This window comes from Pseudopodoces humilis, chromosome 4 (genome assembly GCF_049639895.1).
Source record: "Pseudopodoces humilis isolate 2021_Gansu_Grassland_sample_001 chromosome 4, ASM4963989v1, whole genome shotgun sequence".
In the NCBI taxonomy this organism is placed as follows: Eukaryota; Metazoa; Chordata; class Aves; order Passeriformes; family Paridae; genus Pseudopodoces; species Pseudopodoces humilis.
In genome coordinates, this window is record NC_142203.1 from 8812607 (window position 1) to 8956785 (window position 144179).

Here is a 144179-nt window from a genome sequence, read left to right on the forward strand (position 1 = left end):
TCGAGACCCGAGACACAGCCCCCCGGCTCCATGTCACCAGGGGAGAGGGAAAGCCCCGCCCCGCTCTCACTGCCGGAGCTGGAGCCAGAGCCAGACCTCTCATCCAGGGCAGAGGAAGCAGCTCTCGATCTGGCAGAAGAGGACGAGCGACTACCCAGAACGCGGACGCACCGTCGCCAGATCCCCAGCAGCCGGGCCAGACGGGGGTCCCAATCTACCACCACAGCCTTGACCAGGGAATCACGTAATGCATCCCAAGCTGGCTTCAAAAGAAGTGCCCCAACCACAGGGAAAAAACCTTTAGCTTTTCTATAAGTATACAACTGCTGAAAGTCAACATTTGAAACATCAGTCTTGCCCAATCCAAAGCAGCACACCACAGCCCTACAACCAGGGCCTCTGCAGGAGAGAACCCAAAAGTGGCCATAGCCACAGGCCAGACAGAGAATGCCTCGCAACATCACCTTCAACACACGTCAGGGGAACATCACCAGATGTTGCCGCTGGCGCTGAATAGATCACACGGACACAGCTCGAGGTGTGGTGAAAGGAAGCGACAGTTTATTTCTTCTCCCAGGATCCTGACCTGTGGTTCCTGACCACAGCCAGGGATTGGATGGTCAGGATAACACTTTCCCAACTGTACTGGCCGTGAGAGATGTCTATTACAAGACGTGTATCAGAAGGAATGCATACATATCTCTATGTTTACAGTTACTGTCCTGGGAAAGTCTTAGAAAACTATGTCAGCAAGCTCAGAAGCTGAGTTTTCAGGGCGACAACCAGACCTCTCCTGTATGAGAATTAAAATCTACATCTAATTTCAATAATTATAAAAACTGATATTAGTAATTAAATAACCTGATGCTTAATTATCTGCTAAGCAATGAGCTGTAACTAGCCCATTACCCTCAACACCAAGAAATGTAACTGAACAGATGGCTCAGCAGTAGATTTTCCTTGTGCAGCTGATAGCACAACAGCTTTTTTTCAATGAAAGGAAATAAAACTTGATTTTTGGAAATTCAACTCATCAGAGACAGTGTTTACATATTTTATAGAAGTCTGTACTCTCTACACAGCTTGGAAAAATTAACTAACATCTTCTCGTATTTCTTAAGTTTTCCTTTTGGTGCTAATTTTGTTTTGTTTTCTTTCAAAATAAGAGACTTTATGTCAAAAGGAATAGCATGACAAGCATATTTTGTTTTAAAAAAAGAAAAAAAATTCCTCTATTTGACCATCTCCTCCTTTTTTTTTTTTTTTCTTCATTTTTTCACTAAATGCTACTAATTTGATTCTCAAAATTTAAAATATTGAATTTTTAGTAAGTCGGGTGTCTTGCTTAAATTATATTGCTGTCTTTTGGTACAAATTCTGGTGCTGAAGGCTCAAGGACAGACATGCCATGGATTAGCTGGAGTCAGACTGCTATAAGGACAGAATTACATCATTCTGACCAGTAAATGTTGAAAATCATCAAAAGGAACAATTATTTAGAAGAGAAAGAAAAGAAAAAAATAAAGAAAATATTAATATACATTGCTGTTATCAAATATAACTGGTTGAATTGAGCTTCATATTATTTTCCAATAATCAATGCAAAATAAATAATTAACATTCTTCCATAGACCACTAATGAAATTTTTATCAACCTTGATTTTTTTTGAGCCCACAAGGTGTGATTCTGTTGATTGTTCTGCAGGGCTGGCTCCCTTCGAGCTCAGAGTATTCTATGATTTTATGATTCCATGCTTTAAAAATCTTAGTGTATGGTGTGAAAAAATGCAAATATGTGAACGAAAAATCTCCATTTTAACTTCAGTAAACAGATCTGAAGAGGCTCCAGCTCAGTATGAATTAACCAAGGTTTTGGATGTGCTGCTGAATCTGATGTGGGAAGACCCAAATTCTTTCCTTTTGGACAGCATCCTGACAAACGCTGCTGACAGCAGTCCCATGAAGATCTTTGGCAGCCTTGGGCTCACTAGCTTGGTTAGGGTTAGGTTTGGGATCTTCTCTTTCCCCTTCTTTTCCATGAAATTGTTGAAATCCTACTACAGACAAGTTTGACCTCCTGAGAAGTCCTGGACATACAGGGATGGAAAGCCAGGATTTTCCAGGAGGGTGGAAAACATTAGAAAAACATTAAGAACTTATAAAATTACTAATCATGTTTTCCAACAGAGGCTTTCCAAAAGTTACAAATTTTCAAAAATTTCACTCCAAAAAGTGTGAAAATTTACCCAGACATGAGCTACTGCCTGGAACATGAGGCGTCAGGTGGCTGGTGAGTGAAGCAGTGGTGGAGTTACTCCACGAGCATTCTTAAGCATAAGAAAACTGATGGAAAGGATTGAAGGATTTCAGAATTTATTGTTCAGAATCTAGAAGTCAATTAAGGTTTTATTTTCTGCCTTCAGCACAGACAATCCAAATTTATCACCACATCAGCCAAGTGCTGTGTCATGTGGGACCTTCCCACTGGCTTCTTAAATTCACAATTCCTTAACTGCACATGACGGACTTGCTATCCTTTGGGGAAGGCTCTGCTCCAGGATGGCATCCTGCTGAGGATGCAAGTGGATTTTGTGCTGCTTTGTGGCATGCAGATGGATGATAAAGCCTGAGCCAGCCCTCATCACCCCGTGTAACAGGATGGGGGAAATCTGGGAGCAGCCCTAGCCCTGCTCCTCATTCTGGCTGGGCATGCAGCTGCTAGGACATGGGTGTGTCCTGATGCCCCTGTGGACAAGATTTGGGGCACTTTGAAGCCATTTTAGGGGTAAATTAGGCCAGTTCATGGAAGGCAAAAGGGAAATTTGGGGGACTTTATGGGGTATCACTGTATGCCTCCCCACCCCAAATCTCCCCCCTCTATTTGTACTCCCTGTCCCACCCCTACTGGTCCCTTCTGTGCCCCACAAAACCCCCTGCAAAAGGGGAGGTACCCCTGTGTTGTGGTTTGACACTGGCCCATCACCAGGCACCCACCAGAGTCACCCACCCTTGCCACAGCTGAGCAAAGGAAGGAAGAGGCAAAAAAAGAGTTAACGAAGGTTTCAAGAGTGAGATAAGGACCGGGAGAAATATTTCACGGGAAAAACATGTTCAACTTAAGTTGCAAAGTGAATTTATTGCTAACAGAATCAGAGAAGAATAATAAGCACTAAAATAAGCCCTTAAAACACCTTCTCCCCCCCAGCCCCTCCCCCCTTCCCACCGACAGTGCAGGGAGACAGGGCACAGGGATTTTGTTCAGTTCATCACCGAGATTTTTTTCCACTGCTCTGGGAGAGAAGTCCTTCCCCTGTGAGGCTGTGGGGTCCCTCCCAGGGGAGACAGTTCCCCATGAACTTCTCTGGTGTGGGTCCACTCTCACAGGCAGCAGTCCTACAGCACCTGCTGCAAACGTGAGTCCCTCCCACAGGCACATAGTCCTTCCAAAACTGCTGTGGCATGGGTCACTCTTCCCACAGGGTGCAGTCCTCCAAGGACAGGCTGCTCCAGCCTGGAAGCAAGGACCCTTGCTCTCCACTGGGTCTTCCACCGTATCACAGCCTCCTCCAGGCATCCACCCACTCTGGCATGGGCACCTCCCCCATGGACTGACCTTGCGTCTCGGTTTTAGAAGACAGGTGTCTGCTTGGGAGGGCAGGAGCCTCGCCTGGAATGAAAACGTAGATCCCCCTCCCTCCGAATTATTATAATTCTGAAATCAACGGCTCTCAGGCAGAGATCTGGGGATAGGAATAACAGTTCTTTACTAGTATTTATAACAAGGCAAACAAACAATAACTACAGCATTAGCAAGAAAACAGAACCAGGGATCCCGTGACAGCCTTCTCGACTGAGACGGGAAGGGATGGAGGAGAGGCTTTGTTTCACAAACCCCCTTGGACAGGCAGTCCCGGTGCTCCTGCAGGGCTCTGAGGAACAGTCGGCTGGAAAAGCAGGGATGAGCTGAGATCCTGGGCTGGTGACTGGTGTATCAGCAGCTCCTCGGCAGTGGCTGCCACTGCCACACATCTTGGCATGACAGGGGGTGCGAGGCCACCAATGAAGAGGGAAGGAGTAGAAGCATCAGCTCCGTCTGGGTAATGGCGAAATTCCCTTCTCCCCACCGCAACAGCTCCGTGCCCAAAGTGTCCTTCTCCAAAGCTGAAGAAGCTGGCCAAACTATCCCCGCCCTCCCCTTTTCTTGCCCCCTTCACCCCCTGGGCCCGACCGAACTCTTTGTGTTTTCTCAAGCACCCACCAAGTACCCACAGTTAGGTTTTCCCCACAACTAATGGGTAAAAATTCCACAGGTGAGCCAGAACTAAAAGGAGGACACCTAACCCCCAACATCGTGGATCTCTGCATCCCCCGTGGATCCATGGGCTGCAGGGACATGGCTGCTTCACCGTGGTAAGGGGAACCTCAGCTCCAGTGCCTGGAGCACCTCCTGCCCATCCTTCTCCATTGACCTTGGTGTCTCCATGTTGTTTTCCTCCACATGTTCTCCCCTCCTCCTCTCCTCTGACTGGAAGCATAACCCACGACTATGTTCCAATTTTCTTCTTAAATGTGTCTTGCATTACCAACCCTTCTCACTGGCCCAGTTTTGGCCAGCAGCATGTCCATCTTCAGAGCCATCAGCCATTGGCTCTGTCAGACACGGTGGAAGCTTCCAGCAGCTTCTCACAGGAGCCACTGTTGTAGTCCCCCTGACACTTAAAACCTGGCTGTGCCAAATCAATACACCCTCTTAAAAACGAGATTCACTTAATAAATTATAAAAAGAATTTAATATAAATAAAAAGACAATTAGGAGACAAAAGAAATAAAGCAAAGGGTTAAAACGGCCGGGTGCCCTGGCACCTTGCCAGGAACACCCCTGGTAGCTCGGGAACACTCCTTTTATCCCCCCCTACTGTGAGGATTTGATGCATATTCAAACTTTTTCAAGAAGTATTTAACATGTCCCCTCCCTGGTTCCACCTATTTAGAACATTTTTATTTTCTGCTGGTCAGCACTATTTTTGCTGGTCATCATTATTCTTGCTGATGAGCATTATTTTGGAGTTTGGTTTCCTTTCTTTTGCAAATGGTCACTTGCTGATAACCATTCGGGCCCGTCATCCTTCCCCTGAGGACAGCTGGGCTTCATATCTTCTGCTGATAACAGTTTGGCCTCTATTGTTCTCTTGATAAGAGCTTGGGCCCCACTGTCTTTGCCCTCTGGGGTTTCCTTGCCTTGTACCTAGGAAATTCTTTTAAACTTAAGACTTGTTAGCAAGAAAAAAAGTACATACATAGCTAAAAAGTATTTAATATATAATATTCATCTGCGAAAGCCAATATCACAATACAAATTTATAACAACCCCAAAATCTGCGGTCCAGGGTGTATAGAAAGGACCCCCACCCCAGAACTCCAGATCTGCTTTTGGGATGGCAGTGAATGTGGGAAAGGGGAACCCCCACAACTGGACATTTCTGGGTCAGCTCTAGACAGAAATGTGAGGGGAAAGGGTTTTACACTGAAGGTATGTTCACCTCTCACAACTACTGCACACAAATGGCCTGCCCAGTTGAGCATCTTCATTTATAATTGTCCCTTTCTCTTCTCATCTGCATCTCACATCTGCATGTCCTATTTAGTTTCCATTTAAGTAGTAAATACAGAGAAGAAAATGCTCTTCTGTGGGAATGGAGCTGACCAGGATGCATAGTGGGACAACCCCCTCTTCTTACACAAAAGGCATCAACTTAAGGCCATGGGATTTGGGCCTGCAGGCATAGGGACTAATGTAAAATTAGGGTGAGCAAAGTTAGAGAAGCAAGGACCTATGGGAGTGTGTATGTTAGCAAGGCTGTCAATATAAGGTTGTGCTTCTAGAATGTTCTTAGTTCTCTCACCTAATTTGTTGTCGTTTGTCACATTATTTTGCATATTGCTATTCCTGGTTTGTGATTGGATCCCTACCCTTGGATCAACCCCCAGATCTACCATATATATACTGCTGTACCTACCCATTCTGTGCCTTTTGTGGTTGATCCTATACTGTGTTTGCTTTCAGCTGTTTGTTGTTTTGCCATTAAAACTGTTTTACTTTTCAGGTAACCCAGTCATCTTTTTTAATTGAGGCCTGTCCTTTTTATTTGCCACACCACTCCTGGCTGGTCGGGTCCTGGGGTCATGGGAGCCAAACCATGACACTGTTCCTATTTACTAGTTCTTGTTTTCATTTCCCATTTTGTTATTTTCAGTTGGAAATCAATTCTGAATCTTTACTATGCAATGTTTGAGCATTAAAAAGATTAAATATTTGACAGAATAGAAATTATTCTTTCTCTTGTCATTGCTGTAATGTACTTCCACTGCCTCTTTAATTATATTTCTACTCAAGGGATTAGAACAGGTATCTAATTTGACTGTGTGGCCTCAAAGACTTATTAACAGGTGAAACACAGGATTCTCTGCCTCAAAATATCTGGTAGTCTCCAATGCTATATACTTCTATTAAAGAATCTAAGGAAACAAGAAGCTGTGTGTGTGGTTAAAAAACTTGAAAACATGTCTTTCCCAAAGCACTTCTGTAAATGTGCCCCAAAGCAAAGGGAAGATATTCACCATGCAAGAAAATTTGTTGGCTAAACATTTCACTGGCTTCTGATGGGAGTGATTCAGTGTTTTGTGAAAATTGTGATCACAGTATGTCATTCACCTTTTTTTTCCCTCTGCAAGTAGAAATTACAAAGGCAGGCTCTGTCTCACAAGACATAGTCTTTTTGTTGTTGTTATTTTGTTTTGTTTTGTTTTGTTTTGGACTCAAAGGCAAAGTGTTTGTTAATGTGTATGAAGCAGCCAGTTGTAATAAAGAAAAATCAGTCCTCAGATAATTGAATACTCAAGAACCTGGAATATTTACTTACCTTGCAGAACATTTGACACAAGAATAAACAGCACCAACTGCTGACCAACTACTCTGTGATTGCTGCATTCAGAAAACAATTGCACTGCACTATCACAATTGTATGAATAGCACCGGATCTGTGCAGAAACCAGTGCTGCCTTACATAACTCCCCATAGTTAAAGTTACCTTTGTGAGGTGTGGTTTTGCTGAAACTCGTTAACATTTTACCAGGGAAGAAGGAAGGAGGAAATAGGGAATCAGGTTTTCAAGAGTAAATCTACATAAAACAGGTCACATTATCCCACAGACTGTATGGCAGAAGCCTGGTGTGACCAAAACCCAGCAGTTTTCAGTGGAAAATTTTATGGTCAGGGTATTGAACTGAAACTGCTTTCTTCACTCAGTTTTTCTTCATATGTTACTGCTTATTTCACACTCACAACATGATCCCAGAGTGTAATATCTTTTTCCTTGCCTCCTTTGGGCTGAATTCTCTGTGGATATAACTTTTCTCTAGCCTCTCAGCCTCCTTTGGGCTGAATTCTCCTGGGATCCTCCCTCGTGGGGAGTTCCACTTATCTCAGTCCTCATGATTCGAAGAAAACTCCCGAGCTCGTTAGAATCTTGTTTCTTGTGTTTGTTGAAGGATCCTTACAAAACTTAACAGGTCTCTCCAGGCTGGTTACAAGGTTAATCTTTGCAATTTGGCACATTTCTTTCTTCTGATGGTACAAACAAGGCCTTGTGGCACACTTCGTGTCTGATGCACAAAATGGCCTCGAACTACGCAGTTCTTTTATCTTTATACCTATTTTTACCCAATTAACAATAGACACATATATTATTTTTCTTAATGACCCAATGACCCATCACCTCTGTGATGCACTGCGGCATTTTCTATCCAATCACTTACGATTACCCAAAAACCTCTCGGAGAAGAACATGAAGAAGAAAGAAGAAGGGACAAGGGACAACACCCTAAATCCTCCATCTTGTCTCCTGTTCTCTAAACTAACTTTTTCACCCCGTGATTAAAAAAAACTTTCTATCTACACTTACACTTTTAGCTTTTTCTATCTAACTTTAACATTTGTTTTCATGTATCACCATGAAAACATGCTCATGAATTTCATATTATATGAAATTCAGTGGTTTTTTTAATCCTATAACTAAGTATCAGAAACAAGGACACTCACTCTGTATTCCAGACTCCAACACAGAGGAATATATAAAAACACTGCAGAGTTTTAGGGCTACATTATTACTGAAGTACATCAGCTTGCTCTTGAAAGAAAGAATCCTAAGTACCATCAATTTTGTGAATAACTCTAGGAAAAAAAAAAAATCAGACAAATGTTTCTGTATTTGAAAAAAAAACAAAAAAACAAAAAAACAAAAAAAACCCAGGAAAGATAAATGCCAAAATGCTGCCAAATAGAATGCTTTTGCAGAAATAGGCTTTTCCTAAAACTACTCCAATGAAATTTAAAGCCTGAAATTTAAAGCCTTCTAAAGTTGGTGGCTTTCATTATGCAAAGCCACTGATAACTATTTTATCAGCTAATTCCTTAGCTTGTAAAATGCACTTTCACTGAAAAGCAGTGCATGACCCATTTGTCAGCCTGCAAAAATCCATCACTAGCTTGTAAAAGCTGTCCACTCCCTGGTGATTGATGGACTCAAAGATGTTCTTTACAGAAAAGCCAAGTAGATGTTCATGTTAGGGCGGAACGGCCAAGTGATAAATATACAATTTTAAAGCACCTGTCAAGGGACATCCTCCAGCTCCCTTTTGCTATCACTTCATTGTTATTCAGTGACTATTTTATGGCCCATCTCAATATGTACATTATCCAGGTTTTGTATTTTGCTATGCAAAAATTGGAAAGAAATTAACTTCAAAAGTTTGAAAAATGGAGATACTTTTTGAAAATGGGACACTGTTGAAGTGATGCACTTGGTCCTGTCTTTCCTTGTAATGCCCAACTCATTTGGTTATTAAACAGTAAAAAATACTGAATTGTAATGTGTGTGCCAAATTCAGTATTTCAGAATTATAAGTTTCATGGGTGACACAAGTTACCTCTTTGAATCTTGATCTGTTTGTGCTTGTCTAAAAGAGGGGAAATTCTTGTCCAATCTTCTCCTTCTTTATGTGTCCCACTCAACTTATTGTGTACGCTCTCTGGATAAATTACATATAAACCCTAATTCTGCAGTAGCTTTATCCTGTAGAGAAGGAGAAATCAAAATACTGTTTTTTAATAAATCCTGTACTGCTACCACTTCTGGGAAAATATTTTTGGAGTTTTCTATAAAATGATTGTAAGACCAATTGTGTTGACTCCAAGAAAAATAAAATATAAAATATAATATAAAATAAAAAAATAAAAATTTAATTTTAAATTGAAAAGTGAATGTCCTAAAATGCATAGGCACTATATTTTAAATCACATAACATACAGTTTCACTCTCCCAACTTCTCTTGGTGACACAAAGCATATCAGACTGACAGGAAGAAACAGCTTTTACAGCTGGTTGCCCTTTCATGAAAAAGGAGTGCAAGTGTCACCTGGTTGCCCTCTCAGGAGGAAAAAACCATAATTTTAAATACCTCTAAAAGTTCAGGAAATGCTGTGAAATGCTGCTTGAAACTTTCTGAGTGTGTAGGAGTAACCTTGATCTGCCAGACCACATGGAAGGAATGCCTGCAGGACACTGAACAAAGTGAGCTGCAGAAAACTCAAAACTAATCTAAAAGAGATTTTTGTGACATACATGAAACTAATTGGATTTAGTCCTCTCAGCCTCTGCATAACCACATCTTTATGGTTTTGCTTCCATTTTTGCAGTGTTCTTGACTTCATATCTCTTATTTTCTTAAGAAGCAATCTGCAAAGTAAATTGCTTTTGAAGGTTTTGAAGCTTGAACCTTTGCTCTCTGGGTAGCAATTAGGAAGAAGAACATAGATATTGAAATTATTATCTCTTTGGTTTTCAGTAATGTCTTAGTCCAACAAAGACATAACATTTTCATAACAGCCTGACCTTGCTGATTCAAAATGTGGGCAATAATTTTATGCTGGTGCCATTTCACTGGACTTCTCAAATTCTAAATTATCTATAATGATTTACATCAGAAAAGAAGAACCTTCTAACATGGTGCTGGGGGAGACTGAGGAGCTCCAAAGGATTTTTATTCATCCCGAGGCACAGACCATAGGATGCACAAACACAAAAATTAAGTGCATTGACTCCCTCTTATAGCACAGCAGGTTAACAATGCTGTTTCAGGAGGTTTCTCTCTCTCTCCAGCTGAGGACTCTCAGGCTGTGCTCCACTGGGGGATCTGCATGATTTTGCTCCACATCCAAGACAGAGTTACCAGGTGCCTAAAGCCATTAGTTGACATTGTTTTGATGCAGTACGGTGTCTATGCACATTTTGCAAGTCAGACAATTTTTATTATATTTCTTAATATTCAGAGACAGAACATAGAAGATTTTGGAAACAGAACTGATCATGGTTTGTTCTGAGGAGTTTACTTACCCTTTAGCTCAAATACTCCTGGGTACTTATCCTAGCAGATTACAAAAAGCCTCGACTAACAAAGTAAAAAGGTGGCAGAATTGCCCAATTTTCTGTTTTGCCAATGGTCAACTGAAGGGTTGTTCCCCATGCAGTGGGCTGCAAGGCAGCAGGGCTATAAAAAGATATATCCCTCATGCCCGAGGAACAAGTTTATGTCCAGTATCAGCAGAAATAAAGGCAGGGAACATGAGCAGGGAACATGAATGGCAGCGATGAGAGTGAGCACAAGCATTTGTTCTTTCTTGTTTCACTAAGTGTACCTAACCCAGGCTGCCACAGGCTTCAGAAAATTAGGTACATGTCAACAGGAACATGTTCAGTAACATCTTGTACAAATATTTTTCCAAGGTGATCACACTGCAGAAAAGCACACTGAATGCTTTTTGTTCACCGAACACTGAATGTTCTGGTGAGTCATGTTGAAGCACAAGTTTCTGCTTTATCAGACCAGCTGCAAAACTGTGCTTCTGTGCTAATAAAGTCTCTTTACCTCTCTCTCCCTCAAACTCTCTATAAAACTTTCCCATGATTTTATTAAGAGTAGGAAAGATATTTCTTGATTCATGGTGTAAGTATAGAGTGCCTAAAGAGAGCCCGGGGTTTGATTTAGAATGACTTCAAATGAAAGGCCGGAAATCATCAGGATTAAAACATAGGGGAAAAAAAAAAGAAAAGAGAGAAATAATGAGAAAAAAGAAAGTAAGTAGAAATTTGTAAGAAGCCTGCCAGGGTTCACTGCGTCTTGGTTATAATTAAAGCACTCTGTGGTTACCCAAGAGACTGAGGAAAATTGACTGTGCACATATATATATTCCCTGTGCTCCCCCATAGCTTCCTGAAGCTGAGGAAATTCAGCCATGTGAGAGTAAAGAAGAATCCCTTGCCTTCAGCAAGATCTATAATCAGTACAGATAAGGCACTTTAAACAGACCCTGGTTTTCCCTGACTGCTGTCACTGCCCACTCCTCAGTGCTGAGCACAAACTCAGTTTGGCTCTTCCATTCCTTCCCACTGTGGTCTCAGCGTGGGATGCTGGTGTCTAGTGCCCAAATATTGCACAGAGCAGCTGAGAGGCTACAGAACATCTTGATTTTCCATCACTCTTGTCATCACCTGCAAAGATAGTAGTCTCTGGACAGACCTTTTTCTCAGTTTCTGTTACATTCACATTAACGTGACTGAACAGGGACACCCACCCATGAGTGCCCAAGTGCTTTTGACAAAGATGTTGTAGCTATGGAGGTGGAAATGAGTAATAAACTGGCAGGAACTCCTTGGGTCAAGAAATAAAATCCTATAATCCCAGTCATAAATTACATCAAGTTCTGTCCAACAGCAAGTCTTCTGTTCTCACCCCTATTAGAAGAGCTATTTTATAACCTCCTTTCTCTGACAATTAGAAATCATCTTCTAAATTGCATCCTAGGCTTTTTAATAGCCATTTTATACCCATTTGTTCTTGTGCCAATGCTGCTCTCCAGTTTGAATCACTCTCCTGTTCCCCCTCCCTCCCTCTTTGTTGGAACAAGTGACTAATTAATATGTTGAGAGAAAATGCTGAGAATGTGCCAAGTCTCTTAGTGCTGAACTTAAGATTTCCCTGTTTTCTTTTATTTTCTCCTCAGACTCAGCATGTCCTGGAAACAATCATTTAATTGTGTACTGATGTCTTGCCCTTTATCATCAATAATGCTCCCTTGGGTCTTTTGTCTGTTTAGAGTTGTGATGATGTTTGCCGGTGAGTTGGAAGATGTGTGAACTCTGGCAACTTCAAAAATGCACAAGGACTTAAGGCCAATGCTTAAGGAACAGCATTTCCCTTTTGAGGTGTTCTTCTTTTCCTAATTCTGTGAAGCTTCTTGGGGATGTTTGTGCTCATCCAGAGTCTGCAGCCTTCAGTATTTTCAAAATCTTTTCCCTAATTGAAAGCTTGCTCGCTCTTGGAAGGGTAGTGGCAGTGGGATAGACATAATTATCTCACCTCATTAGCTGTGGTATTTTTTGCTAGGGACAGGCAGGCTGTCATTTACAGGACAGCTGACAGCTCTCCATCTGCACTGAGTCCGAGTCAGACAAAATCTGTGCTGATACAGAAGTCAAAGAGAAAGGAAACAGCACGTGACTTGAAAATTCAGAGAAAATAGTGACTGAGCATGCAAATCTCCATCATTTTGTTTGTGTTTAGGTCCAAATAAGTTATTGTTCCTGACATGGGCATCCTTTTATGATGTTCAACAAGTGAATGCATTGTGCCAGTTTCCATGGATGTTGGTTGGGAGCATCTGCCTCTTTTCTCTGGCACATTTCAGAGGAAGCCAAGGAGCTCAAGTTACAACTGGGGGATGCCATTAGAGAGCTTTATCTTCATTACAACACATTTTGGGGAATAAGGCTCAATATTCCCTGTGCTAATGCTCAAAGCAGAAATCACAGTCTACTTCTATCCCTTACTCCATTAGCCCTTGGTAGCTGTAGCACCTCTTACACCATGCCAAGTGCTGGTGTGGGATTTTTTTTGCTGTTGTTTTTCTTATTTGAGTATATTTTTAGATTGATCTGTGAGCTGAGCAAGCTGAACATACCCACAGTAGCACTTGGCATCTGTTCAAGAAAAGCAGGAGATGGAGATGGAAGAGGGCTGGAAGGAGACACATTTGGGCAGTATCTCAGTTTTAAGCTAAGTCATGGCATCTGTGAAACTGTGTGCCTGGGTTCTGAATTCAATTTAGAAGTGGCCCTGCCTTGCTTTCTGTTTAATTTCTTACTTACAGAAAAAGTGACAAGCACTTTCCATCTCCAAAGGAATGTGGAGAGAATCAGGGAGTATTTCCTGGTTGGATGGGATGAAGATGGATGTCGAGTGTCCATGTGAAGAGGAGAACACAGAGCTCTTATCTCTATGTGGAGTAAGAGCTGCTTTAGCCTGGTACAAGGAATTCAGAGAGGCAGACTGTGGAGGAAGAAGGAGAAAGCTTCCAAAACCATGCATAATGTCTTTGCCCCTTTCAGGGATGTTTGCAGCAGGACACAATACACCAGGAGCAGGTGCTGCTGCACTGTGCTTACACAACAGCTGCTGTGATTTTTCTTCAGAAGGAGTTGTTTAACCCATCAAGAATGCAGAGTTATGGTGACTCTTCTTCCCAGAACACTGAGTTAAATCTACAGGTGAAAAAAAACCCACCAAGTCTTTTTCTGGCATGAGTTATTTCAAAACAGTGGTTTTGACTTTTGTATGATTGTCAGTGACTCACATGTAAAGGTTTCCTGTGTACTCTGCATTGAAATTAATAGTCCTAATGAATCATTCAAATCACAAAAAACAGGAAGATGCAATGGGGCATAAATGCAAAAAAATGCTTTGAAATTAAAAAAAAAAAAAAAAAAAAAGGAAAAAACATGCAAAAAACACCCTAAACTGAAAGCAGACTGTCGTGTGATTAAGTCAGTGTGGGATTCAGCATACACACAATGAAAAGGCAGCACATTTAGGTCCATTACAGTGTACTCAGAGAGTGGTGCTGGCACCTGTCAAGGGTTCTGATTTAAATCAGTAATGATTTAAGTTCATTTAGGAACAACCTCTGCACAGTGACTTGTCCTTCTTTCCACAGACACTCAAGTTTGACATACTTAAAACTTGTCACTACGCTGCAAGAAACATACATTTCCAGACACAAAGCAGTATTAGATCCTCTCTGGATAAGGCAAACACAAATCATGCAAACACTCTCAGATGTATCCCCAGGACCCATTCCACAGCTAGGTCACCTACCTCTTACACAACCCCTTCCCTCTGTAGGAAGTGTTTTATCATGCAAGCACACACCAATGGAATCATTTTACTTCTGAGGAAACAGAATTCCAGAGAGGTCCCTTTGCCAGCTAATGGGGGTGGTCCTTTAGAGTACAGGTCTCAGTCTGGTGCTTTAACCTCAAGACTTCAGTGCTTCGTCATTGCTGACACACAACTGAGCTGCCTCTGCTGCACAGCTTTCAGCCCCTCTGTTAATGTGCTGAGAGCACCCAAAGAGCTTTCTCCTTCCCACACATCAGACTGTTAGTGAAATAGGATAGTGCAAACACACCTCATACAAACTGCAGTAGTCCTGTGGCTCTTTTTGTTGATACATGAATAAAATAGATGGGGTGTGTTGCCCTCAGCCAAACATACTGAGTAATGGGGGGAGAGGCAGAAAAAAGGGCACAAAAGGATCAAGAACATAGCGGGGAAAATTGAAGAGTTTGAAATATTGCCTATTGACAAAGGAGCTGGAAAAATTGAAAAGGACAGAGTTCCAGTCCCTCTTGTGGGAGCTTGAACAGTTTTGTCATGGGTGACATCAACACCAGGCAGGACAGTTTATATTATTATAATATATATTATATATTCCTAAAGGAAGACTTTCCTCAACACTCTGCACATGTCCACCATCCCCTTGCAGCCTGCACTGCCTCTTCAGAGCAGGTTGCAATCTCTCAGTCACCTTCTTGTCCTTCTTATATTAATGGTATAGAGCACAGGCCACACTGAACAGCACCCAGCCCTTGGTTTCTGAGGTGGTTTTCTTCTCTTCATCAACACAGCCCACAGTTTGTTATATTTTCAGAGTCTGAGTTTGAGTTCTTAACTGAGAAGGCTGAGCGCAAAAAAGAAAAGGGTTAAAAACTACCCAGGAAAACATTTGAGGTCTTTCTTTTCCATAAACCAGAAGAGAAAAAAATGAGTCAGAGGAAAACCCCAATTCAGAACAGATTTATATACTGTAAGATTGCCTTTCATGAAGCAAGTTTTAAAGGGTAATTCAGTATATGAGCTTTTCCCAAGATCTGTAAAAAATAATGTTGAAGTAGGAAAATACCATGAGAAGATACGAGCTCAGATTTTTCCACTGAGTCAAACACTGGAAAAGGCTGCCCAGGGCAGTGGTGTAGTCACCATCCCTGGAGGGATTTAAAATACATGCAGATGTGGCACTTAGAGACATGGTGTCCTGGTGGACTTGGCAGTGCTTGGATAAAAATTTGGCTTTATACCTCAAGGATTTTTTTCAACCTAAACAATTCTGTGATGCTGTTATTCTAAACATATATGGGAAAACCTTATCCAGCAAAGCTTTCAGAATGTTTGACTGATCATGACAACGTGTATTAGTAATCACTCGAGACTTCCTATAGAAAGGACATTTGTTGAAAAAGTAAGAAAACTGAGGAAGAAGGTAACAGTTAATGACATTCAGTCATATTTCGGGAGAGACAATCTATAAATATGCCACTGGTTTTTGCCAGTTGGCAATTTACACTGCTTTGAAGAAAGAAGGGAAGATTGTGTACAAGTTAAAAACAAGATTGTTATAAGAGGTTTGACTTAAATGCAGTCAGTCCAAAATTGTGCCCTTTTATCCCCCTTTTTAGGAAATCAGTAGAAAATAGAAGTTCTTTTCATTTCCTGTGGATGTTTTCTGGTTTAGAATTGTTTTGTATGTGTTTGTTTGTACTTAGTCATTCATACCTTTCCTAACACAAGATGTTATGGTCCAGCATTGAAGCTGTATAAAGCAACCTGGATGAGAAAAAAAATCCAAGAATGTACCATCCTCCTTGTTCTCTGTACTTTGTTCTGTTTAGAAAGGAAGAGAAAAATAATGGTTGGGGTAAAGTGGAAAGGCTCCAAGAGAGTAGGACAGCCAAGTACAAGTGACAGTCAAGTGACAAGACACCAGAAGCAAAGAGAATTGCCATAGCCTCCTGCAAACTGCTCGGTTTTACAAACCTGGAAGTTGTGCCAAGGAAAATGAAGTGCAATGTTGCATCACACAACTACGTGGCCTGAGAATGACCAGCACTTCTTCAGCCCAGAGTGCACAGTAAATCATTAAGCAGATGAAAGATGGGGGATGGGTCTTTATTTGGTGCCCCAGGAAGGATTTATTCACTGAAGAGGGTCCAGGGACAAAGACAAAGCTGGGTGGAGGGTCCAGGAATATATATGGGAAAGAGGGATGTGGTGGTTTCACATTGATTGACATTTGGGAAAAAAAGTAAGAAATCACCCACAGAAGTGATTTATTTAGGAGAAGCTGCTGAGAGCTTCCTCTGTGCCTGAGACAGGCCAACACCTGGCTAGTTCTGAAAAATGACAACATTTGCACCATTTAGAAATTAGATTTGCCTCTGTGAATCCCACATTTTAAAAACCACAAGCCCAGGAAGCCTCTTTTCTTCCAGACCCAGAAGGTACCGAAGCTCTGGTGAGGCCAGCCCTGCTCACCCACAGCCTGTGCGGCCTGGGGGACGCCAGGCCGGACCCCAACAGCTCCCAGGCAGGAGATGGAGGCTGTGGGACCGACCCCAGGCTGGGCCTGGCCACAGCTGCTGACATCTTGCCGACACTAAACCCTCTCCCTGGCACGCACCAATGGCTCCAGGCTGAGCCTCCCCTCCCAGCGACTGCCAACTGCTGGGCAGAGAGAGGGGCCCAGCACAGCCTGAAATCCAACACCATGACTGCTGTGACCAGGGAAAGTTATTAACCCTTTCACTACATAGATGAGACCTGCAGACCTTGATCCTCTCCCAAGGGAGAGAAGAAAAAGTGATGACACATAGAAAGACAACATGAAAACACCAAAGTCAGTAAAAGAAGGAGTCAAGCCTCGGATAGAAGGAGGAGATGCCCTAATGGGGCTAAAAATTCTTTTGGTAGTACCATGGAGATGGACAGTGATATACTGAAATATCTCCTTTAATTCATGAGAAAAGTATGGGGGGGATGAAGTATTCAAACTGCAGATCTGAGCAGAGGCATCCATTGATGAAGCCAAGCAGATGTTGGGGTAGCTGTGATCCCATGAGAAGCTTGAACAGGGAGAGAGTGATGAAGAACCTTTGCCCCCAGGGAGAGCAGAAGAAAATCTCTGTTCCCAGAGATGATCACAGAGACAGACAAAAAGAACCTTTGCCTTTGAACAACTCATCCTTAAAATAATACCCCATGAGTTCATGGCCCATGGACACACCTCTTAGAGGGCTGGGAAAATGGGAGGAATGTCATGATGTATAAATTTTGCCTGGGTGGCTGCTATTTGTGGAAATGAAAAGCCATGAGAGAACTGTTTCTTGTGGAGAAGTCTCCTTGGCATGACAAGAGAAAACTCCTCTCCCTACAAGAACTGATGAAAGACTATTGTATAGCTGGTACTCATTTAACATCCCAAGTTTTGTCTCTACACTGTCAGTTGGGAAAGGAAAAGAAGTTGGGCAGCAGGAGGAAAGGTGTTCTGGAAGTTTTATTCTGATACTTCTTATTCTTGGAGTCCTGCTAATAAAGTTTCTTTATACCTTTTAAGTTTTAAGCCTGTTTTGCCCTTCTCCTAATCCATAGCAGCAAGACAGCAAGAAATGAGTAAGTGCACTGGTGATTTTAGCCAGTGCTAAAAGCCACCACGAGGGGCAGATCTGAGGGTCAGGGGCCAATGGGAAGAGGAAAAAACTGGTGCAGAAGTAGGGTTGGGGACACAATCAATAGGAAAACAGGGGTGGAGGACTGCAGCAAACTGGGGCCAATGGGGATTGAGGAAAGGGAGAACATTCTAGAGAATTTACAAATAAGGTGAACAGGGGCTGAACAGGGTGATATAAACTTGGTAAACCAATAAAATACCAGAACCCAGAAGGTATTAACATGTGGCTGCAAATGCCCATGGGAGGAAGGTTTTCCTCACCTTGATCTAAGGGGTTCTCCTTGCCTGCTTCGGCCCCTCCAGGATTGAAGTATTTTGTTAATAGGCCCCTGGGCCTCCACAGCACAGTAATCTGTTTATAGAACTATCAGAAGCACGTTAAGGTACTAATAACATTAATTGCACTGCTGTATGGGTACCAGTGCTAGGTTATAGGGGCACAGCCAGTCTGCCAGAATCTCCTGGGGTGTCCCACATGTTTGGAGTCCCACAGGGAGCCCAAGTCCCATAGACACAGAGACACACCAAATAGACCGTGCTGTTAGAAGGGTTCAGGGTCATCTGTCTGCAACAGTATGTGAGGAATACAGGAAACAAAGAATGACAGAATGACAGAGTATGAATCTTTGAGAAATGACTGGATGTGGTACTCAGTGCCATGGTGTGGTTGACCATGTAGTTGAACAGGTGGTGTTTGGTCACATGTAGGACTTGATAATCTCAAATGTCTCTTCCAAGTCTATAATTCTGTGATTCTGTAATAGGCTAAGTTGGAATGGACCTGTCAGGATTACCAAAGTTCATCTCCTGGCTCTGCAGAAGATACCTCAAAACCCATAGCATGTGCCTGAGACTATTGTCCAAATACTTCCTGAACTCTGGCAGGCTTGGTGCTCTGCCCACTCAACTGGGGAAAAGTAACTGCCATCACTTCTTTTATTGAAGGGTTAGGGTCTTTCCCTTCCTCTTTTATTTCTCCTATTCCTAAATTTGTGGGTTAACGGCAATATGTGGAACCTTTCAAGTCATTGTTTCAAACTCAGTCTGTTAAATTCAGAAACTGAATGGAAGTGGAAGGAAGACAAATATAAACAATTTATTTTGCATTTCATCAGAGAACCAAGCTAAAAAGAGGAGTATCAAATGGGAAGGGTTAAAATCCTGGAATATTCCCCCTTATCCCAAGCCCTTTTTTTTCTTTTCATTGAATTCTAACTAATACTTTGCCACTGGAGGCACCAGGCTGCCTGACATGATTTCTTTTTTATTTTGTAAATAGATTAATGTTACAGGTCATGGCTTCCAACAAGAAGTAAGGAAATAGAAAATAACAGTCCTGAAGAAGGACAGGGCTCTGCAGAGGTCCAGGGGATGCTCAGCAGGCTTAGCAGGGACCATCAGACTCATGACTGCGAGACCTGGTAAGGTTCAATCAGTGTAGCTCTAAGTTTCTTTGTTTAGGCTGCACTAATGACATCCAATTTAACTTTCCATTTCAGCCTATTTTAATTTTTAAATTAGGGCAGCATTGCTGTGCTTGTCATCCAGTTGCATTCATTTACATAACTATCCTTGTGTGCATATTTTGAGAGGGAGAAAAGTTAATTTAGGAAAACCCATTAGAAACTGGCTATGCCTATTCACTTTATTTCTCAGGTTGCAATTTTTTGAGATTCTCAGTTGCATCTGCTGTTCTGGGGACAGTCAGATTACATCTCTCTCAACAGCAGTTAAGACGGGTTAAATAAAATCTACATAACTCTGCCTTGGGGCTGCTTTGGGAAAAGGAACAAAATACAAAGATTTCAAATCAGTGTCTGGTACTTCTGTATGCATGAAAACAAAGGCACTAGGGCAGGAAGAACTGGCTGTGGAAGGGGTTAGGGCTGAGGTCAAAGTTTGAATTTTAAGATTTACACATCCTCAGGGATCTGGTCCTCCTTCTGGCATGTGTATCTGAAGGAAAATCCCACCAAAATAATTGTTTTTCAGGCTACTGAAAATGCCACAGCCTTTATTGGCTGCCCCAGGAAAGGGCTTTTATACCCCTTTATTACCTGCCCTTAAACCATAGCTATAGACAGCGTGTTCATGGTCTTCCTCCAGATCTCCCTAACACCAGAGAAAAGCTTTCTGCCTCATGGTGACCTGTGGTGTTATTTCAGTGTTTCTGCAGCAAGTAGAGCAGAGGTATCTGTGTAGTTCTCTAAATCTGTGGCAACGCATGATGCTTTAATTTGCTTTTCTTTGTTCCAAACCAAGCTTTTTAAAATGTTTTAGTCATTAGGAGGTTTAGTGGATTGAACACCAATTACTCACATGCCTGAAGACTCAGGCAGAGCTACCCAAATAAACCACCTTACCTGGCTGTAAGAGCTGTTTGGCAGCAAAAGCCAAGTGGTTTATCAGAACATTAGGGTAATGCAAACGAGCAACTAGATCCATCTAATTTCACTAGGCAGGCAGATGCAGCCAGCACAGACTCAGTGTAAGGATATTGATGGGAAAACCATGTTATTTCAGTTATTTAAAGCTAGCATTATGCACCATAATTGCAAGACACTTCTACTGCACCTTTTATTCTGTTTTTCTGCTGGTGGAGAGAAAACAGCACAATGATTTCAATAAATGATCAGGCTAGATGTACCATCAGCAATTTAGTTATCAAACAGTTCTAAATACCTCTCAGCTTATGAAAGTTGTTGATGGCACACTGATTGCATTCATTCTGCACAGAGGTATAAAGGGTTCTTTCTGAATTTTTACTGGAGCTTGGGGCTTTTTAAAGAAAAAAAGTGTTGCCATGGAAGAAGGTAAACAAAACTGCAGTTTTCTGGACCTCCATCTATGCACAGTGAACACATCTGCTCTGAAGGCAGGGGAATGACCTGGATTTGGGACAAACTTGCCACCAAATATTAAAAAAAAGAATAAATTGTGCAGTCAGGTTTGTTTCACCTGCTGACATTTCTACTAATTAGAAAATAAAGACAATAAATGAGATACTTACCCACCAGTCAGTCACAAACAGTAATGCAGAGATCACATATGGGCTTTCAGTAATGTTGTTATTTAGTTCTTTTTGTTTCCTTTGGGTGCTTCAGGTCCCTAACCAGTGACCAAGGAAGGCCCAATTCTCTGGACAACTCTCTCAGTTGTGGAGAAATCATTTTAACCAGGGGAGGGGGATCCCAGGGAGCTGCATGCCCTCTTCCTGGATGGCACATGCTCAGGATTCCCCAGGCTTGTGGTCCCGCCCCACCCTGCAGTTCCCCTGGCCCCATCTCTGTGGATGGTAGGAGGGCTTTACTCAGGAATGGAGAAAGGGAGTGAAGCTGGACTCTTCCTAGGAGTGCTACACTGAGGAGCTGCTTGGTCAGAGACACAGAAAATGAGAACTGTTCTTAAAGAAAGTCTTGATTTTGGAAGCAGAGAAATGAGCTATGGCTGAAGCAGGCAAGCCAAGATGGCATTTACACAGCATGTTCTATCTGAGGGCTTCAACATTTTGCACTCATAAAAAATCAGAAATGAACAAAAACCCTTTGACTTCTACATCTACCAATTAATGGACATAATAGTTAATACCCCAATTCCAAACCAAATCTAACGTTTGGCGTTGGATCTAACGCCACATTTAAAAAAATACTAATGTACTTAAGTGTATCATCAGCATTTACTTTAGCAACTCACAAAGGTGTAGACAAATAACTGCAGATAAGAGCAACTTCAGTCATTGTTTGGAGAAATTTCCAAGTAATTAGATTGACAATGGTCCCTAGAGGTGTACCTATTTCTTCTCAGTGTATATATACATATAAAACCAAAGTGATTTTGCCATTATTTCCAATGAGATTTTTCAGCATGGCCTAAGGGACTTAGCAGCGTCTTATTAATAGTTTCTAGGAAATTAGTACCTAATAAAGACCACTGGGAGCTATTAGCCAAAAAGCATTGATAAGCAATATAGTGCCATTAAAAGAGAAATTCCCCAAGCAAAATTGTTAATTTCACTGGGGAAGCATTTTCATTGGTCAGATTGATCTGAACTGAAACATTTTGTTGAGAAGTTTTTTTGGGATTTTTACTTTTGCCTTTGCCTGAGATTTTTCTTTTCAGTAATTTACACAGTGTATGTCCCTTTTAAAGCAAGCATCTTGAACACCTGACAGTGGGGTTGTCTCTACATTTGTCTCCTTTTTTCAGTGCCAGTGACTTTGTCCAGCTTTGTGTCCACTTCTGCTGCACCTGACATAGGTGTGTAGTGCTGCATGGGAGTGCAGTCCCTGTGTCAGGGAAAAAGTGAGTTATTCAGGGAGCTCAGCCCACAGGAGACAGTGAAGAGATAAAGCAAATGAACTCTTATTTCCGCATCCCTCACCACATTTTAGATGCGTAGTTTGAGGTGTGCTGAAAAACAAAAGAGTGCAGATCTCAGAACTGGTGGTGTGGTTGTGTTTTTTGTTTAAAAGTTGGCTTTTCCTCTGAAGACTTGGCTTTTGCAGTGATGCTACCAACATGCTGGAATTTCTGCCTCATGAAAAAGCATCTGTTCTTATGCTGAGGCCCTGCACCAATGCACCCTGTCTTGTACACCCCCCTGCCCCCCTACTTTAGTTTTACTTCAGCATATGCCGAAGTTTCCTTCTTTCCTAAAGTCTGGGGCATACCCTCTGCTGCTCCCAGATCCTCACTCTCCCTGGATCCTGATGTGCACTGCCTCATGGTCACTGTAGTCAGTGACAGTCACCTCCCCAGCAACCCCTCCTCACTGCCCACCAGTAGGTCCAGCTCTGCTTTCCCTCCTTGGTTCAGGAACTGAACACACTCCATTCCTGACACACTCAAAAAATCCCCTGATGGCTCCTGTCCTGCTTTATTTCCCTCCCAACCAATGCCAGAGAGGTTAAAGTCCCACAGGAGAAGCAGGGACAGTGGCCAGAGGCTGGAGGTCAGTAGCAGCCCCCACAGTGTCATCTGTCCCCTGCCTTCTTCTCCAGCTCTGCCTCAGCCGTGTGCCACTAAAACAACTCAGAGAAGTGGCTGTCATGAAGCAGCACATCTGTATTGCAGGAAAAAAAACCAACATTATTCTGCTTCGATGCTCTTTGGGCTTTTGTGCAGGCTGATGCTGTTTCCACCAGAGCCTGCATTGCTGCCACCTTCACACCTCACAGACCAAAACCCTCACAGGAAAACATCCCAGGTTTGACACAACACACATCCTTGCTTCCCCTGATCCATCATAAGCCACTCAATACATAGAAGGCAAAAAATGAATTCTGCTCTGGCAAAAAGATTTTGAATCCTCCCAGAGCCACACTCCACTGGGTTCATCAATTCTAATAGGATTACAAGGTAGTTTGGGGCTTTCCCTGGCATACGGTGGGGTGCCTGTGCCATATCTGATGACAAGGCAAGGACAGCTATCCTTCCTTTTGAAATAGTTATCTCAAAGCCCTTGGAAATACTGTTCATAATTATTGAGACACAGATAAAAATAGAGAAAAATTACCATAATTAGTTAAAAGCCAGTGTTTCTCACCAATTATTTGACCAAAAAAAAAGCAAATTAACTAATTGACATATCCCAAATTCTTATTATCAGACACTATTTGTAGTAATTCTCATTTATATATCATTCAAATTATCATTTAAAAATTAATTTTAAAATGTTACAAGTTTACTGCATAGATGATGAATTTGAAGCCTTCATTCTCCTGAAGGGAGAATGTCAGGGCTTTTCCTTGTAAACAAGGCTGTGATATTTTCTTGGGTGTCCCTGTTGACCTAATGAAAGTGTATTGAACTGTTTCTTTTTGGACATATAAAGCAGGAACAAAGAACACAACAGGAACAAAGCTGTGAATGCTCCTCTGCTGCCCCATTCAGGCTCTTTGCTGGGCCCAGGTAGAATTTTCTTTTTAGCAAAACTCCACAACTTTTCATGAATTCCCTGAATTTTCAGTCATAATGACTTTGCTCCAGTATGTAACTGCCTTACACCTTTCCTTCAGCAGCTGGCATGCATTGCTCCTGGACCCCATGAACCTTCTGTTTCTGTGCCTAAGGATGACACAATCTCTCTTCCCAATGTAGGGCCCTGTTTGGGGGGGCAGTTAAGTGATGACCCATAAGAACTTGTGTCCTGTACCAGACAGTGACTGTCAGAAGAGACCTTTGGAGGTAGCTGGTAAAACTCCTGTGTCACAGCCAGGCCAACAGGAGCAGGCATTTGCCCAGGATGAGGCTCCCACAGCCTTTCCAAGCAACCTTCCCAGCTGTGGGGGACAGATGTGGCCTCTCTGCCCTGCTGCTGTGTCCCTCCTGCCATGATGTGTCCCTACAATGAGTTGGGAAGAAGTCCAGGTCCCTCATCCTTCTCCTCACCCTGTTAACAGCCACTGCCTTCCCCATGTGCCCACCTCTGACACCCCCCCAGACGCTGTCCCCACAGGGCACTGGGCATAGTCCAGGCTGGCTCCTGGCACTCAAAATCCCCTGCACTGGGGAAGCCCCAGCTGGACTGCCAGAGTCATCAGAGATGTGCCAGGAGCAGGCAAGGACCCCTCCAGGAGAGGGGGACTCCAGGAGTGCGTGCCTCAGGCTGTATTCCTGGTCCCACAGCCAGCTGCCAGGCTACCAGGCATTTGGTCACCCTTGCTACAAGGCCACAGCCACCCCCTTGTTCTCGTCCTGGTCCAGAGCCTCTCCAGCACTTCTGCCTTTCCCAGGCTGGCTGCCTACACCCAAGGCTACAAGCACTGCCCATGCTGGGTTTCTGCCCATCTCCACCTCCGGGCTCTCAAAGCCCGTGAGGGAATGATGGGCCCCATAGGAACCATCCACCTGCTGCTGAGGTGCCTCTGTTCCATCAGCACTGTGTTTCAGCAATGCTGCTCCAGCACAGACCAGTGACAGCTTCCCAGAGGGCTTTATGCCTGTGTTGCATTCACAGCACCTCCCTGGTGACTGCCACCCCTGTGACTGTCACACATCCCACAGGATTTTCTAGCTGCTGAGTGACTTGCAATATTTTCTTACCCAGATTTTCCACCAGTTCCCCTCTTGCAAAGCCTGTGACACTGATAGCAGCACACCAAGTGCCAAATTTTGCTCTTGCTGTTTGTTCCCAGATATCCTCAATGTAACTCCACCCATCCAGACATGTTCAAGGAGGTCATCCCAAAGTCTTCCTTCAACTTGCACTGTGAGGTTACTACAAAGGAGAGAAAATCCTGCCTGGTAGAAATGCCAAATCATTTCTTTCAGAAGAACAGCAGAATCTCTGGGTTATTTAGAGACTTTGACCAAGTGGAGAAAATCAGCCCTTGATTTGTCTTGGCTTCATTGTCCAGCCATGGCCATTCCAGAAGGAGAATTACTGTTTAGTGAAAAAAACTCCAAACACATAACTTTGTCCCTGCAATGGCATTTGGGGCAGTTTCCTAATTTTTATTTGTCTACAGTATATACCACTGCAAGTAAAAACTTGTAAATACTCAAAAGTATCAGGCTGGCAGTGCTGCCTTGCCTCCTTTTGACAGGATAAAAGTTGTGTCAGTCATAACTTGCTCTAGTCATAGACTGCTGCGTTCCACACCACAGGATCAAGTCCAGGGAGGTTATGGATTCTAGCAACTGACATGGGACTCAACAAGACGGTCTTTGCTTGGTTAATCTCAAGAAACCATTTATTCAACACAGGAACAAACTCAGCTTAGGCCCAGAGACAGAGAGCCCCGAACAGAGGCAGGGTGGTGACTTTAATGGGACCGAACCAGGGTGGAGTTCAAGGTCAGGGTCTAATAGGAACAAGCAAGGTTTGAGCCCCAGTCAGAACTCCCTGGGCTGCCATCCCAGGAGGCTCTGGGGTGGGGCAATTCTTCTTGGGCTCACAGGGCCCCTTCCCGGAGGGAGAGGGATGGAATCCACTCTTCCCAGGCTTTAAATCCACGCCTCTCACTTTAACAATGCTTATCTAAAATCTAACCCTAGCCTCTTTGGGCAGGGGGCACTCCACAATAGACAGTGAGACATAGTATTTCAAGTTTTAAATATATCCTGGACTACACAGTTTGGTAGACTGATATCCAAGAACACTAATGGCTTCAAAAAAATAAAAGAACCAACATTTCTGACAAACTTTACTCCTCTTCCAGTGTTCCACACAAAAGTCAAAAAGCTGTTTGTTTATAAAGATCTGATTCCCTGAAAACCATCCACATCAAAAAACAAACAGCTGTGGAGATTAGTGAAAACATGTTTAGATATGAGCTGTTTGTTATAAACACAGGGTATTGTAATAAGCATACCTTGGAAATATATAAAAAGTGGAGAAAAACTCTAGTTCTGCCTCTGTGAAGCAGCAATTACTACAGAGTAATGCTCCAGAGCCCCAGGCACAATGTTGCTATGTTGGGAACCTGAAACAAAAAATTCTGTCTACATTTTCTGTGACGTTTGCTATACAGGCACAGTAAACAGGATGAATGGTCTGGCACATGAGTTCCTCTCTGTGGTTTAATAGCCTGAGGTATATCAGCTGTGTAATCTAAGTTCATAAAACACCCAAGAATTATGAAAGATCCAGTCTGTAGTTGTGGAAACTGGTGTGAAGAAATTTAGGCAGCTGAGGCTGGCCTGTCTGTATTAAGTATAGTTATATGCACTACTGCACTGCAATACCTTTTTCTTTTTCCATGTCTACCAGCAATAATAACAAAATATTTCCATTTACAGTACCCTGGATCAAATACATTTCATGCTTACTTGGTTCTGATTTGCTTAGGAACTCTACAGGTTTTATTTAGAATCTGCTTCAGTCAAAATGAGATTCTCCCTTAAGGTAACGAATCTTGGATCACACCTCACCCCCTGAATTCTGGGAACATTGTCTGAAAAATTTTAAAGAAAAATTTACATGCTTGCTTAGAACTCATTTTAGACATAAACAGGTTAATTAAAAAAAAAACCTAAAACAAACTCCAAAAGAATCAAGTAATTTTAACATTTTTATGATTATCACCTCAAAAGTGATTTTTCCAAAATTGTCCAAAATAAATGCTATATCCACACCAGTACCAAGAATTCAAAGACAGTGACAGTCTAGTCCAAAAAAAATTACAAATTATTCCACCTGTTTTCAAAACTTGCCACAAATTCTCTGGTCTGTTAAAACAAAACAAAAAAAAAAGAGTTATTTAGGGAGGGATTACAATTTCATCCCATTTGTCGAACTGCTTAGGTGGTATCTAGGAAACAGAGGTGGCAGCTCTCTGGCCCACAAGGTGCTGTTGGCAGAGCTGGCTGCTGCCTACTCAAGGCTCAGGTAGGCACCTGAGCTGCCTTGCTGCACGGCCAAAGCCATCTCGATGCTGCAGCACAGGCCAGAGGTGCTGCTCAGCTGGAAGATGCAGGACTTGCGGGAAGGCAGTGCTGTGAGCTGGCAGTGGCACGAGTGGGGCAAACGCAGCCAGGCCGATGCCACCAACATTTGGACCCAGCAGGTGACTTTCTCAGTGTCCAAGTAGGAGCCTGTGCAAAGGGTGTCCAGCAGGTACCACTCCTGATCCCTGGGCAGCTGGCCACCAGAGGTGTGGAGAAAGCACATCTGCCCCAGCAGCTGCTCCCCCGAGCACAGGCACTCCAGCGCCACACGGATGCGCCTGGCTGGCGGCTGCTCTGTGCTCTCCGGGCTGAAGGAGTGACCGGGGGGTGGCCGCAGGATGACCAGAGGGCAGTAGGTGCTGCTGTTCTCTTGGTGTGGTGCCAGGCAGGCAGCCAGTGCATATACATGTTTCTGGCACCTCTGTTTTCTCTGCATTGGCCTGCAGAAAAAAGTGCCAGATTTTACTTTTTTTAACAGATCCAGGTTTACATCCCACAGTGTCAACAAAGGTAAGATTTAATCATATCCAGAAACTATCAACTGAAAGAAACAAGTGCTAAATCTCAGTCAGGGAGCCACATCTACCTACTTTTTTTTTTAATTCTTCAATAAAATTTTCTGGCTTATAGTAGGTTCTTATATGACATTTTCTACTCCATTAACTTCCTACTCTATTAATTTCACCACTTCTGTTTTCTTCTTTAGAGAAGAATTCACTCAATTCTTCAAAATTACCACCGACAATGCTCATCAACAGAACTGCTCTGAAAACACTTTATATGTTCAAATTATAAACTGACTCTCAGGAAATGGACCATGTTTAATATTCCGTTCTTTCCACCATAACTTTGATCGCTGAACTGCACTATGACTGACACTACTCTTTTCCAAGGGGAAGTGTTAGAAGACTGACACTCAGAACCAAATTTTGAAGCACCTCTCTCAGTCTCCTTTGGGGGATGTTTTTGTAGTTCACATTTAAAAGAAGTGAACTCAAATGACAGGCACTCACAATAGCAGATATATACAACATATATACTCACATACAGATATAACAGGTATTGAGATATTCCCCACCCCGGTAGTAGTCATTCCCACTTCAATGGAATTAATTGAATTACAAATTACAAAGGATATCTTACGAAAATTCAACAGCGGTATAACAGAAAGAAAGAAGAAAGAAAAAAAGAGAGGGGAAAGGAGGATGGGGAAGGGGAAGCTGTACTGCCTTCTCAGCAAGGTGAAAACAACCAAAGCTGAAGTGGTTTTCATGCCTTCCAACCCATGTGCCAAAGACTACTGGAAAACTTCTACTTTTATCCACATGATTCCTTTCAGAAACTTTTCAGATCCATTTTTTCTAGTTTAATTCTGTGCAATAAAATGAACCCTAGATGTTGCCAAGCAGTGTAATTGATGCCTGTGCAGGATGGTGGGACAGAAGGGCTGGATCATGGAAAGATTCTGTGACATCCTTGTTAAACTTAAGGTTTTCAGGCCTCAAGCATCAAATGCTGCAAATTTAAAGAGGATTCACACTCCACAAAGGGACTACAGAGATAACAGCTACTCTAGTTCCTCCCTTGCAGTGTGCACACACAAGCACAGAGCACATCTTGTCTCTGGCAGTACTAGTGAAAACCTGCCATTCATACAGGCAACTCCAAGGGAAAATGATCACAATAACGGACGCACTTGCTGGCTTTGTATCGTGCCTGGTATTGATCCATGCCTGTAACACTGCACAAAATGCAAGACTGCTTCTCATATTTTCATCTTTTCTAATGGGGAAAATTGCATCATATATTATTCATTCTTGTAGACCTCAGGGTTTTGGTATTGTTTTGTTGTTGCTGTTCAGTAAGGACTGTATATTTCTTTACCTCTTGAGATAAAAGGTTTTGCTCCAATCTCTCTGAAAAACAAAGAAAAGTGTATGGAGGAGGAAATGGAGTAAAGGGGGGGGCAGAGCAGGAGGGGAACTTTTGTATTTTTCACACAGATAAAGACAATAGATTTTAAATTAATTTTAGATTTAGCAGAACTCTGGCTGTTCAGGGAAATTTGTCTAAAATGACCTGTAAGTTTGCAGAGACAACTACCTAGCTGGTTTCCTGAATATAGTGCAAACGGACCAGCACAGAGTGATACTGCAAATCCAAAGGCATTTGTTTTTTTATTCAGGCCTACTCTTTTGATTGTAGATGCAGATGTAGAATTTGGATTTTTTTCACATACTTATTTTGAAGGTGGAGTCCATCACACTTAAAAATAAAAAAAAACTGGGAAGAGAAGAATTCCTGATTTTAGTTCAAGATTATATTGCCAGGAAGAGTATTACTGCAACCATTTTGCAGTCTGTGTGTTGTCTGTTAAAAGGATTGCAGAGCTCTTTAAAGTGATATATGAGATACTTTTCCTATCTGGATATGACAGTCATTTATTATTTTAATCATCCTACATGTTAAATGACATTTTTTGTTTTCCTGTATTGGTAGACAGAAGGATAAAATGTGACAACAGTCAGCAAGGCAGGATCCTGACGTCAGTGATCCGTTTCCTAACTGCACAGGGCGGAATGAGACCTTGTGAGATACCTCAAGTTCCTCTTCTACCCTGCTCCCCTTCTACTGTTAAATTTCAGTTTGACACAATTTTAGCTAGTAATCGTGAACCAGCTGATGGAAATACAGAACACAGATTGCTCTGCAAAATGCAGCTTCTGATGGAGGGATGAAGGAGCAGCAGTAGTTTTGTGTAGAGAGAGAATACACAGGAGGTAGTTTCTCATGAGAGAGTAATAAATTTCCTTGAAGAGTATTGGCAAAGAAATCAGGAGCTAAAACTGGAGTAAGGAAGGTCTAGGAGAGAAATCAAGGAGAAATGTAAGACATAATTACTCAGAGAGTCTGTGGGATTGCTGTTTGTGGAGGAAAGTGAGGAACCTCATTGGATGATGTCTTAAAATACCCTCCAACCTTCTCTGTCACAATTGCAGTTTGTGAAGATGCTATTATTTCTCTAGAATCAGGAAAATAACTAGCTACATAAATGGCTCAACAAGCAGCTGTCTGGGTGGTTTTTTTCTGCAGAAACTTGATAGTTTTGCTTATCAAGAAAAAACAAAGTAAAACTTCAGTCCCACTTCACCACTTCACTGCAGGCCAAAGAAGAGTCAGCAAATAAACAGACAAGCCTGTAGACATTCCAGTCCATAGCCATGGGCCCAGTGTTGCTTCATCTGTTTCACACAACTAAAGACCCAAAAGTCCAGAGAAGCAGAGTGATAACTGGATATATTAAAAGAGATCTCTGGAGATTATCTGTTCTGCTCCTCGGGAGACTTCATTAACTAGAGTGTGCCTCCTACCTTTGGGTTCTGTTCCTCTTTCCACACAGATGGAAATAAATCTGGGATGGGATACAGATAAAGTGAGTGACAAAGCCAGACTCATTTCAAATGCCTGCATTGAATTCTGGCCAAGGGGTCAGAACATCACCTCCTGGGAGAGACTGACAAAGTAATATTGCCTCTCCCTCATCCTGTAAACTCCAGAGCAGCTTAGAGATCTACATGAAACAGAACCCTCCCAGGAGAAACCAGCACCCTGTCAACATGGCATTCCTCCACTGAGAAAAAAAAAATCTGTTAATTTAGAGCTTTACCTCAAAACTAGTCCAACAGGAAAAAAAATGCAAGTCTGGTAAGCCTGTAAGCCTAAATTTATAGCTTGTTTCTAAATCTAAGAGTGTATGCCCACCAACATTCCAGTCTGGGATTTGTGCCTGGATTTCTTTTGCATGGAGACAGAAATCTGGAAGAATCACACAGTTAGAAGAGAGCCACAGCGACCATCCAGTCCAAATCTTGGCCCTCCACAGGACACCTCAACACTCCCAGCCCGTGCCTGGAAGTGGTGTGTGAATACTCCTGGAGCTCAGTCAGCCTTGGGGCTGTGACCATTCCCTGGGGAGCCTGTTCAGTGCCCACCACTCTCTGGGGGAAGAACCTCTTCCTTATATCCAGCCTAAACCTCTCCTAACACAGCTCCAGCCATGCCCATTCCTGTCACTGGTCACCACAGAGAAGAGATCAGTGCCGATAAAAGCTCAGGTCTTCCCTGATGCTCTCGCATCTACAGAACACATCTTTGATGAAGGAAAAACCCTAGCATCCTATCCTACAGCCATGACTGTGTTTAGTCCAGAGCTAAATTACATTAGATGCACTTGAAAACAAATGAATTTAAATACCCTGTGACCTAAGCTGTGTAGCTGGTTTTGGTAGATACACTCTCAAGTTTATTTTATAACCCTTTTCTCCTGGTACAAACTCTGGGTGGCACACCACCACTGAGTGTATATAAATAAAACATTTGTCCAGGGTGAGTCACTTCAGGGAAAGTTCTTCTTCAGAAACCACAGCACTGCTCTCATTGTGCACCCTCGTCATGCACCCCAAAAAGAATGATACAGAAATCATGGAAGGAGAGTGTGTGTTATCAACACATTGATAGGAGGGAACAAAAAAGAGCCATTTAGCTGCACAGTTGATTTTCTGGCCCAACAAAAGACCATGAATTTCTGTTAACTTCTACTCCCAATTCTAGTGCATTCTACCACTGTTCATTTATTGATTGAAGGCCCTCATAAGAGACAGAGATGGCAGAATTGCAATGAATCTGTGACAGTCTTGAGAAGATCCATCCATCATTGTCACTGACCTCGATGAGGTTATTCACTTTGCTCAGCTCAGAAATCACAAGTAACATGTTCATTTGTGCCTGTCATCATATGCCTGAGACACTTGCCATGCTATAAAAACAGTACTTTTAAGCAGAAATCTCCTGTGCAACTTCATCAGATCTGTTCTTGGTGCATATACGCCTTTCTCCTTTCTTTCTCTCCAAATGTTTTGAAACGAGCACTAACTACAAATACAGTGAAACTGGCAGTTCAAAAAAAGGTTACTGTTCTCAAAACATAAAGCAGATGATGACATTTCAGTAAACACTATATTTTGTAGCTTAGAGCATCAGTTAGAAGTAATTCCTCCATAACATCTCATGTCAGGAAATCAGTTCAGCAAAAGCTATTTTCAGCTGATAACTCTGAAATAAGACATCAGAAATTACACTCTAAGTTCAAAAGCCCAATAATAGTAAAAAGAGATTCATGTGGAGCTGGTCCAAACATTTTGGCTGTATGTGTGGTTTTTGTTGTTGAAAAATGGCCCTGAGGAGCAAAAGCTTTATTTTTTATTACACCAAATCACTTCAAAGATAAATAAATAAATAAACAGGTTGATTTTTTCTTTTTCTGCCAGACTAGAGCAGGCTAACTGGGCATGCAATCTTGCTTTTTTCAAGCCAGCAGCATTGACCCTTTAGAAAGACATTTTTTTATTTCAAGATTTTTGTCTCTTGAAACCATCTTAGCTTTGCAACCCTATGTCCTCCTTCACAAAGCATCAAATGGAAAATCTCCATGGATTAAATTATCTATTTTCTCTCCACATCAGTATGTCATAAGTGAATTACACTGACCATGTTCCACTTCTCCTGCTTATTGTGCACAGACAGACAAGCATGAGCAGTACTCATCCCCCATGATGATGTGCACCAAGTAACACTGACATTACCTGGACCTTGCAAGCCCAAAATGATATTATTCCTCACTTGTTACCTATTATTCTTGGCCTTCCCACTCTCCCCACTTAGCATGTAACACTAAAGAAGTGCAGCTTTTTGGAACCGTGGGGTTTCCAGCAGCATATTTTGAGCAGTTGGCATTTAACATCAAAAGCACTAAAATAGCCATCTCTTTCACTGCACTTTTCTCTGGAAATGACAAAGTCCTCAAGGACACCTTACTTTCCACAGTTTTCAGATGGGGAGAATGAGGCACCAGTGGAAGTGAGATTCAGCAGCTCCAGGAAGCAATAAAGTTGAAGGACAAGTGCAGCACCCCCAGCTCCTGCCCCAGCACTTTCTGCTGTGTCTTGGCTCCTCATGGCCCAGCAAAGGTGACTCTTGCTTCCTGAGGTGGAGCTCCACTGGAATATTTAGTGTTGTCGTGGTTTTAAACCAATAACTAAGAAAATTACTTATTTCTTGCTGTGAGATATGGATTAGAACAAGAGCAAAACAGGCATAAAACTTAAAAGGGAAAAAGAAAGGAAGTTTATTGACAAACTACAATAAGAACACCAGAATAAACTTCCAGAAAAACCTTTTCATCCCCTGTCTACCCACTATTCCCTTGTTCACATGACAAAAGAGACAAAACCTTTGGAACTTTGATGGTTAAAACAGTCCCAATTCTTGCTACAGTCTTTTCACCAGTCTTTATAGAGAAACAGAAGTTTCTTCCTGTTAATTTATGGAGTTTCTCACAAGAAAAACTATTTTTCTTATAGTTTTCCATTGCTCTAATGTTAGCTGCCCAGAGCTGCTGTTATTAGAGCCCACTCCTCCCATTTTCACATCCCAAGTGTGTATGGGCCATGAGTCTAGGGATGGGATTTTTAAGGATAAGTTATTCAAAGGCAAAAAGTCTTCTTCATCTGTTTCTGTGAGCTTCACCAGAAAACAGTTTTCTCATTGCCTCTCAAGGCTTCAAATCTTCCAGCACTTCACTGTACCATAATTACTCTACTTTTTACTCAAAATTTACACTTTGAACACTCTATTCCTCCCTATATACTGTCATGAATTAAAGGAGCGTTTTCAAGACCTTATTGTCCATTTCCATAGTTTTAACAGAAAGATATTTCAGCTTAATTAAAGCATCTTCTTAATTCTCTACCTTTTCTTTTCTTTCCTGTCACTAGTAGTTTATAAAGTCTCTTTTCATGTTGATCACTCTCTTTTCTCTGTCTGGATAAAAAGATTAATCCGCAAGTCTCATCTGGGAAATGAAAGAGTTAAAATCTTGCCCAGGCTGTTGTAGGTAGTTCTGTGGCTTCGGCCGGTGCAGGAGCTGGAGCCGTCTGCGATGGAAAGCTCCTCATGGCTGCTCTGGAGAGTGCAGTCGCCGCGCCCAGCCCGCTGCAGGCCCAGAGCCCTCTCTCCTTCTTCACTCAGCAGTCTCCAGTGAATCCAGCCACAGCAAAAAACCTGCAGCCGAGCCAGAGATCGGCTCGGCCCGGCCCGGCCGGAGCCCGGAGAAAACCCCCTCCACAGGGCCTGCATCCCCCGGTCGGGAGACGCTGGGCCCAGCCCAGTCCCCGCCCGGCCGCATGGCCTGGGCAGGGAACGGGAAGCCTGGGGCTCTGCCGCCCTTCCCAGCCAGGAAACAAAGAGAACCAAGAGAGCTCTGGTTTTACACTTTAAGGTAGGGTTCACAAGTTGATCCCACTTTTCAATGGCCTAAACTGCTGTCAATTCTCAGCAATGACCGATAATTGGTCAGGAGAAAAGACGCCAGGCAGATCCCAGCAACTTAAACTTTCTTAAAGGTAAAGTAACTCCATGACAAGTGTACAAATGATGAAGAGACCTGAGCACCAGCCTTATTTGGAAGAAGCAGAAATGGTCCTTTCTTCAAACTAGCAGTTTGGGGAAAATCAGATGAGACTGAGACCACCTTCCTGAAGACACTCCCTGCCTACCATAGGCAAAAAACCCATCAGGATTCCCCAGTGTTTTCCCCCTTCTGTTCTGTCTCACTTTGCCAAGCAAGGAGACTCTCTCCTGGGATCTCAGGGTCTCATGCAAAGAGATCTTGTTCTTTCTCATCAAACACAGCCATTCTACTTTTCTTTCTAAAGAAAAGGAACTACCTTTCCTCTGCTCTTTTCCACTCTGGCACTGTCCAAATGTTCAGGCAGACAGGAATGTCAGACACTGTCAGATGCTACTCATTAACAGAAATACCAGCAGTGACGACAGCCACTCATAGAACATCTTCAGTGGAAAAAATTCAGAAAGTTTTACTAATAGTCACCCTACATGTTCTCTGCTTGGGAGAAAGTTTCACATGCATAGCCCAAAGTCTACTGACCTAAAAAAGGACACCCCTTGAACCAAGAAAGCTCTTAGCCACCACCATGTTCCAACCATTGACTGAAACAGTCTCCACATGCAGATTAGTATTAGATTATGCATATTTGTTTCATCAAACCTGGAAAAATGTCAGTTGTTACAATGAAGAACTGCTTCTTGCTGGGAAAAGAAGGCAGTCTCCTTGTAAAGGTGTGCTATTCCTAAGGCACTCTCTAATGCACTCTGCCCTGGTGCAGGAGCTTGTGCCACCAGCTTCCACAGCATCAGCTACCGAGAGGTTCAGTGCTGGACAGCCTGGATAGTGCAGCTGCCCAATTCATCCCAAAAAAGCAATGGTTCGGATGACACTGAAATACCTGTCCTGGTTCGGGGCAAATTTGGGAGAAAACCTCTGGATGGGGTCCCTCCAGAAAGCAAATTTCTGGGTCCCTCCAGAAAGCAAATTGAAACAGCCTTTCCCCCAACTGGTTTGGGAAAGTATTTCCTTGGAGAAAAGTGAAAAAAACTGTTTATTCAACAAGCAAAGTATCCACAAGCATAAAAAATGAGTAATATTAATCAATAAACCTCTCACTGTTCGATGAGATGGCAAATCCAGAAAAGTCCTTGTCATGGGGTGTAGCTCAGCTCACTCAGGTTCTTATCAGTCCCTCTGACACTGGAAAGTGCCAAGGCCCAGGACCCGGTGGGCCACAGTTGTGAGCTCCCAGGGTTTGTCTGGGTGTTTTTCAGTTCAGAGCAGGTTTGAACAGATGCAAGAAAAAGGGAAAATAACAGTCCAGGGAACTTCTCTACCTCAACTAGCTAAAAACTAACTAGAAGCAAAGGAGATATCTGTCCCTCTGTCTGTACTGCAGACAACACAGTCCAGGAGCAGGACGTGGGGCAGTGAGGGCTTTCTGACACAAAACTGCAGCTTCTTCTTCCCCCGCTTTGCTCTCTGAGCCAGTCTTAGAGGTGCAGAACTTAATATGTAACATAAACAAGGTGAGTTGGGATACAAGCACCATAAAGTCACCCCAGGACAGTACCCAAACACATCCATTGAAGTATCTGCTGTAAATTGGAGGTGTGATGAAACAATTTTTATGTGGCAGTGTTGTCATTAGTTGGCTTAAGTTCTGTTAAAAGTCTCAACTCTTTATAGCCATAGATGTGGCAAGCTTGACAGAGTTGCAGAAATTACAAAAAAAAACCCACAAAAAACCCAACTAAACCCCTCCCCCCAAAAATACACACACTCACACAAAAAAAATAAAAAAAACCAAAACAAAACAAAGAATCAGCTCTGAGAAATGCAAAGTCACTTGTCAAAGTCTGGACTGTCCAGTGAACTCCAGGTGTTTCACTGAAGGTGACAGACTGAAGGTGTTGCAAAGCTACCTCTTGGGTGTACAGCGACTGCTGCCTATGAAAAACCTAAGATTATCTCTGTGAAACAACTTATGAAAAAGGAAATAAACCACCAAAGGCGACCTAATCAAACACATGGTATGAATCAATTACATGATCCACGCATGGTTAAGAACAAGCAGGGATACTGATGAGCATCTGAGGGCAATTGTGGAAAGATACACACTTTCCTGCAGATATTTACATGGCATCTGAGTAAGATTTGTCAGTGCAAAAGATGTCACATGGAAATGGTACTACTTTATGGAGCAAACACAGAAATCTCTGAAGAACTACATATAACCTAATGCTTAAAGGTATGAAAAACACTTCTAGCACCATGACCTAAGCCAAAGCTGCAGGTCAGATAACAGAAGTGCTCAGTTTCAGGGATAAGGAAAAAGCAAAGAGAAGCTCTAACACACAGCTGGTAAAAATACACTCACACACACTCAAGTAAAATATTGTGAAATATTCTGTATGTAACTCAACCAAATTTTAAACTGCGGATTTTAAGACATTCATGTTTTCCAGAATGACATCTTTATTGCAGCTGTCACTGAACCATAAGGTCTGGTCTTAAAGGTAACAGTTGGTGTCAGATCAAAGTAGCTGCCTTTGAGCAGAGCACAAATGTTCCCCTCCTTCTGTAACTTCTCCACAGTCTGTCTTTAAAGCAGAAATCACATGTATTTTCTAACAATCCCATGAATATGCACAAAACTGATTACTCAAATCAAATTATCTTTCTCCCCCTTCTGCAGGCTGGGGAACAGCTCTCAAGACAAGCTATTTTACTCCAGGATTGTTTCATTTCTTTGTCATGACTCCTCTTGTGGGACTTTGATCCCTGAACCCTTGGCTGCATTTGGTATCGATATAACCATCTATGTAACTTCACTGCAATTACCAGGATGCTGATTAATACCATGAGTCCACATCCACACACTAAGGGTTGGATTTGCCATTTAATCCAGCAAAATGCATCAGATTTTTTTTTTTCCTGGTGCTTTGCAAAGGTGCCTAATTAGCTTTCAATACTGTGAATTGTAAAACAGAGCAAGATATTTTGGTCTGTATTTTGTGTTAATGGTTTAACCTCAATAGCATATCTTTTCCGCAAAAGCTCTGAAAAGCATACAAATTAATGGCAGGATATGTACCACAAAACCCATCACAACTTCAGCATCTAATTAGCACTATGTGGCAACATTCACACTGATATCCTGTTCACCACAATCTTTGCAAGACTTTATTTTCCGCTTCCAAAGTAGCATTAAGGAGGACAGCTGCTCTCACATTCCACACATCAAGCCATAAACATTTATCAAGGTGCCAACAGAAACCATCACTTCTGGGTTGTCAATATTTAATCTGCAGTAAAATTAAATCATGGGTCATTAGACCCAGTTCATCAAGTCAGCAGTTCAGGGCAGATGTTGAGCTGGATGTCAGGAAGCTTCTGCAAAAAGCACATGGAATCTTCTGCCATGCTTGATCATGGAAACCTCACAGAGTATCTGTATATGGATCCTACAGATGCACAGCCCACAGCACTGAGTTTTCAGGAATGGGCTGCATCAGCACCATCACTCCTGAGGAACCACCACACTGCAATTGTAGACAGGCAGTCTTGACGCCTTCACTGATGAACTTCACTGAAGTTCACCAGGGAACTTCAGGTAATCTGATAGTAAAAACCAGACCTGTTAACCAAGAAGCTCTGCCCCTTGTTACCCTTTCTCATTTGAAGGCCACCAGAAGGCAAAAATGAAAGGATTTATGATTCTCTGTTAGAAACCTGATGTAGTAGCCCTCCTCTTCATTGAATGACTGAAAATGGCACATCACTTTGCAACCCTGTTTTTCCTGCACCTTTTTCCTTTCCAAAGGAGGACCACAACAATTTCTAGCTTATTATAAAGTCTCAGCAATCAGCAGTGAAGAATAACAACACTCATTTGTCAGGCTATTAGAACTTCTTCCATTTCAAAGACTACACCATGCTCTCTAAAGTTTAACAAACTTGGCTTGATGGAAGCTCAGATCGCTGTGGGAGAAGCACATGAAGAGAAAACCTGTCCTTAGGCTGACTATCAGCAGCCATGCTTTCACAACTTTTGTGCAGCTCAAAGATGAGGGAAGGGAAGTGGTGAATGATGAAGCAACTTGTCTGACCAGGTCTAAGGAGAGGACAAAGGCCCCTCTGCCTTACAGTTGTAGCCTTGCCACACAACTTCTCTTTACTCATTTAACCAGTAATAGGCAAAACACAAATTACTTTCTCTAATGGAAAATTTCCCAATCTACAGATAAGCAAATCCTTTTGTTTACTCCACACTTTCTTTGCAAATAAGAAAAAGAGCACTGCAGTTTTTGTACTAGCACAGACCTGAAGGCAGAACGTAACTGCATATGGCCTGTTCCTCATATTTCCCATTGGTTAATGTTTGAGCCAGTTCTCTCTTTAATTGACTCCATCTTCTTGAGTGTGGCCCGGCTAGCTCAGTGATGAGGTTTCTCTTCACTCGAGTTTCGAGCCAGCATATGTTTGTGGGGTTCACTGATTTTCTTCAAGAATCCAAGTCTATAGAGCGAGTAAAGAAATCAGGGGGGGACTCTCTCTCTGGTTTGCATTCCACAGTTTATTTCTGTGAAGGGGAATCCAAAGGACAAGAGACAAAGGATTTGGGGTCTGGGGGGGGTCTCTTTTAACAGGGTTTCTCGGAGGGAGGGAACATCAGAGAGAGAACCAATTATTTTTCTCAGTTAGTACATCTTACAAACTTTCTACAAATCAAGGCTACACACACCAAGATAAGAAATAACAGACACCAACTTCTTCAAATGCCCACAAAGATGTAGGAGTATTCTCCACAGAGGGGCAGAGGAGGAGAGAGGGGGGGCTTGGTTTCCTGGCAACACAGGGGGGAAAGAAAGGGAAGGCAAGGTAAGCATGCCCTCTCAGCTTCCATAGTTTAGAGGCATTCTGGGACAGGAAAAAGTTACAAACTTCCGTGTTGGAAAGAAGGGTTCTCTTCTCCCAACCCCGTGCTTTCCTGGGCTAAAGAAACTTCAAGCAGCTGGAAATGCCAGCGGGGTCCTCTCTTTACTCTATCCGGCCTCTCGCCGTGGGGCTGAGGAGAGAAACTTCAGTAACCATGGTAACTTGACGCCAGGTAAACAATTAGGAGAAAGAGAAGCTGGGGGTGGGGGGAGAATCACAACTAAAAGATGGGAAAAGATAGATTTCAGGCTATCAACTACAACATTTAATGGGTAATTTTCTTGAAAAATTTTATCCTTCACAGCACATTACTGTTCTTAATTAGAACATTCCCGAACAATTCCCATTCAAACTTCTGATCACCACAGATAACTCACAGGCAGGTATCATCCACCACTGCCACCATTGGAAAGGCGCTGGGGAGCTATTATAGTCTTTGGAAAGCCCCCTTGTCAGAATATTAGAATCAACTCTGTCCTTCAACTCTATGCCATTTCTTCTTTCCTGAAAGGTCGAAAGTCTTCAAAGTAGTGTCATCAAAACAAAGTTTCTAAAACATAATTTGGTGACTTAATTATTTGTGGGTATATTTCTCTTCGGCAGTATACATGTGGTTGTATTGTAATTGTCACCCGCTATCACATGCAACATGTGCCTTCCAATTTGATTTCTTTTTTTCACCACATCAAAAAAGGAAAGCCAGACCTGCTTTCTCTGCCTGTTCTGTTAATCTGCCCCGCCCTACTTACTGCTCATGTGTCTACTCTGGCATAAGGTGACACACGTCCCTGACACAGACATCTACATTTTTGCATTACTGTGGCTTGGGAGATTATTTTTTTACTTCAGTGTCCTTCCTCTATAAGCTAATGGAGGAAGTTAACTAATTTCACCAATCTTTTATCTTATGAACCTCAGTATGTTATAATTTGCTGGAACCATTTCTGCCATCTCACGCCTTGTATCAGGCGTGTCCTCTCTGGAAGTGTTCTGCTTCTGAAACTTACTTTATTCTAATTAATCTCTTTGAAACAGCCTCACATTTGTTATCAAGACTTCCACACAACTCCCAGCACTCAGAATAGGTAGAAGAAATATAATTGCTTGTGAATTGTGTAACTACTTGGTGTGAGTAAGGCAGGAAGACAGCAGAAAGCACAGTTTGAGGAATTTAGATCTAATAGTGTTAAGCATAATCCTGCACTATCTTGTAATTTCAGAAAAAAAATTTATATAATAAATACACCATTTAAAGAACCTTAAAATTATTGAGAACACTAATAGCACAAAGTGAACCTCACATAAGCACCCCAAGTATCATCATCATCAAGGGCAATACATGGGTTATTCACTATAGTAGTTCTCAAAGCCTGGAAAATTCCACTGAAAATCAATAAGGGAGAAGCAGACAGTGCTTTCCACTCTTATTCAGCCAATGAGATCCACAGAGTTTTTCACTTTTCAGAGACAAGTAAATCTGTTAAATGCTATATTCCTTAGCAGGAGGAGAGAATGGAAACTGATAAATGGAATGGAATGAATGGAAACTAATAAAACTTCAAACAGATATTCAAAGTATCTAGAAGGGGAAATGGGAATTTATACAGAAATCCAGTTTTATTACAAGTGCTCTGTTAGTGCTACCATTTAGGTGTGCTAGTGCAAAATGTATTTATTAAAGAAAGACCCAATTAAGAAAATTGTTCAAGTAACTCTCAGTAGTGCAAGCAACACAACTGTGAATGATGCTGCAGTGCTAACATACAAAAAAAAAATTAGTATGAAAGTTTAAATATGAACTTGTAGGAAAAGACAAAGAGCAGAAATGAAACTACTAATAAAACATTACTACTGAAATTCTTTATGGGTATTTTTTTACTTTAATGCTAGGGATCTGTGAACACTTCTGTGACTTCTTAGTTTTGTCCAAGAGAATGATTTCACTAACTGTGGGTGCAGTCTTCCAGTGTTGAGGAGCTGGGAATTTTGCCTCTGATTTGAGCAGACTGAGGCTGACACATACAAGCTGCAGCCACTGAAAGCTGGGAGGCGGACACTCCTTCAGGTAAAAAAGGCAGAGAGGTACAGCTTTGATCATTTCATATATAGGCAAATCAAGGCTCAAAACCTTTTTTTTTCCAGAATTATTGCTGTTTTATTGAATAAAATCTCAGTTTCAAACATTTGTCACAGAGACTTCTACTTTAAGTAAGAAAAACCATTAAAGATCTCTTGCTGAATTATTATCAGTACATTCATCTCTTGATAGAAATAACTAAGTCTTCACACTCACAGGATGCCTACAAGGAAGAATTCACATAAAATATTTGAAAGGAGATAAGTCTAAATACATTTAGACTTAAATACATTTTAAAATACATTTAAATGTCTTGATCACTACCTCAAAAAAGATCACCAAACACAGCTGAAGTTAAAGTCAAACAGCAGTAAAACGGAGAATTCTGTTTGTCTAGAATTCATCGATTTGCTAACAGACACACACACTGGAATAAGACTTGAGACAGCAATATTACAATCTCTTGAAGAAACCGTGAGAAATACATTCTGACAGATGGATTTGGGCTTCAACCTTTGGCAGGCAACGTGGAAGTTGCAGGACACATACACAAGGGGCAAGGTGTGCACAACACCAGGAGAAGGCATCTGGGTGACAGCACTGGCAATGCCACATGCAAGGCTTGTAGTAACAGACTAAGGCTTCCACGCGGTTTTCTAAGTTGCTCTGGGGGTTTTTTGGCTATTTTGTTTTGCTTTGACTTTTTTACAAAATTTCTCTACTTTTAAGTCAATCCCCATTGCTATCCCGGCCCCGTTTCTCCTGCTGCTGCCACAGCACCCTAGTTCTGCCGGCGGCACGACTTCTTGTGGGCTGCTCCGGTGCCCTTCGGGCGGCCGCCGCCTCTGCGCCTCCCGGACGGGCAGGAGGCCCCGGGGCGGCAGCCGCCGCTCTGCCCGGCGCCCGAGGGCTCGGCCTCGGTCTCGGCCTCGGTCTCGGTCTCGGCCTCGGTCTCGGTCTCGGCCTGCCCCTGCCCCTCACGGCGCTCCTCCTGGGCCCCGCTGGTGCCAGGCAAGGCGACAGGGACGGGGCTGGCCTGCTGGGGAGCCGTGCCCATGTGGCGCCACGCCAGCTCGCTGCACTGGTCACAAGCCACCTGGATGAGCTGCCTCACGAAGGTGGGCGTCTGCTCCTGCAGGAAGGGCTGCAGCTCCCGCTCCAAGGCCTCCTCGTGCAGCCCGTAGCGACACAGGCTGGCCACGATCCTACCCTGCGCGAAAGCCACGTCCCACCAGCAGGCCCCGCACAGCACCTCGTTCAGCCACTGCTCCAGAGGCCGCAGGATCTCGGCGTAGTTGCGGAACAAAAGCGCCCAGGTCTCGGGAGGGAACCCCGCCACGAGGCCCCCGGGCTGCGGCCCCGCGGTGCCCGGCTCCTCCCGCGGGCCGCCTCTCCAGGGCACCGAGGGGTGCGGCACAGCCATCTCCACGAAGCCCTGGTCGGGCGGCGCCGGGTAGATGATAGTGTGAACAGCCTGCCTGCACAGGGGGCACGACGGGTTCTTCCTGGCCCAGCGCACGATGCAGCCCCGGCAGAACTGGTGCAGGCAGGAGCCCACGAAGGCGATGTTGCCCGAGGCTTCGCGGCAGATGGGGCAGCTCCACTCTGCCCTCGTGGCCATGCTGACGGTGGTGGCAGGCTAGAGACAGCTTCGGAACGGGAGCTGGTTGCCCTCGCTGTGTCGCAAGCTGCGGGGAGGGAGACACCGTGGTCAGTAGCTGTCCCAGCGAGAGGAGGAAAGAATGGCCAATGCCCTGGAGAAACCACCCTCCCAGCTGAGTCCAGAGGGCACCGAGAGGCACAGCTCACCTTCAATTGCTTGCCCAAAGAAGGCAGGGTGGAGAAACAGGGAGAGGTGGCCCCGGGACTGGCACTGGGAGTTCCCAGTGGTAACCGCCCAGTACGGGAGGAAGCCTCACCTTCTCTCCTTTTTCACTCCATTTTAGTTCCAAATAACCAGCGTGAAGGTGGGGGGAGTGAGCATAACATTTTACCAGGGGGAGGGATATATGTCTAGCGTGTTGAGAGTCTGAGATTAGTGTTTTTTTGATTTGGCAGTCTACTGAAGCATACCAGAAAGCTTTTGCAGATGAATGGAAGTAATGGCAAGTCCACTCTTCAAAACAGGAATAATTTTAAAGTTTCAGGCTGAACCGCAGGCCTGCAACATGAAACAATGGTATTTTACTGGTTTTGCTATGGAGGTGTGCTTTTGAGTCAAGAGCCTTAGGGACAGGTGAAGTTTTGTGCATAGTGGTTTACAAAAGTGGCTAGTCCTAAAATAGGAGTTACACGATATGTATCTAGATATTGAAGGAGAGTTGTGTTTGATTAATTGCCAGAATTAGCTAATTCTACACTAACTTTGTTTCCTAAGCAGATGTATTCATCAAAGGAATGATTCCTACTTATTTTTGTGACCAAGCTGGTAATTCTATGATTTCTAGTACATCAATTAGCCCTAATAACATATGAGTTAGAATTTAAGGATATGCTTGAGGCACAGTGAGGATTCTTCTGGGATCAGGGAAGTAATTTCACCAGCATTAAAACAACTGTCAAACTGCCAAATCAGAGCCTGTTCAAAGTTTTGTTTGGGAAACAGTTTTCTCTTGGGAAGTAGCTGTAGATATTTTGTGCTTGGAAGTCTTAAATCAAATGAACCTCATCCTGCACTGAAACTCCTGTTTTAACTTCCTGAAGCAATCAGATTACCTAGGGTAGACCCAAGCCCTCTGGGTGGAAGCCCTGAGAAGATACCAATTTAACTTCTGTCCTATGCTGTATCTGTAAACCTGGGAGACATGTTTGCTTCTGTAAGCCCCTATGAAACACAGAATATAATTATATTCCTCTTAAGCAAGGCAGCAAGCAAGCCATGCAATGATAGCAAGCAAGCAAGCAAGATAGCAATGGCAATCTTGAAGTAATAATCAGCTCTGTTCAACTAGAATCAAGAATTCAATGTTAAATTAGGATTTTGAATTTAATGTAAAATGCTTCTGTGGCTGGCTTTCAGCAGTGAGACACATTTCCTAGAGAGAGACAAGGACCTTCTGCTCCTGCAGTCATTGGCTTAGTGGAAACTAATGGAAATACTGCAAATCCCCTGACAGATCTCAGACAACTTATCATTATTGTAATAAATAATAAATGTCAAAGGTGTGTCTTTCATGAAGGGCTTCTACCTATTACAGGAGTAACTCTCCATGTTCTGCCTAAAAATAAAATAAAAAAACCAAAATGCATTGAAATTACATAAAAATAGAAATACACATCCAGTACACCCATAGGCACAGTTGATATGTGCTGGGTGGATGCGTTGGTGTGATGACCAATCTGTAAGGGGAAGAAAGCACCTAAGAAAGGAAGCAAAAAGCTACACAGCATCAACTGCAGAAACAGCATACAAAGAACTAACCATAATGCCCTTTTCCCATCCCCATGTGACTGCTGGAGGTGATGAAGATAGAGAAATTGTGAATAAAATGAAACCTGGGAAGAAGGCAAGACGTGGTGGGAGGCCCTTTTAAGAGTTGGTTCTAATTCTAATTAACATACTCTGATTTCATTGTTAATACTTAAGCAAATTCCCCAAGCTGAGTGTTTGGCCCATGAGGTAATTGGTGAGTGATCTCTCCTTGCCCTGATCTTGACCCACAAGCCACTTCTGATATTTTCTTTCCCCCGTCCAGCTGAGGAGGGAACTTGATAGAGTGGTTCTGGTGGGCATCTCTGATCCAGCCATTGTCAGCCCACCACAGGTTTTCACCAGTGAGCAGCATTTTGTCATTCCACGTGGTATCATACTGCACTCAGCTGTAAGCACACTCACCACAATTGAAATGTTATTTTTGCACCAGTCCATAGCTTTTCTCTTCCCATGTGTCTTGATCATTTCTGCTAGACACTGAAATGTAAGTGGTTTCTTCATGCCGTAAGGCAGCAAAGGCATTTAAGGAAACTGAAAAGACTGGAAATAGTTTTAAACTCAGAAACTTCTTAAGTTTCTTAAGCTTTATTACTCATTGAGCTGTCCTGCAGAAGCAGCAAAAGTCCACAGAAATATGACAAACTAGCTCCCTGACACTAAAGATTGTGTCAAGGACCAGCTTTCTCAATCCCTGTGGTCCTGACACAAATTTCACCGGGGTGCACCACGGCTCTCATAGCACCAGTGCCAAAACCTGCTGTTCTGCAAAAAATAGGGTGATTAAGAAATCCCTGTTGGAGAAAGACTGTGAGTAAAATACTTCTTATTTAACATTTTCAGCATGTTTTCTCTTGAGGGCTTTTTAATACACTCTAAAGTAAGATTGTCAATAAAAACTTACTGTTGTCTTTGTAAGGGATTCAAGAGAATAAATTCTACCCTGCAGATCAATCATACATACTTTTGTAGTCCCTATGAAAGCAAGAGAGAAATGGTTAACACAGGAATTGATTTGTCACTAGATAGTCTTTTGAAGGGATGTGTTAATATAAAGACCAAGACATCTCTGAAAATTCCCTACATTTTGAAAAAGGTGATAAATATAAAATGAACAGACAAAGCACAATCAATATGAAAAAGGTTTTGCAAATAAGAATCTGTTGAAATCCCCTGAAATACAAATGTGAACAGGAAATACAGATGTTAGCAAGGACTGAAGGAAAAAAAGAGTCTAAGCACTGCAAAATTTATGCTGGACTCACAAACTCAGTTTAAGAGAAATTCAACATTTTCCCATGGAACTGAGAAGTAACATAAGATTACTTAAGAAGTAAGATTATATTATTAATGAAAATAAATATGTTCCTTAAAATTTTTCATTTGAAGAGCAATAGCAACTATTTCTAGAATAAAAATGCCATTTAGTCTGCAAAAACAAAATCACTACATCTTTTCTTCTAATATCCCAAATAAATAAAGTCAAAGCTCATTTAAACTGACCAGATTTGAGTTGTTTTCTTTTATCAAGCACAATGTCCCAGCAGGACAAGAAAGATTCAATTTCCCGTCCTTCCCCTCCCAAAATCAGTCAGCTGAGCAGAGTGTGGAGATTGGGACTGGTGTTTTGCTGGTTTATGTCAGGGAGGAGGCAGGGGGATGTTGCTAGCAATCTCCACCTAGGATAAGCCTGGGGCTGAGAAGAAGCCCTTTCCAAATAAAATCTCATTGAAACCACTTGTAAAACACACTGTTTTAAATGAAGAAAGAAAAAAGAAGAAAAAGAAATAGAAAAAAAGATTTTTTAAAAAATGGCCATTTTCATAAGGATTGTTTCTGAGGACTCCCAGTCAGTTTTAATTTCAAATCAGCTTTAATAACAGGCTGGTGAATTGCAGTATCCTCCAGGACTTGAGGCTGCAGTACTGCAGCAGAAGGGAAAACAGGACTACTAAAGATACAATTCAAAGAGAACCCCCCATACTCTCTCTCTTAGTCTGTTTTATAAGTGTTTCATCTCTACAGCAGAACTATCGAGGATCCCTTTCATTATTTTCAAAATACATTTGTCATTCAGTTCACTCAACATTTCCACACTGGACACTACTCGTTTGGTGTGTAGTCTTTGAAACAGAAGTGTGTGATATTATGGGGACTGAAAGCTGACCTTTAATTTAATTTCTATGGACCATTCACTTAAGAGTTGCACTCAGTGACCCTTGCCCCTTCCAACTCAGAACATTCAGTGATTCTTTAAAGTATTGGTAGACCTTTAAGAAGGTGCCCCTAATGATGAGATGAGTATCAAGTAACTATAAAGGGATCAGTGTTACTATCTTTGGAACTGGTCCTTCTTTGACCAGGTTAGGAGAGCTCCAGAGGTGCCATTCAGCCTCAAGGATTTTATGATTCTATGATAGATTTCAAACAAGCAATAATTACACTGTCCTATTAGCATATAACTGCAGGTTCTGTAATGTGCGTTAGCAGTTTTCAAAACCAAGTTTTCCTTGGTAAAATGCCTTAAGCACTTGCTCAACTGCTAGCAAAACCAGAAGAGAAACATTTGCTGAAAAGTAATTCTTAAATTAAATAAATGAGAGGTAGGTCTGAGGCTTCTCTGCCTAAAGCTGCCCTGTTGCTGGTGTTAAATCTGAGTCCTCAGCATGACCACTCACTGAAGCCCAAGGCTAAATCCTACCCATAAATCCAAAACCAGAGCACAGAAATATCTTCTCAGGCTTGAACACAGATTACATTTGATCAAGGGTACTCAGTTCAAGGCAGCATAGATTCAAACTGTTTCTGAAAAAATGAAAATACCAGGAATTTTTTGTACATCTCTTCTTCTTCTTCTTCTTTTCATTGCACCAATATTTGTCCAGCTGATCTGCTAGAACAGGGTTAATTTTTTTTTCTTCTTTTTTAAAATAAAGTTCATTTTTAGGCCGGAGGATATCTCTGACCTAGCTCAGCATGGGGTCATGAAAGGTGTATGGAAGGAAGATGGAATCTGTAGGAATGTTTCCCTGAGTCAAACCGGGAACAGAACTCCTACCTACTGTATAGTTCCAGCACCAGGCAGGTGTCCTGTCTGGGTCCTCTCCCTCCACTGTTTTGTGCCTCTGCCTGGAAGATGAGCAGATGACACTAACTCCTCTACCTCACTCCAGTTTAAAATTCCCACCTGGAGTTTTAATTTTTGTGTTGGCACTTAATTGAAAATAAGCAATAAAGAGCCTTATAAGTGAAAGTGGGAATTAATATGTACCAATGAATTCTGGGTTTAAGTTACCCCTTTTACCTTTCTTGAACCCATCCAAGGTAATTTGCTGACCCTGTAAACTCCATGTCCAGCCTGCTCAGGTAGCAATTAAATAAAGAACAGGTGATGGAAGAATAATAAATTAGCTGTGTCTAGAGTCATCCTTTTCCACTCCCTTTTTTGATTATTCCTTCCTTTTGCTTCTGTGGTAGTTACAGAGCTGATCAGTGACCTCAGGATTGCTTGAACTGCTTATAGGTCCCTAGAAAAGCCACTGTGGGAGGGGTGGCCTCACCTTCACCTCAGACAATCATTTTTTTGAAAAATAAATAGAACTACAAAACTGGTGTTTTTCCTCCAGAAGTCAGACACTTGTCCTGCTCTCTGTGCCATCTCTTCCTGGACATCATGTTGCCTCCCTCCCCGTTTTCTGCTGCAACTGCATTGCAGATACCTCTGTAAAGATCAGTTGTGGTATAACTAATTACATAGTGGTATTAGTTGTGCTCATTTTCAGATTTTGCTAATTTAATATCGTTGTTGTAGGCATAGCAACCAGACTGAGAAATACATTAGAAAGCCTGTTAGAAAAGTTCACCTAAAGTGTGGCTAAAAGACTCAATGGTACACATCAAAGAAAATCTTCCGACTAAAGGCTCAGAACAAGAAATTAAATCAGTCTGTTGGTTTTCGCAGCTGAGGGAAATAACTGGCTAATTGCAAGTTTCTGTTGGCATTTCAAAATGAAAATACCAGGAATGACCAGGAGGAAGGATAATGAGAGTTTTGTTTGTACAGGACCAGTGAGAGTCCATGGAAGTCACAGGGAATCTGTCCTCCACACCAGAACCTGTCTCTTTGCCCAGCAATCACCCTGAGCCACATGATTGAATCACATCATTGTCTTTCTTTATTACTGCTAGAGTAGATGGAGATATTCCTCTGCTTTCTTCTGTCAAACAAACAAAACAAAAACAAAACAAAAAAATCAGTCTTAAGGCTGAGGACCAGACGCTTCAAGACTGTCAGTACTTTTTTGGTGAAAGAGAATTGTTTGATGAAGTCTAATATCATGTTTGTACTGTATTCGGGGGGTTATTTAATAGCAATATAAACCTGCAACATAACATTTGAATACATTTGAAATGTATTGGTCCCTTTTAAAATGAAAACATGATCATTGAGGACAATAAGTAGGTTTATAAGCAACAATTCTAACAGTTATTCTGTGTACAAAATCAGGACAACTTCAGGCTAATTTTTTCTCTCATTAGTATGCTGGCTGTTTGACTGTAAAATAAGTTATTCTTTATGCTAAAATTCAAGGTTTTCCACAGTGCACAACTGCAAAGTAGTATTTCTCAGGTATTCAAAAACCTGAAAATATAAAACTCTGAAAATCAAAGTCTATCTTTTAAGTCATTAACCACAAACATTTGAATTTAAAACATTTTTATATCTATGATGCATATAAATCAGATCTAGGAAAACAGTGATCATAACCGAGGGTGAAACAATTCTCTTTTACCCAGAAATGTACATGTTTTGTTAACAGTAAAGGTAACAGGAAGGGAAAATATTGTGTTGATTTTTGGGAGGAGGTTTCTTTGTGTTTTTTCCTAAAAGGATGAAATATTTTTCCTTTTTTTTTTTTTTTTTTTTTTTTTTCCTGCATACTAGCACTCAAACAGTATTAATTCACTGAAGACTCCTTTGAAGTGTTCCCCTTTAGGTGTCATTAGATGGTACCATGTCACAGATTCCTTTCACTGAATACAACAGTGCTTTAAAGAAATTCTATTGTAAGAGCATTTTGTTCTGTTATGTTGCTTTGTGATGCTTTTATTTGTACCTGTGTTTTAAAAACTCAGTGGTGCAGCAGGAATATGAGGCTGCAATAAAGGACAAATTGGATCCCTGAGACAGGGGATCTAAATCTAAGCTTTCATTGTGACTCAATGAAACAAGATTCTCTGGTTAAGGTAAACTTTGTACTTCAAACACACACCAGTAATATGAGAGTTGAGAACTCTTTTGGTTTAAGTCTTAATCAAACCAGCTGTAGTGGACCTAAAAAAATACCTGCAGGGGAAGCACACATAATCCTGTAAAACTGTGACAATGTTTTCATTATAGTCATGTCAACATAGCATGGATAATTTTCTTTCTGGAGGAAGGAAATCCAAAATCGTACACAATCTGAATAAGAAATGAGAATGTTTTAACCTGTTCAGAAGATTTGTGCTGCAGATTACTGACCTGACAAATACAGTGTGTCTATGATAAATAAAGAACAATAAGGATTCAATTTCAAGTCTCCTTGTGCAGAATAATTGAAAGCTAGCTATTCTAAGGCTAATATGCATAGTCAAATTAATGATTTTGTGACAATCCAGAAGTGAGATGCTCTCAGTTTCCATAGGTAGGGGGGGAGAAGTGGGAATGGAACATGTGTCAGTAATTCCAGCTCACTGTCACACACCACAAGCCTCCTTGATCACTCAGCTCTTTCTGGTACTGCTGTCCTCTAAGATGGCAGTGTAAGCATCCATCAAACATGTTCAAAAATGCAATTTCTTTAGATACTTCATCACTACTTTACTACGTTACTACCACTTCATAATACTTCATTTATTTGTGTTCCAAAGTAATTTATACTCATCTCTCACAAACATCTTGATGTACTTTTGGCTGGAGTTCTGTAATCAAAAAAAAAAGGCTGTCCTTGCTCTGCTATTAATACCTTCCAAGTGAAGGAATAGGCTTTGAATAAGCCTTAATCTTCTGATGAAATCTAAAGACTTTTATGCTACTGTAACCAGTATGAATATATGCTGAATCATAATTAGGTTTCAAAGATCTATTTACAATTGCATTTTCCATCAGATTTCTCTTCACTATCATGGTATCTGCCCTTAAATTTGCCCTCACAACCATGTGGGAGCACATACGTCAATGCTTGAAGCTCTCCCCTCCACCCAGAACGTTTGCAAGGCAGACACCTATTGAAGTACTGTGGATGTTATTTTTATATGCTGCTGTAACAGCAGCCATCAACTGTCTATAGATCACAGACTATAAACTCTGTTTATTACTGGAAAAATTGTAAGTGTAAGCACCATTTATCCATTTTCTCTAAATATTTCAACACAGAAAAAAAAAAAACCAAAACTCCAAAAGAAACCCAGGCCTTGGAAGCACATCAGCCCCCTGACCTTACCAGAGAACTCTGTCAATTCTACCAATCTCTCCTTTGTGCAACACCAACTCTGTCTTCTTAAGGCAGGACTGCACTATGCAGCATCTGAGTTCCTGTAAAAAAAAGAGCCAAAGCCAGAATAGGCAACAAAAAATCCCCCTTCTCTGGGTATCTTGTTATATATAATAGAAGATTTTGATGTCACTGTGGGAAAATTTTTGCAGAAATTAATGCTACTATGTAATTTTCTAGGTACCAGTAAGCTTTCCTGGATACCTCACTCATTAGAAGGTGTTGTTTATTCTCATAGCGTTAAGGCCACCGCCTTAAATCACTCCTGTTGGGATATATCTTGGTAACCTGGGATACTCTGTGCAATGTGGAGGGAGGCAGGTAGAGTCCCACCATCCTGGTAGATTCAGTTCACTGTGCTGCTGCATGAAGAATCTTCTGCTAGCCAGTTTACTGTGAAATCCTTCTTAGCCCAAGCCACACCGAAGTAAAATGCAAGTAAAATCATTCATTGCATTCAGTATAGAAGCAGCTACAGAGACTTAAATGAAGAATGAAGGAAAAAGCACTTTTAAACTACTTATGGCTAAATTCAATCTGAATTGGTATTGCTCCCCCACTGGCAGACAGACTCATCACTTTTCCAAACACTTTGCTAGAGAATCTCTGCTTTCTCATTTTAATGAGTAAATGTCTGTTTCTTATGGCACATTCTGGTTTGTACCAGCAACCTGGCCTTCTGAAGACCCGTAGGACTGAGACAGACTAGAACTTTCCTTACAAACCTTGGCCATTCCTTCATGTTCATGAAATTATCTGCCTTTTCCTCTCTGCTGAAATAGTTTCACTTCCTTCAGGGACTCAAGTTTTTTTAACCCAGGTGTCAATTTCTGTGTTTGGTTAATTAACTCTCTCACCCAATAAATTAAAATCTCCCCTTTTAGTAAGCGGCTGCTTCTAGATCTTTACTTATGAAGGGTCTTTGATGCTAAACCTCTTATGAATCACTCTGTGAGGACAACAGATATGAGGTAATCCCCACCAACACCTCACATCTGAGCACACCAAATGCAACATCCATTCCATGTGCAGTATTCATTGGCCCTTTTGTCATCCACATCTGATTTTCCTTTATAGATCATTCCTTCAGAAAAGGTGTGAAAATATCACTGATGATGTACACTAATGGTTGCCTTCCAGAGGGTTCAAATTCAGCCAGCCAGCAGTTAAGCAGTCTTAGAAATGGAAGATAACAAAGAGAATATCTCTGTCTCTCCTTGTTTCTTACTAAAATGGTACCTGTGCACCATCACATTTGTTTTGATTTCTTGGCTTTGTGTTACCTTTTTTCTTACGAGAGTTATAAGCTTCAGGTCTGTTAAAGGACATTATGCTCCTATGGAAATACAACAATTTTAGCTGTAAAAGGAACAGTGCCTCTGTCTGAAGAATGTCATCTTTTATGCCCTGCGGCTCACATTTAATTACTATTCTTTTCCTATATCCCTTTCCTTACCTTGAAAATTAATAGACTTCATAGTGTACTGGGTAGCTAGGAGGAAGCAGAGGGTCACTAAAGAGATGATCTGAAATAGTCCAGCACGCCCTTAGGATAAACTGCAGAGATATTATTAAGTACCAGCAGTTTAAGAGGAACAAAAAGCAACTCCCCAAAACAAGAGTTGAGTAAGGAGCACAAAGGCATTAAAAATCAATGTGCTGTAACTTCTGTTACCAGTCAGTTTGGTCATTCCTGTACCAATGTGCTGGCTGCTACTGAATAGCTCATAAGAGCTCACAATCACAAAAGGGAAATTCTGTGCTAAAGGTGAGTTTAAAAATTTGGAATAATGCAGAGTTTCTGACAAGGACGTTCAGAGAAGTGATGAGTGAGCAGAGCTACTCACTGCCTGTTCAGCCGTTAGAGAAAGTTAATTCCTTTGACAGGGCACTTTGCCAGCTCTGACTTAACCTGGCCATTTTGGAGTAATTAGGACCATTTCAGAGTAGTTCAGTCCCACTCTTGTTGCTTCTCCTTGGAACAGGCAGCAGCTGAGAGTTTTGCAAAACAGATAATAAAAGTGCAAGTGTGGTGGGTCCTGCTGGCTCACATACATGTTAAAACATAGAGAACTGATCTGGGACAAAAGTGGCATTTTCAGACATCAAACACAGAGGTAATTACTGTCAGGGGAAAGGCTGGCACTGCTTAAGAACTGCCTGGTAGGAGAATTTAGATGGAAATTACTAGATTAAAGTTTTTAAGTGAGGAAGGAATGATGCCTAGGAATTCTAAATTTCCAAATCAAAGCCAATCCATATTTTCAGAGCATTTTTGGAGGAAAAACATTTGGATATTTCATTAAGAACTTGATCTTTTCTTTTTTATAAAAGATTTGCAAGAATTATTTGCTCTAGCTTGGCTCTAGTTTAACATACCTGGGCATCTGCCACCGCATGCTTGTCCCACTCAGAAGAATATTGGGGGCAAAAAAACCCTCAGCAATCAGGTTTTAGAAAATTACTGTCTTTTTCCTCAGCAATTTCCTCTCCCACTCTGTTTGTCCTGATAATAGCAAAGATCTTTATAGTCTCACAGCCGCTGCTCAGCACATCTTGACCTACAATGCGCTGCTGCGAGTATCGGTACAGGTCATTAAAAAACTTAAATTAGAGATTTGAATGAAGCACAAAAATTTCCTGCCTGTAAATTCTAGGCAAATTTTTTGTGTGATTGGTTTTTTCATTATGCCTTTAATCAATCTATTCGTATGCAGCTTTACTCTGACATAATAATAGAACTGTGTTTATTATAGATTAACAGGAATTTTGTCAAACCTCAACAGAATGTGAAGCGAAAGTGTCATCAGGTACAGCGTGACCAGTTTCAACTTCACTTTTAAAGTAACTTGTACGAGAGTGTAGCAAAAGACACATTTCTGCACCTGAAAATGCTTTACAAGCATAGCAGTGCTTTTTCTCACAATTTTCTGCTTTTAACAAAAATGCTTGTAACAAAAAACTTACACTGGAAAAGGAAATGTTCTACGGTATATGATCAGTCATTAATTTTAAAAGCTTCTAAAATTCCACAGCTCCTCTACTTCTAGCACAAGCTTTTTATTTTACTTCAGTAATTCAGAGCTTTCAATTGAGGGAAGGAAAAAAAAAAGGAGAAAAGAAAAAAAAAGAACAACAACAAAATCAAAAACATCTAATTCAGAATTGCTAGGTTTCATGTATTTCATATTGGTTTTACCAAAACATCGTAAAGAAATAATAGAATAGCAGTATTAGGCAGAAGAAGATAAAGAGGTAAAAATAACAAAAGGGGATTTTAATAATTACCAAAAAATACCAAAATGACTTTAAAGAAATGACCAAAAAGTGCAAAAGTTCACAGGGGCTCTAGACAGTTCCCATGGAGGGCCCAGAACTATAGCAAAAACATGTTGCACAGAGGAAGGTTTGGAATATGGCAACAGAGCAGAAGTCAGATGGAGGCATGAGGAGATAAAGGATGACCACAGACCACATTTAAATCAAGTACCTGGAGAGTCTTTATGCAGAAGCTGGGGCTAGGGGAATTTTGCTAAATACCTGTTCTCCAATGTGTTGAACTCCAACACTGTGGCTGTTTGGGTCCCGAGCTCTTCATGTGTGGATGATCATATCTTGGTGCCTAAAATTAAGAAGTAGGCAGATGGCTTAGACACCGTGCAGCTGGTTTGCAAATGAAGGAGCAAACTGAAGACCTGATGTTAAAATGGTCTTCATGCCCTTACAACCCACGTAAGTTACAGTCCCTAGGCCGTGCTTTGCTTACTCAACATACAGAAAAAGGAATAAGTACTGTGTTTGGCATGACTGTACATACTTCTGATGACATTCTTGTGAAGACAGCCTGGTACACTGAGTTCCAGTGAGGGCATTGATACATAATACAAAAAGATCCCAGTGGTTTCTAAAGGCAACAGGCAAGTGAATCTTATGAGCTCAGAAATGAACAGGGGAAATCTAGAAAAACAATCCTTTAGCAAGTAATACAGGGGGTTTATGCCAACCCAAGGACTCTGGAGATTGTGCTGAAATTCACAGCAGGAACGTTGTTGGGAGAATACTGAAATACTGAAAGACAAAGCACTGCAAGGAGAAGTGTCTGTGTGGGCAATAATTCACCAGAAACAAGAAGTCTGCAGCCCCAGGAGCAGGAACACTGAGGGAGCTTGGTGTGCTGCCCTGAGAGAGGCAGGAAACAAAGGATACAGTGACGCAGAGTTGTTGTGGTCATGCTCTGCTTAAAACAATGCAGCCAATGGGAACTAAGCCAAGGAAGGGTCCAAATAGTGACCAAAAGTTGAACTTCATTAAATCAAAAATATATATTGCTTTTCACACTCCCTCATATGCCAACAAAATTAAACCTGCATATGTATTACACGTGTGAATAAAGTCTCTCAAACTCCACCTGGTCATGAAATTACATCAGTTAGAACTTTTCCCACTCTCAAACTAAGCAATAGACATGTGACTTAAGAGGGAAAGGAGGTCAGAGGAGACTCCATATTTCTAATCTGGGGCAGTTGAAGGGCTGTGCCCATCTCTTCCCCCCATAATGATGCCTACGGAATAAGTTCATTCTGTGCTGATACCACTGACTTACCCTTTCTGATCTTAGTGCCATGGCAATTTCTGACCCATAGTCTGTCACAGTAATCAATAAATCACACTGTTCATGAAACACCATATTGCACATGACCAGACTTACAGCAATGAATTGGTTCTAATCAGAAATGGAGCCCAGCCACACCCAGCCCCTCTGATCTCTGAGGTCCAGCAGGAGCACAGGGCAAGTGGGGTATGTTCTGCCAAATTTCATACTCTAAAAATACTTTCTGTGAAAGTGTATGATTAAGTTGTTTCAGGTATTTGGACAGACAGTATACAACTAAGAAGGGGAAGATCTTGCTACCTCTGGCACCACTGTCTGCTTCAACTCTGCTCTGAAGTTTTCTCAAGGAGTAGCTTCTTGGCCTCCTGAACTCTTCAGCTTTCCTTTCCATGTGAGACAGAAGGTATATGTTCAATCTGCATGTTTTCTGTGTGGGCACTTCCCCTTTCTGGAGGCAGGGCAAAGCAGAACCCTTTACAAAGTGAATATATTTTTTCCTTCTCTCAGATAGCAGCATAGTCCAACCAGGACAAAAGCACCATGCTGCAAAACATGGCAGTCACATGAAGGAAAAAGTTGTCACCACTCTGGGAACCTGCTGGTCACATAAATAAAGCAGAGCATTGTGTCATGAAACCACAAACATACAGTCAGGCTTCATAAAGGAATAGAAATCCATCTTGCATGAACTACTGTGAACTGCTCAAGGTTCACTGCAGCTCCCACTCCCGAATTTGAGACTCTTCCAAAGACAGAGCAAGAAACTGAGATGGCAATTGTTTTCAGTTTTGTGCTGATTTCATCACTGAATTCTTGCTTTATCCACAAAGCAAAGTGGAAGTTCACGTCTCATCCAGATTTTTCTGGTCTTTTGTGTCAGTTCCAGACAGATGTGTCTCATGGCTGTCTCTAACCTGAAGTCCTATCACTGCTGGTTTTTGACATCTGAATCTAATTCCTCCAGGTACCCATATCTGAGAAGGTCTTGGTGTCTACTGTTTTTTTAGGGCAATGATGATGCATATGTTGTTATACTTCTTTCAGACTTCATTTTCCAAAGTTCAGTCTCCTCCTAAATGAAAACAATGACACTCACTGATAACACAGATCTCAAAGCATCTGAAATAGAGGAAGAATATGATTTTCTGCTTCCTCTTTAGTGCAATAAAACTACACTGTCCATGTTTAGCTCAGTAGATTGTAAAATACTCACTCTCAAATTCCAACTTTGGTTATTACCCTGCTGGCTGAATTCATGCCCCCAGGTATTCAAGTGTTCTTTCTTTGCCCAAATCTTAGACCTCACAGCCACAACTTAGAGCTACAGTGAATTTAACAATCCAAAACAATGATTGCACAGAATCAACTGGCAATGGGTAATTGCATTAGGAAAAAGAAGCATGATACCAAAAGGTTTTGTTGCACCCATAAATGAGCTACCTTTATAGAATTCCTTAACCTACTGAGCATTTATAAATGGGTTTACTCTAATTCTCCTTCAAATCTTGAATTTATGACTTCAGTTTTAATGGACTTAGTCACTGAATTCTAAGTGTTCTGAACAGGTTCAACCAAAACATTTATTTTAAATAACTGTAAATTATATACTGAAAGCATACACTTTGTTTTCTTCATGTTATACTGTTTCAGTTTATTACAAAATAGACTTTTTCCCCTTGCTCTGCTATTTCAGTTTGTGTTTAATGCATATAGCTGATAAAACTTCAATATCTTAAGAACAGGGATTACATTCTCCCTGTTGAGCCTTTATGTTTGATACATTTCACACTTGTATTTTCTTCCACTTTGCAGTCAAATGCAATGTGTGCTTCAAAATTTTTAGTGTTCTTATTTATGTGTTTTCCATGCTCTTTACTTTTGTATTACCACTACTAGTTACTAACAGCTTTTAAAAAGAGGAATTGGATTCCATTTTTTATTTTCTTGATTTTAGGTCTATAAAAATCTGGTTTATTTCTTGTTGGAAGAGCATCTTTTCTCTATGGCTCTATGAGCTCTGTGCTAATCTGTTCCTTTAATCCAGAAGAAAAAGATAATTATATTTTTACATTATTATTAATACTGAGTTGATAACTTGCAGATCTTCTCAGTTCTTTTCCATACAATTCACCAAACAATCAGTGTCTGAGGGCCACTAATAGCCATGTAACAATAATCAAGTCATCATTTTTTAAAGATCAAAATTTTCCATGTAGCCCAAATCAAAGCTGAGACTTTCAGTACTGCATTACAGGGTTGTGTTTTGTTGTTGTTTTTTTTTTTTTTTTTTCCAAACAGAGGCATCAATGTGCCAAATATCTGTGGATAAACTAGTAAGGACTGACAAAATGACCTGCCTCTCCATCCCTGCTGCTGCCTGGACTGTCCAAGAAGCTGTGGAGCTCCTCAGGGAAAATACTTGTTGGCATGTGAATCAAAGAGGTGTTCAGACACCACAGCTGCATTCTCAATTGCTCTGTACTCAGCAGCTTCTGGTCCTGTCTGGCAAGATCCCAGACATAGCTTATGATTGATGAAGCCCAAATTTCAGGAAAGCATCCAGGATTTTTCACCTATACTAATATTTTGGAAACAGAGACATTTTAGCAGAGCACAGCTACCTGAAACTTTGGCTCTTTCTGTCACATTTTATGTCCTGATAGGTAGAGAAGACTAGACAGAGCTAAACAGAAATTATTTTGTTTCTGAATGAAAGCTGAAAGTAGGAAATATCACTTAAGCTGAATCAGTTATGGTATCTACATGCTCCATTCATTAAATCAGAATAGCCTGAAGGAAGAGGAAGAAAAAATGGGGAATTACCACAGGAGGATGAAGAAATTCCTTTCTCCTATGTCCTCAATTAACTTTACATGGATCACTAGCTGCAGGCTGTGATTTGTCACCTTTGAATTATTTATAATTTGTTTAAAAAAAATAAAAATATGGCTACTATTTGACAAATGGTTTCTGGACAGGGACTGCTCAATCTCTGCATGCTCGGAAGTTTCCATGGCAACAGGCAAGTCCTTGGTGAAACTCAAAAATAACAATTAAAAGTAAATAGTTTTTTGTATGTATAGGATGCTTCCACTGACAGGGAGCTTCAAAAGAAAAGGTGGATCCCTCTCAATTACCCATCCCTCATAAAAGTCTCATAAGAAACAATAAGCAGACAGAAGAGTTTTGTGTTCAGAATTTCCAGTCAGTTTTAATCTTAGGTTTTAAGCACAGGGGAAAACAAGTGTTTATACAAGCTAATACAAGTTAATACAAGTTAAAGTCTGTCTCTAAAACAGGCCCAGAAGAGGATGAATATATTGCAAAACTGAGGAATTAAATGCCATTCACTTAATTCTGAAACCAGTATATCTGCTCTTATTCAGCTGTGACAGTGGCAAGATGTTACATATCCCATTGAAGAAGAACTGGAAAACAGACTTCCCCTCCCCCTTGTAATCCTAACAAGTGCAGAAATGAAATTGTGAACAGGGGAAAGAGATGAAAATGAAATCTTGGTCTAGCAGCAACTAATTCCTGATGTAAATGGAACTGGTTGAATTCTCTATCTCTGCTCTCCATCTAACCATTATCAGTGTTCAATGTCCAAGTGTCCAAATGCTCCTCTCTGAGCAGCATTTCTGCAGAACCTCATCAGCAGACACAGGGCTGGCTGGAGACTGAGACAACATAAGGATATTGTTAATAATGTGCAGAAAAGCTCTTTAGACACATTGTTTAAAGACTTTTTTAAAATTACCTAAAGTTGCGTGTGCTGAGTCATGTCTGACAAAGACTTCTTCCTGATGCATGCAGAACCTGGTCCAGTCAAGTGTAAAGAGAGAGGACCACTTCTTCAAAAGAAAATCATGAAACTATGAATTCCTAGAGCAAGGATGCTCTGGGGAGGTCTCTAGATCAGCTAAGGAGCTGACAAACTGTAAAAAAAAGTCATGAAGGAGCATGACAAGTAACACCTGGGAAAAGACAGAGAAGCAAGCATGACTGCAGGAAGATTACTTGTTCTCTGTGGCTCCTAAACATCATTACAACAAAAAATCATAAATGATCACAGCAAGAGAAGGACCTGCTCCATTGTCTTGAGAATTTGCAGCCCTGGAGGAATGGGTGTCATATCTCAGCAGAGACAATTGCTGCTGCAGTTTGAGTGATCTTTAGAAATGCTGTATAGAGGACTGTGGAAAAGGCAGCAATTTCTACTGTGCTTTGTTAAGGATTGTTCCATGTTTATTTATGACAGACATGTACACAAAATCCCCTGGAGACCTACCAGAAGAAGGGAGCTTTATTTCAAACAAAATTTAAAATCCTAGTGAATTTCCAGTGCCTTCTCTCTTGCTAAATTTGTCAGGCATTCTGAGGGATCTGGTATGATATAGTCAGAAATAATTTACACTTGCTTTCCCTCTTTATCAGTTTCTGTATTTTAAGGTAATCTTTTATGGCCCAAACAAAATGCATTTAACTTTCTGCTGTGAGTTAAAACCTTTGTTGCTAAGTTGGTCTGTCCTTACTGCTCACAGGACATGTGACTATTTTCTTTTTGTCATCCAGTTAGAGGCCACCAAAAAGACTCTGATCACACCAGAATGAAAGAAAAAATTTCTTCCACAGTGGACCCTCATCACTTCTTGGTTAAATACAGAGTATCATCTTGCCTGAATTTGCTTTATCAGTGGACCTTAAATCTCTAGCTATCTTGCTTATGAGTCCCAAAAGACCTTGGAAGAGAAAGTAATAAAAATAAACAGTGGCATTGAAATCAGACTTTTAAGTCCAAATAGCTCTTTAAGAGTGATTATTTATCACTAAATCAAGTATCAGGGAAAATAGTAAAAGGTTATTGAGTCAATAAGATGTAAGTCCAATAAGAATTTGAAGCTGTAGGAACTGAAGATTTTGATCATTCAACATGCCAGTCTTACCACTGCTCTCTAGTTTTTGTTTGCACTTCACATAGCCTATAGCCTATACTCCACATACAAAAATAATCCTCATCAAACAAAGACATCTACAGATTTCACTGTGAACTTTTATCTCCCCCCATAATAATTTCTCTTATATTACTTGAACTGAAGCATTTATATCACTAGCATCAGCTACCAATTACTTGTGTGCCCTGTGGCACTGCATCAAGGAGTTGAGGTCATCATTGATTCCTCACATTCAGCTCCATTCAAACCTGAATAAAATAGCAGTGCTTACTCCAAAGGCTGTACATTTTAAATCACAGGAGCTTTTTTCCTTACTTTCAGTGATCTTTGTAGCTGATCCTTGAACTTCTTTTCAGATATTTACAGGTTTATACCAGCACAGAGCAAGGGTCTGATTTACCAGAGTGACTGGAGAGAGGAACAGGGATATGTTTTAATTAATTTTAACATTTTATTCCCACCAAACTTTTCAAAGGGTTCTGCACACTTAAGATTGTAGTTTTATAGACAATTACTGATTGATGCACCTGCACCAAAGTCATTCAGTCAAACCAGGGGTGGTTCTACAGACATAAAGGAACGCAAGGTCAGCTGTAAAGGTTTTCCTGTGAGGCACCCAAAAAAGAACAAAAATTTTTAAACTGACTTTAACCTCAGAGCATGAAACTTAGCAAATTAGCCAGGTGACACTGGCTTGTAAAGATGCAGCCTCAGTGATCAGCCTGCAGAAAACAGATCAACTTTACTGCAAGTTCTTTATGAAGAAATTTGCCAAGAGCTATCTGATTGCAAGTAGTGAGTTAAAAAGCATTCATGTAGCAACAGCAGGTATTTCACTCATATTCAATAACATGCAGTGTCAGCCAAGATTAGGTAGCCTTTTCAATAAAGAAAAACTGTAGAAGTCAGATATCACCTGTGCTGAAGTCAAGAAATGTTGGTGAAGTCAGGGATAAAAAGCTGAAGTCATGTCAAGGTATTAGGAGATAACCAATGCAGATAAAAGAAAAAAAATTGATTCAAATGTGATTCTTATGAATTGGTTTTTACTAATGAGCTTTTTTTCCTAATCTTTTTTGTTGGGTTTTTGGTGTGGGTTTTTTTGGGTTTTTTTTGGCCTTTCTTTTTTGGTGGGTATTTTTTTGTTTTTTGTTTGGTTGTTTTTCGTTGGGGTTTTTTTTATTTGGTTGGTTTGGGGTTTTTGTTTGTTTGTGGTTCTGGGTTTTTGTTTTTGTTTGGTTTGGGTTTTTTTAACGAAATGGTTTTTACTAATACAGTTTCAAGAAAGCATGAAGTATATTAAAGTAAAAAAATAATAAAAAAACACAGCCAGTAAAACTGAACAGCTTTAGGGTAACTGAAACCAAGTCAGAGAAGCCTTGGAGAAGATTATGAAACTGAAAGCAAAAAAAACAAGCAAATGATTCTGAGAGTATTATGATAAGCCAGTAACGAGAGCCATTTCTTCTGGAATGACTTGAGGAGCTGTTTTTAAAAACCCTGGCCTGTACACCCCGCATACTTATTGGCAGAGACATGCTAAACTCTGCTATTACCAAAACTATTGCAAGAGTCAGCAGCATCACAGCAGGGTTTTTCTCTTCTGAGCACTTGATTTGAACCAAAAAACCTCCCCCCATATATTTGTTCACAATAAGCAAGGTCTCACCTCAGATGAAACTTGAACCTTCAATAATTCACATTGAGCCCACAAGCAACTACACAAGACCATTTCTTAAGCAGTAGAATGCACTTGTTAAGGAAGAAAATGTAATAAAAAATTTGCGCACTACAAAATGCAAAGGGGATACAAAGTAAGATTTTCAGAAACAAGCATTGCAGCAACAGTCATTCCATAGAGTCAGAATCTACAATGACAGAGGTCAGACTCCGAAAATTTTCTTTTCCCAAATGTGAAAATGCCTGAAAACTTAAACAGCCAATAAAAGAGCCAAGAGAGAGATGTGTGCAAATTACAAGTGGGAAAGGTAATTATTAGGTGGTGCTAACTACAGGATTGGTTATCACAACTTTGTGGCCCAGGTGCAATGGGTGGTGAGGCTCAGAATGCATTCCCAGTGGGTACACATGTGGAAGCACAGCTGTGTAACATCTACATTCACAGATGCACAAGCCAGACAGGCAGACTAACGTGGACAGAGGGCAGCCAGCCTGAGGAACAAGGGCAGACTCTCACAGGGAGTACCAGCATCCATTCATATATGGGGAAAGAGCACAGCATCAGTAAAGATGCTTTGCAGGTAATTTAGTAGTCCAAACCAAAGGGAAATGACAGTGCCTTTATATGCTTTCAAATAATTTCTATGCTGATCTTAGTTAGGATGGAGTGAATTTCCTTCACAATAACTAATATGGGGCTGTGTTTAGAATTTGTGATGAAAACAGTGCTGGTAACACAGGGACGTTTTCCCTACATAATGTTTCCTGTAGAGCTTCATTTACAAATTCAAAATTTTTATGGAGCATTGGGATACAGGTTGTAAATACTCTGACATCACTGTGTTTTGCTTGTAGTTGTCACTTTTTACTTACCAGACCCTCAGATTTTGCCCTGGTAGAGGAGCAAAGGAAGTGAAAGATTCCCACTGCATCAGGGTGCTCAGAAATTTTGAGGCAGTGGGTATGAACAGCACAGCCCTGGTTCTTCTGAAAAGTACCTGTGGGTCCAGCAATCTACAGGGTTACCTGTCCTTAAATGCTGATTTCAGATCCTACAACTTTCCCAGTGTAAGTACTAACTGAATTTCTGATTTTCCAATAAGTCAGCTGAAACTTCCAACTTATTTTCACTAAGTACTAATTAAGTTTCTAAATTCCTCAGTGAGCTTAATAAGTAATGCTCAGGGAGTGTGAAAGCTGTTAAAATACCCAGCTCTTTTCTCTAGCCCAGAAAAAAACATTATCTGATGATGATACATTAGACTTTAGATGGAGACAGTGAATTGTGCATGAAAACCATCTTGTAACACTGAAGAGGGCACTACCTCCCTCTCTGAGCTCTGGCTTCAGCTTTCCTTGCTGAGGGCTGAGGGAAAACATCACTCAGTCCTGCTCAGGATGCTGATAAATGGAAAATAATTATTTTTCATGTGAATCTTACTACAGTCAGTGGATGGCACAGGCACCAGAGGCATGCCGTCATGGAGCTGTGTGATTCTGCACTGCAATACACACCAGTTAATGAATGTTTCCCACAGCTCATTAATGAAATGCTGGCAATTGCATTGATCTCTCCTCTTTTCCCAATCAAGGCTGAAACTTCACCTGTACAAATCACAAGAGCAGGCTCAGTTCACATACAGCCAAGGGAGGTGTGTGTTCTCAAAGACAACCTGACTTTGCCTCGTCTTTCCCTAATATTTTATTTATGCCACATCATCCTTGTAGGGAGCTATTTGCAGTTTTCCTCTGGCTGGACTTTCAGGGGCTGCAGAGCAGTGTCCTGTCAGGTACACTGGTGGTGACAGGGAGCATGTGTCAGAGAAATTATGAGAAACATTAATCAAAAAGTCAGGCAATGGCAGACCTACCACAGAAACTGTTATTCCAGTTATTGCAGGGACTGAAAACCAATTTTTTTCCAGACTGGCCATGTCCTCTCTGACACACAGACCCCCAAATTTTTCATTGGATTTGCCAAATAAATGCAGGAAAGGCTTGTCAACAACACCCAATCTCTTGATTACTATCAAGTCATAACAGACAAATGGCCAATTCAGAATGACAGTTTGGTTTCCTTTTCCTGTACCAGGGAGATCACTTGGAGGGGGCAGAGGACACTGCAGAACCTTCTGTCTTATGGCAGTTTCAACTTCAAGTAAACATGATCCTAAAATACCAGAGTGACAAAAAATACTGCTGAGGGAAACACAAATAAGCCACCATGTCATAGTATGTAGTCATCACTTTATGCAATGTTCATTGACTTGAACAAAATGATGAAACTTTATTCCTTGGTGAGAAGCTGAAGTAGTGCAAGCATATTTATAGCCCACAAACACACAAAGAAAACCTGTCAATCTCTACAGTGCAACTTCCATCTTGCCTTTCAGTCGTCGTGAATATTTTTGGTTACAGGAGGCAGAAATAGATGGCAAACTAATTCATTGACTTGATTCTCCCATTCAAAATATTGCCATATTTTGGAAATAGCAGAGGACACAGAGGTTCATCCCATATTGCAGAACTCAGTGTACTGCATGCATTTTTGGTTACACTTTGGTTGGACTGTGTGGCTTTTCCTTTTACAAAAATACCATTTACAAAATGCAATACATCAAGTAATCTTTGGCTCCAGAAAGTTTATGCTCAACACATGCAAATATTTAATCCTCTATTATATAAAACATGACCTGACACTGCACTTATTGTCATAAGCACTTCATTAAACACACTCTTGGTCATGTATAATGTAGTAGAAATTGTTTGCTAAAGGAGCAGATCAGTTGGCATGTATTGGCTTACACTTTGAATCCTCCCCTAGTCAGGCCATGAAAATAATTTCCAGTCTGATGGTCAAATGTGAAAGTGGGAGAAAAAACTTGGAGATATAGCAGAGTTACTCTTGAACAAATTCTTGAACAAATCTCAATGGGCAATGTTGAAATATCAAGTTTAAGATATACTTGTAGACAATTAATAAAATTTGATTTATTGTACACATAAAAATGGTAACAGCAATTTTATGCAGCTTATTATTATTCACTTTTCCTCAAGAAAATCATCCAGCTAAACAGTCACACAACTCTCCTAAGGGTTTCACTACAGTAATTCTTGTTCCTCCAGGCTAGAAAATTTCCCAGCTTCTCCCTCCCCTTAAATTACTCAGGAATGAACTTCTGGACTCTGAAGGAAACCTTCTGCCCTCTCTTCACTCCTCCAGCTCTGTGAGGAAGGGGTGGACATTCACAGGTGTGTCAGCACTCCAGCCAAAGCAGAGGCTCACCTACAAATCACAGAAGTAAGGAATCTGCAGAAAATTAATGTCATTTTGGCTGCAGCTTGGATATAGGTGTACCACAATGGAGTAACAATAGGATGCAAGGCTTCTGTAATCCTGGAAGCCAGGCACAGTTTTCGATAAGGATGTGACTGGTGTGATCATTGCAAAAGGCAACAGTGGGTAAAGTTACACAAGAAAGATGAGTGTGTAGGAAAAAATCCAAACAAATGGAAGAGTGAGCAGTGGACAGGGAGGACAACAGCATAAATACAGCATCAATTCAGCTTAGTTCTGATTTTTCTCCCTGAAGCTCTCTCACCCCCTCTCACCTTCATTCCAGGGAAAGCACCAAGGAGGGACCCCAGCCCTCTGGGCTCCCTGTTTGGCATCAGCTCCACAACACTGTAAAAGCCACAGCTAATTTAGAATAGAATTGTTTAATGTAATGGTGCAGTGTATAACGAGTGCTGATTAACGTGGTGTGAGAACTGGCCACCAGCAACAAGGGCATTGTTAATGAATTAATTCAATAAAGCTTGAAACTGGCCTGATTTGTCTTACAAAACACTCCCATCACAGCAAGCCCAAATTCCCTTAGATAGATAGATAGATAGATAGATAGATAGATAGATAGATAGATAGATAGATAGACAGATAATGTACCCATATATTTTGTTGCAACACTGTACATAAAAATAGGTATTTTGGAGTGCACACAGGATCTCCCAAAAATTAAAAGGAACCGGTGTGCAGCCTTGGGTTCCATCTACCTAATGCAAAGCTGGTTTTCTGGTAAATTTCAAGACCCAATGACCTTCTCCCAATAGATCTTGACTCTGGAATAATGATTGGATTTCTCTCTTGTCTAAATGCATGGAATGTGATCCTTCCAATTGTTATATACAACTGTACCATGCTACTGATATAAAATGATCTCTGAAAGCTAAGAAACCAGACACAAACCTCTCAAGAGCACTTGAGATAGTTAAAAATGGGCAAAAACTTGCAGCTTTTAGATACATGTCTTTTCTAGTAATTTGGCATTCAAGATAGAGTTAAGACTGCAAGTGATTATGTGAAGACAGCTCATGTCAAACTTTCTACAGCAATCTCACTTGCATATTGCCTTTCAATTGATCAGTTATCTAGCCACAAGGAGAAAAAAAAAACCAAAAAAAACCCCCAAATGTCAAATAACTTCTACCAACAGAGGTTGAAGTAAGAAAAGTAGTGTTCAAAAACTAACATTTCAGAAGGTATGCCTCAACACTTCTACTCACATTGAACAGACCCAAATGTAGCTTTCACAATATTTTAAACAAAAGTTAAAAATAAAATCTGCTCTGAATTGGGTTTGGTAGTTTTTCAAATTACAGTTCGAGCAAAGGTTTTTGCTGTATGTAGATCTATTACCATGGGATTTTTTCCAGCACAAATAATTCACTCATGGATCTTTTGAAGCCTTTTCTGTTCCAGCCTTTAAATAAATATATGGTCTACCATTCAAGCATCACCATCTCTCAGAAAAAAAAAAAAAATTATGACACTTTTCCCTCAGGACTTTTCACTTCACATGAAATAGTGAGGTCGAGAGATTCTGAGCCTGGCAGGCTGGTTTACTGCAGTTTAGGATTTGTTCCTTTTGGCCGTGACCAGGTGGAGTCAGTGAAGCTGTTAGATAACAATTGCAGTATGTCCCGCTTCAGAAATCATGCAGTAGCCCTGCATTTTGCCATTTAACTCTCAAATGCCATTAGAAATAACCATTTTCTCCAGAAGTCTCTCACTGTGCAGGAAACTAACCCACCTGGACTCATGATTTCACAGGAAAGTCTCTGTAGGCTTGGGTTATGTCTGTTCTTTCACCTCCCCTGCAGCTGAACCAGCAGTCACTTCTGACCTGGGGGCAGACCACTGGCTGTTCCTCACCAGCAGAATGGTGAGAAAATGGCACAACTTCACCTTAATCACAAGGTCAAGCTGTAAACAGCAGCAAGGTTCCCATTCTCCTCACCTCCAACAAAGAAATTCTATTGAATTTCACTCAGCATTCAGCATGTGCCCTTTGTTTTTTTGGCAAGCAATGCTCATTCTGACACAGCCTCACCGTGTGAGTACACAAGTGAATGTATATTTGCTTTAAAGCAAAGCCTTGGCTTAGAAAAATATATAGTGTGTTGGGCATGTAACCTGTGGGAATAAGATTCAATGTCTTTTTAATAAAATCTTTAGGCTCAGGGAGTATGTTTTTCTTACAAAGCCTGCTGTGAGAGGAGAAATTCCCCACAGAAACTATGTACTTCAGTAAGAGGCAACAATTCTTCCTTAACTTTTTTCATCCTTACATCTCCTCATTGGCAAATTAATCTAATATACTTTGCTAAGTACAAAGGAGGAAGTAATTTCATTTACTATCAGTAGAAAATGTTGTATTTCTTAATGCTACATAAGCTCCTCTTAACATTGGCTACCCCACCACTATGAAACAGAGTTAGCAAACACCTACTGCCTGCTTTTAGGTGTCCTTGTCCATTTCATTATTAGGAGCTCTAAACTTAACTATATTGGAAGCAGAAGCAGGAAGTAATACACACCAATAAATGTCTGTACACACCCCCAAAAAGTTGTTTTTTCTTGTGAAATCAGTCACAAAACTCTTATGTTCAGATTTAACAATAACAAATGAGCAGCTAAGACTCAGATATGACTACTACTACATGATACCCCACATGCCATTAATATATGTCAGTCATGTGAAACCTCTATTAAGATTTTCCATTAAAAAATTAACATTACAGCATACTGGTTATACACATCAGAAAAATATCCTGTACCCACTGCTGTGTTGGACTTGAACAAGATGACTTAACAGTTACCTAAGAGAAAGCCAAGTCCTGGAGCAATGCAGTTTTTCACTCCATTACCAACTCAGAGTCATTGAGAACCCCTAAACAGCTTATTTATCTAAGTGTTTCTTTTATTGACAATAAAACTTTCAAGCTATAAGTGAGATATTAGTGCTTATTTTCTTCTCATTTGTTCCTTGCTCAATCCTTGAATCCCAATGGATGAGCAACAACAAAAAAAAGTGCTTCTAACCCTCTGTATTTCCACTGTTAGTTACTAGAATACACAGTCTCAGTTGCCTAGAATACTAGCAACTCTGAAGAAGAGGTCAGATTTCATAAAATCCCCAGGGGGTTTAGTGAAAGTAATTTAGGAGAGCAGAAAAAGTTAAGTATTCTCTTCCACACATCAATGCAAACAGCTTAAAGAGAAACACAGATGAGGCAGAACGCTTGGCATCAAGAGAGACTCTGTAAAGATGTGTTTCCAACTCATCACAGGGTGACAGTAATAAGCAAATTTTTCAAGATAAATAGATTTGGTCATGAAATGTCTTCTTCTAAAACCAGTCAATCTGGCAGGTAGCCCATGCAGTGGAAATTCAGCTTTCTGGGCAGTCAGTGGAGAGAGTTAAGCAATTTCAGAAGGTTGAACCTTCCAAATAGCGCAGAAAAGAGCAGCACCTGTCTGCTGGCAGCTTCACAGCTCTGAATATGCACTTTGTTCAGAAGCATTACTGTGATCCAGAAGGATGTGTTTTCAAAGAGGCTTCTCATCTCAGGCATTCAAAATCTGTCCTTCCCTCCAAGTGCTTAAATATCCTTGAAAAAGAGGAGCTTCAATGAAAACAGAACTTACAGATGTGAAATTATTTTTAACTTCTATTTTACTCTCATCTTCTGTTTAAAATCACAGGTAGAAGCTACAGATGCATATTATAGGACCCTTTCTGAAATGAAGCATGTTTTGCAAACTCATAGTCAGCATGACACCTTGATGCTCACAGGAACATGGGCCACAGAGAGGAGTTCAGCAGACAAGAGGAGTGCCAACTCTCATCACACCCTTCTTGCCAGGACTGACTAAAGAAACTTCACAGGACCTTCTGTGTCAGAAAATTCGGTTTCCTGAGAATCTCAGTTTCCTGTGAACTGTCTCATTTTGATCAGATGTTGTCAGCATATTGAACCCACTTTGAATCACAACAAAGCATTTCATTCTGACTCCTCTGACAGCAGTTCTGAGACAGACATTCCAAACAATGCTTGGGTAAGGCCATTATGTGTTTATTGACCCTTAAAATCATTGAATTTTAAACTTCCACTCCATAAGGCTCTTCCAGCTTGCCTGTGCTTTGGACTCTTGCAGAGTGCAGAAACTGTTTATGCATTGAAGCCTGTCTGCTTATCTTACTCAAAACACTGGTTTTCTAATCAAAGAAGGGTTCAGCAACCCATTAAATAAGAGGTTTACATGTAGCATTTCTCCAAAGCATGCATATTATCTCTGTGCTTTAAGGAAGAGAGCTTTGTATGTGCCAGGTTTGCCACTGACTGCAGAACTGGACTATAAGGCAATAAAAAATCTAATTTGTCAGAATCAGAAAGGGGTTGCAGGTCTACTCAGACATTTCAGAAAACAACACTCAAAATCCATTTTTGCGAGAGATTGGCAACATCAGGTCTCTTTTTGCTCAAAATAATCAATGAGTTTCAAATTCACAGTTCTTTTTCATCTGCATTTAATGCACTCCTTACATTACAAAATATTTTCAGTTATACCCTGTGTGCTTAATTAAACCTTACTGACTACTCTACCAGTAAAGTAGGAGTAATTTAGAGGGTACCTGTAAAATTAATTAGTAGAACAACAGTATTAGGGCCACAACTTGTCTGGAGTTTTCCCTAATCCACTGCTGCCGCTACAGCATCTCTGTCATAATATCAATTCTGACAAAACAATAATGCTATCAGGAAGTCAGTTATGAGCTGCTCAAAGCTGGTGATTTTGTACTTTATACTGATTTCCTCTGTTTTACACGCCCTTTTCTTTCCTCTCCCCTTTTCTACCCTGTAGCAACGCATCTGAACAACTTAGGCCATAATGTGCCCCAGCCAAACCATATTTAGAGTTTATTATCAGACCCTCTGGAATTCCTCAAGGTTGCTGAGACATAAGCTATTCTAAAAATAAGAAAGAAGAGGCTGAGAAGCAGGAAAACAAGACCACAAGAGCCAGATAACAGAGGGCAGTTGAACACCTGGACTGTAACCAATCCTGTGGCCTGAGAAGTGCTGCAGAGCACGTGGACAGGATAGGGGCACCAATGAAAAGATGCCTGTTTGTGTGAACAGTAGTTTTAGAATGCATAAATAAGTGCATAATGTAAACAATAAATGGCTTCTGACAAACCATATCGGTTCAGTGTTCAGAGGTCCTGAGCTCCTGCGCTACCCATGTTTCCCTTCCCCTCCCCTGTCATCACTACCTTACCCTTCCTGCCCCTCCTCCTTTTCCCTTACTTCCTCTCTCCCTCCTTCCTGACATGAGATCTGAAAACTCAGTAAACAGAATCTGAGAAACACAAATTCCAAGGCAGTAAGAATAATTTTAAAAGCCTGAATGCTTGACAACCTATTGAATGTTCATACCTGCATGCCAGGTAGGTGAATCACTTTGTGCTTTCAGACAAGACCCACAGATTCAAACCTGTCCTGCAGAAGGATTTGGTGCTGTGACAGCCCTGTCCTTTAACCCAGTTTACACATCCCAGATTCCCTATCCCCAGTTGTCCACGGAGAATCAACCTTCCCATGGGCAGGATCAGGAGGCGGCAGCACCTGAGTCCATCTCGGAAATGCCCTGAGGGAAGTTCACTGTCTCTGCTTACTCTGAGTGGGAGTCCAGCTACTTAATTTGTCCTCCTAAGGAAAGGTCTAAAACCCGGTTGATGAAGACCCTTCCCTTTCTGGCCTTTCTTCCCTTTTCCCTCACTGGATTGAGCATGCTGGGACTGGGCACATCTTTGATCTCGAGGATGGAAACTCAAAACATTCCACCTCAGAAATTAGAACTTGCTCCAGCAATACTTCATGTTGCTGTTTCTAAAATAATGCTTCCCATTTCATGGATGGCAAATACTCAGATAACGTGAAATTGGAAGCATTGATGGGTAGTTTATGGGGTGGGTTCTCTTTAATAGCTTTAGTGAAACCAGGTCAACTTAATACGTTCTCTTCTAATTTTATTTATTGTCATTTTCTCCATTGCCAGGGAACCTACAAGAAGACCAGAGTCCTTTTTTTGTTCTATAGATTTATCTGACCCATGCACATTGCAGATCTGCTTTTGATCAGAAAGAGTTTGTTGACTTTTTACTGTATGTTCATTTGATAATAATAATATAATAATATAAATATATTGTTATATTAATATATTATATATAACAATAATTAGATATTGTAATATAATAATAATAAATGCAAATTATCCTATATATACACAAAGAAGAAAGGAAAAAGAAAAGTAATTTATATTTTAAAAAGCTTCTTGGGGAAAACATAAAATTCATCACTGTAGGAAAAAGTATAAGTTTTCCTGCAGGGTTAAAGGTTGCTGTTAAACTAATTATCTTAAAACTGGACATTTATTTTCTAGTGTGTTGTTTCATGGTTTTTAATACACTAAGCTTACCCGTGCTAAAACTAATTACTGACCTTTGATGATGTACAAAACATAACAGTGGATACTAATCTTGTTAGCGAAGGGAAGTTGGAAGCATAATGCTGAGTCATATGTGTTTAGTTTATTCAAAGTCAAAACAGAGAATTACTGACTCAGAGAATCAAATGAAATTGGAACACCCTTTTAAGACCATTGAGTCCAACTTGAGCATCTAACACAGAAATTTAATAGTTCAAAACCCTGCTTCATGTATGAGTAAATACTGAAAGAAGATATGGAAATACTTCTGCTAATATTCTGCTGAAATAATGTAGCAATATCATCTGCAAGGTTCAAACTTTTAAATATAATCCAAAATCTCTCTACCAGATTTACTAACATAATTTTAAAAATGCTTTTCCAACCATTGAAGTAAAGTGATTTTTAAAAAGTTTAAAATGCAGAGCACTGGCATATTCCTTGATATCATGGCTTAGAGGAGTAAAAATTGTTGATTAAACCTAAAAATGGCTAATATCAGAATATTCAAAAATCTGCAGGATTTAGCAGGGGACTAATAATAATAAGATTGTAATGATTTTCTCAGCTTCTCAGTGATTATTCATAAGGAAAAAGACTGCAGATATCTACTTAAAAACGCTACCTATAAGAGATGTCATATAGTTCACTGATTTTGAGAGCTGCAATCATTCCATGAAGACTTTTTTTTCATACAGGTATATAATTCTACTTATATGCAAGACTTTTCCTCATGCAAAAACATGTAGGACCTGGCTTTTCTCTTTACTCTAAAACCAGACAAAAAACCCAGATACATTTTAACTGTCCAGAGTAAATGGAGGAGTACAAAACTGGATTCACTGGGATGAGAACTAGGGAAACTGTCTAGGGAAAAGTTCCATATCCTAAATAGTTTCACATTTCAGAAGTTAGTTTGCTTCACTCTCGAATAAAATCCAGAAGTTTTCCTTATGTCTAAAGCAAATTAATGAGAAACCGGCAGGTACAGCTGCAAGGTTTTTCACTGCTGATACAATCACAAGTTTAAGTTTAAATGTGGGTGTTTTTAGAGTTGATTCAAGCAATAAATGAAGCAGTTTAAACATCCCAGCAACTAAAGCAGGTTCTCAACATTCACTTAGAAATGAGCGTTCTAAGTTCCCTGTCCCCCACCAATGCTTGGTTTAGATAAAGAAATTCAAAATTACAGAAAAACTTTGCCTTGCCCTCAAGATACACGATAATTATGAGATAAAGAATAATCCATGTGCTAATGAGAACAAAATAAATGAGTGGGAAAAGGTTCTCCTTTATAAAAAAAATGTGTAGAGGTTTTATGGCAAAACATTCTACTGCTTTCACTGAGTCACCCTCCTGTAACCCACATGGTTACCAAAACAAAGCTCTTAAGGGTATCACTAGTGCACAATGGCTGCACAACATATTTTCTGCTTTTACTGAGATGTGAAGGAGCAGTGAACCAAAAATCTGACAAAGGTAAAAAGGAAAGAAAACTTGTTAGTGTATTGTGATAAAGTGATGTGAAATGGTCAACATAATGTCTGTACTTGAAAGTGTTATTGAAAGTGTATTTGAAAGTGTTAGGGCAGTGCAAAGACAATGTGTCTGGCAAAAGATGACAATTGTTCTATTTTTTGTGAATAAAATATCATCTAAATGAGTAAAAAAAATTAAATATAAGAAATTAGAGAGAATACACTGTTTCCAGAAACACAATTTGGAAAAAATAATTTCGTTTATAGAAAGGATGGATATTTATATGCCTTTTAATGCATCAGTACAAGGAAATCAGTACAAGGAAACTAATGACAATCTATATGCAGCAAAATACATGGAAAGTTTGTGCTATTTACGCTGAGTTTTTCTTCAAGGTAAAGTTTTAAGCAACTGTAGGACAGTAAGTGCTATGAATTTACCAAGAGAAAAATCTGTAAGAAAAAACACAGACCCTTTTTAAAAGCCTTGATGTTGTCCACAGTTACTAAACACTTCAAGGAGAGATTCCTTCTTCTAACACTGATAGTAACAAGCCACTGTTTCTCTCCTTGATACAATACCCAGAACATCATATTTGTTCATCTTCCTGTGCTGGGTCAATAGCTGTCAGTGTGAGATGTGACACAGAAAAAAAAAGACAGAAAAGTGTGTTTCTGCCCCCTTTTGCCGCACAGATCAACAGGCTGCCCCTGCAGGTAGCATCCTCTGCCACAGCCCTGTGAACTCTCTTGGGTTACCTTTGTGAAATGTGGTGCTCTGTTCAGCTAGCTCCACATGTGCACAGCCTATGATAGAGAAGAACATTTCCAAAACACTAATTATTGCTTCATTTTTCTTTTTCTGCAAGTACTCAGTAACTCAGTTTGAATCACTCACTTTACTCTGGATTTATCCACAGGCAACTGGAGCAGAATTTTACCATGGGCACCCTTGACTTCTTAACAAATTCAAAACAAAATAGAACTAAAAACCACCCAGATGAGAATGAAAACCTAAGCAGCTATCATAATAAAGAATAATTCAACTAGAATCTTTTGGTGGCAGCTAAGGGCAGCCTTCACAAATGCAGCCACAGCTGTGTTCCCTGTCTGTGGCTGGGAACAACTTCTATTTTTAAGTTTATTTAAATAAAACAGTAAATTAAAAGCTAACATATCTCCAGATACTGGTCTGTGCTGCTCCATCTCCTAACTCTTATCCATTTCATACCTTCTATCCTCCATTCCTTTCCTTTCTGGAATTTGTTGCCTTCTATTTTTTTATACAAAGAGCTGCTTCTGCCTCAGGAGTCCTTGGGAGCCACTAGTCAGCTGCTTGAGGAAATCCCCAAGTTTCTTGATGAATTCACTCTCCTCTAGTTTTTGTCAAGCCATCCAGTCCCCAAGGCTCCCTCTTCCTCCAGCAAGTAAATTTACTGCTTACAAAGCTACCCTGGGAAACAAACCTGCCCTCTGCCATGAGCCTTGTCCCCCTCAGCACTGTCTTTTAACTCCATGCCCCAGGCTCCAATCCTGAATCCGAGTCCTTCAGGATGTTTTTTGCAGATATTTACAAACAGAAAGAGAGAGGGAGCATGCAATTCAACAAATTCATTTTTGTAATATTGAAATGGTTTTGAAACAAAGCCATTTTTGTAATATTGCCCTTTCAAGGGTGAAGAGAGTTTGAAAATTAAACCAGCTGGAGCTTGACTTGTCAGTCAAACCAGCTTGTGAAGAGCTGTGTTACTTGACTGACACATATCTTTGCCATGGATCAGTACCAAGGTACATGAGCTGTCAGAAGAAGTGTGAAGCTCATGAGGCTCTCACATAAATTCAGTCTGCTGAAATCACACAATCCACATGTCAGGGTCTCTTTTCTACCTACACAGTTAATGGTGCGTGGTTTGAGGCTTGCCTTCTTAATAGGCACAAGCTTTACTTCTTCATGTATATTTAGCATTTCTTAAGACACAACAGGTCAGCTTCGTAACTGTTATGAAATGTGTGCAATGCCAAAAGGGACTAGACTCTGACCTGGCTGTCTATGTAAGAAAACCTTGGATAGCTATCTGGTTGACAAAAGCACATGGAAAACAGTGGCTTCAGATGTGGAAAATTTAAGCTGCTTATCATGCATCTTTTATCAGAAAAGTGTATCAACCAGTAGAACACTAGCTACATGGAATGGCCATGGAGAAAATCTCATTGCCTGATCCTTTGGAAAAAAACCAGGTATTTTTCTATGACATGTGCTCCAGTTCCAGTATAGGTCATCAGGCTTGACACAGGAATCATCTGCTGAAATTCTGAGGTTCATTTTGCATGGGAAGAGAATCACCTTGATTGCAATAATGGCCCTTCTGTCCCTAAAAATCTATGAAACTATTAAGTCCATAGAACAATTCCAGCTCATAACCAGCTGCTAATGTGAATTTGAAGAAGACAGTCCTACAGTGGGGCTGTAAGAGTCTCTGTAGTTGTTCCTCTCTTGGTTGATGCAAACACAAACTCAGCTGTTCAGGTCACTGCATGGGGAGTAGCACTTATTAAAGGGACAACTCAGGGGAAAAAAATAAAAAAGTATGTGCTATTCTAAAATCAGATCTGAAAACATTATAGAGAGAGCATCACAGAAAAGGCAAGCGAGGTCTGCTTAGGTAGAAGACACATGGGAAAGAAAACAGGATTTTCTTGTGCCCTTATAGTCGGTGTCCATGATTTGAGAAGAGCACTTTCAGAAGAAACTCCTGCAAAAGTCCTCCCTCACACCACACTGTGATGTGTCAGAAGCCTCACTTCAATGTGTATGAGGAGCACATGGTGACACACCCGGCACAGCAAGAAACAGCTCTGTTCTCCTTCACACTGAAGCTTCCAAACCCTAGGCTGCTGGTCTTTGCTAGAAAGCCAAGTGCCACATTCTAACAACTTTAATTTCTCCAGTTTATGCACAGAATTTCTCCAGATTATACCACAGAAATTCATGGGCCACTGCAATAAAACAATGTTCAATGGAAGTGCAGTTTTTAACCTGCATTTGCTGATTAGAAAGCACAGCAAATAATTGCATTCAGAGGTGCATTGCTACATAATTTTGGTGACACTTGATGGTGTCTTTAATACTACTCATGTCCATGAAGTAGGAACCTGTTGCAAAGTACTTTCATGGTAGCCTGACTTCAATTAGCTTTGAATGACAAATTGGAGCATTAAATGCAACTAACTCTCATAACAACATCTTCTCTTAAGGTGTAAAATGAAAACTAGAAACCTTTGTACAATGCACAGGAATTATACCACAGCTCCTGTTATTCTCAGGAATATCAGGACCCTTTCAGCAAGAAGGATTTCCTTCAGACCCTTTTATCCTTAATCACTTCACAAGAAATCCTGATCTGATGCCACTCTGAATAGACTTGAGCTACACAACTGTCTGTTTTCTCATCGCCACTGTGCTGGAAACAAAACACAGTAGCCTTTAGGATGCAAAAGCAAACCTGACGTGTTCTTACAAGCACCCTGATACCAACACACACACAATATGTAAACATTATTTCATTCCATCTTTTTCTCAGCCATATGTCTGCACATAAAAGCCTGTCCAACGTACACACTGCACTCAGTTCTGGAAAATAAAGGACACAATAAAGTTGCTCCTTCTCAGATCTCATGGAAGCTCTTGGTCTATAACTGCATATCTTTGAACCATGTAAAGCAAACATCTTCCCACAGTAATTTTACATATAATGATGTAATAATAAAAATCCATCAGTTGAAAGAGGATATGACTTATCTGCTGCAAAGGTCATAAATGAGGATTTTAATGATGTGAAGTGTAACATCTGAGCTTGCAGGCATCAGAAGGAGTATTTAATTGATGAAGTATTTATGAAGTATCAAGCATCACTTACTAGAAATGCAATAATTTATGGCTGATATAAAATCCAACTTCCTAAATAGATTAACAATAACAGAAATTCTGTGGGAGATACTGCTGCTGCCAGCCCTTCTCAGCAGATTCAGCTGCAGGGTTTACAGCCTGTTATTTTGTCTCTTCTGGTGGAAAATAATTATATTCTGATCCTCTCTTGAATCTGTGTGGTGCCAAGGCTAACTAGAAATGCAATTAATGTACAAGTGATGTGCCATGGAGAGACCATCTCCCAAGGCAAGCTATTCACACACTGTCAAGCCCCAAATCTCTGGGAAGACAGGAGTAAAGACAACTCACTTGGGCAACCAATTCCAGTTCTTCCCAATCAGGGGCAGCAGCACAGAAGATCTCACAGGACACATTCTAGTAACGAGCTTTAAGGGCGTGGAGGGTGAGAGAACATCCATCCATCCATCCATCCATCCATCCATCCATCCATCCATCCATCCATCCATCCATCCATCCCTGCCAAGTCACTTCCAGCAGGAAGGAGGGAAGTGGGCCCAGAGAGCTGCAGGGATTTTGCCTGCCAGGTGCTGCTGCAGGCGAGCCCAGCTCAACTTGGTGAGGAGAAGCTTCATTTACTACCAGTTAAAACCAATGCAGGTTTTAACAAAGACAAAACACAACCTGACGTATTTTCCCCAGGGCCTCCCCAGGGCATAATGTCCCCATTCCCCTCACCTTAAGCCCTGCAAGGACTCTGGGTGAGTGAGTGAGTGACTCTGACTGAGGTCACCCTCAGCTCTCTTCTGTGCAGCTCCTTGTCATGCTCCCACCAGACATGGCACACCTGCTCCAGCCTGCTTTGCAGCATCTACCCCTTTGTGCTCTGCTCCCTTCTGCCCTGTCCTTGCTTTTCCTCACTCCTTCACTCACCCAGAGGTTCCCACTTCCATTCAGCCCCACCTGTGGCTGAAGGGTTTGGCCAGGCTTGGCTGTAGCTCCTTAGCACAGATGGAATTGTCTGGAACAGACCCTGGACAGACCCTGGCAAAAAAAAGTTTACTTGCAGGGGTGGCCCCTCTCCTTAAATTACTCAGGAATGAACTTCTGGACTCTGAAGGAAACCTTCTGCCCTCTCTTCACTCCTCCAGCTCTGTGAGGAAGGGGTGGACATTCACAGGTGTGTCAGCACTCCAGCCAAAGCAGAGGCTCACCTACAAATCACAGAAGTAAGGAATCTGCAGAAAATTAATGTCATTTTGGCTGCAGCTTGGATATAGGTGTACCACAATGGAGTAACAATAGGATGCAAGGCTTCTGTAATCCTGGAAGCCAGGCACAGTTTTCGATAAGGATGTGACTGGTGTGATCATTGCAAAAGGCAACAGTGGGTAAAGTTACACAAGAAAGATGAGTGTGTAGGAAAAAATCCAAACAAATGGAAGAGTGAGCAGTGGACAGGGAGGACAACAGCATAAATACAGCATCAATTCAGCTTAGTTCTGATTTTTCTCCCTGAAGCTCTCTCACCCCCTCTCACCTTCATTCCAGGGAAAGCACCAAGGAGGGACCCCAGCCCTCTGGGCTCCCTGTTTGGCATCAGCTCCACAACACTGTAAAAGCCACAGCTAATTTAGAATAGAATTGTTTAATGTAATGGTGCAGTGTATAACGAGTGCTGATTAACGTGGTGTGAGAACTGGCCACCAGCAACAAGGGCATTGTTAATGAATTAATTCAATAAAGCTTGAAACTGGCCTGATTTGTCTTACAAAACACTCCCATCACAGCAAGCCCAAATTTCTAGAGCCCTCAGGCAGGAACCTTATGAGCCCATTGGTGTTTAGAGGAAATTGGAATCACATGTGGAACTTCAACATCTTAACACACTGCCCTGGACATCCCATCAAGGACATGGACCCTTTCAAGAGACTCATGAAAATTTAGGACTATGAATTGTTACAGAATCATAGAATCACTGAACTTGGAAAAATATCTTTGAGATCATTGAGTCCGATCAATGGGCTGGCACTGTAGGAGATATAATTGGTGTTTCTATAGTAAACTGCAACAGTGTGAAAGTGCTTTGACTGCCCAGGAGGAAATAAGGTGGAAGCATAGCATAGCTGAGCAAAGAAAGGGGGAAAACCTGGTGAAGAGAAGAAAAATGAAGTGGTGATTCCAAAACAAAACTTTCTCCAGTTTCAGAAATAATCCAAACATGTGAATGACCAAAGTTTCTTGGTGGAAAAATAGAGTAAAAAGAGAACTGATGGGATTTATTATTACCAAAAACAACTGCAAACCCTCTTCTTTTTACATACATGAGATAGTGGCAAATATGCAGAATATCTGCATGTCGACAGGGAGTGGAAAGAAATATCACCAAGAAACAATGTTCAAGAAGGTTTTTTCATGGAAAAGAAATCTTGTCCATGTGTTGAGGACCTCCCTCTAACCGCCTTCTCTATGTATAATATACCAAAATATAATAATATTAATAATACGTATTATTATATTTTATTATTATTATACTATGATATAATAATAATAAAATATAATAAATCGGCCTTGGTGATTCATGTGACATGGTTGTGGTTTGTGGAAGGAGCAAATGAAGTTCAGGGTGTTCCTGTTGCTTCCTACATGTTCTTATCCGGAATTCCCCTTTTACAGAATGAATCTGAACTATAATTTAGGCTCTATCTCAAAGAGTAGGCCTACATCTTCAACATTCTTCTGTAATTGCAAGGAAAAAAAAAACCCAAACAGATGTAAGAACTCAGTAGGACCTTTTTTTCCCCCTGAAGAGATGATGAAATGGAGTCAGAGCAGTAAAAAGCTTCTTCTATCTGGGTGAAAATCTGCACACTGACAGTGTGCTATTTGTAAAAGTTACTGACAAACTGCAAAACAATTACGTAGTACTAAAAGTATTCAGCTGTTAAATTTATCTCACTTGCTAAGGAGCAAAGGCTTTGCAGGATGTAGAAGAAACAAGGCCCACAAAAGATCAGACTTTCCCCTTGACTCAACATTTTGTTGCACTGAGGGCCAAAGTCTAGTTTAAATTCAGCTACCATGTCCCAAACAGGCAAATAAAGTCAGTGGCTGGAAAAATTTTTCCATTTCAGCACGGAGTGTTTCTGCAGCTACTGGCTGTTTGGAGAGGAACAGGAGAGAGAGGAACAAAGGTGCGCAATGGGAATATCCAGAAATCCTGGAATCAAGGGCAATGAAATCAGGTAACATTTTTCTTTTACCATAGTGCAAGAGAAAAAAAAAAAAAATGGGGGAGTTCTGGGGAGTTCAGACAAAGCAATAACTTGACTGGCTTAGACTAAATCAGAATGGCTGGGGTGGAATTCAGCTATTCAGACAGAGTGACAGGCTAAAAAAATTCTTATTTTAGAAGGGGCAGGAAAGAATATACAATTCTCTGTTATATAAATACTTCCAGCTCCCTCAGTCTATTCCTAGCATAATATCCAAGAAAAATGTCTCTGTCACTGATTGCATAGGCAGCAGTGGCAACATTCCCCTTCCTTCCCCTAATCGTCCAATTCACAGACACTGCCAAATATTGATTTGAATTTTACGCAGCAGTTGGGGTGTTTTATTGTGCAGTCTCCTATGAATCCTAAAAATCCCCTGAAAATTCACACCAAGATACACATTCATTTTACCTAACTATTGATTTATTCTGCCACAATGTTAATTTGTATTTTGAAATGGAGAGTTTCCTAGTTCATTTTTGTTTGTCAAAAAGTCCTCTTTTCAAAAAGAAAGCTTTTTTCTCTTTTTGTTTTATTTTTACATCCAAACACATAGCAAACATCTCTTTTTCTTAACTGCTGCATTTTTTTGTGTTCCCTTCACATCCTATTTTCCCATCAAAAAGTTTGCTCATTCCTGTGTTTGAATTAATTCTGAAAACAGAGAAAGTTTTTGTTTGCAAACACCACTTAATTTTTACCTTCTCTTCAGCTGTTTTTTCCTTTTTCCTCGTTCAACTATTCTACACTCCATCTTACTCCCTTCTCTCCAGAAGCAAAGTATGGAATGTTGTTAATAATAAGCTAAATCATGAACCTGACCTCCAAAGAGGCCTGTCCCCTCTCTGACTTCTAGAGATTTACCGGGGGGAGAAAAGTTGGTCACCTGGGAACTTGTGTTCTGAAATGATTTAGTTAGCACAGGAATGCAGCAGAGGGAAAGAAAATTAGAGCTAAAGCTGACTGACTATTTAATTATTGATCCTATTCATAAAGAATTTAGCCTCTGTTTTGTTTAGCAAATAGTTTGGAAACTTGTGTATTCATCCTCTGTGCAAATGTTGGCTATTTGAAAGGTCTGGAAAGCATTTTTCAGATTGAATGTTTGTCTATGCTTTCTTCCTTCATCGTTTCCTTTTGGTGTAGTGTGGTGTGTATACACTTGGTTCAGGCAACAATCAAGACACTATACCTGGAAAATTTTAAGTGGAATTGTATCACTGGGAGCAAAGGCAGTACAACATAAATTTTTTCAAGATCGTTTTTGCAAATTGCCTGCCATGGGAAAAATACCAGCTGACTGAATTCACCCACATTTTATACAGGTGAATAAATTCAGAGTGACAGCTCAGGATCACACAGATCCAGGCATCCTGAAAACCTCCTGAGACAGGGCTCTCACAGCTCCCTTGGGTCACTGCTTGCTGCCAGAATCACTGCACTGTAGTTGCTTTTATCTTTCTTTGAATCAGAATCTTTCCCTTTTCAGATTATAACCATTGCTGCTTGGCACAAACCAAACCAAAGCAGATTCTTTAGCATCAGGTGTCACCAGAACCACAGGGTGGGCCAGGCTGGAAGGGACTACAGTGGGTCATCTCATCCCACCTCCAGGCCCCAGCAGGACCATGGGTCTGGAATATCTGCAGTGAGGGAGACTCCATAGCCTCCCTGGGAAACTCCATCCTTGAACCTGATCTGATCTCCAGGTGTCCTTTAAGGAATTGGGCCTCTTGAAAAACCTGGCTTGTGTTTTTGCTCTTGACAGGTGCAATTTAAGATGCTGGGTCAGTTAAGCCTCACTTAAAACTATTTAGATATGGGGTGCATGTAAACCCCTCTATTCTGGCATTTTTAAGAAGCTAATTTTACAAAGAGCTAATAAGAAGGAACACCTCACATAATGGTGAGTTGTTCCAGAATATTTCTCGTTACTTTATTTCCTGACCCCAAGACAGAGCCCTTATGACTTCTCCCCAGAAGTGTGCACACACACACTACAAATCCACACATCCACAAGCTTTTCCATAGAGACAATAATAAATGAGCAGCAGAAAGGAAGAGCAAGTAAATCACTTACTTATCACCACAATTAACCTCTTTGAGTGAGTAGAGATAATCAACTGCATAAATTAATTTGAGGAATTATTGACCAGTCAATAGCTCCATAAAAGGGGACTTAATTTGTCTGAGAATGTATCAGCAAAGCTCTGCTGCTCCAAAACAAGGAAGCAAAACAGTGGATGACACAAATCAAACTGGCCAGGCCAAAGCAGAGAAAACTATACTTTGAAGCCTAGAAGTTCAGAAAAAATAAAACTCACTACATAAAAAAATTGAAAAAATCAGGGTCACTTAGACTACAGAACAGAATAACAGTTTTAAAGCATGGAAAAATTGCTCCAGAGTTGTGTAGAGTGAGCAATTATCTTAAACGGCATAATGGTGTTGATTTAATTTTTTTCTCTTGAACTCAGAAAATTAGCTTTTATCTTGGAACATGAGAGGCATCTTGTCTCATGGTCTTGCCCTCCTTGTTAATGATCTTTAGCTAATTAGAAGCTGGGAAAGTAGAGGCTGACAATGTACTCAGAGACCAATAGACACAGAAGTCTTCTGCATGACTGAGAAAATAAGCCCAGGCTGGTCATAGCCTGTAAATCATCCCCTTGCAGCAGTGCTCCAACAGTAATGAAGATAAACAATTACACTTTGCAAAACAACAGCTACTTTTCCCCTCCTGTCAGGGAGCTCTATTTTGTAAGCCTGGTACTAAGACTCAAAATTCAGCTTATCTTAGTGCTCGCTACATCTGTGCAGAGCCACATCTCTGTTTGGATGCATGCTCTGAAAAGCTGTCTTAAAGCCATCTTTTATTTTTTGTTCGCTATTGAGCATACTTGCTTTCTCCAGGAAAATGTCTTATATCAAGGCTTTTGTCAGTATTCCTATTAAAACCAATTCCCAACATTTACCTGTTAAATCTATTTTAATTTTCGTTCTCTTATTTTCATTCTTGGCCACTTTTGTCTTTCTGTATTTTAAAATACTAACCAAATAACCTGCTAGTGACAAGACATTGTAACAATATCATACAGTATGTCCAGAGCATGTAAAAGTTAAGAGAAAAACTGAATGGCAAAAGGCATTCTCAGCCAACTATTTCACTTAAAAAGCAAAAGATCTTTTATAACAAATTATAGTGATAAAGATCCTTCTGGATTGTAGTCTCTAAACACAAATGCTGTTTCCATAAGTGTTGTCATAAAGCGATGCCCAAAAGTCAAACTCGGCTGCTGCACACACTGCAGCTCATTTCACAGTACACAGGGAAAGTCTAATTACTAATGTGTCAGAAAAGAGCAAAACACTGGTGCAGAAAATGGCTTCACACAATCTGCCTTTAGGCATCAAAATCAGGAAGTCAGATAAGTGGGTAACTAAATCACTAACTCCAGTAGGATGGAAAACAGAGTTCCTCTCTACTGATGGAAGGAAACTCACTCCTAGTCCTGGAGCTTTCCCCTTCCCACTTGGACACAGCGCATCCAAGCAGTCTCAGAAAATTTCTGTTCTGGGAAATGGAATAGCAACAATATCCTCTGATCTTCCTTCAAGCACTAGGGTCACCAAACAAACAAACAAACAAAAAATACAAACAAACGAACAACAACAAAAAAAACCCCAACAAAATACACCCTAATTACCAGTTTTTTCACCCAAAGGCCTGCCACTTTCAGCCCCAAGGCAACACTAAGGAAGACAAAAGATGCAGGAAGGTGGCAATTACTGTTTGTGTGTCATAATTATTCCCTGGTATTTTGTGTCCAGTTTTGCAATCCTTTGTGAAAGTGGTGACTGTTTATTTTAATAGTACTGCTGTGAGCTGTACAATTGAAACTGGAGAATCCCCTAGTGATACTCACAGCTGCTTGGGCAGCCTGAGTTTCATCTTGTGCTTGTGTTCAGCACCAGAAATACAAAACCTGTCATTTCAAACACTTGTCAAAGAGAACAGAGGATAAGGAAAGAAAATGTGTTTTAAATAGTGGGTACAAATTTTCATTGCCTGTTTTGTTTCAAGCCTGTCATACTTGATTCCGTCTAAGCTGTACATATATTTAACAAACGGCTATGTCAGAACTGGTTTTTGTTAAAGAACAGCATAAAAAGATGTCATGCCCTATATATCATGATGGATTAAAATGAACTAAGTTGTTGTGGCATAAAATGTAAATTTTTAAGGCTGTCTCAATTTCTCCTAATCCAAACTAATTTGTAAAACTTATAGAACCAAAACCATACCTCAGCTACATCCTACCACAGTGCTGTTTCTAAGCAAACAGTTCTGTTTCCCTTGGCTTGGTAAAGCTGAAACTCAGTCAGCCTTGTTCAGTAAAACTGCAGCATGTTATAGTCAGTGAGACCTGAAGCAACAATAATGTGTATTCCCAAGGGTGGGCAACAGTGATTTAATGCTTTGAATAAAGCACAGTAAAAACATTAATCAGAGAAATGTAAAACTTTCATGTCACATGATCACAATTGATCAAACCTTTTGCACCTGGCCTAGTCCTGGGAAGACTTTACAGGTTCTTGGACATAAAAAACTCCTTTCTTCATGCCTGTTCTGAAACCATCACTAGAGCAGAAGCTCATGCTGGGCAGCTGGGTAGGAAGGGGCATCCCAGATGTCAGCGTCTCTTAGTAAAGCTGGCCTAAGTCCATTATTGAAGCAATTCTTGCATGGCAGGGGGCACATAAAACTCTAGTATCCTCTTTACTCTGGGAAACAACCTCTGATGAGGAAGAGCAAGGGCAATTATACCTTCAAGAAGTCCCTGTTATCACTGATATGATAAAAGCTGCTTTATTTTCTCCAAAGAAGTTGTAAATAGCCAAGAAAAAAAATGCAGAAAAATTAAAATCTTTATAATATGCGCTTAAAGTGAGAAATACCATGTTATTCATTTGCATTAATTCACTTACAATCCAAATTCATTAGTCTGAACTTCTCAGGGCACAATGAGAGATTCAAACAAGAGCGATTTGCTTTCTTTTCTGTAAGCTATCTGTTTTTTTAATTGACATGTCATTTTTGAGCATACTTTATGCAGAGGGCCACAAATGAAGGAACTTGTTCAGCTACGTCATTCTAAATTTAAAAATATAATGTTCCTCATTTTCATGGCTTCTATATTCAGCTCAGTTCAAGCTTTTTGAAACTATGCTATCTCTGATATTTGACCTTCTAATTGCTCTGTTAAAAACTGAATTAATATTGATCTCATGAATGACTGTCTGCCAAAGGCATGACAGCTTTTCTGTCAATCTTTAAAAGAGAAGACAACATAAGGCCTCTACAGAACAAAAATTACAGATTCTGAATTGAGAGGGGAAAAAAATCTATAGTTAGCATTACTGAAAAACTCAAAATTTTTCTGCCTGCTTTTTGACTAAGAATACTTTCATTGCTTGTGAAACTAGAAAGAATATATCTAAAATACAAAGGTAAGATGATCTGCATGTTTCCTGTAGTCAAATATATTGAGGGATGAAAGTAATACCTTTTTCATCATTATCATTTTGTGTAGTACAGGTGAAAATACTTTAAATCTGAGTCACTAAGTTCTTGCTTAGTGCTCTTGTGGGTTCTCAAGGGAGGAGACACAAGTTAAATTTAAAAGAAAAATGTGAAAGAGGTGGGGTAGAAAGCCCTGCTATGGTTGAAGTGATTTACTTCATCTCCCTCTACACAGATCTCCTGTGATCTTGATTCACCACTCACCAGCTGTTTTATTGTGATGACTAGAGTCACACTTATCATAGCCAGACTTAGGTTTAGGTTTTAACTGGAGCTAGATGGCTAATTCAGCCATCCAGAGAAGAACCTATTAAAAAAAAAAAAGGTCATGCATTTTTTGCAGGTCATGCCATGAAGGATTGCAGACAGAGGCAGTTGACATGACAAGGGCATCTGAAAAGTGTTAGAACTGCTTAAAACAATATATGGATAGCATGCAGTCAGCAATGGTCCCTGAAAGGAAGGAATTAATACTTGGGCTTTAAATTCAATCTTTGTGCAATTATTTCACAGTTGCTTAGGTGGAAATTCTGCCAGGTGTGTTAACCTGAATTGTTGCTAATGCTTCAGCAAGCCCAAATTTCATACTCACTCAGTAATTTTTCAGTGGGCTGGCATAGGCTTCCTTCAAGGAATGCCCTAAATCCAGGCCTTGCCAAGGCTGGGAGGGTGGGAGAGTTACTGAGGAGATACTGGGGAGAGGTGACCTGGCCATACAACAGCCTGAGGAGTTTGGCAGAGTCCCAACTCACCAAACTCCTTTGTGCTGAAAGTTCATGAGTAATTTTCAGCAAAACTACCATGTATCCCATTTGTTTCATATACTTTTCCCTGCCCTTAATCACTGAAAATGCATCCTTTATGCGTGACAGAGGTTTTTTACTGGTGCTGTAAGTAACATTATCACATTCATTCATGTTAGTGAATGTTAGTCAAGTTCCCAGTTTTTCAAGTAAAAATTTCTCTTTTTCCCCTTCTGTTGGTTTTCAAAGTCTTGTTGAATGGGGAGAAGAAGGAAGAAAGACATGAAAAATTCTGCAGGTTTTGATGAAAGCCTTTTTTTTTTTTCTTTCCATAAGGGAGCCCCTTCCATTCCTATGGATAGATCATCAGTCAGCTGGTAAATGTTTGAGGTTTTAACCCTGAATAAATAACCCAGGAAATAATGAGGTTGTTTAGTTAGATGATGTGTGTGTAGGCCCTGTTCTTTGATTTCTAGATTTTTCATGTTCATTTTCTAGCTAACGGGACACAATTAGTGTGAATGTAAAGGATTGGTGCCACTGACCTTCAACCTGCTATTAGGCAAATCTAATACTCAGTGTTAAAATTATCTACATGATATAGACAAGTATATATTAAGCTTCTGTGTGAAAGCATTCTCAATATTTAGTATTTTTCCCTCAAAGAGAAGTATGTCTTTGAAAGACTCTTATATAACAAAATATAGTTTAACTGCTCAATATTTCTAGCAGAAGTGATTCTCAAATGTTTCCAGATTACTCAGTTATGAAATAGAAGTTTTTCTTTGCTATCCAAATTTTTATCTTGGGGAAATGTGTACAATATTCCTAAGGGATTGTGTCCCTCTGGTGTTCTCCAAGAGCACAAAAGAAAAGAAATAGTTATAGAATGGTTATTTATAAAGGAAGTGAAAACTATTTCTGACAAAATAATCTGTATTGTATTCTAGCTGCTAGGACTGTTAACTATACCACAGGAAGAAAACAGAAGAAAATCCAATCACAAAGGCAGATTTATGTCATCCTTAGAGAAAACATATGCCTTTGCAATGCTTAGGTTGTTTTTAATCTAAAGCTACTTTCAAGTTTCATTCAAATTGTGTAAGCTTGATTTAGGAGTGCAGCTTTAGGTCAAGGAAGACTAACAGTATCCAAGCAACAAATGATTAAATAAATTATACTTTTCAAGTTGTCCTACAGAAGAAGGAGGTTTACGTAGCAAAAGTGAAAATAAGGGGGGCAGAACACAACAGCACAACCCAAATTCTACATATATCATATTCATCTAAATATGCGGTATATTTCTGGAGAAAGTGAAAGCTGAAAGCACAGCCTGTTAGCAATGCCTACACCATTTTTCTGTAATGGAGATTATTTGCACACACCTAATGCAACATGACTCTTCTTCTTAGACCTCGTCCTACTTTGCCGTGGGGGAGAAAAACAGAAAGAAAGAATCAGTTATGGATTACTTTGCTCTCTCTGGAGCAACTCTCCATTACAATCCTAGGGAAAAGAATGAAGTTAATGTATTTTTGTAACTCAGGACATCATAATATTAGAGCTTCACAATCATCAAAGCCTTAGCTGAACTTTACATATTTAATGTCACAGATTCTTTTTTGTCATTATGTTTTGTGGTTTTTTGGGGATTGTTTTTGTGTTGTTTTTTTTTTTGGGAGGGTGGGGGTGTTGTGGTTTTTGGTTTGGTTTGGTTTGGTTTGGTTTGGTTTGGTTTGGTTTGGTTTGGTTTGGTTTGGTTTTGTGGGGGTTTTTTTTCGGTTGGTTTTGGTTTTGTTTGGGTTTTTTCCCACACATATTTTCCAAATATTTTGATGGCCCAGAACACCAAATTTCCCAAAGTATTCAGAGCAGGTAAAGAGTTCATCAGGAGAGCTTAAAGGTACTGCACAGAATGATATGGCGTGAAAACGCTGCAGAGTTCTCATTATTATTCAAATTCTAATGTCACTTGTACAAGTTGTTACTACATCATCGTCTTCTTATCTGCCTTGTGGCTTACATATAGCAGTGCATCTGCTGAATATACCAACCTGTTTTTTAACATTCTGCACATCCAAAAAACATTAAACCAAAGTAGGATTTAATTTATTGTCACTGAACATATTTTCATTTTACCTTTTGTCTCACCTGAATTCTGTAAGAGGGAGGACTCCTTAATCTCAGAAATGCACTTCTACGGGAACTTTCTTTTTTCTGGATACAACTTCCTTCCTGTATGAAATGAAAATATTTTATTTTAAATTTCCAGTGACCTGAAAATTCTACAGATAATTTCTGATGGAAATACCAGCACAAAACACTTCAGTTTCTACAGCTGTGTACTTAGATTCTAGAAACATAAAAAATTTGGGAATCCTTCATAAGGCAATAAAATTATTTACAATAAATCAAGCAATAAGCAATTTTATGGGGGAAAAAAATGTAAGAGGGAGAGATTAACAGTTACTTCAGTTCTGTGTCTCTTGAATTATAGCTGGGCAGCCTTACCTCTGAATTAAATGCTATGGGAAGAAAAAGAAGATACATAAACACAAATTCTCCCTACCCCATGTTCCAGCTTTTCTTTTTTGTTTGTTTGTTTTTTGTTTGGTGAGTTGGTTTTTGGTGTGGGTTTGGGTTTTTTTTTTTGTTTTGGTTTTTGCTTTTTGGGTTTTTTTTGCTTGTTTTGGGTTTGTTTTTTTTAGAACACATCTCTTGCAAGCTCATCCACAGAACTGGAACAGCCCAGCCCTGCTTTTGCACAGCTGGTCTGTTGAGTGCTACCAGCTCCACACACACACTTTTCACTTCTCATTCAGCCTGTTTACTGGAGTTGAAGGCACTTCATGAGATAATTTTGGACACTCCTGTTTTCTTGGCAAATCTAGAGGGAGGGAAAAAAGTGCTTGGTTGAGTTTAAGAAGCTGCATGCCTAGAGTTTAGAAACAGCACCTGTTTGAGATAAAAAGAAAGTGCAAGGCAAAACCAGTTCATGTCTATAACATCATGCAGAAACTAGAATTAAGCCCAAGCAAATAAAGACACACACCTGATCCCTGAAGTAATCAAGGAAGAAGGACAAAGGCAGATCAGTGTGAGAAGCAAAGGAACATTTTCCTTTGAGACCAGCCAGGTGCTCAGAAAATATCTGCATTAGGTATCACTGCCTGTTCTTTCAGCACAATGACATCTAAGGGTGCCTGTGCTAATGCCTAGGGAGAAATCCTTCCTCATGCCCTCTCATACTGCAACTCGCAGGAGAAGAAGGGAACTGCTGCACTTTTATCATTTAACTTGCATGCTCCAGTAAGGATCCTTTGGTGGTTTCACCAGTTATATCTGTGACTGGAAACTGATACTCTCATCTGAACCAGACAGTACAAAAAACTTTGATAGTTTTGCAGTGCAGTGTGATTTATTGTGATTTATTATTTGAACTCCTTACTTCCCCCCACCCTCCTTCAGTAAGTAAATCCAGCCCTGTTTTTTTTATAATGGTATAGCATGCAGGGTCTACAGTCTTGGTTAAAAATGTAAATTAATATTATTATTATTTTCTTCAATCAGAATAAGCTCTCTTGTTGATAAAATGACCTTCTGAGGGTGACTGTTAGTTATGCTATTTATTAGAACATGATTAAAGTATAAACAGCATTGCAGTAAAAATTGGCATTTTGTTTCATATCATGGTGCCAACTCACAGTGTATTGGGAAATAGAATAGCTTAATAGAAATCAGATTCTTCTAATCAGCATGATTTTATCCTTCTGTAATAGGCAAGTGGAGTAGTCAGAATGTAAAAGTACTCTCTTTAATGACAGGTAGGTACTTGCAGTCTTTGGCTGTTTTAAGTATTCTGTCATCTGAAATTTACAGCATGGTATCACAAAATTGTACATAACTAGGCAAAGTATAACCACTATCATAAAAATCCCTCAAAGTTGTATTTTAACTGACACTGTCACTTTTCAAGGGCTCCTGTAAATAATAGCTGTTCACTTCGGACAGCACATATTTAGGGGCCAAGGGAGAACTTCATGCACCTCTCTACCAATCTTCCAACTTCTAAATTTTAAGCAATGCTTCTTGTCTGTAAGCCCTCCTGGCTGACAATGAACAGTTTAATCCCTACTGCCAATATTCGGCAGCTCACAAACATGGAATAAAGTATTGCCAGTCCCTTCTTATGGGAAAGAAGATTTTTGGGGTTTTTTCTCCCATTTTTGTCCGTTTTCCTGCAAATCTCTGGACGAAGTTATTTTCAGTAGCTTCTCAAATTTTTTGTGTGTGACCTTCATCAGTTTCTTTTAGGAAACTGCAACTTAGTTGTCACTGGACAAAAATGTTACATATTAGGCAAGTATATATACAAAAGATTTTGTCTGAGAGCAGAGGCATATCAAATTTTAGTGTGAGCTGTGTATTCTACTCCCTTGAAAATTCAGTACTATATGCAACTTAAGGAAAATGAAAACTTCATATCACGATGGATATGGAGTTCTCTCACAGACCCAGCTTCTTTCAAGCGACAGAATTCCCCTTTGTACACAGACACATTTCATGATACCAGTAAAACTCAAATGATTCAAAGCATGCCAGGCTTGCACAGTTTCAAAGGAAATTTAAGTGGAGCTTAAAAGATGTTTGCTCAAAGTTTTTGCAACAGAACTTGTAATTTCAATAACTGATATTTCCCTGTATTAAGCAAAATCTCTGTATCTGAAATGTCCTGCAACAGAAGAAACTGCTCCAAGCTGGAGACTAACTAAAGCTGTATTTAAAGGTAGGGGAGTAAAATGGACAAAAGGGTTGTTCTGTGCTCTGCATCACTCAAAAGGTATGTTTCTCTCGTTTTTTGAAACTAGTGTTCTGATAAGGGTATAGAACTTTGGCAGGGAAAAAACCCAGGAACCCTCTGTTCCATCCGGTCCTCAGCAATCAGAGGGACTGGGAGCAACCGGGCTTCGTTTCTCTTTTCAGCCGATTTGGCACTATCAGCCTGGTCACATTCCGTAGGAACTTTTGTGATCGCAGACTCACAAACAGTGCAGTTTACCAGCTTCTGATGCCATGGCTGAGTTAATGAAGAACCTGCACAACCCAGCATCACGAACCTTTGTGTGAATTCACATGAATTTCACAAAAAACCCATGGATTAGTTCATTGAAACAACAGAGGGCAGGTTCAGAGCTACCAGTGAGAGGTGGAATAGCTACAGAATGCTGGGGTGCAGTAACAGAGATCTATTAGAGGGATATAGATAATATATGTATATAATATTTTATACATACATATATATGTGTGTCAGTGTGCATGTTTATATATGTGTATATATGTGTGTATATATGTTTATATATGTGTATATATACATATGTATATAAAATATATCTATAGATACAGGTATATAAAGATAGGTAGATAGATTAATATAATATAATATAATATAATATAATATAATATAATATAATATAATATAATATAATATAATATAATATAATATAATATAATATAATATAATATAATATAATATAATATATAGACACAGGTATATAAACATTCCCAGGTCTGCTCCAGCACAGCTGGAAGTGCAGAACTTACCCAAAGGTGGCCCTTCAGGAAAAGAGGAGAAGAGACAGAACCCGTGGATCGATCCCAAGTGAGCAGAGATGTTTCCCGCTCTCCCTTTTTGTCACCAACACCCCTCTTCTTTTATACTATAATTTTTGCCCTTCCCAAAGGGGTGGAACGGTCGCCTGTTATAGGGTGGGCTGTTGGTGACCGTGGTCATACGTGTAAGGCATGTTTTCTTTTTTTCTTCATTTGCATTCTTAGGGGGGTGAAAACTAATATGTAAATGAGAGCCTCAGTTGGTTTTGGTCAGAATTTATAGTTGATACAAAAGGTAAAATAAACATTTGGGTCCTCCTCCACCCTCTGAGGCAGCAGTAGAGGCTCTCTGACCTTCAACAGAGAGTTTTTTTGTTATCTCGTTAACAAACCAGATTTATAACAAGGCTTGTTTCTCACAGTGAAGGGGGAGTGAGGCCAGCAGCTGGTGCAGAAATACAGATGTTGTCCTGTGCCTCATTGAAACAACATCAGCTGAGAGGACTCGCTTCACTCCAAATATATTTCAGCCTTCAAGCCTTGCCTGAGCCAGGTGCAAGATAAGTACAGGGCCCAGCTCATGTTATTCTTCATCAGTTCTTCACCAACTTAAGGCAACTTTGAGGCAAATCTGAAAATTTAGCACAATCTGCCAGCTATTATGTAGCACAGACATTCAAGATTACATGTTTAAGTAATTTTTTTACTTAATTACTTGATTACATTCAAGCTTACTTAAAGATATTTACCCTTAAAATAAGTCTTTTTCAAACTAGGAGTAAACTTATGCAACATTTACCCCAAGGAAGGAAAATTTGCACAGTATAAAACAGTTTTAAGTTTTTAGGCTAGAGATATCAAAAGAGGCTCAGAGCATTAAAAGGAGCCAGTCACTTGAAGTACAATAATAGTTAACAGTTCTACAGGAAAGTTATCAAACCTATTTTACTAAAATAATTTAGGAACATGTTAACCGAACAGATTTTAAAGCAGTTATTTTTGTTCATGTCTCAGGAATGGCAGACAGCTTAGATCAATGTGAAATGCTGTGTTGATAGGTATCAGTCACTGTTTTCTAGGATTAAACAAAAAACAGGATTATCATAGTTCTAGCTAGGCAAGCTATAGTGTCTTAGTAGATTGTCAAAACACAAGACTTCCAAATACTCAAAATAGGAAATACAGACACATTTCCAATTTTCTTTTTAAAAACATTTTCAAACGTGTGACTTTGATTAGAAATATGCAGGACATGGAGTAAAGGAGGTGCAAAGTATCCCCTACTGAGATTTAAGAAGGAAAGCACCTTTTACACCAGTCTCATTACTAAATTCATGTGAGAATACCCAGTCAGAAGAAAACAGAGTACTCTTGGATGAAAAGGGGCACAGAAAGAGATTTTAGGAAGCAAAATTGGTGTATCATTGGTGTCCAGAAGGCCTGTTCACTTCTGCAGATCCCTGTGAGGAGATTGGCACCCCACCCAGTGCCTGTGTGAGCTCAGCACAGGAGCAATAAAAAAAAAAAATAGATACTTACATAGTTAAGACTTGTGGCTACACAGAAACACAGTTATGAGAACAAGGACCTATATCCTTTTCAAGCCGATGAACTGCATGCAGTTGTAATTCTGTAATTCCTAGTCCTAGGAAAAATTCTGCTGTGAAAATGCAGCTGACTTTCTGCAGCCTCCCTTGTAACCCATCCAAAAAGACAGACAGAGGTCTCAAAAATACTGCAATTTGCAAGTGTTCTACAATGGACAGTGAGCAGTGAGAACTTGAGTGATTTCTCTAAAGAGGGGAGCAGGGGGGACCACAGCAGACACCCCTGGTGGGACTCCAGAGAACCTCACAGGCCACACCTGTGGCCATGGTCTTCAGGAAGCAAATACCACTGTTTGCCCTTAAAGCAGTTTATATCCTCTTTTTTCCTGTAAACAGGGAGGACTGAGGAAGTCAAGGATTGATTATCTGCCTGCACATCAGCTGCAGAAAACAATCCCCTACCTGCTGTTGGCTGTTTCCAGCTCCCCGTGAAGATGCAGCAGGACACAGGCCTGTGCAGTTCTCATTTTCTAGACAAAGGAGAGTAGCATGGTACTCCTTTCCTAATCCTGTGGAGAGGGAAAAACAAAATACATTTTTCCACAAAACACCTCAAACTCTTGAATTCTGTTACGTGATGAAAGCTGCCTTTCAAATATAGGCTGTTCAAACTTCTCCAGAGAATCATAAGAGAGAAGAAAAGGAAAAGAAAGAAACTGGAAAAGGAAAAAAAGCCATAAGAATGAAAAAAATATTTAAATGACTACTCCTTATGCTGGAGAAAAAGGGGACAACCAAAAAACATGAGAATCGTAGAAGTTCAATGTAAAAACTTAAGAATTGGTAAGATAAATATTTTCCTATCTAAAAGCTTGTGCTTACACACTGAACAAGTCATAGTTTTAATTCAAATTCCTGAGAGTCCACCTGACTCTGAGGAATTTGCTTTTTCAACCAGATGCTTCTAAATACCTGGTAAGTGAGTAATGCCTGTCTCCAAAGTAGCATTGTGCATAAGTAACTGCAAGCCAATCAAACTTATGTGAAGAAAAGTTTTGTGGCTTTCTTTTCATTAATTTAACAAAAAATATTCTAATTATTGCACTTAGAGTATACCCATTTCTGCTTTCATCAATGTTTTTCTATCATAAACACGAACTGAAATACAGAAAATTCCATTTTCAAATTTTAAGGAAAAAAAAAGAAAACTACACTTTTATTACAGGGAGTAGAAAAACACTGGAAAAGGGTCTGTAGAGTTTCCATCCTTGAAGATGTTCAAAACCCAGCAAGACACGACTCTGACAAATCTGCTCCTCCTCTGTCTGGTTTGTGGGGTTTGAGCACATGATCTCGGAGCTGCCTTCCCACCTCAATTACTCTATGATATAGGAAAAGAAAAGAATGTACCAGAAGTGGAAGGAGATTCTGAAACAGATGCAGCTGCTCACAAACAAATCCCCTTGTTTCAGAATGAAAGAAGAACAGTGGTAAAATTCAGTGTATTTTGCAACCATCTGATGCTTTCTGAGGTTTTTATGTGTGCTGCCTGTCTTGATTGCAATTCCCTGTGAAGAGTCCAATAGTCTGATGTATAAGATGAGCTAATCTACTTTACTCTGCGTAGGCTATGTGAAGGAAACTTAAGTAAGAGTACAGGAAAAGACTAAAAGGATAGAAGGAAACAAGGTGTTTGTAAAAATACTAAGTTTTCCTAGTAGTAAATGTACATAATTGTGATCAGTCAAAGTTCTTTCTCACTGTCCTGTTTCAGGCATGTTTGTGTGTTCTAACGTATTATAGTCTTTTTGTTTGTTGGTTTTCAGCTAGGCTTGTATGCAACAAGGATTTAAGTAATTGCCACAGGAAAAAAGTTCTTTTAAATTGACAAAAAATAAGTCTGAGCTGGCAAAAATTTTAACCCAATAACTTTCTGGAAGTAAAGCACTTGCTTTCCTGCTTACTGAGTGTTCACCTTACTGAGTAGTTTTTGTGTGCTTTTGAGAAATTTTTGTGTGCTTTTGAGAAAGTGGCACCTTCTAAACTGACCTCCCACTTCACAGGGCCCACTTCCAACAGCCAAACAAATTTTCTCATGGTAAAGACATTTAGAAATTAAACACAAGGTGACTTCTATTAGCCAAGGGCACAAGTACAGCTGATGCAGGTGACAGGATGACACCTGGGGTGGGCATAGCTAGAAAGCATTCTATCCTGCCTCCTGTTTTTATTTTCCCAAGATCAGCTGGGTTACTCAAGTGCTTCAGTCTCAAATCACCATCTGTTAATGGTACCCACACAAATACCTCTGGGAAATTCATAATGTTAGACTCAGTTACACTGGAAATGTCCTTCACTTTCACACTAAATGAGGAGCTGTAAAAGCTAAGCCACAGTACTGGAAAGTTTAAAAGGCAAAACAATGTAAGACCTCTGCAGTTCAGCAGAAGGAATATTTAGGCTTTGAAAACATCAGTCTTTTTATGAAGTTTGTCTTTAATAGCCTCTCAGAAAGTTCTCTCACTATTCAGAAAGTCATTCTTTAAGAAGCCATTAAGAGAAAAGGGAGATAATTTGGTCCCAGTTAATTAAAAACTCACCTGGCCATGTTAAGGATAGGTTTGTGTACATTTGTATGAATACCTAAGTATTCTAGAGAGGTGTAGGAATTTAGGTCTGCTTAAAAATTATTAATCTTGGACTATTAAAACAGGATTGGCAACACAGCAAGTGGTGTAAGTGCTGAGGTTTTAAAAAAAAAAAAAAAGAAAAGAAAAGAAAAGAAAAAGACTTTGATAAGCAGTATTCTCAGGTTGAAGACATAAGCTTGTCCTGACCTGCCAGGAATATGGTGTGGTCTCCCTATGGTGCTCTAGAGGAAATATGAAAAGGGTTACTTAGCAGTAGCAGAGAAAAAAGAGGTTACTGAGATCTATAGGACTTCAGTATTATCCACTGGGACATTACCTGTACAGATAAGTACATAAACCTCTAATTAAAACCTTTCAGCTTTCTTTTATTTTAAATCTAGGTAGGAGAAACAAAACAAAACACAGCAACCTTAGTCCTAAGCTATCTCTGTTCTCCCAGCTGGCAAACACAAATTTTATGTTTGACCTGAACAACATGCTGGCTAGCTAGTGAGGAATTTTCAGTGAGTTACGAGCACAATTAAAAGCTCATCTTGAATACTGTGATGACTTCTAGTTTTATGACTGCTATGTTGTAAAGATATGTAAGACCCATCATTACCTGTAATATCTGAGCCATAAAGACTTCTACATGTGCAAACTGAAGATTTTAGAGCCTCTTAGTTCTTAACTGATCTGGTTGGGAAAATAAAACATGGGAGGTCCAAGTATGAGAAAGCATCTACAAAATACTTTAGTTAAAACTGTAACTTTTTGTTTCAGGATGAGATTTAGAGGAATTAAATCTCAGGAATGACTAGAAGATAGAGAGTGTACCAGAGTCAGTAAATAACACTAAAAGTCAAGATAGCAAGATACATACTCAGTAACAGCTGTAAGTGCAGTATTTCACCATAACTGGGATAGATAGAAGTGTCAATTCTTCTTGTCACTTTCTTCTTCTTCAGCCTTTCCTGTTCTTGAATATGTCAAGAATAAAAATCCCATTTTGACCAACACAAATGGCTCCACATACAGTAAAGAAGCTGTGATCTTCAGCTGGCAGAAGGATGCCTCTAGCCAAGTCTGTCAAAAACCTCCTTCTCAAGCATAGCTATTGTTAAGTGCTGTCAATTTGGGGCAGAGAAAGTACGTGTGCCACTTCACTCTGTGGAGAAAAACTGAAAAACAAAGCTAAGCAAGAAGTGTCTGTGTGGGTAATAATTCACCAGAAACAAGAAGTCTGCAGGGACACAGGAGGAGGGACACTGAGAGAGCTTGGTGTGCTGCCCTGAGAGAGGCAGGAAACAAAGGATGCAGTGGCATGAAGGTGTTGTGGCCATGCTCTCTTTAAAGCAATGCAACCAATGGGAGCTAAGTCAAGGAAGGGCACAACCATGAACAAAAACTGAACTTTGCTTCATTTTCTCAAAAATACATATTGCTTTTCATGCTCTGCATACTCTAATGAAGTAAAACCTGTATGACTGAAGACACTCAAACCCCCATCACAAAATGGCATCAACTTTACCTTTTCCTCACCCTCAAAGGAAATAATATAACTGTAGCTTCAGAGAGGAGGTGTGTCACCCTCCTGTCCTGGGATAGCTGACAGGCTGTACCCATCTCTCCCCATAAGGATGCCTATCAGGTAAACTTTACTCCATGGTAACCAGTGTGCTCATGAATAGTAATTTCTGGATCCTATCCTGTTATATCAATAAACTTCACTATTTGTGAGTCTGTGACCATCAGTGTTCCCAGAGTTAGTCTAAACCACACTGTGAACCTGTGGTTGTGAAAGTTCATATTGAAAATTAGCAGATTAAGTGTGTCAAATTGGTTACTTTATAAGATTATCTGTGACTCTGTATCACAAAGGTTCTGCAAGGACTGGGAAGACAGATAAATTTCAGACTAAGAAGTGAGAAGTCTAGTCAGCCCTGGTCCCAGTAATCTGTGGATAATCTGGAAAGCAAGTGGGTGTCTCTTTCCTAAATTTTTACATGGCATGGTCCAGTCATGCCTGACACTTACAAACAGCAGAGCCCCTTGCTCTGTGTCACATTAATTTCCTCCTACCAGCTGCAAGAGATGGATTCCTTCTGGAAACAGCACAAGCTGTAGATCCATCTTAAAATGTTCTGTCACAGATTTTGCAGGTACTGCTCCTTTGCTGAGGGCTATGTGAGAACACAGAGAGGGCCTTTACTGGCTCACTTTATTCTCCTTCAATGACTTTGAAGCTACTGTGGTAAAGAAACACAAACAGCTTATAAAGTGAATTTCCAATGGCAACAAGTTTAGAAACGTTTCTCTGGTTACCCCTTCTCTGTCTTCACCTTGTTGTCTACTGAGCAGGAGGGAAGTTTTTTTAAGGTGGACATTGCTGATTAAAAAAGGGTGAATATATCAGCAACCTGCTGCATCAGTTTTATCTTTCAACAGTTTTTTTTTTTTAAATTACCATGTATCTTTGAGCAATAGTATCATGGGAGACAGTCTTTCTCTCCTCTCCTTGTTATCCATAAGTTTCTGGAGAAACATGCAGCAATCAATATCTATCTCTACTGGGCAATATAAATTCTGTTAATCTTGCCTGAATCAATCATCCATAAGGCCTGATTTAATTTGTCTCAAACTTCTTACAACAGAGAGGGTAGTCTCAAGATTAATTCAGTTTTGGGTAGAGAAGAGCAGAAATCAGGGTACAAAATCCCTTTTTTTATTTTTTTTGTACAGCATGCTGCCAATATGTGTCATGGCTATAAAAGGAAAACAAATTTTCTGTCTCTCCTTGGGAGTTATATTGCTTCCATTAAGCCACTCTTTAACTTTAGGCAGAAGATTGAGACACACAACAGACAATTCAAATGAAAACAAAGAGGTATAGTTATAGAAAGGGTAGGGGTGACTCTTACTGCATAGACTTTTCATCAAATACTCCAGGAATCCTGTTGATACACTGAATCTTGGGTTGATGGAAGCATCCCTCCTGGAACTGCAGTCCAGTTAAATTCAAACTTCAGAAAATTGTCCCTGTGCTGAACAGCCTGCACTAATAAGCACCAAGTAAAATAGAAGGATGCACAAATATTTAAAATTTACCTTGTTGATTTCAGCTTCAGTGCTTCTATTGAGTCTGGATATATTTCTATGTTCAAATGTACTACCTTGGGCAAATATTGGTATCCATGAATTGATCTCTTGCAGTGCATTTTAATGGAAAACTAATTCAATAGAACATTTCACACCAGGCATTGATGGAAAGCTGATGGGTAAAAATGTGCAGTTCTGAAATACTATCCAAAGAACAAGATGTAATAGACCTAGAAATATATGGAACTGTGAGTCATTCTGACCAATTACATATATTAATATTCCACTTTTTTTGTATCCATATTGTCTTTGATGCAGAGAAGATAACAGCTTCTGCCAGCCATGGAAGCAAAGGTTCCTGAAACAGAAGTGATGGAAAGTTATGGAGAGGGTGTTGAGAACAAGCAAAGACCACCAAACCAGTTGCCACTGTATGCATGGATGCAGATCCAGAGGCAAACACAGGCTAGAAAGCTAGTAATGTCAGAGGAACATCAAGAACTGATAGCGGTCTGAGCGAGTATTTTGTACTAACACTTCTGGAAACATGACTGAGTGCCTGGAATAAATCAGTTTAATGCTAACTGGGTCTTTGAGTCATTTGATATTGGATTATGCAACATCTGCAAAATACCAATATCCTTCTTCTTCATGTGTGTGACAGAGTCTGAAACTCTTCATTGGAATAGAGCAGAACTAAAATTCTGCTTCTTTTTTGGGCAAATGGCTGACTCTGGTAGAAAATACCCAGGGAATGGTTAGAAGGTTGTCATAGTTAAGGAGTGCTTTGCAAATGTAGTGAAGGTGCTAGGCATGTGTTCTTGACAACAAACTGGTATACTAAATATTCAAGGTAGAATGTGACTTGTGTTGGATGAAATTTAGTGGAATTGTTAATTAAATAAGATCCCATATCTTACATCAGTTGTTCCAGATAGAAAGATGCTTTTTCTCCTCCACCTTGTCCAGCAAAATTACAGACTGGCCACTGAGGAATTTCCATGTTTTGTCATAAAAGAAATCATACCCTAAAATACAGGTTTTAGTGGCACTAAGCAATATTTCAGCACTGGTTAATTTCTTATCAACAGGGAGCCATTAGAACATGTTTGCTGTGAGGCTGCAGTTTTCACTTTTTGGTGACCAGCCTTTATATTTAGGTTGCCTAATGCTTTATAGTAATTACGGCATCTGTGCTCTTGTGTCAACAACAGAGTTTAAAAAAGCTTCCTTCAGCCTCATAAGGATGAAAATGATGGGTACTGGGACAATCAGAACTTTCCTCCATCTCATTGTTATCACCACCATGCCAGATATCTCCATGCCATATTTTGGGGTCTGCAGAGTTTTCCACTTTTTGCCTTTCTTTAGTTAAACCAAGAATGGCAACAGGTTCAGTAGGAGGCTTAATTTTTCCTGCAGCTGTGTCATGGAGTTACTTTACCTTTAAGAAAGTTTAAGTTGCTGGGAACTGCCTGGAGTCTTTTCTCCTGACCAATTATCGGTCATTGCTGAGAATTGACAGCAGTTTAGGCCATTGAAAAGTGGGATCAACTTGTGAACCCTACCTTAAAGTGTAAAACCAGAGCTCTCTTGGTTCTCTTTGTTTCCTGGCTGGGAAGGGTGGCGGAGCTCCAGGCCTCCCGTTCCCTGCCCAGGCCATGTGGCCGGGCGGGGACTGGGCTGGGCCCAGCGTCTCCCGGCCGGGGGATGCGGGCCCTGCGGAAAAAGTTTTCTCCGGGCTCTGGCCGGGCCGGGCCGAGCCGATCTCTGGCTCGGCTGCAGGTTTTTTGCTGTAACTAAATTCACTAGAAACTGCTGAGTGAAGAAGGAGAGAGGCTCTGGACCTGCAGCGGGCTGGGCGCGGCGACTGCACTCTCCAGAGCAGCCATGAGGAACTTTCCATCGCAGACGGCTCCAGCTCCTGCACCGGCCGAGGCCACAGAACTACCTACAACAGCCTGGGCAAGATTTTAACTCTTTCATTACCCAGATGAGACTTGCGGATTAATCTTTTTATCCAGAGAGAGAAAAAGAGAGTGATCAACATGAAAAGAGACTTTATAAACTACCAGTGACAGGAAAGAAAAGAAGCTTCAGAAAAGGTAGAGAATTAAGAAAATGCTTTAATTAAGCTGAAATATCTTTCTGCTAAAACTATGGAAATGGACAATAAGGTCTTGAAAACACTCCTTTAATTCATGACAGTAAATAGGGAGGAATAGAGTGTTCAAAGTGTAAATTTTGAGTAAAAAAGTAGAGTAATTATGGTACAGTGAAGTGCTGGAAGATTTGAAGCCTTGAGAGGCAATGAGAAAACTGTTTTCTAGTGAAGCTCACAGAAACAGATGAAGAAGACTTTTTGCCTTTGAATAACTTATCCTTAAAAATCCCATCCCTAGACTCATGGCCCATACACACTTCAGAGTGATGTGAAAATGGGAGGAGTGGGCTCTAATAATAGCAGTTCTGGGCAGCTAACATTAGAGCAATGGAAAACTATAACAAAAATAGTTTTTCTTGTGAGAAACTCCATAAATTAACAGGAAGAAACTTCTGTTTCTCTATAAAGACTGGTGAAAAGACTGTAGCAAGAATTGGGACTGTTTTAACCATCAAAGCTCCAAAGTTTTTGTCTCTTTTGTCATGTGAATAAGGGAATAGTGGGTAGACAGGGGATGAAAAGGTTTTTCTGGAAGTTTATTCTGGTGTTCTTATTGTAGTTTGTCAATAAACTTTCTTTTTTTTTTTCCTTTTAAGTTTTATGCCTGTTTTGCTCTTGTTCTAATCCATATCTCACAGCAAGAAATAAGTAATTTTCTTAGTTATTGGTTTAAAACCACGACAAGCTGTTTTTCTCAGTTTTTAGCTGCAGACAATACCTTTTCAAGTTCTTTATTCTCTGTTTTTAGGTTTTGGGTTTCAGTTGTGAGGAGATCATCTCATGTATTGAACTTTTCTTAGTAGTCTCTTTCAAAAGCCAATAACGTTTTCAAAACTTTATTTTTGGATTTCAAAGCAGTATATTCTAAATCTGGAATTTTGCAGGGAGACAATACACTTTTATTTTCTTTTGGGCACAAAATAAGTTCTCTAATACTGTGCAAATATTCATTTTGTCATTATATTTTTTAACTTTTTACACACTTCTATAATTTTCTACATAATATACCACTTCATACTAATTTTCCAAAAATGTTTGGGCCTATTCTATTTTCTCTCAGAATTATGCACTATTATATTTTTGCAGCAGTTCATCCATGGCAATCCTGCTGACTACACTTTTTTTTTTTTTTCCTGTTGCATTAGAGGATGAAATTTGGCAGAAAATAAACCAAATTGCATTCCAGCTGGTACTCAGAGATCAAAGTGGCTGGGCACGGCTGGGCTTCATTTCTGATTATAACCAATTTGGCACTGCAAGTCTGGTTTCATTCAGTAAAGACTTGCACAATTGCTGATTCATGAGTAGAATGGTTTACTGAAGCAACAGATTATGCAGGTTCAGAATTGCTGTTGTTAAATACACTTACTCTTAGAACTAAATATACTGAGGCCAATGACTAAACTCTGTTCACTGAGCTTTAACTTCACCCTTTATTAAGCTTAGTTTCACTTGGGTGTGCTCTGATGCTGTCAGAGGCACAAGTCATCAGAAAGAGTCATAAAAGACAAAGTTCCAACCAGTGCCATTCCATGATCAGGTGGAGTTTGAGTGACTTTGGTCACATCTGTGAAGCATGTGCAGGTTTTCCTTCATTAACATATGACAGGGTAGCGAATGCCACTGGGTTGGAAAAGCAATGTGTATTTTCATGTTAATAAAGAAAAGTTCAGGTTTCAGGCACCAGCTGGGCCCTTCCTTTGGCTTAGTTCCCATTGTATTAAACAGAGCATGGCCACAACACCTCAGTGCTGCTCCATCCTTTGTTTCCTGCCTCTCTCAGTGCAGTACCCCAAGCTCCCTCAGTGTCCCTGCTCCTGTGTCCCTCCAGGCTGTTTCTGATGAACAATTGCTCACATAGACATGTCTCCTTGCTGAGCTTTATCCTATGGAAATAGGAGCCCATCAGAGTTCCATGGTGAAAATTAAACAAGTTGGGGCCAGCATGAGAGAAACCTTCTCCTAGCTTAACCAATTTCCATTCCAAGAAAACATGTAAGATTTTCAAACACTCTTGAACTTCAAGCCTCGTGGTTCCAGCTTGACTTGAACAGATAATAATTACAAGAGTTTCTTCTCTTGTAAGAGCATCTGCCTGTATATGGATAATGGAGCGGCTGACACTCTGCTTTCTAATGGAAGGTTTTCAAAATTTGGCATAAGAAATAATTTCTGTCCCACCACCAAGATCTAGTTTGATCAATTAAAGAAATTTGTCAGCAGTAAACTGATTACAATGCCTCTGACACACCTTTGGAGGAGGAAAGCAGCCAGGTACCATCAACTAGCAGCATTTGGACTTGATAATACAAAATGTTAATCATTCTCCTTCTCTGTAGAGCATCAGGAATAGCCAGAAGAGCCAAATATAAAGTCTTTTCTTAGCTTACGTAGAAGTGACTGGCTCATGACTAGTTTAGTACACCTAGAAATTATCTAGGAGATAAACCAATATTTTTATACAAAGCTTGTTTCCCTTGCCCGCAGCCTTAACTCTGTAAGTACCCTAGTAGATAGACACTCATTAATCTATAGATATCTTTGTGACAAGATTGATACAGAGATAAAAAGGTAAGAGGGAAGAGTTTGGTTTTGGCACTTCAGCATGGAGTGCATGAGTTCCTGCAGTTTGAGGAAGATCACATATACAGTTTTTAGATTTTCTTCCTCTACACTAAAACTTTTTCATTCTAAAAAGATTCATTTGTGTGAACTAACACCTATTTTTATCCTGCCTTGATAAACAGGCTAAATCTGTGCTCTCATTGAACACAACACTAAGCACCCAAAATGAGATTAGTCTAACCTTTCTGTTAACAAGTTATTTCTTGATCTTTTGGATCAGATCCCATAACTTTCTTTAAAACATGCTAATTTTGAAATGTTCTGGATAATAGTCTTGCTTCAGAGTAAATATCCATTGCAGTCCCAAATGGCTGCCTGCAACAGCAGCTCCCTCTCTTCTTGAGAAAAGGCTGTAGATCTTCAAAAAACCATCCAAGCTTCTGCTGGCTCCTGCATTAATGGGATGACCATCACTAGACAATGCATAATGTGTCTCATTGTTTCAGCCCATTGTTCAATAAACTGGCAGCTTTAGGCTATTTCTGTTACCTTATCTGTTTGAGATCAAAAACATCCACTACTAGGAACATCAAAATCCTCCTCTGCCCCACATCCAACATTGGGATAAGGACTGGGGAGACAAAAAGTAAAACTTGTGGCAGGAAAGAGAATGGTATTTCTACTTCTGCTTTCTCTCTTGCTTACAATTGCAGCTGCCTTGGCAATATGTGTATGGAAAAAGTTTGACAAAATTCCCTTTGCTCCTCATTTAATTTCCTCAGAGCAACCTGTAAACTCATTGTATGATACAGTGTATTAAGGGCTTGAGAGAGAGAATATAACTACCTGAGGTGCTGTTCCAGCAAGAAGAGTGCACACCTGGGGTCCTATAACCCATTGTGGGAGAAGATCTTCATCTCCCCTCCATAAAGAGAATATCTTTCCAGGAACAAAGTTCTGAGTTGAAAGACTGGCAGATCTGACTACTGTCTCATTTTGGTTTTCTTTGAAAAAGAGTATTTAATTGTAAACTGAAGCTATCTTTCATTCCATCTTTTGAACCTTTGCTCATTTCAGATTTCTTCTCACTTGTCATTTTTCTGCTGTTTGACCTTATCTTTTATGCCCTTCTGGAAAATGAGGTTAATGTGATACCTTCCAGTTAATACTTCTGTTATGCTGCCACAGGCTCAGTGCCTGTCTTCTGCAGAGTCAGTCATCCCTCTGGATGCAGGAGCCTCCTAAGATTGCTTGGTACAAAGTATATCTGTGCTGAGAAAAACTCTTCTCCAACATCCATCTATAATGGATTATGTTATGTTCCATTTTCAGCTTCTAACAGGAGTCATCCTAGCTGAGTACAGAAATGTTAACTTAGCTGTTTTAAGAGGCTGCTGACTGTTTAAACAAAAACTCCTCTCAGTCAGCTTCTGTGCCATCACTAGCTGTCAAAAAGGGTCAGTTTTGCTGCCCTATATTGTTCCTATCTGCATTTATACATAAAATATCCCCGAGACTAAATTTGACTACTACAGTAAAAGAAGTTATGGGACGAAGAGCAGTCATACCCTCCTGTATGCCTGTCTTCAACATGTATTTGCTTTGACAGATCCTGTGACTGAACACAAAAACTCTTCCCCAGTTTTGTCTCTTTCTCTTTTGCAGCCTCTGTCTTTTTGGCAATGCTCATAGCTGGGGGATGTCTAAAGAACACTGAAAAAAATAAACACATTATCATTGTGAAAGCTGCACACAAAAAGCTTTTTTTAAAAATGGAAATTATATCTTGGAAATGGTTAGCATTCATCCTTTTCTGATTCCCTTAAGTGCAGTGTGGTGTGTCCTTGAGCATGTTCTTATCTACTGATAACTGCATGGAAGTATCTAGTCCTATAATAAAAACCATCAGAAATTTGTATGTTAGGGATTCTTCTTGAAGGTTTATTTTTTGGTTTGTTGATTTTTTTGTTGGTTGGGTTTTTTTGTTGTTGTTTCTGGGGCTGTTTGTATGATTGTTTGTTGTAGTTTCTATGGGTTTTGTTTTTGGTTCTTTTTTTTACACAACTGTGCTCCAATATTGCTATCTAGTGTTTTACCCAGATTTGAATCATTACACAGTACAGCTCAGGAGGGAAACACATTATTTAATTGACAGCTGTCAGATATGGGCAGTGAAGTGTCTGAATGTTAATTTATTCCCTCTCCATGTATGGAAGTTATTCTGGTTTTAATCATAAGATCACAATTTTTGTATGAACTCTTCCATGTCAGCTTCTGTGCAATCACTAGCTGACTTTCCAAAATTAGGAATAGTAGCAGTGTTACATAAAGATAACTGCAGCTTTAATTTGCTGCAGAGGTCAGCACTACAGGTTATCATCAAACTGTGGGACAAATAGATCCAATGGGAAAAAAACTGTCCAATTTATATTGGAGTTTATCTTTTTTGTTTGTTTTCACGTTTTTTGGGTTTGTTTGTTTGTTTTGTGAAGTGGTAGATGTTGCCTCACATTTTGGCTTATAGTCTTGATTGACCAAGAATCTATTTTTAATACTCTCCAATTTTGATCCTGTTATGCCTTACCTCGAAAATGAAGATAACAAAAGTTGAATGTGTTGAATAGCCTCGAAGCTAAACACTTTAGCATTTCATGATACCCAGACTACTCTGACACAACATCACAAAGCAGTCTAAGGGAATCAAAACAATTTTCAGAAAGATGTTATAAAAGATGTAAAATAAAATGAACAGCTTTCCATAAATTCCAAATCCTCAAGCTCCTCATCCCAGTCCATGGCTTCCTGTGGAGAGAGACCTCCAGATGCAGCTTTGTGCTCACCACTCCCTCAAGCAATTCTACAATCCCTTTTGAATGTCTGAGGAAAGTCTTTTCCACTGTGGCCTAGAGCCTTTCAGAGCACCTGTTTAGGTACTGAGGGAGACCCTGAATAGATTTATGAAGCTTTGCCTGTGGGGCAAGTTCAGAGGTTATCTGATTTCACCCCACATGACAACTCATCCCCAACCCACTCATTCCCTCCATGACAACCGGACTGGTGGGGACAGAATTGGAGAGGTGAAAGTGAAAAAAATCATGGGCTGTGATAAAAACAGTTAAATAAATACAGCAAAAGCTGTGTGCACAAGCAAAGCAAGGCAAGGGATTCATTCACCACTTTGTAGGGATAGGCAGATGCTCAGTCATCACCAGGAAAGCAGGACTCTGGTAACAGGAACTTGGGAAGACAAACGCTGCCTTTGAACGTAGACCCCTTCCTTCTCCTCCCCTCAGCTCTCCATGCTGAGCACGATGCCTTCTGGAATATCTCTCTGTTCAGCTAGGATCAGTCCCAGCTGTGTTCCCAAAGCTCCTTGTCCACCCCCAGCCTCCTGGCTGAAGGGACAATGTGAGGAGCAGCAAAGGCCACTGGCATTGTGTAAAAACTGCTCAGCAATAACAAAAACATCCCTGTGTTTTCAACATGGTGTTTTGCACAAATCCAAAACACAGCCCACAGCAGACCCTGGGAATAAAATGAATGTGATTCCAGAAAAAAACAGTGCAGAGAACCTGCATCTGTAACAGCAGGGATTCGGGGAGCAGGAAGCAGCTGAATGGGTGCAAAGGCTGGGGGTAACTTCACTCCTATCCCTTTAACGGCAGGCTCAGCCTGTTCCTGTTATGTTCTGTAAAGCAGTGGAATGTTGCAGTGTGCTTCAGTAAAACTGAACTGCTGTTCAAAACAGCTGCTCAAAACCAATTATCAATACCTGTCAATATACAAGACCTGGAGTGTGAACTTGCTTCAGACAATTTTCCAAGTAAAAGTTGTATTCCCGATTTTTGTACAGGATTAGTACAGAGGTCATCCAGTTTTCTGGCTCTGAAGTGAGTGAAAGACCAAAGTCAGAGAGAAATGGACAGATTTGATCTTTTTCAAATGAGAAACAAAAAATCCGGTATTTTTAATGCTGAAATCTGTAAGTAAGTAAGTAAGGTTTATCATTATATTTGTGGACATCTCCATTCTTCTTTATGTCTGATATCTGTCCATGAATACTCTGATTTGATGTTCACAGCACCTTTGCAGAATTACACATTCCGATACTTTCAACTGGGCCATCACATTCTCAGAAGCCATTCAATGCCACAGAATGATACTTGCTAGCATTCAGCAAAATAGTAACTGCTTCTGGAAACTTACAGAATTTTTAGTCTTTACTACAGGAATGGAACCTGCCTAATGTTTGCATTATCTGGCACATGCTGTGTTAATTCCAACACATAGCATTAAAAATCCCTTATATGTTCCTTGTTTGGATCTGCTTCCCTGTGTCTAAGCAGTGCCACACACAGTAGGATTTTGGTTGTGATAGCAGTATTTCAAAGCCATCATGTCATGTATGTAATATTCATAAAGTTAAAATTTCATCCCAAGCATAGTCAGAAAGTCCAGAATTCATACTGCATGTAAGAAGACAGCAGAATTACTCAAAACAATGGGCTGGGAAAGGGAAGAGCCAGACCTTCAAAAGCATCTAGCCTCCAACAAATACTGAATTATTTTCTGAAAACACCTAATCTTTAAATAGCTGCAGCTTGCAAAACCTGTGCTCAAACAATTCAGAATGTTTTTGGAACGTTAGGAAAAACAATGGAAGTACAGCAAATACTATAAACAGTATAGTTCATGAAGCACCAAAATACACTCCTGGAAAAATGAAGACTTGTGGTTAAAAGTAAGGCTTCTTTTGGAGGCAGCAGATGGGAAAAAAAAAAAAAAAGAAAAGTATAACCCACCAAATGTTACAAGGTCAAATTAACCCTTTTTAGGGTTACACACCCTTTGTTGAGTATTACAAATATGCAACACATCCTTTGTTCCATATTTTCCTTCTTACAAGTGGCATGCTCTGAGTGACTCATGCCTGCATTTCCTAGAGCATTACTCAATCAAGCATATACCTGCAAATCTATAAATTCCTGCTCTCGGATCAAGAGCTAATGACTTCAGTCCAACATATCCATATTCTGGATAGGGATATTCCCTTACATGGACAGTCTTGGGGGTGGATGAATGAAACTGTTCTGAATTCAGGTTTATGGAATATGTGTAGAGAAGATTTTGTAAGATTGTGGGAAAATTCTGGAAAGAAACAACAGCTCATACATGATGCAGCCTTTGTAACAGTGAGGTGTAGACTCAGAGTGAGTAAGGATGGAATCTGGGGATCTCTGACAGCCCTGCTACAGCTTCCAGAGCTCTCAGAAGAACTAGTCCCACACTGTGGGGCTCTTGCTATCTATGCCTTTGCTGGATTTTTAAGGAAACAGCCAGCAGGATTAGAGCTAAATATGGGTGAATACATTTTCACCCACTGCATTTCTCACCAGCCTAGGCAATCTTTTTTTTTTTTTTCTGTAAGTACCAACTTATTACCAACTATTACCAGACTTTAAATTCTAATGGCACAAAGAACTTTGCTCCTCTTGTTGTAAGTAGGTGAGTACTGGAATAAAAAAAAAAAAGCTGAAGAATGAAACTGTGTTTTTCAGCAAGTGTAATTTTGATCAGATTCACGATCATGTGTTAATGGCAAATGGGGTGAAAAAAGGTCTGTCTCATTATATACCCTCTGCAGGCCCTTCATGGATTAGGTACACCTTATGCTTGGAAGTCCACAAGATCTTTAATAAAAACATTCTCAAGATGCTAGGTCAGGATAACAGCCCCTAGAAGTGATACAACGAATGGTCCAGGGACTTTTGCATTCCTTTTAGTGAGTTCTGTTGTGCACAAATACCTTTCACCAATTCAACTAGATAGAGTAAACACCCTAGGAATAATCTCTATGTTACTATGTTTTGATTAGATTAGGATTATTTTATTTCAACTAGATGCATTACTTTCTTATGTAATTGGCAGTTAATTTCTCTGCAAAAAAAATGGTTAAAAATACTCACCACTCAGCCTAAAATTAACTAACTGTAAGAATAAAAGGGGAAGTAAGTATCAAAGAGCTATACTGTAGAAGAGGTGTTGGTGTGCAGGAGGACACCACTCCCTCACCTCAGCAGATCCTGCTGTAGCACATCCACCACTCTGGAAGCTGGAAGGGGACACAGCTTTCTGCTGGTATTGGTTAAGCACAAAGTCAGGTCTGCAAGCACAGTTTTCAAGGGAATTAGTGGAGTAAAACTGTGCAAAAAGAAACTCTCCTGAGCTTTCCTCTGTGACAGGAGGGGAAATAACCTCTCATCCCACCTAAATCGTTGCACCTGAAATTCCCTTTGCACCCTCAACATATCATCCCGAAACAGCTGCCAGAAAGGCCACATAGCTATGGTAAGAGATAAGGATGCCAATGTCTAAATATTTTGTTTGCTCTTTTCACCTTAATGAAACTATATCTCACAAAAAAAAAAAAAATTCCACTTGGCCACTCTGAAAATAACTACAGTTAGACCCTTGCTGCACCAAAGACTTCCTAGGTTAAAACCCATGGTTTTCCCTTTTCCAAGCAATCTATGATTACCGATGTTCTAGTATTCTTTACTGGTTTTAGCCTGAAAGTGATGGTCTCTGGAAGAGGACAGAGGAGAGAGCTGAAAGAAGAAACCTCTTAGTTTGCTGCTGCAAGGCTGTGAGAAATCTCTTAGAATCCTCTAAGGCTTCAAGCATTGTGATGAAAACTGACCAGGTGAATCAACATAACCTGAAAGAAAGGTGTCATGGGGTAGCTTTACCTTTAAGACAGCTTGGACAGAGGGGAAGTTGGAGCTGCTGGTGGCTGATGGGAGTTTTTCCTTCTGACCAATTATCAGTCATTTCCAAGAATTGACAGCAGATCTGACCATTAAAAAGTGAATTCAACTTGTAAACACCCCCCTTAAGAAGTACAGACAGAGTTCTCTTGCCCTCTTTGGTTTCCGGCTTTTGACAAGGTAACAAGCTCTGTCCTGGCCTCCTTCCCCCCCTCCAGCCCGACAAGGCCGCAGGGAGTGGGGAAGAGAAGCAGAGTCGGTCAGCTGAGCTTCGTTTTCAGTTTCTGCTGCTGGACTGAAACTTAACACCATGAACTCTTGCAGCTTTCTAAAGCTTTTAATTCCTTTACTACCCGGATAAATGAACAGATTACTCCTTTTTCTCAGAAAAGACAGAAAACGAGAGAGACAATCAACATGCAAAAAACATCATAGAACCACTAAAAACAGTGAAGGAAAGAGTTAAGTTTAAATAAGAAAGAGAGAATAAGAAGATGCTTGCTGCTGAAATATCTTTCTGTTACAGCTATGGAGATGGACGATAGTAGTTTCAGAAACTCCTTTAATTCATGACTAGAGTATGGGAGGAATAGAGTATTCAAAGTGTGGACTTCAGAGAAAAGAGTAGTTGTGATACTGTGAGTTGCTGGAAATGAGTAAAGTGAAGATTTTGAAGCCTTGGGGGGGGCAAGGGAAAAGCTGTTTTCCAGGAAGGCTCACAGAGACAGATGAAGAAGACCTCTGCCTTTGAATACCTCATCCTTAAAATAGTATCCCTAGACTCATTGACCCATGCACACCTCGGAGTAGTGTGGAATAGGAGGAGTGAACTCTAAAAATTCCATAGATTGGCAGAAAGAGACTTCTGTTTCTCTACAAAGACTGAAGAAAAGACTAGCAAAAATTAAGACTTTTTGACTACCAAAGTTCTAAAGTTTTTTTGTCTCTATGTTATCATTTGTACAAAGAAATGGTCAAGTAGTGAAAGATAAAAGGGTTTTCTGAAAGTTTATTCTGGTGTTCTTATTCTTATAGTTTGTTAATAAACTGTCTTTATTCCTTTTAAATTTTAAGCCTGTTTTGCTCTTATTCTAATCCATATCTCACAACAAGAAATAAATAATTTTTTTAGTTACTGGTTTAAAACCATGACAAAAGGACTTCTCTTTCTCCCCTGAGAAGGTTTCACTTCCTGGTAATATTCAGAAATGTCTTATTTCAAATCCACCTCAGCAACAATCTACAGGTTGCCTACTACAGGCAACCCTGTCCTGATCTAGGCACTATTTCAGTCAGCTTTAAGTCTTACTCTTAGTAATTATTTTTACTCTTCAGTTCTGATAGGAGCAGTCAGGAACACACCAAACAGGACAAATTCAATCAGTGGTAAACTGCTGTTCTGGCATATCTGTGAGAGTATGTCATCCTTTCCATGTGTCCAGCCTGGCAATTACCTTAACAAGGACAGCACAGGAAACTGATGAAGAACTGGATATCAGCAGGATCTCAGCTTATCAGGGACTAATTTGGCATAGCGTGCTAAATAACTCCATGACTAAACCTTGTGACAACAGAGATGGACTTAGCTCATGGCAAAGAGAAAGGCAAAAAGAAGAAAAAAGGAAGAGACACTCAGAAATCACTAGGTTAATTCAGCACATTATACAGGAACGTTTTTTCTGGCAAACAAAAATGATCCAAATATTTTGAAGTGCATCTAGACACATTGCATATGCCAGTTTATAGGTCTTATAGGACAATATTTTCAAAAGTAAATATGAAATCAGTGACCAAGTTTAGATTGGGAAACAGGGTAGCATGAAATAGCAGCAAATAAGTCCACTAGAATTCCTTGCAATTATTCTCATGCCATGTCTCACTCCATTTCCTAGCTCATTAGATGTATTTCCTACAAGAAACAGTTTTCACAGAAGTCTTTAGAAAATACCTGTTGGCCTCAAATGCCATTTTCCTGTAAAAATCTGCAATGATTCATTGGTTAACTTGCTTTTTCTCACTTCTGTGAAGAGATACCATATGTAAGATTAAAGAATTTATGTTCTCCTTGCATTTTTATTGAATTTAGAGCTACCTTTAAGTGTAGACAGAGAAGATTCTTGTCACCCAGGTATCTGCAGGCAAAAAAAAAGAAATGCAGTAAAGCCAACAAAACTAGCAAGATTTCACTCTTTTCTGTGTACAGCAACAAGGTATAAAATTCTTCAACTGACAGCCATACTGCAAAGATGCTGAAATGTTACATTATTTTCTTTTTTCAGATTTTCTCATTTTCACATGTATGTACAGAAGCAGTTACATTCTTTATTTCTAAGTCATTAATCTTGTTCTATTTATGACAACACATGTTGCTTATAGGCCGAACACTTAGCAAATACAAACAAAAATTTTGTAGCTACGCAATTCAAAATATATTGCACTTGTATGAGTAAAATATGGTAAAAATCAAGCACTGATGTACATCAATATGCATGCCTTCAATTAATTGTGTGAAGGCATTAATTGTTGTAAGTGACTTAAATATTTTTAATTCAAATGGGCTTGATTTTTTTTTTCAGAAATATAAAAGAGTTAAGTAAAAGAGAATTTTTGTTTCAGAATATTTTTAATAGAAGTCAAAGACTACATTTATAAAAGCAGAGAAGGCGGGAGTAACCCTGCAACACTGAACTTAAGAACTAATATGGAAAATAAAGAAACCAAATCCTTCAAGTCGCTACAAAAGCAAAGAACTTTCCTTACATTATTTTTGCAGCCTCCTAGAAAAGTAAGATTATAAACCTAATTTACAGTGCTCAGCAAATAACTCATTTCAGTTTCTCCTGCTGAAGTGTTACACACCTGCTAGACATGAGACTAAAAAAATAACTCTGTAGCCAGTAAGACTCTTCCATGAGAACTGAAAAAACTAGTTTGCAATTATACTTCTAATGTCTGTTTGACCTATCCTCATGGAATGGCCTTGCCGTGAGATATTTGGAAAGTCTTGCTCTGGAGTTCTTCATATACCACTTAAGGCAGTCACTAATGATGTGTGACACCTTGAAGCCAACCCTGCTGAATCAGGCAGAAGAGGATTTCTACCAAGACTCCCATGCCCTAGGGGAGTGTGTACCTGTTATGCTGTGACATTTCTGCCTCTGCTTTAAAGGAGGACACTTAAGCAGCTCACTTCACTGCTCATTTCAATCAGTGATACTGTTACTGCTCATAACTGTACAGATGATTGCTTGCCCAAATCCTGTATAAACTATTCACCAGAATATTTCCCACATCTTAGTTTCAATAAAAATAAGAATCAAGACATTTACTAGAAGAACTGTATCTTAGTATTCAGATCCTAATGCGATCTGATATTGATGTTATGTCAAATAAGTGAATGGCAAGTGCAAGATCAGCCTGAGGTACCCAGGTGGAGTTCTGCAGTATTTTTAAACCTCAAAGGCACAGGAGAGTGCCAGAGTCACACTCTTAATAAAATATTCTAGGCAAGTAAATTTTCCTTGCTAAATATTATAACAAAAAAGCAAATTGGGGATAGACAATATATCAATAGTGTGTGTATATCATGAATATAGCTAAAATGTCACTTTCTTCACCTTTAAAATAAAATTTTGGCTCTCTTTTCCTAAACACATATTCATTTCTGTCAGTGAAGATTTGGCTATCTACAAATTTTCCAAGTAGATAACCTCCATTTACTATTATTTACTGCAATTCAATAGCCATTTCAAGATATCATCTGTAGCAAGGGCTTTTTTAACATCCCTTCAGGTACAAACAGCTGCTAAAGTGAGAAATCAAAAACATATATTTGAGCAAGCAGGACAGGGCCCCGAGGGCAAAAAACTCTGAAGCTCTGAGCCCTGTATTGAACCCACAGGCCACAGGTTTGTCTTATTAAAAGTTAAAACTGCTTGGCATTTATCCAGTCCTTCTCTGGCCAGAAGGCAATACAGCTGGCACCAGGGGTGGCATGTTGTGCACACAACTGTTCTCTTCCCAGGTGGCTGGAGAAAGACCCACTGTCAAACCAGTGAGAACCTGCACTTGGGTGAAGCAGAGAATAAACCGAGCCAGGGAGAAACTCCTCCCTGCCCTGGAAGAGTCACAAACATAGAGTGTGCATCCGTGCAGAGACCAACACACCAGCAGAGACAGCAGTATGGTGGGCACTAATTAAAAGAAAGGAGGCATCTCTTCCTCAAATATTTAGGCTCTTGTATTCCTGACCAAGCCTGTGATGGAGACACTCAACCACATCCATGAAACACTGAAGAAAGGATTAGCACACATAAAAGAACTGCTTCTCCTGTACTGAAGAGCAAAATAGAGTCAACTGTATCTACATTTTAAATGTTAAAACCAAATTAAGCTTAAAGCATGAATGCAAGACAACAGTTGCAATCATGAATTCTTTCCCCAAGCCAAAGGTGCTAAAATATGGACCCTTTATGACACATTACGATAATGTTTTGTATACAAGACCCATAGGTGAGATACATATGAGCACAGCAAGATTAGAGAGTGAAGAGCAGAGAGTGGAAAAGACTCTCCAGAAGCATATTGCATACATTGCCTTGCAGGAAAACCACAGAAGAAACTTATGTCCACAAACAGTGGATTGAGATAAAAATATCTTATTAATTGGCAGGAAAAAATAAGAAGATGGTGGTGGTATTAATAATAATAATAATAATCATCATCATCATCATCATCATCATCATACTCTAATGTAATAAGAACCACAGTAATAATAACAATTTTTTAAAATTCAATTAAATTAATAAATAAAAGGTGGGGAGAGAGGGAAAGAGAGAGGGAGACAAAAAAAAAACCTCTAGAGAAAAGAGTGATGCACAATACAATTGCTCACCACCCATTAACCAATGCTCAGGATATCTTCAAGAAGTGATCAGCAGCTCCTGGCCAACTCCCTCCAGTTTGCACCTTGAACATGAGATTCCATAGTGTGAAATATCCCTATGGCAAATCCAGCTCTTCTGGCCATATTTCTTCCCAGCTTTTTGTTCATTTCTTCACTGGCAGGGCTGGGAAACTGAAAAGATTGTGACTTAAGGTGAGCACTATTTAGCAACAACCAAAACATCAGTGTGTTATCAACAATATTCTTGTATGAAATCCAACACCAGCATTGTACCAGACACTAAGAAAATTAACTCTATCCCAGACAGAATTATGACACTATCTATTCCAAATCATCATGGCACTGTTGGTTTCAGTATGATTAATCCGGTATTCATTGATGGTGGATTGGATTCAAAGAGCAAATGCATTAAAAGCTGCATTCAGGAAGAAATATTCAAAATTCACCTGAGAAATAAGTTAGAGTGAAGAAATAGAAAAGTGGGGTGAAAATGAAGCACACATTACACCAGCAATGTTGTCCACTGTTCTCAAAATACAAAATGGAGAAAGTCCAATTCCAGCTTTTGAAACAGACACTAGTTTCCCTAAGAGAAAACCTAACACAATGCTTAAAAGAAAATCCCTGGATTTGACCTATTGGTTATAAAAACATCTGATAATGCAAGAAAGAAAGGCAGGAGGGAACAAGTGGCAAAGAAGCTAAGGAGGGAGGGAGGGAGGCAGGCAGGCAGGGAGGGAGGCAGGGAGGGAGGAATAAAGAGCCAACATCAAGGTAAAGAGATGAGGGCCTTTGCAAATCAAAAGCACTTTGCAACAAACATTTCTCAAAACAGACCAGAGTATCTACACAAGGAAAGCTTGACTTTAACATGTGTAAAACCAACACTGTTCAAAGATACCAAACATTTTCTCATGGTTTTAGTATCATGATCTGATAGTTTGGTGGGTCTTGATCAGGAAAGCAGGAAAGGCTGTTATTTTAGAATATACCTGAAAGCTCTAAAAGAGGGAGAGCTTACTCATGTATACATAATATGGGAAAGTCTGTCACAATAAGGATACCATTCTGAGTCCAGTTTTCTCCATTGGGAAGGAAACTTGTGCAAGGACAGCATCTTAAGCAGAGCTCTGTTTCTGCACCAAAATCAAAGAAATAACCCCACAGGTAAAAAAAACCTTGTACCCTTCTCCCCTCCTCTTATTATGCAGATGGTGAAACATCTGACTGTCCATATAATGCTCAGACTCTTCAAGTAGAAAGGAAAGAATTAAGACAAAGAAGCCATCATGGGAAAACGTTATTTCTTCCGCTTCAAGGACTGTGATTTGAAATGAGTCATAGCTCTCTTCCACTGAGTGTATAGAGCAAGACAGCAATTTCACTGCCTGCATGCAGAGGGAAAGACAGCAGCCTCATCTCTTCTACACATTTCTGCCCTAGCACAGGAAGAAAGGGTACAGACCTCTTTCCAGCACCACCAGCAATACCAAGAGAAGGATTAACTGTGGCTGACAGACACACAGAGCAGTCCAATGACTCAGTCCCACAGCTGGAGCACAGCAGGGTGAGGAGGAGAGCAACCAGTACTGGCAGTGTGAGTCCCACAGGCAGTCACTCCTCGGACCCCTGCTCAGCTGGCAACTCTCTACAGCATGGCATTTGGCAGAGACATCATGTACCCCTCCAGAGCACTCAGAGTGCACTCCCTTCCTCACCCTCCTTTGGCTTTCAAGAGCCATTATGTAGCTTAAAGTGTTTTGTGAATGCAGCTTCCTTTCAATCTGCTAGTCTTGCAAAAACATCAACATCACCACAAAATCCTCTCTCATGCAGATTGCAGAAGCAGCAGCAGCCAGCAACTGTTTCACCCTGTCAGAGCACAGAACATTTGGAAGATGCACCACAACAGTAGCAAAAGAAATCAGTTTGGGTGGGAGGAGAGTATAAGGGAATAAAAATAAGAACTTGATTGTCCCAAGGACAAAGATAAGTTCCACTTACAGGAAAAACAAGCAGGTTGTTAGTAATAAAGGATTTTGAAATGCTAGGGGTTAAGTTCTCATGATAAAGTCATGTTAAACTTTTGCTTAATTACACCCTTAATTTACTAAATCATTTGTAGAAGTATTCTAAGTATTCTAACATCTACATCTGAGGTGACTAGTGCCTTGCAGACACTGGATGATATCTTGCAAATCTAGTCTCCTGACAAATCCTCTGTTCCTCTCCCTCTGAAGAGAGAGTTTTCAAGAGAGATCTCCTTGGTCTGTACAGAGAGAAAATAGACATCTTCAAACCTTAGTGAAAGAGGAAAAGGACATTATCTAAAAATGCCCTTGGAAAGAAGAATAAAAAGACATAACACCAAAATCTGCAAGCTAAAGTTGTGCAAGTGAAGACAGATGTGGCTGTGAGAATAAGCTACACAAAGGAGTTTTCGTCTTTTGAAGTCTGTAGGTGAATGCTGGATAACTTTTCTGCTTCAAAGCAACAGAAACATGATGACACTGCAACCAGTTCTCTGAAAAATAAAATAAATATTTCAACAGTTATTGCCTTTTGCAATTGTGTTAGCTGAACAACTTTATTCTTCTACACTTGATAGGCAGAGCATACCAGATGTCTAATAAGACTTTTGAAAGGTCAGGAACAAATGACAAATTATTTGTGTTCCAATTCTTAACATCTGGAAACTATAACTCCAGAAACATGAATGTTAAAAATCATTCTGTGTACCTTGAAAGGATTGCAGTTTAGTATATGTATGTGAGCAACTTTACCATTTACTGAGCATTATGTTCTTCTGTTCATAACTTTCAAACAATCCTAGATCTCCTGGTTGGCTCTATAAAACATATTTGTCACCATCTCAGTATCACAGTAGAAATGACACATGGGAGCCTCCCTTTCCTGAATCCCAGTCATCCTGCTACAGGTTTCAGCAAACAGAGGTGGGGCAGACTTCAGAGCTATGACAGCAGCTGGCAGAGGATGCTGCGGGTCCTAATGATGCTGGATGCCACTCAGGCTCCTGAAGATGCCCTTTCACATGGTGTTGACTCCACATTCAGCTGACCTATTGCCCCATGACGTAGGAAGATATCTCAGCAGTTTTTAATCGTCTCCTGTTTTCACCAGAATAGACATCACTGATTTTGACCACTGGACCAAAAGTAACTTAATAATTACCTGGAGCAGAGTGGGGCTGTTTGATATGGAAATCTTTGTAGCCAGCTAGACTTTGGGGCATGAGTTTCTCATGCAATTTCAAGCTGAGGCAGCTCTGCAGAATTTCTTTGTCAGTGTCATTATTCTTCATTACTTTGAAGGTAGATTAGACAAAATCCAGATCATCTGTTATCTCACCCTTTTGATGGTATGAGATTAATGGCTGTGATAATATCCTACAGTGCAAGTCAAAGTAAGGAATTTTGGAGAATTCACTGTTTTCCATAAATCCACATGTGGCTGGTTTTTGTACTGAATGCAAAGGTTGAACACAGCCAGGATGAAGTTATAGTGTCCTTGGAGACTCATACATCCCCAGCTTTCAGCTGAGAACGGGGAACCAGCTGGAGATCAGTAGGTGAGGACCAGGTGCCTCCCCAAAGTGCTGGTGAATGGAGCTGTAAACCTTTTGGTGAGGGAAGGAGAGGGCTGGAGAAAGGTTTAATTTTCAGCTCTGGCTGGGTCACACCTCACAGGCTGGAGATCCAGGTGTGGTCCAGCATGCAAACCAGCTGCATGCCTTTGTCCTGCACAAACAAGTCAGCAAGATTCAGAACAGTCAGAGCACTTCGTTACCCAGTCAGGCTGAATTTTAACCCAGTTTTAAAGCACTGTTTTGTGGAATTATTCAGCAGATCTCTCCAAGAGGAACTGATCAGGAGGTCTGATGCTTCCTCCTAACCTGTGGCCCTCCATAGAACACTCCAGCTTATATTATTGTTGAGACCTAGAAAAAAAATTGTTTCTTTAATCACTGTGCTGAAGAAACACACATGGCACTCATACATTGTGTTTTCACATAGTGCTTTGTTCTTTGTTCTTGTCTAAACATGGTACAGTGGTCAGAAAAATGAGCTGTTACCTTAAAAGCAGTTGAATTTTAATTATCACACAATTTTGCCTTGTCTTCCAAGTACAGTATGCAGCTTACACAAATTAAACACAAAGTCAAATACCTAAGCACACTGCTGTGACACCAAAACAACAGCAAAAAGAAAGACAAATAGAAAATTATTTTGGATGATGGCTCTTACTAAATATAGTCCATCAGAATATAAACAAAGAAAATTCTATAAAGAGTGCACCAATTGCAGTGTCAGAATTAATAGCACCATCTAGCTAGAAGGTCCAAACTATTAATGCTAATTCCTTTCTTTTTTCAGTTGTGTTTTCACATAATTTTCAAATAGCAAAAGTTACACTATTCCTTTATTCTCAGCCCCGACCTCAACATTTTACCATATTTTAAGAGGCTAAACCACATAGCATACATAAAGTGGGGATGATTATTCCCAGCAGCAATTCTAGCAAAGCCAGGTTACAAAGTGTTCAGTCTGGATTTATCCATTTATTCAATTAGACAGGTAAACAGACTATGAAAATTCTATTATACATGCCTGTTCTAGTGATTTTCTATATTAGCTCTTTTGACACCTGCATAAAACAAATAGCAGTTTCTACTCATTAGAGCCCTGGGGTAGGGTCATTTATGATTATTAAGGATTGTTTTTTTAAAATTTTTTATGCTTCCCACATATAAGGAAATAAATGTGTTGAATTTGTACCCTTCCAGTCTGGTGTGACCACTGGCTTACACACATGATGAAACTCCTGTCTACACAGACTGATAGTTTAATCGTACAAGATATAAGATTATATCTTTTAAAACTAGAAAAACTGAGGGTTTGCTTTTTTTTAAACAAAAACCAGCATCTGTGAAGTGACGGAAAGAACAGGAAGATAGGAACAGGAAGGCAGATACTTTGTCCATTATGAATCTTAGTACCCATTGATTTAAATGCATTTGCACAGGTAAATTCAAGGTGTCACAGAAAGACTGTAATTAGTCTCCTAATTAGTCCCTATGACATTTCATAGGGCTTGTTAAAAAAATCAGGCCCCAGGCAGGTTTCCTTATTTTCCCTTCATTAAGTGCAGCATTCAATAGCCTACTGATTTCAGAGCTTTTTCAGGACCCGTACTTCAGTCCTAAATACTACATTTTTCAGGCATGCCCCATATCTTCTTGCTTCCACATGGGTGTTTCAATCTACAGAATAAATTAAATTAGAACGAAACCATAAACCACTACCAAAATATGATTATCTCAAAGTGTCACCATAACTTGGGAAGAAAGTAAAAACCCTCTAACACTGTATTTGAAGTGCTAGTGAAGCATTACTTTATTCTGTCCAGCATGTGCCATGGAAAACATTCCATACACACATAAGTTTTGCTAGATTTTTCCCAAGCTTTGTACAGTCCAAAACCCATAGAAATACATTGGTTTCATCTTCATTGGTCTCAAACTGAGTATTTCTTAATAACTGGTTTCCTATTGCACCCGGATTTCTTTGCCTCTGATATTAATTTGGTCCATAGTCCTTGATTCCCTTATCATCCTTTTCCAGACTAGGTGTCTCCAGCTGTGACAGGGGACAGTATAGATGGGGTAAATAATTCATTGATGTTTTCTGATGGTTGTTGATGTTTTGTTGATGGTTATTATCTTTCTGGGTACCTTTTGGGTTATTCCCAGTCTGTTGAGATGTTAAGGTCATCTCCAAAAAAACTTTAAATATGCTTTCACCAAGGCAAAGGCAAACCAAACCTGACTAAAGAAATTGGATTAAAAAAAAAATAAATTTAAAGTTATATTATTTCCAACAAAAGGACAAGATTTTAGTCCCATAATTAGGGCAGCTGCTTCCAGATTTCATCCTGGCAGAGGTTTGCATGCCAGGGCAGGAGCATCTGGGCTCCTGAGTGGCCTTTATGTTTTCTGAAGGTCCCTGCCAGGGCTGTAGTTCTTCCAGCTGTACCTGCTGGTGTCACTGGCACAGCTGCTTTGGGAGCTGGTGGCTCCTGGACATGACAGGACAGATCCATGCAGGGAAAACCCCATGTGTGTTTGCACTGCCTTTGGGCTGGCAGCAGTGCTCTGGAATTCACTGCTGCAGTGCTCAGATCTACCGCGAGCAGAGCCACAGCTGCTGCTCGCACTCCGAGAGAGTGGAAGAAATGCCATTAACTGGAGGAATTCTTTAGCATCTTGCTAAAATAGTCATCAGACCCTTTATGTTCCTTCCAAGATTTCTTTTGGGAAGGCCCAAGCTCTTTTTTTTTTGGCTGCTGATCAGTGGCTTCCTTGTCTAATTATCCTTGTCTCAGCAAAATTCGCTCATAATTTCTTAAACTCAGGTAGGTAATGGATCTCTTTTAAGCTCTTTACAAGCCAATAAAGGGACTGATTCCTTTCATTGTTGTAGTACAGATTTATGGTACCTGATTCTTCAAAAAGGATATCTAGCATAAAAAGAAGGATGTGTAATTGAGTTACTGATTTATGAGAATAACAAAATACCCAGGTTTATTCCTGTGTATACCAAAGCAAGCACAGGATTGTACTCATGAGACTAACCTCCTTTTTCTCTCTGAAGCATGGATCCATGGCCAGACCGGATCTTCATTTTCATTATGGCTTTCTACCTCATACAATGCCTTCATAACAACAGCTCTAAAGAAGATTCTCATTTTTAAATGCACCTTTCAAATTTTGCTTGTTTAACCCTCTCACCCAATGTTAGCTTTTGTGTCAGTGTGTGAACACTGCTTTGCTTTCCTGATTATTATCAGGTATCTTGCTAATGCACTTGCTGCAGTCAAGTTCACCTGGGAGAAAAAACAGAAATCAAAATCAAAAGAAGCGAATTTCAGCAGCAATTTCATCATTTCAGAAGCAATTTCAAAAGAAGCAAAATACTTCACTTTATTAAAAGACCATTTTGAATTTACTTTTCTGTTATATTTCCTTCACTGTAACAATCAGAAAGAATTTTATCTAATCTTCTTGCAGTTATTTGGATTTATGTTTTCACTTTTTTTTTTTAATTTTAGTTTTTCAGGGTAAAATCTATGAGCTGAACACTGTTCCTCTCTCTTCATCCAAAGTATACTTTGGGCAGATGAAGGTCTAACTGCTGAATTTTTAGCTGCTGCTGCTTTTTTTCTGTTACACTTAACTTACTCAAACCCCTCCCACATACCCACTAGTTAAATTACTGAAGAAACAGTTAACTTTTTTAAAACCACCAAGAAAAGTGTTTACTTTTCTTTAAAACTTGAAGAGATTCATGAGGTAGGGCAAATTGGTTGTTTTTTTTTTTGCTTTGTTTGACAATGAACCAGACAAACCACAGTTTTGACTAAAGCTCCATGGCTTTGGAGTATAAAAAAACAAAAATGAAAACAAACAAAACCAGAGGAAACTAGCTAAAAAGCTATCAAAGGGAAAAAAAAAAAAACTACTATAGACCATCTACAGGTGAACTACAGAAAAGAATGAGAGTTTGTTATTATTTCATTTTTGTCTCTCCCTTCTTCCTCAAACACAACATTTAGTCTCTGCACCTCTTCCACAATGTCCCTTGCTGTATTAATAAATGTATCTGCGTGACCTTGCAAATAAAATAATTTATGAAAATGTTCTCTGCTGCTCAGCTGCTCACTAACCCACTTCCTCAGTCTGAGTCCTAATAGCAAAGATTGGAATTAATATGTCCTGATTCTGAGCTCTACTTTACTTTCTAAGAGCCTGCTGTGTAGTCACAGCTATGTCTGAATTTGTTGTAAACAGAGGGGTTTGTTACTTTTAATTATGTAATTAGATTTGCTTTAGCCTCCCTGGGATTGAGGATAGTAACTCAGGAAGATAAGGAGTGCTCTGGGTCCTGGCACATCACGAAAGAGGGAACACAAAAAACCAAATTCTTCTCTTGTGTAAACCATGACTCGCAGCTGGAAGGTGTCAGCTGAGGGTCGTGGTCTGCAGGAGTGACTGCTGGGCACACACACCCTTAGACAAAGGTGAAAACCTCTTCTTACCCACCCAGACAACTCTGTTCTGAGCTGCCTGATGGATCTCTACCCTTCCTGCAGCCAGGCTGTGCCACAGCCAGAACTTCTTGATTCATGAGGACCTATAAGACCCACAGCAGGGAGGACAGCATCCAAGAGTGTTTCACAGAATTACTGTAAAATAACAAATCCATACACTCCTGCTAACATAAGTGAGCAGGCAGATTGTTGGGAAATAATTTTAAGAATTTTAGCTCCATTTTAATTTGTTTAGAAAGGAGAAACATCTTTGCAGCACCACACCGATTGCTCCTTTTGTCCTTAAATAAAAATATGATGATCCTAGGATTTCAAAAGATCCAAAAACTTGTCTGCTAAAATAAGAGGATTTATCTTGTTAGTAGCAAATAATTGGAACTCTCTTTTTTCCATCTAGGCCCCTATGCTAAGGGGACCATCCATATGAAAATGTCCTTCCAAAACCTTCCATGATGACGTACACAATTCTCTGAGTCTGCAGAAAATCTCTGCTTAGGAAAAAGGTGCAGAGACCAGTGAGATAATTTCATTTTCTCTAGGTATTACCACTGTCCTAGCTAATTCCAGGTATTCTCCCAGAAAGGTGTAAATTTGTCACCACAACATTCATTTCTTTTTAGGAAGGTGTAAAGATCCATGAGCTCCTCCTTGCCTAAGAGTGCAGGGAAGGCTACTTCATGAAAAGAGCACAAAAGGTCATTGTTTTAAAGGAGGTTGCCAAAAGATATGATTCCTCTTTTTCACACAATCTTTCCTATTTAACAAAATAGAGGAAAGATCTTTTAAATCTGCTTTTAGAAGAAGATGAAAGTAGAAAAGGTCTGATTTAAGTTATAGAAGATCAAATGTTTCCTCTGTGGATATGGAACAAATCTGGAGTTCTTCTGAAATTAGAGCTTTTGCCTGGAAAGCTCACAGAGGAAATTCAGCTTACAAAAAAGCAGAGCAGAAACCATTTCTGACGCCTTGTCTCTTCACTGTCATTACCAAGTTATATAAGAAAATGGAACAATTGTACATTTAAAGAGAGCCAAAATCTGAATTTCTTTAACTACTTAAACCCATACACTCTTCTACTGAAAGAGGAGCCCTACAGCTCATGTTGTTTACTCCTTCTGATTAACAGTGAATAATTTTTTGAAAATACAAAAAAAAAGAAAAAAAAAGAAAAAAATTAAGAAAGAGAAAAAAGAAAAAAGGAAAAAGAAAAAGTTCAGTGAAAATAGGGGCCTCTCCAGCCCCCTATATCCTGAAGTATTGTAGAAGTAATTTTCCTCTCCACTATGAACATTAATATAGTTTCTATACTCTCTCCTGCCACCCTTCCTTTCCTTTTTTTTTTTTTTCCTTTTTTTTTTTTTTTTCTCTTTGACAAGGGAGTTGCAAACAGAAGAAAAGCAACATTTGTCCTGTGTTTTTCTCCTTTTAGGCATAAAATCCCACCATGTATTATATGAAAATATCAATACATCTCTACTGTAAACTCCATGCTCAGGAGTATTCTCTGAATTTCTTATGTTTGAGTCATGGAAATATAAACATAGAATCAATGAAAAAGTAGGGCTGGAAGGGATTTCATAGAAATCATCCAATTTATATCTTTTGCCCCAGGCCAAGAACATCTTTCAGGGTTTTAAAATCCATATATTAATTGTGATCTATTAAACCAGACTTGTAAACTACCAAAAAGGAAAAGTAAAGCTTTTTCTGCATGAAAATACTGCAGATAAAGCAGAGTAGGGAAGAGCACAGCTGCCAAAAGATTGAATACATTTTATTTTGACAGGTCTTTAGTAAAGAAATGCAAGAATATAAAAAATGTGATGGATACAAACTGCTGTTTACAGGCTGTCTTGCCTGCTACCCTCATTGTAAACATCAACAATTTCCTAATGAAAAAGAAAATAATTGACTTTTAAAGATATATCTATCATATTTATCTGTCTACATTTTCATTACATTATTACTTCTTCTGAACACCTGTACTATGTGTTTCTGGCTATCTGAATACCCACTTAATGAACGAAAATATTCTTTAGCGTGCAACTGATATGCTGTGTCTCCAGAAAAGCTAGAAGATTTCTTGAAATTAAAATGTCCTTTCAGAAGGACAGAGGCTATGGTTCTGTACACTCAGCTTCTACTTCCTTGATCCCTGGACCCCTGCAGGAGAGGATTACTATTTCCAGGTAGTCTGTTCTCCTTCTCTCCTGAAGTGTAATTTGGTAATTTTATACTCTAAGTATCTACAAAATATTACTCTTATTCCTCCTTAAAGCATCCAGAAAAATATATTCCTTTACTTCTCTTGGTAGCTCCTTTTATCCCCCATCCTTAGTGTAAAAATTTTCACCTAGCCTCTCACCGGATCTATTTTTTCTTTTAAGCTGGAAGTCTCTTTTAACTTTCCCCAAGTAGAGGTCATGCAGAACGGTTTATTGCTGTCCCTTATGTGAGTATTTTAGTTCTAAAAAACAGCTACTCTTCATCTTCCTTCTGCCCTATATTGCTAAGGTGAACACAGCTAATTCATTCACCCTTCCCTCACAGGCTCTGTTCCATAAATCTGTCCTCACTCCTTGTGTTCCCTCCTCCAGTTTGTAAAAAACATCCCTGCACTCCTCTGCCTACACTGGGACACAGAGCCTGGCCCTGGCCTCACTGGTGCCCAGGCATTATTTCCTGCTACATCCAACGTTTGATCTTCCTTTGAAGAGATATTTTAATTAAAAGTGCCTTCCCCTCCTCCATCCTCCCCAACAGCACAGCTGATGCAGACTCAGTCTGTGATCTCTGCATCTCTGTCACCCAACTTTTCTTTGTTTTGTTTTTTCTTTTTAACTTAAAATGGTACATTGGGTTTGCTCTTACTGGATTTTATCTTGCTGATACCATGCACTTCCTGCAATTTATCAAAATCATATTTAATTTTAAACCCATTACCCATCATGCTCACAGCCCTTCCCAGCCCCACACCATCTGGATAGGTACAACATTTCCATTTTATCATTTAAGTCATTAAACAAGACATTATCTCCCTGATATAATTGACCCTCATGACATCACTTGTAACATCTTTCCAGAATAAGACAGCACGTAGGTTCACGGGCCCTAATTTTGCATCATGCTCCACTATGCAGTTTATGTGAATGCCCCACAGCACTGTGTGAAAGATCTATCATATTTTCTATTTCTCTTGCACCCAGCAAACTGTGTACCCTGGCAAGAAAAAGCTTTAGATTAGACCTTGTGTTGTCATTTCTGGAACAAGTTTGGGGCTTCAGCCATAGCATGTGAAAGGCTGCAGAGAGTTTTGGAGTGATCAAACTACCAGGTACTGCAGTTATTGGCTTGGTCTCTGGAATGGTTTTGGTTTATTTGATTCTTTGTAGTTTCTGTATGCTCAGCTCCAATTTTCTTTCCTGCAGCTGAATTCAGAAAATTGTAATACTCATCACACCTGAGACTCTAAAGGAATGCTCAAGACAAAACTTCAAGCAGGTTCCCCAGGAATTTCAGTCCTTATGGGACATTTCTCTTCCTCCTCACTCTTCAAAATCTTACTGCTGCTGTCAATACCAACCTGTAGTTCATGTTGTTGCTATGTTGAGTTCAGCTCAAATTTTCTACCTTCTGTTCACACATCCTTCCCACTGGATGATAATGTAAACCTCAGCCACCTGTATGTGAGTGTACACACAGCCACACAAGCAGATTGAGAGAGTGAAGGCAAATTTGAGAGGGAGGAAGCGATCAAAGTTGTCATTAACCAGACCAGCTTCCTGAGTTAAACCACTGAGAGTAAAAATTATCTTCCAGCCATTGCATCTGAAACACTCTCAGGCTTCTAAATTCTCCTAGTTATTCTCCTAGGACCTGGATTAAAGAAGCCACAGCACCTGAGTAATGGTGTCCTGATCTTCCACCACCAAAATCAGCAAGAGAAGTGTCTGGAGTACATTGTGTGGGTTGATACTGTCACTGTCAGAGACAGGTAGCCAAACACTCACCTGCAACCTTTCTATGTTGCACAAAGTGCAGGACAAAAAGATAATTAAATGTCCATCCCAAAAAGAAGCAGGAACTGGTGATCTTTCACACAGTGAGTGCTCCTGTGCTACAGAAGCAGAAAGACACTTGGTCTCTATCCTGCACCTGCCTAAAGATTCACTGTTCATTCCTGTATTCTCCTGGTCTTCCTCCAGCTGCTTTAGCACAGACCCCAGACTCAGCAGTCTGTCACAAAATTGTGTATTTTTACTTCCCTGTGGCCCCCATCACTTCAATCCAATTACACTTTGGTGCATAGATAAGAAGCATCAGCAGGATTTGGTTTCTAATTCTGCCACTTGTGAAGAACTGCTATTTACTGCACTGTGTGCAGCAAGCAGCCTTGCTTTGTTGCAGCTCCTTTTTATGATGATCTAGGACAAGCTTTATCAACAGAACAGCTAAATTCCTGTTCTGTGGCCTTTCTTCATGATCTGAAAGAAAATTGGCACTTGATATGTCTAAAATAAGTCTCATAATGGCAGCAAAACTGCCATTCACGTTCAGTGTGCTGAAAATATCACACAAATGTCAGGCTTGGCTCATGTCAACAAGCTTTGCACTTCTTGTGTTCATTTCATCTGTGACAAAATTCAGCACTTACAAGCCATTAAGGCTGCATCGTGCAAGTCAGAAATGCAGACATTCTGCGAGAATTTTAATCATATAATCACTGTACAAGACATTCAGATACTATATGCTCAGATTTATTTATTTATTTATTTATTCTCCTCCTTGCAAAACATGCACACAGACAAAATAAAGAATTTTAAGAGACCAGTTTTTATTAATGCTGGTCAAAACAGCTGTTTTGAAGGTGGCAGGATTGATGCTGCTATCAGGGACTACATGAAGCCAAAAGGTCATGTCCTAAAAAGCAGAGAGGAAAAGACATGTTACAATGGGATGTTTTCAAGCTCCAAAAAATTTACAAATGATGCCAGAGGCCTTTAGAGCAGCAGGAGCCTCACAAGCTATCATGGGGTAAGTCACTCTTTAATTGATGATACTCAGAACAAAACCTGCATGAAGCGAACGTGGCTGTTGTCCTCTCTTGCTTCCATTGTTCCTGGTTATTTGTTCAGTGTGGTGATAGAAGTACCAGCACTTCCTTCCCACCTGAGACCTGGGGAATGGGGCAGTAATTCGACATTTCAGGACATTTCACAGGAGAACAACAAGGTAGAACCTTTGAAACTGTTCACAGAGCCGAAATTCAGGGAAAGAAATGGAGGCACAGCTGCAGGAGGTCAGGAGTAGTTCCACACAAGGCTGCTCAGGACATCTCAGCCTCCCAGCTGCCTGCCCCTCTGTGAATGCTTCAGTTCTTTTAAGTTCTTCTGCACCCACAAAAACCATGGGAAAGGAGAGAGGAGTGCAAGGTGAGTAGAAAAATACCTTATCTCCTGCCATCCATCATCAGTCCTATAAAATTTTACCTTTAAAAAGAGCAAGGCTTCATCTCTGTTTTAATCTGTCACCATACAGAGCACATGAAGGTGACATCCTCAGGCACACAATGAAGGGATGAAAATTAAAGAAGAAAGGATCACGATTTCATTCTGGCTTCAGTTCTGCCACTTCAAGTTTTCTGTGCATTTCTGGGCCTGCCAGTTCAAGACAGAGTTATTTCTGAAAAACTGATTTCTGAAAGACAGAAACAAGAGGAAGACTTTTTTCATGGTAGCCATATTTAAGCTCAAAGCAAACAGAAAGTACTTTTAGGCTTGGTGAAATGTAAGAGAAAAAGAGAGAATCTTTCATGCTTCAGAAACTGGAAAGACTAAACCCTCTCTGAAAAAGCAAAATCAAAAAGTTTTTTAAATCCACAGCTAAAACTTTTTCCCAATAAGCAGGAAAAAAAAAATGGCCAGCACTAGAAAGCTCACAAATTAGGCTAGTTTTCATATCTTTTTCATTTCAACAAAAAAAATATAAGTAAGCCTCAGAAAAATCCTGTTTTTCAGAGCTCTCGATCTCCTGTCCCAAAAGAAGGAGCCCTGATACCAAAAAAATTCTCAGAGAATAGGTAATTCTTGCAGCTTTTCTTCAAAGCAATTTAAAGGCCAGCCACTGTATCTGTTTGGAGAGCAGAGCTCCTCAGAGAGGCTTTCTAGCAAAGCTTTGGCTCTTTGCTGAGCCATAATGTGTGGCTTTACCAACTGGCAGCTGCAACAAAAGCAAGAGACACCTTCTGTTATCAAAATTACATTTATGGGACAATAAATCATTGGGATTTATGGGATTTTAGCTAGGGATCAGAGGGACAGAAAACCAGAAACCTGGTTCTGGCAGTGAGTTTATTTGGTTTCAAGACTATGGGTGCTTTTCATCCTGAATATTTATCAACTTTAACTGATCAATTCTTACAACATCCTGACACTATGACAGGGAAAAATTATGGGACTGAAACTTTACAAGCGAAGCAAAAGTGATGAGAAATTCCTTTTCTGCTGTGATTTCGGAAGTTATCTCTGGTTCCTGGATTGACATGAGCAGTAAGACAAAGAGACATATTCTGTCCATTGTGGGAGTATATCTCTTTTTATTCCTGTCGAAGCACTGCAGCATTTCTTTATAGGATTGCATTTAGCCTATGGCATGGGTTATAGCAAGTGTTAGTTTCATCTTCATTTTCTTTAAACTGGATGATTTTTTTACCACAAGGATTCCTAAGAAATCTGCTCACATTATGACAAATGTCAGTGAACATCCATGAGTCACTGCTCATTTGCTCAGGCCAGTGGCCTCTGGCTGTCTCAGCTCCTGACATATTCGCCACATGAAAATATATGTTCCCATTCCTTGTGCGTTTCTAGAAACACATCTTTGCCTGACTCTTGTGGTTAACAATCCCACATCTCATTCAGGAGCTTCATTAAAATTGTGGGAATTGCACAAGGAAAATTTTTCATGTGGAAGGTGTATTTCAACATTAGTCCAGAAAAAAAGCCCTAAGAGAGACAAATCTAGCCAAGATCTGCAAAAAACATATCTGAAATGAACAATATGACTTTTTTGTGTCTATAGCCAAAAAGGTAAGAAAATAAAGGTGGCAAAACTGTGTATTTACTTATAAATTCATTCAAGAGACTGGGGGAAACAAGAGAAACAAGCTGCACCATATTTTTTAGTTTTCATTTTGCCTGAAATTCCTACCTTAAGAATCATGTTGAAAGAATACAGGAAGTTCTGACTTCCATACAAAGATGTGTTGTACATTCACAGTCCAGCTTTTCCACTTAAGTCAGGCATGTGCAGGGAATTTATTTAAATAGAATCTAAAAAATGAGACACTTCTATGGTGTCTTTGCCTCAACATGAAGTCTGAATGAAATGGGACATCAGTGGTCAGAAGTTGGTGATCTTAACCAAAGCATCTGCCCTGAAAAGCTTCCAGTAAATAGTGTCAGAAAACTTCCTAAACCACCATGGCCTTAGCTAGCTTTAGCAGAAGATCAGCTCAATCACAATCTTTGCATTCCTTGATTCTTCAGAGTCTTCAATTTGCAGGTCATAAAGACATAGGGTCACACTGTCTTCTTGGTTTCCTTCAAATGACACCAGTCTCTGTCTTGTGCCCAGTCTGGCATTTGACCTTTCACAACATAGAAAAGGTGAAAAATAACTTTCACTATTTTCTCTCTGAATTCAGAATTCAAATGTTTTCTTGTTTTATTCTTTCATGTACTGTCATCACACTTTGTTTCACCTGATCATGACTGGGTACATACTGAGTTGCTCTTTTCCCATTTGATTTGTTATGAACATTTGATTTGTTATGAAGAGTTTCCTTCAGTCCAAGTACACTTGATATATTAGGTATAGGAAAGCATTTTAAAGCGTAAGAAAGACATTTGGTTCTAAAAATAGATGTCCGATAGAACCAGGATTTATTGTTTAGTTTCATTTTACTGGGTTCATCATAAAGAAAATAGGGTGGGGAAACAGCAGACACAAAATCTGAATCCAAATCTGAATGTGAATTGAGGTTCCTCGTTAGCTTTTGCTGTGATTTCTGATTTCTAAGTAAAATTCTGACACAAATGCTGTCACCATATGCTTCCAATTGCTCATACCAAGCTGGACCCAGAATTACCCACACAGGCATGATGTGCAGCATTTCCACCAGTTTAGAGACTGCCATGGAACTTCAAACAAGATGCATTTAATTTGCATTAGAATATATTTTTCAAGCAGATCCTGGATTTGCCTGCCACCACAAAGGGAGATGTTTGATTAGCAGTGGCAAGCAGAGTGACAGAATCCCCTTTCCTACCAGCCTGGATCAGGTGGTGGAGCAGGATCATGACAGGGAAGTTGTGGAAACAAAAGAGGTTCCCTGTCACACCACAGAAGCACACTGCTCTCATTAACAAATCCTTGCAGCTCCCCAAGTCAGTCAAGAGCCTAAAGGAAGCCATGACATCTCAGCACCGTGGCAATCTTTTTAGTAGTCAAAGAAGAAAAGGCAGATCCATCTGGCTAAAATATTGTATAGGAACTAAATTTCACATGTAGATTTGCTGCTTTATTGTGAGGAATTCATTTATTTTCTAATCATGATGTTCTCAGCTACTTCAGACACTAGGAACAAATATGTACCTGGTTATTTCATGCCCCACTTATTCAGATTTTACTAAAACTGGTCAAGATAATATTCAAGAAAAGAGGAAAAGAAGTGCAGCTTTTTTACTTTAATAGTAAAGCTGGTTTGTCCATGGATCTATGCAAGATGCAAAAACAATACTGAATTACTGCACATCCAAATATACACTTTCTCTGTGAGAGAAAATTGAATTATTAGGTTAGCTTCATTATTCAAGGATGAAAAAGAAACAAGAAAAGTAAAACTGGAATTATAGGCAGATTTTCAAAACTACTGTTTTAGTACTGAAGAGTGTGATTAACAAGAGAAGTCAGGTTTTTCCTAGTGTGGATGGTGTGCCAGCTGTATGAGGCACCAGCTAAACCAGAGCAGTGTGACAGGTCTCTTATTTCATGTTTTCCTTAACCTGCTGCTGATGTTGACAGGGCTACAAGACCTGAAATATCTCCTTGGTTTCCCATTCAGGGATCTGCATGGAGCAGCTAGGAACAGTCTCAGACAGCTCCTAATGCCAGATTTGATCCTTTTGTTTCCTTTATGTGGCCTGCCTAGATTCACTGATCACCTGGGATGTAGGGAAGCTCTACCACCAGTGAGAGCTTCCAGCATGCAGCCCCTCCTGCTCTTCAGTGCTGCATGGTTAGTGTGGTTTGAACCGCAGACTCTGAGAACCCCTGAGACTCAGAGAATCCCGGAGTCACTGGGGTTGGAAAAGACTTTTCAAATCACTGAGTCCAGCTGCAAATGCAGCAACTCCATGCCCACCACTAAACCATGTCCCCGTGGGCCACATCCACCTGTCTTTTAAATCCCTCCAGGACATTCAAAGCCTTCCCCAGGATTCCATTCATTCTAGTGTCACCTTCTTCATCTCCCATCAGAGATGGGGTTTATGCAGCTCAGCTCTTCATTCTTCTCACCTGCAGCCTCTTCTTACACTTGATAGAGCACAAGGTTGCAGCACTAGTAAGTACTCATGTTTGCACGTGGTTCTGCCTTTCTCACCTCAAAATCCTTCCTTGGTGTGCTTCAGAGGAAGTATCTTATGAGTGAGAATCATTCTATATACCCTTAAACCTTGTTAGCAAGCCCACTGTTTGCTAAGAGCTGAAAAGACACAAACGTTTGACATTAAAAAGCGGCACTCAAAGGCAGCACACATTTTTCTTATGTGTGCTAGTTCTTGCCTGCTTTGCAAATTAACATCCTGGGAAATTGTGCCTAGGCAAGGACAGGAATATTTAGTAGCAATGTTACTGAGCCTCGAGTACCTGATATGCTTTAAAATACATCTGGCTGGCTATTGGCTGTCTTGTCCAGCCAGCAGCTCAGGAAAAAATGTAGTGCATCATCGCATAAGTCAATGCATTTAGATGCAGTCTTGTTCTTTAATGTCCTTGCCTATTTATCTAAGGAATTTCAGTCTTTTGCTGTAAAAATGTGTGGAATTGTCCCATCACATTCCAAGAAAGTTTTAATTATTATTAATTTCATCTCCATCTCCAAAGTACTATGAGACCTTTCATAAATCACTACAATTCACTAAACTTCATGTATTCTGAATACTCTGGCTTTTGGAGGCACAATCTGGGTCCAGACAACACTGACTGCTCATAGAGGGCTCCTGCAGCCAAAGCTTTCAACACGCAGCCTGCTGCCCACTGCCCACCTTTGTGAGGTAATGAGAGAAACCCTCCATTCCGCCCAAAAAGCCGCCCTGTCCTCACACTGCTCTCAAAACCTGTGCCAGGGAGAAAGTATGTAAGTGGAGCATGTTCTAAAACAGAAACTCATGGCACCAGGCAGTCCTGGAAGATTAGGAGGGAGGCAAACAGAACCCATTGTGATAACTTACTGCTCATATTTAATACAAGAACAGCTGATCTTAGAAGATATTTTCTCCTCTGAAACAAGTCCTTTCCAATCTGAATATGTTACAGTAGCCATTACTACTATATTAGTAATACTTTCAAGCCCCTTTTCTTATCATTGTTTAAACATCTGAATCCTTTTGAATATCCAACAAAGCACAAAATATCCAGCGTCCTCCATGAAATATCTATGTAGTGGGTTAGAAGAGATAAAGAACCCCAAAACAATTGTAGGGGAGAGATTAAGAGGCTGTGTTTATAATCGCATTCTAACCAACTCAAGGAAGAATAAATGGGTCAGTAGAGAAACAACAACAAAACCTCTCAAAGGAAAGAGGGCAAACCTTGAGCTCATGTAAACTGCAGCTTCATTAAAGTCAGTGTATCCAGGCCTGTGTACACCAGGAGAAAATATGGCTCTGGATCTCTGCTTCTTCTGGTGGGGACCATATGGCAAACCTTCACATGACTGAGCTCTCTTCATAAATGAACGCCTGTGTCAAGCTGACTTTATACACGAGTTTCCTGTTTGTGACTTAAGTAGCAGCCATGAATAATTCATGATGGAAAATTACAGATTTACAGTGCTTTTGCAACATTTTACCACCAGGCGCGTGCTCAGCACACTCAGGCTGTACTGCTTCTGGAGATGTTTGCAGGCAAGGCAACATGCTTCTTGTGGAAGTACTAGTTTGGGCAACACAATGCCGTTCTCACATAATTCCTTGAATTATGGCAACACAGTATAGGACTAAACACTGAGAATGAAGACAAATATGCAAGACAATTAAATCTACTGTGGGAGAGTAGATTATTGATTTATATGCAGTTTTTAGCATGGTGAATGCAACAGGTCATCATCCCCTAAATTATCTGGGAGACTGTTTTTCACCTGCTGTTCACATTCAAGATCACCTCTGGCACAGGGCAAACCTCAGCACTGCCCAGAGGGCTTCCCCTTTGCAACAGAACCACTTATTTTACTCAGTTAATCACAGTAGACAGAGTGATTCTCAGTGCAGAGGCTTTTAATAAAAAAGCCTTCCCTGCCTCTCCAGTTGCAGAGCATGCCATTCCCCTGGTGTCCATCCCTTTTGCACTGCTAGCACAGGCAATCAATCAACTCCATCTCTGGCTACAAAAACTTCACATGCTTATTCTGAATTTTTAATTGCTGCCATTTTGGTGCTTGTCTGTTTGAAAAAAAAAAAAAAAAAATCTAGATTTGCCAGTGTGCTAAATAGTGGGAAAGTCTTAATCTTATTTTTCTTTTATTTTTTTTTCTTTTGCTTTGTTTTTGGTTTTGTGGGGTTTTGCTTGGGTTTGGTTTTATTTGTTTGTTTGTTTGTTTTTCTTTGCTTGATTGTGTGGTTTTATGGTCTTTTAGAGTATGGAGTTTTCTGTTTGATGGTTTAGTTTGTGGTTTTGGGTTTGGGTTTCTTTTATTTTGTTTGCATTTTTTTTGTTTTTGGGGGTTTTTGGTTGCCTTGGTTTTGTTTTGGGTTTTGTTTTTTTTTGTTGTTGGTTTTTTTGTTTTGTTTTGTTCTGTTTTGTTTTGTTTTGTTTTGTTTGTGTTGTTGTTTTTTGGTGGTTTGGTTTGGTTTGGTTTGGTTTTTGGGTTTTTTGGTGGGAGAGGTAAGGTTCACTCTGTTAATTTGGGTTTGGTTTTTTATTGGTTTATTTTTTTGTCCCCATCTAAGATTCTGGCTTTTTCAGCAAAGATCCAATTTTTGAAAATCAGTTAGTAATTTTAGACTCTCCATTTTATTGCATCCCACATCAGATACATCAATACTATCTCATTTTCTAAAATAGCTCAGCATTAAGACTTGGAAAATTGGACCTTCAGGATAACCAGTCACTCATCCTCAGTCCTTATTTTACTCCCTAGCCCCTCAGCCACAAATCTCTTTCTTGATGAGAGAGAGAAACTGGATTTGTTTCTTCAATAACATATTCATTTACTCATCAAAGGAAAAAAAAGTGATGAATCAAGACACAAGAGCAAAAACCAAGAATCAATAGTGAACCATGAGTCAGACTCAAGTCTGCAAGGAATGACTGTCTGGAGTTAGGACTCTACTAAATCCAGCCCATCACATATTGATGAAGGACACCCTCATTTATTGCCTACAGGAATTTTTCTAAAAGGATTTAAATCCAAAACTCAGTTTTGAGAAGGAGAAGGAAGTTGGTGAGTCATATGGTTGTAATGCATCAACTTTGGCTGTGTACTTGCAGGATGCTCCTACTTTTTCTTGCTGTGGATTAATGAATGGAACTGAACTGTCCTTGACAACAGCATGTCAGGATGCTATCACATTTTTAACACAAAATCTATAAAAATTACCATCTGCTCTGAATTATTTAGACAAATGAAACTTAACACAGACTATTAAAAAAAAAAAAAAAAAAAGGCAAACAAAAACCTTTCAGAACCTGTTTTATGTCTCGCTCTGTATGATGCAGAGCCTGGGACATGATCCATCATGAAAAGCAAAAGACTCATGCCTGAGTCTGACCTTAAGGGAAGAGCTGATGCTCAGAGATCAGCATCCTTTCCCTCCATTTGCCAATATTCCACGAGGCAAAATATCAGAGAGAAAAACAGATTACATGAGACAGATGGATATTAGAAGGATTCTGTGAAGGAGCCATTAGGATTTCCTCCCCCAAAACAGACCTGGGAAATCACCACCTGGCAGATCATCTCCTGAGAAAGCAGTAGAGAGCTGACAGTGTGTTTGAAGCAGTTGATCTGAGTATTAATAGGCAGACTCCTCCTGCAGTGCCAAATCCAGACCCAATGTGGAAGAAAGAAGTGTGGAAAGAAGAATCTCGGATGAGAATTTCTTTCAACAGGATAGGGTATGGAGGAAACGTAAAATTGGAAGAAAAGTGGAAGAAATTTGGGGGTTGTCCTGCAAGCTGGAGTTGTTGCAAGGACAAGGAAGGAATTAACTTTTTTCAGAATTCTCAAGAAAAAATAAAATTATAGTGATTACATCTAAAGGCATTATAACAGCTTATGGACCAAATCTCATGGTGAATATTATATTCTCAAAACACTTTCTGTTTCTCTTTGAAGACCCTAATCTCTCTGAGACACCATCATTACCATAATTCTTCAAAAAGTTAATGGCAGTGATAACTGTTCTGAAAGAGCTTCATGTTTATGAAAGCCACTAAAGCACAATTAAATGATCCCCATATTTCATTTGCATCTGTTGAAAGTGAGTGGTTCAGGTGACTTAAGAACAAGCAAGGAACCAGCAATAGTATATTTAATATAATTTGTAAAAGCACAACAAACTTTCATGGTAAGGTTCACTCTGTTAATTTCTATGTACGGAGCACACAAAGGAAAACTGGAATGAAAGCAATCTACAATAATTTTTGTGGATGCAACACCACAAGAACTTAATATTAGAAGACCCAAATAAAACTAGATCTTCAGGTAATTACCATAGGCCATGCTAAGTACCGTTTTTCACTATGAACATCCTAAGCAGCAAACTTCATTCTTAAAACAAGTTCAGCTCTTCCCATGAAAGTGCTTCTGTTAACAGATTCAAAGGACTCCATGCAAAGAAGCATAAACCAGCTTCCCTTATTCAGAAAGTTATACTAAGAAGGAAGTTCTGTTCAGAATCTCTTGTATCTGTTGCAGTCAAATAAACTAGTTTATTAGTTTCCATCACCTGATAGTTTACAGTACTGAAATAATAGAAGCATTATGAGTTCCACATCTACAGATGGAAGAAATTGCTACCTTTTGTCATTCATGCTGACAAAAGGAAAGAGGAGCCCATATCATGTTCATTCACCATTCCCAAGAGAACTGAGTTCAAATAAAGCCCAAGTAGTTAGTTAAAGCTGTATGCAAATTACAATATAATAAATTTACAACTTTCCTTGTTTTGTTGTTTAGAAGAGAAATATTCAGGAATCCTCACATATTACTAAAAAAAAAAAAAAAAAGATAACTAAAAATCAACACAAATTACATGAGTGTCTCTTTAAAAGTCCACCTCAGACTGGAAAAGAAATCCCACTTCATAATGTATTACCATAATGATTAAAATAGCTGAAATAATTTTATAAGATGATAAAACCCTATACCCTGTATAGAGGAGCAAGCCATGATTCAAAAATCAAGGTTTTGAAAACCCTTCCTCTGAACACCTCCTCCCATGAGGTGGGATAAGAGGGTGATTGAAGCCCACAGGACTACTCATTTTCTGATTTATGACAAGGATAATCATCTGAGTGAGCTGAGGCTTCACGTCCCAGCTGTGATGAAATCAGCTTTGATGGTATTTCTTGCCTATGAAATAGACATAATCCTGTCTATTTCTGGCCCTGTAAGAGCTAAATTTACTCAAACAACAAAGGTGAACCTAACTCAAAAAACCCTAAACTTATACAGGGTGTGTATTTAGAAGACTCTGGTACTGAGCAAATCTAATCTAACCAACAAGCTTTAATACTGCCAGCACTGCCTGTGCAGGTGGTTAGAGAAGGACTAAAGCATATAGATTGGACAGGAATAAGACATAAGACAAATCTAAAAAAAAAAAAAAAGAAACCCCAGATAAACAAAAAACCCAAACTAACCAAAACATGTCTTGGGGATTTGCAAGTTTCCTGGTTTTTCTCAGAAGTGGAATGGTTTTGCCCTCCCCTCACTCCTCTAGCTCCAAGAGTTAAAACTCCTAGTCTTCACACAGTCACTGTGTCACTTCCTTCCTAAAGTCAGAGAATACAGCATCTGCTGCTCTTTCTTTGTCACTGGAACCAAAAAACCTCAACTGAAAAAAGGCAATCAGGTTGGTCTAGATGAAATCTCTTTGAATTTCATAGCTTTCAGTTACCCACAAGTATTTGCTGTCCTCAAGCTTGGGACAAAAAACCATCAGTATTGCAGCTTTTTTAACTGGTAATAGTCTCACCATATTTTATTGCTCTCTTTTTATTTTTTGTTTTTAATTTCCTTTGTGATAACAAGTCTCTGTTTTCTCAGTATTTCACCTTGATTCTTGAACTCATGGGAGGGATTCCCCTTTTTAGATGCTGAAAGTTATCCCTTAGCTACACTGACACTAACTTGAAGAGAGGAAAGTGAAATGATTATGTCTGGAATATAAAAAGGTAGAAAAAAAGTATTATAATATGAATCAACTACAAACATTTCATAACTGGGAAATCTTTCCATGAAGTGCCATAAATTAAATAGGAGACATTTTAGTTTAAAAAAAAAACAAAAAAACCAAAAAAACAACCAAAAAAAACCCAAAAAATCTTAAAAATCTTAACTCTTCCTTGTACTAAATCCCAGAAGTTCTGATGTTTTAAAACATTTTGCTGTTCTGAAATTCCAGACATTAATATTGACATTTTTCATCTGGGTGTCTGAAAGCCGACTTTTAAGTAAAAATCTTTTAACAATTGGAAGAGGTTCTATCAATTTCAGAAGCTGTTGTGAAAAGACGTGAAGTTTTCTCAGGGTTTATGTACATTACAGTAAATTCAAAGCACTGCTTTGTCACACTTCAGGTGTGTAAATTCTGATTCAAATCTCTTGCCTCAAGGTTTTCTGTTCTTATGATAAACCTTAAACTCAAAGTTAGTGCAATGTGTAATGTTAGCATTTGCTGCTCTTTTGTTGCTACTAAAGCACAAACCTTATAAATCATACTCTTGAAGAATCATCATTCCTGCAATTTGGCTATTAAATAGGCCTGCTCCTATTAAATAACCCCATATCCACTGTTGTCTCTCTATAATAAAGGAAAATATCTTTGTCACCCCAGTACTAACACATGTCTGTCATTGGTTGTTGTTGTGAAAATGAGGAGGGAAAGTGTCTTCTGGGGACACTAGGAAACTATTTGAGAATCTTATTTCAGTCCTAGAAATCATGTATAGGTGACATCTCTTGGGATATAAGAGCTGCACAAGCAACTCAAGGCACCTTTGGGAATTTGATCCTCAGTCCCTTGAACGACCCAGCACAAGAAACACTCTCTCAAGCAGTTTCATCGGAGTGGAAGAAATACATTGAAGACATGCAATTTTCCCATTGGTTTCTATGTTGTGAAGATCATTAAACAAAAAGAGAAGCAGTGAGGCAAAGGAAAAGTACTGGAGTTTTAAAGAAGACTCTGAGACAGCATGGGGAAAATTGCTTAGATAAGCCTAACCAGGTCCCAGAATAGTCATAAATAATATTTACATCAGGAATCCAATCTTTTTTCCATTTTGTAAGTCAATAGGCTTGGGATTGATTTTGCTCATATATCTTTTATGGCTAACACAATGAGTTAGTAGACTGTAAATATAATTTGTATGGTGTATTTCAGACACAGAAATACTCTGTAACTTCTCAGGCATACCTCACAGAGGTGCAAGAATCCACTATGCACATACTCATCTGTGCAACTTCACTCTCATGTCACTTGGAGTAGAATTACTAGTTCACTCAATGTTTGCAGAGTGGCACAAAATGGATGTATGAATTACAGACAGGACAGAAAAAGAAACATTACTGTCTGAGGGGTGACTACTGATGGTGCTTGGAGGAGGCAGAAATTTTTAAGGCAAAGTGCTGAAAGATCTCAGGCTGTGGAGATGTAGGCAGTGACAGAAGAAGGCAAGAAAGAGAAAGAAACAAGGAAAGGACACAACTGTCTGACAAGCCCAGCTGCAGCAAGCCTCTACTGTGTTTTGACATACTTTCTTTTAAGTGAGAAAATAATTGCCCACCACCAGGGAGTTACTGAGTTCACCAGAGCTGGGGTAGAAATAAGGCAACATTCTGAAAAGCCTGTGGAACCAGTGATTGATTGATTGATTGACTGATTGATTGATTGATTGATTGACTCACTCACTGACTTGGGTTTTATCACTGATCTTATTTCCACCACTGGACTGCAAAATCTACACGTCACGTTCAGACATCTAGATGCAAAACACTGAACACTGGAAAAGTTTGGGCTAGAAGGGACCTTTAATGGTCATCTAGTCCATAGGTAAGCACATCTGCAAGTAGACCAGGTTGCCCAGATCCCTGTCCAACCTGACCTAAAAGATTTCCAGGCATGGAATCAGCTCTCTGGGTAACTTGTGCCAGTGTTTCTCCATTCCCTCCATAAATAATCTAGCCTGTCTTAGATCAAAAACATTAGCTCTTGTCCTATCACTACAGGCCCTACTAAAATGTTAGCCCCCACTTCTCTTGTAGGTACCCTTAAAGTATTAAATGGTCTCAATAAAGCCTCTCTGGAGTTTTTTCTTCTCCAGTAGGACATAGCAGCAGAAGACAAAGGCATAATCACCAGCAGAGAGCAAAACAATCTATTTCATTTCCGTGTGAAGAAAAACATACAGAATAGAGGATGAGTAAATTTTTTCCTCTTTCAGATTTGTGGGATTTTGCACATGACCTAGCTTAGAGCCACATGAGCACATATCAAGACATCAGGCTGATTCAGTCAGACAGCTGTGCATTTATCAGGTACTCCATGGCCCATCATCAAGGAAGCCATTCCAATTAGAAAAGGGCTGACCTAAGAGTAACTTCTCCTTTAATTTTAATTCATAGGTATGGTTCAAGATCATCATAGTTTGCACCATTTGCAAGCTCTCACCCTTTAAAATCTCTATCGCCATCACTGTGAGTTTTCAAATGCAATAGCATCCTCAAGCATAGCCAAAGGACCTCCCCCCAGTATGCCTTCGTGTTTTCCACAACAGTAATGTCTGCTCTAGGAAAACCTACAGGTTGCTTCTAAAGATTTTGAGAATCTTCTGAATCCCTAACAAAAGATTATTATCTTTTCTAAACTCCCAATCCTCACGTGGACATAAAAATAAATCTCTATATATAACCATTGATTGAATTAGAAAGCTGCCCTTTATCTAACAAAAAGAAAAATGGAATTTAAAGCTCTTCTAATTAATTTGACTTTCTGTTTATTCATTATCTGAACACACTTTTCACCTGTATTTTTCATGATTCACAGTAAGTCTATTTTTACAAGAGTATTTTGACAACTTTTTAGCAGCAATGCTCACTGATTTTACGGCAGTCCTCTGCAGAATGTTCTACAGGATATGCTTCCCTGGCGTGGTACCAGCAGAACTCAATGTTTGCTTTTCCTTCTTAATTCAGTATTAATACTATTTGAAGGGTTCTAATATTTAAAACTACCCAGTCCTCAGCAGATGCCATGAATCTGTACATGGACACAGGAGAACAAAAGCAAATAAACCATCATGGACTCTCCCCACTTTGCTTTATTCTGCCAGTACCCTGCTGCTATTACAAGTTATGTGGTTTGATGACAAGGGCTTCAGCTGAGATGATTTAATGTGTTCAGTGTGATTAAAGCA

At 40.0% G+C, this 144179-nt stretch overlaps 1 protein-coding gene across 2 annotated transcripts; it reads right to left on the minus strand.

Moving 5' to 3' along the window:
* Nucleotides 1-41881: 41881 nt before the first annotated feature.
* LOC148184424 (uncharacterized) lies at nt 41882-93681 on the minus strand. 2 transcript variants are annotated; one of them, XM_088054371.1, is made up of 7 exons: nt 93442-93681; nt 89992-90075; nt 55336-55417; nt 51745-51836; nt 46164-46234; nt 43903-43990; nt 41882-43517 (listed from the first exon to the last, which is right to left on the minus strand). In XM_088054371.1, exon 7 carries the CDS (start codon nt 43448-43450, stop codon nt 42611-42613), a length of 840 nt encoding a protein of 279 aa, XP_087910497.1. In that variant the 5' UTR covers nt 43451-43517; nt 43903-43990; nt 46164-46234; nt 51745-51836; nt 55336-55417; nt 89992-90075; nt 93442-93681; the 3' UTR covers nt 41882-42610. The 2 variants fall into 2 exon arrangements, with proteins under 2 accessions (XP_087910497.1, XP_087910498.1); XM_088054372.1 differs by having other exon boundaries at nt 89980-90075.
* Nucleotides 93682-144179: the final 50498 nt, after the last annotated feature.

Bases quoted from the DNA above. Each gene is read 5' to 3' on its own strand.
- LOC148184424 (XM_088054371.1), bottom strand. From the start codon at position 43,450: ATGGCCACGAGGGCAGAGTGGAGCTGCCCCATCTGCCGCGAAGCCTCG.